This window comes from Salvelinus fontinalis, chromosome 6 (assembly GCF_029448725.1).
Source record: "Salvelinus fontinalis isolate EN_2023a chromosome 6, ASM2944872v1, whole genome shotgun sequence".
Taxonomy (NCBI): Eukaryota; Metazoa; Chordata; class Actinopteri; order Salmoniformes; family Salmonidae; genus Salvelinus; species Salvelinus fontinalis.
The window spans coordinates 34703247-34847425 of record NC_074670.1 but is presented as its reverse complement, the minus strand read 5'-3'; the positions used below and the strand labels follow the sequence as shown (position 1 = coordinate 34847425).

The following is a 144179-nucleotide window of genomic DNA, read 5'->3' as shown; positions in this document are numbered from 1 at the left end:
CACTAACCAAACAGCAATGGACAAGGCATATTGACATTAGGGAGAGGCATGCGTAGCCGAATGATCATGGGGTCTAGTGAGTAGCTAGGCGGGCTGGAGACACGGCGATTCAGACCGGGCCGGGGCTAGCAGAAGGGGCTTAGGTGGAAGTTGCGACGGAAGAGTCAGTTGTAGCCCCCACGGGCGGTTACGTCGGCAGACCAGTCGTGATGGATCGGCAGGGCTCCGTGTAGTAAAAGGGTCCAGGCCAATTGGCAAAATAGATATTGTAGCCCAAGAAAATTGGCTGATGGACCTCTTCAGCTAACAGTCCGATATGCTCTAGACAGCTAGCGGGCCGCGGCTAGCAAGCTAGAAGATGGGCATTCAGGGGACGTCGCGACGGAGGAGCCTGTTGAAAACCCCCTCGGACGGATTACGTCGGTAGACCAGTCGTGAAGGATTGGCGGGGCTCCGTATTGGCAGTAAAAGGGGTCCAGGCCAATTGGCAAAATAGGTATTGTAGCCCAAGGAGTGGCTGATGGACCTCTTCAGCTAGCTGGGAGATGGGCCTAGCATAGGCTAGCTCCAGGCTAATTGGTGCTTGCTTTGGGACAGAGACGTTAGCCAATAGTAGCCACTCAGGTAGCAGCTAGCTAGCTGCGATGATCCAGGTGAAAAGGTTGAGAGCTTGCGGTAGGAATCCGGAGATGTGGGGGAAAAGAGTCCAGTATGCTCTGGGTTGAATCGCTCTGTGCAGACTGGTAGGAGTTGTCCTGGCTAAAGGTTAGCTGATGACCGCTAGCAGTGGCTAGTTAGCTGGCTAGCTTTTGTTGGGGGTTTCGGTTCTAAAGTAAAGAAAATAACAGATCCATACCACATTGGGTGAGGCGGGTTGCAGGAGAGTATGGTGGAGTTGAGGTTTAAAAAATATATGCGAAGAAAAAAGATAAATACACGGGACATGACAAGACGAAGGAATATACAGATGTGTAAAGGTATGAGGTAATTGAGGTAGATATGTACATATAACTAGGCATAAAGTGACTAGGCAATTCAATATACATGTTGTTAGAAAAGTATAGTTCACAAAAAAAGAATATATATATTTATTTTCTTCATCCACTCGGATGACTTGGGGCCCATGCTATGCCTGTTTCCACCCCCCCTTCTCTTTCTTTCAAGATCTCTCACTCTCTCTTCTTCTCTCTCGTGGCGGCCGTTTGAAGTTGCAGAGGTGCCGAGGAACTTCCTTCTCTCCGGGAGGAACGAGAAAGGAACGAGGGAGGAGTGGAGAACGACAAAACGAGAAGAGAGAAGAGCTCTCTCCCTCTCTCTCTCTCTCTCTCTCTCTCTGTGAGGCTGTTGATTGCAGGCCGTTTGATGTCTTAAACGTGGCACGCTAAGATTTGCTCTCTGTTCCTTGCCGAGGCCTGTTTGAAGTTTGCAGATGAGCGACACACATTTTAGACGTTACACTTCTCTAAAACGGGCAATTATTTTTCCACCCCTTTTATATGTTCGGCTTTGGATTCGCTGAGAGTTGGGTATGGGGGGAAAGAGACAGAGAGAAAGTGAGAGAGACGAGAGAGAGATCCTTGCACCCACACACTTCTCTAAGACGTAAATATGCATGTCTCCAAGGCCTCTGTTCTTCTTAGAGAAAAAAACATGGCTCAAAGTTGCATATTCACATATTGAGAAAGTAAATACTGTGTACTGGTATGATGTGGTTCTGTACTGTATATAACCTGTGTTGGTCAGTTGGTAAGAGCGCAGTGCTAATAACGCCAAGGTCGAGGGTTCAATTCCCACAGGGATCATACTTGCTGTACTATAAGTTACTTTGAATAAAAGTATCTGATGAATGGCATGTATTGTGACAACAAAAAAATGTATTGCTACTGTATGTTGTATAAGTCTTTGCACCTACAGTATCAGAAGACTGCATCAATATCACAAATATCACACCTACAGTACCAGACCAAAAGTTTGGACACACCTACTCATTCCATGGTTTTTCTTTATTTTTACTATGAAAAAAATGGTGAAGACATCAAAACTATGAAATAACACATATGGAATCATGTAGTAACCAAAACAGTGTTAAACAAATCGAAATCTATTTTATATTTGAGATTCTTCATAGTAGCCACCCTTTGCCTTGATGACAACTTTGCATACTCTTGGCAATCTCAACCAGCTTCACCTGGAATGCTTTTCCAACAGTCTTGAAGGAGTTCCCACATATGCTGAGCACTTGTTGGTTGCTTTTCCTTCACTCTGCGGTCCAACTCATCCCAAACCATCTCAATTAGGTTGAGGTCAGGTGATTGTGGAGGCCAGGCCATTTGATGCAGCACTCCATCCCTCTCCTTCTTGGTCAAATAGCCCTTACACAGGCTAGAGGTGTGTTGGGTCATTGTTCTGTTAAAAACAAATGATAGTCCCACTAAGCGCAAACCAGGTGGGATGGCGTATTGCTGCAGAATGCTGTGGTAGCCATGCTGGTTAAGTGTACCTTGAATTCTAACTAATTCATCAACAGTGGTCACCAGCAAAGCACCTCCAAACCATCACACCTCCTCCTCCATACTTCACGGTAGGAACCACACGTGCGGGGATCATCCGTTCACCTACTCTGTGTCTCACAAAGATGGCTGTTGGAACCAAACATCTCAAATTTGGACTCATTAGACCAAAGGACAGATTTCCACCGGTCTAATGTCCATTGCTCATGTTTCTTGGCCCAAGCAAGTTTCTACTTCTTATTGGTATCCTTTAGTAGTGGTTTCTTTGCAGCAATTCGACCATGAAGGTCTGATTCACGCAGTCTCCTCTGAACAATTGATTTTGAGATGTATCTGTTCGTTGATATTTATTTTTACATTTATTTGGGCTGCAATTTCTGATGCTGGTAACTCTAATGAACTTATCCTCTGCAGCAGAGGTAACTTTGGCTCTTCGTTTCCTGTGGCGGTCCTCATGAGAGCCAGTTTCATCATAGCGCTTGATGGTTTTTGCGACTGCACTTGAAGAAACTTTCAAAGTTCTTGACATTTTCCTGATTAACTTCTCTGCGCTACGGATCCCTTTTACGGGATCATTTTCCTAAACAACCGCTGAATTGCAGGGTGCAAAATATTACTAAAAATATTTATAATCATGCAATCACAAGTGAAATATACCAAAACACAGCTCATTTTTTTAAAAAAAAGCCTGAAACTATGTCTAAAGCCTGGTCACTGCCTGAGGAAGCCATTGAAAAATGAACCTGGTTGATACCCCTTTAAATGGAAGAAAGACGGGCCAGGAAACACAGATTAAAGAATAAAATAAATCACTTACGGATTAGATTTTCTCAGGTTTTCGCCTGCAGAATCAGTTTTGTTATACTCACAGACAATATTTTGACAGTTTTGGAAACTTAGGAGTGTTTTCTATCCTAATCTGTAAATTATATGCATATTCTACGACCTGAGAAATAGTGCGTTCACCTTGGGAACGTTATTTAAAATGTAAAAAAATCTGACCCCTAGCGTCAAGAGGTTATTAAGACATGAAGGTCAGTCAAAGTAATGATGGACTGTCGTTTATCTTTGCTTATTTGAGCTGTTCTTGCCATAATATAAACTTGGTCTTATACCAAATAGGGCTATCTTCTGCATACCTCTCCTACCTTGTAACAACACAACTGATTGGCTCAAATGCATTAAGAATAAAAGTTATTTTGTGGAATTTCTTTCAACAAGGCGCACCAGTTAATTGAAATGCATTCCAGGTGACTACCTCATGAAGCTGGTTGAGGGAATGCCAAGAGTGTGTAAAGCTGTCAAGGCAAAGGGTGGCTAGTTTGAAGAATCTCAAATATAACATATATTTGGATTTGTTTAACACTTTTTTGGTTACTACATGATTCCATATGTGTAATTTCATGGTTTTGATGTCTTCACTATTATTCTACAATGTAGTAAATAGTAGAAATACAGAAAAACCCTGGAATGAGTAGGTGTGTCCAAACACCTACATATCACGTAAGACAAATTCACATAGTTACACTCTCTTTCGTTCTCTCTCTCGCTCTTCCTCCCTCCAGACACTCTCTCCCATGCTCTCTCCCTCTCTCATCTACATGCTTCTCAGCTTGTCAGCTTCTCAGAGTGCTTGGCCTGGGCCCAGCATTGCACTCATTTTTATGACCCCTGCTTTATGGTTTATTTAAAAAGTAACAGTCCCTTTATAGATCATTAAAGGAGAAATAAAAAGGCAGCAGACGGCCCTGCAGTCGATTGAAGAAGGGAGCGAGGAGAGCAGACGCCAGCCAGATATGGGCAGCAAACGCAGGCCATTCCAGGCCAAGGGTTTTGACCTCCTGGTTAGTTGCTGCGTGTGGTTGCAGATAATGAAAGACTGTCTACACTTAAACCCCACTTCACTTCACTTCACTACACTGGGGATAGAGTGCCAGGGGAAGATAGACAGTCACACATACAGACCCCTTCACTTTTCCCACATTGTTACGTTACAGCCTTATTCTAAAATGTATTAAATTGTTTTTCCTCCCTCATCAATCTACACACAACACCCCATAATGACAAAGCAAAAACAGGTTGTCATTTTTGCAAATTTATAAAATAATACACCTGAAATATCACATTTACATAAGTATTCAGACCCTTTACTCAGTACTTTGTTGAAGCACCTTTGGCAGCGATTACAGCCTGGAGTCTTCTTGGGTTTGATGCTACAATCTTGGCACACCTATATTTGGGGAGTTTCTCCCATTCTTCTCTGCATATCCTCTCAAGCTCTGTCAGGTTGGATGGGGAGCATCGCTGCTCAGCTATTTACAGGTCTCTCCAGAGATGGGTTCAAGTCCGGGTTCTGGCTGAGATTTGATCGGGTTCAAGTCCGGGCTCTGGCTGGGACACTCAAGGACATTCAGAGACTTGTCCCGATGCCACTACTGCGTTGTCTTGGCTGTGTGCTTAGGGTCATTGTCCTGTTGGAAAGTAAACCATCGACTCAGTCTGAGGTCCTGAGCGCTCTGGAGCTGGTTTTCATCAAGGAACTCTGTTCTTTACTCCATTCATCTTTACCTCAATCCTGACTGGTCTCCCAGTCCATGCCGCTGAAAAACATCCCCACAGCATGATGCTGCCACCATCATGCTTCACCGTATGGATGATGTTGACCAGGTGCCTGGTTTCCTCCAGATGTGACGCTTTACATTCAGGCCAAGAGTTCAATCTTGGTTTCATAAGACCAGAGAATCTTGTTTCTCAAGGTCTGAGAGTCCTTTAGGTGCCTTTTGGCAAACTCCAAGCAGGCTATCATGTGCCTTTTACTGAGGAGTGGCTTCAGTTTGGCCACTCTACTATAAAAGCCTGATTGGCGGAGTGCTGCAAAGATGGCTGTCCTTCTGGAAGTTTCTCCCATCTCCACAGTGGAACTCTGGAGCTCTGTTAGAGTGACCATCGGGTTCTTGGTCACCTCCCTGACTAAGGCCCTTCTCCCCTGACTGCTCAGTTTGGCCGGGCAGCCATCTCTAGGAAGAGTCTTGGTGGTTCTAAACTTCGTTTAAACTTTGGAGGCCACTGTGTTCTTTGGGACCTTGAATGCTGCAGAGATTTTTTGGTACCCTTCCCCAGATCTGTTCCATGACACAATACTGTGTCTAGGGACAATTCCTTTGACCTGATGGCTTGGTTTTTGCTCTGACATGCACTGTCAACTATAGAACCTTATATAAACCATGGGACCTTATATTTACCACAGGTGACTCCAGTCAAGTTGTAGAAATATCTCAAGGATCATGAATGGAAGCGGTATGCCCCTCAGCTTAATTTCGAGTCTTATCTTATAGCAAAGGGTCTGAATCATTACAGTATGCAAATAAGGTAGTTCTGTTAATTTATTTTTAATACATTTGCAAAAAATTATAGAAACCTGTTTTGTCATTATGGGGTATTGTGTGTAGATTGATGAGGATTTAAAAAAAATCAATTTTAGAATAAGTCTGTAATGTAACAAAATGTGGAAAAAGTGAAGGGGTCTGAATACTTACCAAATGCACTGTATGCATGCACTCAAACACAGCTAAGCATGTACACACAAACACACACTCTCGAACACAGTGAAGCTCATGACAGACAGACGCTCTGCTGATGACAATTATTTATAATTATAATTTTTTTATTCTGATTTATCAATGGGGTAATTCAGCACCTCTACTTCCTGCGGCTATGCATACAGTACAGTATATGGATAACAGAAACAATATCCTCAACACTAACAACCACAGTTTTTCATGCCCATAATCATAAGCAGCAGATAGTCTGTAGGAGTGGGAGGTGCTGCTCTCCTCTCTGCTACACGGGTCACGTTCTGTAATTACATTACCGTCATTATTCTCAACTGACATTTCCCCACAGTAATCATTTCCATTCTGTCAACTGGCACAGGTCAGTGTGTGTTAGTGTGTACGTGTCTGTGTGTGGGAAGGAGTGGGTGGGAGCCAGGGGTGTGGTGAATTGATGCGAGTATGATGTGTGTGTGTGTGTGTGTGTGTGTGTGTGTGTGTGTATGTGCGCGTGCGTGTGCGTATGTGTGTTTGTGTGTGTGTGTCTGCCTGCCTGCATGGGTGCTAAACTGTGTTCTATTATAATATCTAAGTTGTTGTGCACCAAATTGACATCCTCTTAGAACTGTATGAAAGAAATGAATCTGTGCAATGCAATTATAGTTTCGTGCAACAATACATACTAATGTTAGACGGTTAATACATACTATCTGTGTCCAGATTCTTATCTTGTTATCTCACACATCGTCTGCTACCGAATGGCACCCTATTCCTTACATAGTGCACTACTTTTGACTATAGAGATCTATAGGTCCTGGTCTAAAGGAGTGCACTAAAGAGGGAATAGTCTGCAATTTGGAATGCGGAAATCGACTGCATAGCACATATGGGTGAATAGATTTCTGTACCATTATGTGTGATAGTATTTTTGTGAAATTGAGACACATTGTGTATGTGTAATGTGTTAACTCTCCTGAAAGATCGGAGTCTAAAAATATCAGTTTCTAACGCTCTTAGTTTTGTGTCACTAAGGTTTGTGTATGTGTGTGTGCATTGCTGTGTGTTTGGAGACTGGGGATACTATACCCTGCCCCCTCCTGTGCCCTCCTTCCTTCCTCCCTCCCTCCCTCCCTCCCTCCCTTCCATCCCCACTCCTCCCTCCCTCTCTGCCCCCTCCTCCTCCCCTCATCTGGCTGTAGAGTGCAGATAGAGGGGCCATGGCCCTTTACAGTCTTATTAGTGATAATGAGAGACTGCCACTCTGCCAATTTACATCCGTAATCTGATATTAGCGTCAGCCACCGGGACCAGGGGACTAAACACACACATACAGTAATGCACGCGCACACACGCAAACACGCATGTGCACACATACATGCATATTCTGTACATACACAAACACATCAAACACACGCACCACACCAGAGGTGTAAATTAACTAATTACAACTACTCTCGTTACTGTAATTGAGTAGCTTTTCCAATATACTTGTACTTTTTTTTTAGTATTTAATAAGTCCGTAACTAAAATGTAATTAAAGTAACAGTACTTCTAATTGACTAGGATATTTCAGTACAAACTATTTTGCAAAGAAGGTCTACAGTAGCCTCAACAGCACTCTGTAGGGTAGCACCATGGTGTAGCTGGAGGACAGCTAGCTTCCGCCCTCCTCTGGGTACATTGACTGCAATACAAAACTTAGGAGGCTCATAGTTCTCACCCCCTTCCGTAGAATTGCACAGTAATTATGACAACTTCCGGAGGACGTCCTCCAACCTATCATAGCTCTTGCAGTATGAACTGACATGTCCACCCAATCAAAGGATCAGAATGTATCTATTACTGAAAGCATAAGCTACAGCTAGCTACCACTGCAATGCATAACATGTGGTGAGTAGTTGACTCAGAGAGAGAGAAAGACAATATTTGAACAGTTTTGAACAAATTATTTTATTCCAAAATGGAGGAGTAAGAGAGAAAGAATATCATTTATTTCACTTACTTAGCTAGCAAATGCAGCTAGTTAGTTCAGCCTACTAAAACACCCTGCTCAAACAGAGGTATGCTATGTTAGCTAGATGGCTATGACTATCCAACACAACACTGGAACTCTTCCAAGTCAAGTTAAGCTTTAGGTTTTACAAATTTATTGCCACCGGGGCCGCCGGTGTAACTACAGACTGTACACTGTAACGTTACTGCATGATTGTAGCGGGTTTACTTACGCGTTAGTTCTATTAGCTATGCTGACTATTACGTTACTATAGCAAATATGGTGACAACAAAGTAGGCTGTGTAGCAGTATGGCTTGGAAAGGTTTTTCCGCCTGGTCACATACAGTTGATGTGTTGTGCATTGAAGTCCACAAGCAAAGGGAAGAGGTGAAACGAGGAGAGCGCATAGAAGCGAGAAGAAATACAACGTGGCTGCTATGAAAGTGAACTGTGTTGACGCGTGATCAGGGGTGTATTCATTCCGCTGATTCTGTTGAAAAACGATTCTTAAACAGAAGCAAACGGAACAAAGCGTAAGTAAACATACCTCAATTTTTCCACTGGAAACTCTTCGACTAATGATTACACCCTATATCAGCTAGATGCAGGCAAGAGTGTGCAAGGCGATATTGGATGTCACCCTCAGTCCATGTGTCACTGTCTGTCATCTAAATGTGTGTCTTGACCTGTGTGCACCTACTTTGTAAACTTTCATTCATAGGCTAGGTCAGGCATGGGCAATTATTTTCCATGGAGGGCCACATTAGAATATATTTTTCCCCATCTTAAGCCAGAATCATATTACAGGATTATACATCATGTGTTGACAGATATATCTACTGTAAATCACATCCAGAAATGAAGTGAAGTCAGGTATAGTTTTTGACATCGCTATGCGCAGGATTGCTGAGAGGTGAGAGTCAGTAAGAGATGATCTTTGCCTTGACTTGTTATATTTCATCACTGTAAATAAATGTCTGTTCACATACATAAGTTGACCCAAACAGTACAAACATCTGAGCATGACTCCTAATCTTTGAAAAGTTTTGTTCATCAAGAGACGCATAGAACCTCGTCAGTGACATCGTTTTGAATAGTTCTCCAATCACTGCATCAGACTGAAGATCGATAAGCTCAAGTTGCAGGTCAGTGGGAGCGTTATCCACATTGAAGGTGAAAGGAGAGGAAACCAACAGCATGCCATTTTCCAAAACATTGAAATCCTCAGAACGACGAGAAAACTCACCGTTCAAAGCACGCAGCAGCGATGTATACTTCTCCCGCTGGTCATCTGATAGGGAACAGACTGGTAGTGTCGGAAGGTGGGTGAGATTGTTGGCTTCTACTTGGCGGGTCAGGAGGAGTAATTTTCCCTTGAAGGCTTTGACACGGCTGTACATCTGATGTGCAAAAAGGCCCTTCCCTTCTAGTTTAGAATTCAGTTAATTCATGAGGGCCATGATGTCCACGGTGAAGGCAAAATCAGCCAACCATTCTTTATCTTGCAGTTGAGGGAAATCCACATATTTTACTTTCATTTGCAAAAACTCAGCAATGTCCTACTTCAGGTCCCACACCCTTTTAAAACCCTTCCCCAAACTCAGCCATCTCACGTTTGTGTGCTAGGGGAGATCTGCATGACCCGACTCAATCTCTTCCAACAGTGAGACAAACTGCCTGTGGTTTAAAGATGTTGCTCTTATGAAGTTTACCACGTCAGTGACTGTATCCACAACATGGCTCATTTTCAGAACACATTTACAGAGCACCTGTAGCCTAGTGATTAGAGCGTGAGAGCGTTGGGCCAGTAACCGAAAGGTTGCTGGATCAAATCCCAGAGCTGACAAGGTAAAAATCTGTCATTCTGCCCCTGAGCAAGACAGTTTAACCCAGTGTTCCCCAGGCACTGAAGACGTGGATGTCGATTAAGGCGGCTCTCTGCACCTCTCTGATTCAGAGGGGTTGGGTTAAATGCAGAAGATTCATTTCAGTTGAAAGCATTCAGTTGTACAATTTAGGTATCCTGAGGAATAATGCAATGCAGGAAAATAATTTTCTGATCTGGGTTCAGCTCAGCTACTTGATCTTGTATCCTTTTCAAAGGCCAACGTTTTTTCCTGTCAAGTTTGGGCCCCCATCAGTGGTCACACTGGATAACTTTTCAAAACTCAGTCCCAGCTTTGCCACACTTATTAACCCCCTCCAATAAATCTTTCCCTGTGGTTGTGCTCTTCATTGACTGCACTGAAGCAAGCTCCTCTGTAATTTCAAAGTCTAGGGTTATACCTCGTAAGAATATCAACAACTGTGCCACGTCACGTGCATCGCTGCTCTCATCCAGGGCCAAGGAGAAATAGGTGAAATCCTTTACCTTGTCTTTCAACTGTTGTTCCGTATTCTCTGCGATGTCCTCAACACGCCGTGTCACTGTTCGTCTTGACAGGGAAACATTTTCAAACAGCTCTTTCTTATCGGGGCAAAGAATTGCTGCAGAGTCAATTAAACATTCTTTAATGAATTCGCCCACAGTGAATGGCTTGCTATGTTTAGCAATTTTGTGGGACAGTACATGCTGTAGCTAGCTCTCGCAATTCCGTTGTTTGCTGAATGCAGTTTTGTGAAAAGTCTTTGCTTCTTTTGCAACTGAGAAATCAACTCTTTCGATGCACTTGCCCTCTGCTTAGAAGACATATTCCTGTATTTCTCTGCATGCTTCGTCTGGAAGTGTCGGGACAAGTTGTAGTCTTTCAAGACAGCGATACTCTCTTTGCACACTAAGCACACAGATATCACCTCCCAGAGATCTCAATAAAGAAATATTTCGATGTCCACTCTTGCTGGAACACCCTACATGCATTGCCTACTTTCCTTTTATTTGAAATCTTTGAAAAACTATTTTTTTGCACAATTTCTAGCTAGATACTATTTGTAACTGTGACGTGTGTCATCCTGTCAGTCACTGTCTGTCCACGTGCAGTTGTTATTTATACGTGCCTTCAAAATAAATGTTCCACAAGCAGTGGGAATTAAATCATTACACAAAGACGAGTATTCAAACACGTTTTTCTAAACTTTTCAAATTCTTTATGTGATCTGAGCATGATTCTGCGGGCCGTATTGAATCAGGTTTCGCTTGGGCCGGCCTTTAGGTTGTAGCAACGTCATGATGGGTATAGGGAACATTTTTGTATCATGTAGTAGCCTAAACCTATCGCTGTTACATTGAACTAACTGGGTGAATGGAATATGAATGACAGTCATCCAATATACTGTAATAGAAATAAGGCCATGCACATGAAAAGAAAATCGTCCTCCTTCATCTTAAACGGCACTCACCACCACTGTATCGGATGTAAAATAAATGAAATAATGAAATATGATTTTAAAATAACAAAGCTGTAAATCATTATCCTTAGTATAAACCGTAAACTTAGTGTATACGGTTGGTGGTTTTTTTTTACACATTTTTATTTCAGAAAGTATCCACATTTTGCTGTGTTACAGCCGGAATTAAGAAATGTCTAATAATAATAATTTTTTGACTGGCCTACACACAATACCCCATAATGTCAAAGTGGAATTATGTTTTTCGAAATGTTTACAAATTCATTCAAAATGAAAAGCTGAAATGTCTTGGGTCAATAAGTATTGCACACAGTTATTATGGCAAGCCTAACTAAGTTCAGGAGTAAAAATGTGCTTAATAATTTGCATTGACTCACTTTCTGTGCAATAATAACATGATTTAATGACTACCTCATCTCTGTACTCCACATATAAGATCCCTCAGTTGAGAAGTGAATTTCAAACACAGATTCAACCACAAATACCAGGGGGATTTTCCAATGCCTCACAAAGAAGGGCACCTATTGGTAGATGGGTAAAAATATAAAAAATCAGACACTGAATATTCCTTTGAGCATGGTGAAGTTATTAATTACACTTTAAATGGTGTATCAATACACCCAGTCACTACAAAGATACAGGTGTCCTTACTGTCTCAGTTGCCAGAGAGGGTAGGAAACCGCTTAGGGATTTTACCATGAGGACAATGATGACATTAAAACAGTTACAGAGTTTAATGGCTGTGATAGTAGAAAACTGAGGATGGATCAACAACATTGTAGTAACTCCACAGTACTAACCTATTTGACAGAGTGGAAAGCAGGAAGCCTGTGCAGAATAATAAATATTCCAAAACATGCATCTTGTTTGCAACAAGGCAATAAAGTGATAGTGCAAAAAATGTGGCAAAGCAATTAACTTTTTGTCCTGAATACAAAGTGTTATGTTTTGGGAAAATCCAATACAACGTATTATTGAGTACCACTATCCATGTTTTCAAGCCTAGTGGTGGCTGCACCATGTTATGGGTATGCTTGTAATCGTTAAAGACTGGGGAGTTTTTCAGGATAAAAAAATAACAGAATTCAAAACTCCTAGAGGAAAACCTGGTTCAGTCCGATTTCCAGCAGACACTGGGAGATGAATTGCAAACTGTCATGGTCAAAACATATAGGTTCAATGGTTGTAAATATGGGGAGAGGTCTGTCTGTGATAAAGAGATGCTCTGCTTTTTTGACACCACACTCCACAAAGCAAGTCCTGCAGTCTGTAGTTTTATCTTATCTTGATTATTGTCCAGTCATGTGGTCAAGTGTTGCAAAGAAAGACCTAGTTAAGCTGCAGCTGGCCCAGAAGATTGTGGCACGTCTTGCTCTTCATTGTAATCAGAGGGCTAATATCAATACTATGCATGCCAGTCTCTCTTGGCTAAGAGTTGAGGAAAGACTGACTGCACCCTTCTTGTTTTTATAAGACACATTATTGTGTTAGAAATGCCAAATTATTTGCATAGTCAACTGACACACAGCACTTACCCCACCAGACATGCCACCAGGGGTCTTTTCACAGTCCCTAGGTCCAGAACAAATTCAAGAAACGTACAGTATACAGAGCCATGATTGCATGGAACTCCCTTCCATCTCATATAGCTCAACAGTAAACCTGGTTTAAAAAAAACAAATAAAGCAACACCTCACGGCACAACGCCTCTCCCCCATGTGACCTACTTGTTGTGTGTATGTACTGACATGTATGTGTAACTGATAGACGCACACACACACACGCACACTACCTGTTCATGTTTTTAAATGTATGTAAATTGTACATTGTCTTTTGTCTGTAATGTCTTTTTCATTATCTTTTGGACCCCAGTAAGACTAGCTGTTGCAATTGGCTAATGGGGATCCTAATAAAAAAAAATGTTTAATGTAAAATAAATGTATAGATAGAGATGCTACTCATGCATCCTATATATTTCAGTGATTTGTTTCTGTTTCTGCCTAGTGTTCTCTCCCCATCACACTCCCTCCCTTCCTCTGCTTTCCTCTCTCTATCTCCCGCCCATCCTTTACTTTTCTCTCTCTATGTCCCTTTTTCTCCCTCCCATCCCCTTGTGTTTCCCAATTAAATGTCCTCAGTTAATTACAGTAGCGCTACTCTGCAGATTGCAGAAATTTGACGAGCAGACTTGTTGGAAAGGTGACATCCTATGATGGTGCCACGTTGAAAGTAACTGAGCTCTTCAGTAATGCCCTTCTACTGGAAATGTTTGTCTATGGAGATTGCATGGCTGTGTGCTCGATTTTTTTTTACACCTGTCAGCAATGGGTGTGGCTGGAATAGCCAAATTGCCTAATTTGAAGGGGTGTACACATATTTTTGTGTATATAGTGTATCTTGATCAGCATGGGGGGACCCTATTTACTATAACACCACACACACTTAGTAAGTCTCTGTTATGCAGCCTATATCCCATTCAAATGACATATCATGCAGCAGACAATGTGGGTGGTACTCTGACTTGACATCTGCTTGTTAAGTCTCGCATTGATGCCAATTAATGATTTACACGAAAGTCTGAGTTGTGTTTATTTCAACTCTGAATCATGTCCATTATGTTATTACTGTCACTGTGCTAAAGCTCAGTCTGAAAATGTCTATCCATGCTTAGCCTACTGTATAGTATGTCCAGTTTATGTCTCATTATGGCATTAATGGCTCAAGCAGTGGAGTCTAATCCAAAATTAAGTAATTACGTTCTTAGCTAACCATCCATTTACAGCAATACTAGTCAAGAAAAAAAGTGTACAGCACCGTATATGAAGGTTTACACTGTAACCACTGCCAAGGGTCTCTTCTAGTGCAGCTATGAACGCTTTATGTGGTACTCCACTGTGGTGATACTTGGTAGTGATTTTGTGAATCAAATCAGAGAGGGATAAAGAGGGGGAAATGATGAGGTGGGTTGAATGGGGGGATGCAGAGAGCAATGAAGTAGAGGGGGATGAGGAGGGAAATGAAGTAGAGAGGTGGATGAGGTCTTCAGTAGTCCTAAGGGGCTTACCGGGCTGGCTAAGGGGGTTTACCGGAAGCTCTCTGATAGTCCGATAGGTAGCTTCAGTTGTCTTTGATTGGATCATACTGATGCTTCCAGTGGAGACTGGTGGAGGGAGAAATCAGAAGATGAGCTCGATGGGAATAAATGGAAAGGTACCAACCATTAATTCCATTCCAACCATTACAAGGAGCCTGTCCTCTGATTTCAAGTGACACCAGCCTACAGTGGACGACTTACTCAGCCACCCGCCACCGCCATCACACATTACCCAGCATGTCCCTCTCCCAGGGCTCTAAAGTGTCGACCATTTTGGTCGCATATGCTCCCTAATATTTTGCTGTGCGAACTGGATTTTGGGAGCACCCAGATAATCATTTTTGTAATGATAAGGCTTCGCTTTGCCTCAACCTCCGAGTGCCATAGAGTCCACTTTCTGCCTGCTTGCTTACAGTTCCCGGGCCAAACACACCAAGACCTGCCCCCTGTCACTCAAGCAGGCAGCACACAGGTCCTCCATGCTGTTTATTCTCTCAGCATGCTGCCAATTCATGCACTCAACACAGATTCTTACAAAACAAGAACAATTCTGCTTTCCAAGCCGCTTCTAAATATGAATCCAGAGGTTTTCTCTACTATACTATCAGTTTCTGTATCTCGCTCTCTCTGCAAAACCCAAGTTAGTTAGGAAGCTTAATGCACTAGCTATGACAAAGCAAACGTTAGCTCTAATATATACAGTTGAAGTCGGAAGTTTTTATTTTATTTATTTTATTTCACCTTTATTTAACCAGGTAAGCTAGTTGAGAACAAGTTCTAACAACTGCGACCTGGCCAAAATAAAGCAAAGCAGTGCGACACAAACAACAACACAGAGTTACACATGGAATAAACAAGCGTACAGTCAATAACACAATATAAAAAAGGAAAGTCTATTTTCAGAGTGTGCAAATGGCGTGAGGATGTAGGCAATAAATAGGCCATATTAGCGAAGTAATTACAATTTAGCAGATTAACACTGGAGTGATAAATGAGCAGATGATGATGTGCAAGTAGAGATACTGGTGTGCAAAAGTGCAGAAAGGTAAATAAAAACAAAATGGGGATGAGTTAGGTAGATTGGGTGGGCTATTTACAGACGGACTATGTACAAGCTGCAGCGATCATTTAGCTGCTCAGACAGCTGATGTTTAAAGTTAGTGAGGAAAATTTAAGTCTCCAGCTTCAGCAATTTTTGCAATTCGTTCCCGTCACTGGCAGCAGAGAAAAGGAAGGGGAAAGGCGGCCAAAAGAGGTGTTGGCTTTGGGGATGACCAGTGAGATATACCTGCTCGAGCGCGTGCTACGGGTGGGTGTTGTTATCGTGACCAGTGAGCTGAGATAAGGCAGAGCTTTACCTAGCATAGACTTATAGATGACCTGGAGCCAGTGTGTCTGGCAACGAATATGTAGCGAGGGCCAGCCGACTAGAGCATACAGGTCGCAGTGGTGGGTGGTATAAGGGGCTTTGGTAACAAAACGGATGGCACTGTGATAGACTGCATCCAGTTTGCTGAGTAGAGTATTGGAAGCTATTTTGTAGATGACATCGCCGAAGTCGAGGATCGGTAGGATAGTCAGTTTTACTAGGGTAAGTTTGGCGGCATGAGTAAAGGAGGCTTTGTTGCGAAATAGAAAGCCGATTCTAGATTTAATTTTGGATTGGAGATGTTAAATATGAGTCTGGAAGGAGAGTTTACAGTCTAGCCAGACATCTAGGTATTTGTAGTTGTCCATATATTCTAGGTCAGAACCGTCCAGGGTAGTGATGCTAGTCGGGCGGGCGGGTGCGGGCAGCGAATGGTTGAAAAGCATGCATTTAGTTTTACTAGCATTTAAGAGTAGTTGGAGGCCACGGAAGGAGTGGTGTATGGCATTGAAGCTCGTTTGGAGGTTAGTTTACACATAGTGTCCAAATAAGGGCCAGATGTATACAGAATGGTGTCGTCTGCGTAGAGGTGGATCAGAGAATCACCCGCAGAAAGAGCGACATCATTGATATACGTATACAGAGAAAAGAGTTGGCCCGAGAATTTAACCCTGTGGTACCCCCATAGAGACTGCCAGAGGTCCAGACAACAGGCCCTCCGATTTTACACACTGAACTCTGTCTGCGAAGTAGTTGGTGAACCAGGCGAGGCAGTCATTTGAGAAACCAAGGCTATTGAGTCTGCCGATAAGAATACGGTGATTGACAGAGTCGAAAGCCTTGGCCAGGTCGATGAAGACTGCTGCACAGTACTGTCTTTTATCGATGGCGGTTATGATATCGTTTTGTACCTTGAGCGTGGCTGAGGTGCACCCGTGACCAGCTCGGAAACCGGATTGCACAGCGGAGAAGGTATGGTGGGATTCGAAATGGTCGGTGATCTGTTTATTAACTTGGATATAGGTCTATAACAGTTTGGGTCTAGAGCGTCACACCCTTTGAAGAGGGGGATGACCACGGCAGCTTTCCAATCTTTAGGGATCTCGGACGATACGAAAGAGAGGTTGAACAGACTGGTAATAGTGGTTGCAACAATGGCGGCGGAAAGTTTTAGAAAGAGAGGGTCCAGATTGTCTAGCCCAGCTGATTTGTATGGGTCCAGGTTTTGCAGCTCTTTCATAACATCTGCTATCTTAATTTGGGTGAAGGAGAAGCTGGGGAGGCTCGGGCAATTAGCTGAGGGAGGGGGGGGGGGGCATAGCTCTTGGCCGGGGTTGGGGTAGCCAGGAGGAAAGTTTACATACACTTAGGTTGGAGTCATTAAAACTTGTTTTTCAACCACTCCACAAATTTCTTGTTAACAAACTATAGTTTTGGCAAATCGGTTAGGACATCTACTTTGTGCATGACACAAGTAATTTTTCCAACAACTGTTTACAGACAGATTATTTAGATTATAATTTACTATATTACAATTCCAGTGGGTCAGAAGTTTACATACGCTAAGTTGACTGTGCCTTTAAACAGCATGGAAAATTACAGAAAATTATGTCATGGCTTTAGAAGCTTCTGAAAGTACCAAGTTCATCTGTACAAACAATAGTACGCAAGTATAAACACCATGGGACCACGCAGCCGTCATATCGCTCAGGAAGGAAATGCGTTCTGTCTCCTAGAGATGAACGTACTTTGGTGCGAAAAGTGCAAATCAATCTCATAACAACAGCAACGGACCTTGTGAAGATGCTGGAGGAGACAGGTACAAAAGTATCTTTATCCACAGTAAAACGAGTTCTATATCGACATAACCTGAAAGGCCACTCAGCAAGGAAGAAGCCACCGCTCCAAAACCGCCATAAAAAGCCAGACTACGGTTTGCAACTGCAAATGGGAACAAAGATTGTACTTTTTGGAGAAATGTCCTCTGGTCTGATGAAACAAATCTAGAACTGTTTGGCCATAATGACCATTGTTATGTTTGGAGGAAAAAGGGGGAACACCATCCCAAACGTGAAGCACGGGGGGGGCATCATCATGTTGTGGGGATGCTTTGCTGCAGGAGGGACTGGTGCACTTCACAAAATAGATGGCATCATGAGGTAGGAAAACTATGTGTATGTATTGAAGCAACATCTCAAGACATCAGTCAGGAAGTTAAAGCTTGGTCGCCTAATGGGTCTTCCAAATGGACAATGACCCCAAGCATACTTCCAAAGTTGTGGCAAAATGGCTTAAGGACAACAAAGTCAAGGTATTGGAGTGGCCATCACAAAGCCCTGACCTCAATCCTATAGACATTTGTGGGCAGAACTGAAAAAGTGTGTTTGAGCAAGGAGTCCTACAAACCTGACTCAGTTACACAAGCTCTGTCGGGAGGAATGGGCCAAAATTCACCCAATTTATTGTGGGAAGCTTGTGGAAGGCTACCTGAAATAGTTGACCCAAGTTAAGCAAATTTAAAGGCAATGCTACCAAATACTAATTGAGTGTATGGTAATTTCTGACCCACTGGGAATGTGATGAAAGAAATAAAAGCTGAAATAAATCATTCTCTTTACTATTATTCTGACATTTAACATTCTTAAAATAAAGTGGTGATCCTAACTGACCTAAGACGGGGAATTTTTTACTAGGATTAAATGTCAGGAACTGTGAAAAACTGAGTTTAAATGTATTGGGCTGAGGTCTATGTAAACTTCCGACTTCAACTGTATACATGTATGCTACCAGTGATGGTATAGATCAGCATGTTGTTTGTGCAACTGCATGTTCTGAATCAGATAGCCTACTCCAAAACGTTGTTTCCAGCCCTCCTACCTGGCTTTTTTTTATTTGTTGTCATACCAAACAACACCAACCATAAAATGAGAGTCATTATTATATTTATATGACTACAACAGTTCACCCAAGTGTTTTGATCTATATCTATAAGTAAAATCCCAATATTTGGTTGAAAATTCACAATTACCAATGAAAACTGTTATTTTAGAGCCCTGCCCATCCCATGAGTCACTCTGATCTGTCAGATCAGACGTCATGTTGTATGTCAAAACGATTTTAATATCCTTGCTTTATGGTGATACTTTTATTGCCTTTTACAGTCGACTCCCCATGCTTTTTGACTAAATACACTACTATAAAATGATGCAAGTTGAAGAATTTTATGTAAAAGCAATGCATTTTACAATTTCCCATTCTCTATTTGAGTGTTTTCTCTCTCTCCTTCATTTTGTGTATACCAGTACTGTACCTCTCTCCTGCGTTCTGTCAATATCTTTCATTCTCTCATACCAATTATATGCATTTGTGTGTGTCACATTGGTTCCGTCTGTACTCTCCCGTGTGTGTGTGTGTGTGTTGTATATGCCTCATTTTCTGCCTCTCTGTTTCCCCTCCGGATCTCATGTATAATTAATGTTGTCTCTCATGAATATGCTAATTTGGCAATGTGCAGGGAGAGGTGAGAGGGCTTCCCCTGTTCTATTCTTACCTCCGTCTGATGAGGGAGAATGAGAGGGAGGAAACGAGATGGAGGGAAACTGGAGAGTGAGAGAAAGAAGAGAAGGCAGAGAGGGAAATGGTGGATGGAGTGTGGAGATGTGTTTGTGAAATTCCCTAGCATTCAACAAATGAGCATTGTGTAAGTGTGACACACAGACACAGAACAGATAAGTATAAGATGGAGGTGGAGAACATGGTTGCCATTGTTATAGAATCTAGAGACGAACTGAGTCACCCATGCTGTGGGACAGAGAGAGGTGAGATTGAAACAGGTGAGTGAGAAAGACAGAGAGAAGGAGGAGGATAATTATTGTTTTGCTCTTTCACACAAGATTCAAGAATAGGCAGGCATATTCATTGTTGAATAGTCGTTTCTGATTGTCTAGAAGGGCATGATAGAATGGACATTAAAACCAGATAACGGGACAGTTGGAAAAGATATCGGGACACCTTGCAATCAGTCATTTTACCTCTATCTACATGTACATATTACCGCAATTACCTCGACTAACCAGTGCCCCCGCACATTGACTCTGTACCAGTACCCCCTGTATATAGCCTCGCTACTGTTATTTTACTGTTGCTCCTTAATTATTTTGAATTATATTTTAGATATTTTTTACTGAAGTTTATTTTAGTAAATATTTTCTTAAAACTTTTTTTTCTTAAAACTGCATTGTTGGTTAAGGGCTTGTAAGTAAGCATTTCACTGTAAGGTCTACTACACCTGTTGTATTCGGCGCATGTGACAAATACAATTTGATTTGATTTGCTACAAAGTTACTGAAAGCTAAACCAACAACCACACAAACCTAAATTGTAAACACAGGCCAAATTAAGACAAACTTAGCTAGCCAGCATTGATTTGTTTTTGCAGAGACATCTTTTTTTGGAGCAGCTGATGACCTAACGTGGTGAGTGAGGAACATGAATTTCTCTGGTCCCTACTGTTGCAGTGCAGTCATGACTCAGGTGGCGCTATGCTGTCAAATCCTCCCATGTTTCTAGATTGACCAGTTGTTTTCAGCCATTGATGTTTTTGAATTCAGTTGTCATATTGGCACGTTTGCTAGCAGCAACAAGCTATTTCGCTCGCTTTTAGCCTAGTGTTTGATATGCAATGTGATCAGAATAAACTTTGCCGTTATTCTGGCTGCAGAGTTCGTGGCTGTGTAGCTGTCGCTAGTTGGCTAGGTAGCAGCAAGCAAGGGATAAGAACGTTGCCACTGAGCATGGCAAAGGAACATGAAGAAAGAATGACTGCGTCGCTTCCATAAATATCGAACTAATTGAACAAATGACTGGGCCGTGCCTCTAGCAACCAAAAGATGAGAAAGTATGAGTTTGCTGATAAAAATATAAAGTATTTATACTGGTAAATGTCTGCCTTCGTATTGTTTTCTTTGGCAAATGAAATCATATTGGTCGCATACACATATTTAGCAGATGTTATTGCGGGTGTAGCGAAATGCTTGTGTTCCTAGCTCCAACAGTGCAGTAGTATTCACAACATCACACACAAATCTAAAAGTAAAATAATGGAATTAAGAAATATGTAAATATTAGATAGAGAAATGTTGGAGTGACATTGACTAATAAAAAGCATGAGCTGGCGCACACCCAGAGAAAATTATTTAGTGTAGAGGTGCTGACTAATGGAGAATAAACTGTAAGGCGCAGTCGCACCTTCTTCAACACACTGTCTGCGTGGGTGGACCATTTAAGATCGTCAGTGATGTGTATGCTGAGGAACTTGAAGCTTTCCATCTCCTCACTGTGGTCTCGTCGATGTAGATAGGGGCATGCTCCCACTGCTGTTTCCTGAAGTCCACGATCAGCTCCTTTGTTTTGTTGACATTGAATGAGAGGTTATTTTCCTGGCACCACTCTCCCAGGGCCCTCACCTCCTCCCTGTAGGCTGTCTCGTCATTTTTGGTAATCAGTCGTCTGCAAACTTGATGATTGCGTTGGAGTCGTGTGTGGCCACACAGTCATGGGTAAACAGGGAGTACAGGAGGGGGCTGAGCACGTACCCTTGTGGGGCCCCTGTGTTGAGGATCAGTGAAGTGGAGGTGTTGTTTCCTACCTTCACCACCTGGGGGCGGCTCGTCAGGAAGTCCAGGACCCAGTTGCACAGGGCGGGGTTCAGACCCAGGGCCCCGAGCCTAATTGATGAGCTTGGATGGTGCTATGGTGTTGAATGCTGAGCTATAGTCAATGAACAGCATTCTTACATAGGTATTCCTCTTGTCCAGATGGGATAGGGCAGTTTGCAGTGCGATGGCGATTGCATCGTCTGTGGATCTATTGGGGCGGTATAATAACTAGCCTAACTAGCCTCTCAAAGCACTTCATGATGACAGAAGTGAGTGCCACTGGGCGATATTTAGTTCAGTTACCTTTGCTTTCTTGGTTACAGGCACAATGGTGGACATCTTGAAACAAGAGGGGACAGCAGACTGTGATAGGGAGAGACTGAATATGTCCGTAAACACTCCAGCCAGCTGGCCTGCGCATGCTCTGAGGATGCGCCTAGGCCGTCTGGGTCTGCTGCCTTGCAACGGTTAACACGCTTAAATGTCTTACTCACGTCGGCCACGGAGAAGGCGAGCCCACAGTCCTTGGTAGCGGGCCGTGTCAGTGGCACTGTGTTATCCTCAAAGCTGGCGAAGAAAGTGTTTAGCTTGTCCGGAAGCAAGACGTCGGGGTCCGCGACGTGGATGGTTTTCCCTTTGTAGTCCGTGATTGTCTGTAAACCCTGCCACATACGTCTCGTGTCTGAGCCGTTGAATTGTGACTCCACTTTGTCTCTATACTGACGTTTTGCCGGTTTGATTGCCTTACGGAGAGAATAACTACATTGTTCGGCCATATTCCCAGTCACCTTGCCATGGTTAAATGCGGTGGTTCGCACTTTCAGTTTTGCACGTATGCTGCCATCTATCCACGGTTTCTGGTTTGGGTAGGTTATAATAGTCACTGTGGGTACAACATCTCCTATACACTTCCTGATGAACTCAGTCACCGTATCCGTGTATTCGTCAATGTTATTCTCAGAGGCTACCCGGAACATATCCCAGTCCGCGTGATCAAAACAATCTTGAAGCATGGATTACGATTGGTCAGACCAGCGTTGAATAGACCTTAGCAGGGGTACTCCCTGTTTGAGTTTCTGCCTATAAGAGAGGGAGGAGCAAAATGGAGTCGTGATCAGATTGGCGGTAGGTGGCTAGCTATCTACAGTGGGTGGCTAGCTAAAGCCAACGTCATATCATTGCTTGGTGGCTAGTATTACAGAAAAACAACAATTTTATTTATTCATCAAGAAGGAATCAATAGGCTACATAGCATGATAACATATATTTACAAACATACCTCCTGCAAATCAAATCAAACCCTTGTGCACACTATGGGCATGACACCTCTGTTAGTTGTTATAATTATTTCCGTAACAGTTAACATTATTTCAGTATTAGGGGTTACCATTATTTTTGTATTAATTGTCACCATTATTTTGGTCTTGTTACCATTACTTCAGAATTAGTTGTTACTCCTCTAAGAGATGATAGGTGCCAGGCCTTCGAGTTGACCATAAAACCTTTTGAATACCATTTTAGACAAAAGTATGAGCAGCGTGATTCAAACACAAACCTCCAAGTAGATCAAACGAGAAGGGAAAAGGCGAGAGCAAATTAATCCGATTGACGCTAACGAACTAGCTAACCCACTTCAAAAGCAATTCATCTTCATAGTTGAGGAACATGAAAACCCCTTTTTTCACCACATCAAAACCCACCAGACAGCTGAGGGATCTGTCTCACCCCCTCTCCCTCCCTTTCTCTCGCTTTTCATGGAAACACATTAAATAGGCTTCATCCATCTCCCTTCTCACTACAGTTCCATCGTGGAGCATGTGTGTGTGTGTCTGGGCCAACGTGAATTAGTTTAGGGTGTGTGTTTGTGTGTTAGTGTGTGTGCGGGTGTGCATGCATGCGTGTGTGTTTGTGTAGGGGGGTAGAGGCAGGCAGTCTCCTCCTGGCACCCTCTGGGCAGAGAGACTGCCAAGGGGCAGCTGATGATTCAGCATCTGTCTGTGGTTATGTAACACTGAAGAACAGGCTGGCTGGGGCTGGGATAAAGGGAGGAGAGAGCGAAAGAGGGAGGAGAGGAGAGAGAAGAAGCGAGAGAAGGAGAGACAGGAGCTGGGCATAGTTCATTACTGCATACTCACCGAGGGTGAGAAGAGAGAGAGGACACCAACAGAGGCACTCAGACATGAAGAAAATTGTACAGACAGACAGACAGACAGACAGACAGACAGACAGACGCACACACACATACTGTACCCCTGCTGGCCTCCTCCACACAGCCTGTGCTACAGTACAGGGAGCTTGTCCACTATTGTTTCTCCAGATGAAGGTTGTCAGTTGCCTGGGGCAGTGGTCACTGAGACACTCGGGCACTGGGGACAATGAGAGGTAGAGAGAGAGAGGTAGAGGTAGAGAGAGGGGTAGAGAGAGAGAAGGCACATGCACAGATAGGGTTCTATCTGTGCAGAGCAAAAGCCCCTTTGCCCCTTAAGTCTCCAAAGTGCCCTATTGGGTGGTGGTATAATTTCCCCCTCAAATATATTTTTTGTATACATTTTTTGTCATTGTTGTTCGGAACCCACTGCAAGTCATTGCCATCTGTTGGTTACGCCTGTTGATCTTCCCTGTACCGAGTGTGCGCTCCCAGTATTCAAACATGCATGACTGGAGAGATGGGGTCACCGGCCGAGTGTGTGTAGCTACCTAGTTTAAATATCAACAGTACTGCCACAGCAGCATAATATTCGATAAACACTGGATTTAACTGTATCTATACATCATTAATATTCGGTCTGGTTGGCTGATATGCGCAGCAGATAGTAAACGAAACTGAGCTAGCTAACTAGCAGATTTAAATCAACCATCAACGATCACCTGATAACCCACCCTCTTTTCCCAATGTCAATCATGTCTTTAGGAGGCACTGTAACTCGTTTGCTTACAATTTGTGATGATAAGTGAGTGTGTCGTTGCAGAAATAAATAGGCTTATGCTCTGCTCGCTACAGAGGCATTTGGCATTTTATGAATTTCGAGATATGAATTATGAAAGTTTGTAAAAAAGCAGGGGGAGGGGTGCCCTTTTTTTTCATTTTGAGCACATGCCCCCTGAAAGGTCTGTTCACGGCCCTGAGAGAAAGAGAGAGACCAGGAAGATGGCAGAGTGACCTTCAGCAGTGGGCAGCTGAAGGGAGTATCAACCTCGAGGAGACATGTGAGTCTTGGCAAAGTCACTCTCAGACAGCATGAGCACACACACAAACACTGACGCACCGTTGTGGACACACACACATGCCCTCTACACTACACATTTCAAATCAAACCACATCAGAACTGAGGGCTGTACAGTATGTGGCCAGCAGGAGTGACATCACACCCTGTGTGATGTGTCTAAGGTCAAATGTCACCTCCATATATCTACTGTATCTATGCAGCAGCTACAGTATCAGCATGATAGGGTCTCAGCTCCAATTCACACACGTCTTAATTTAGTGGTTAGGGCAACGAGGGGGGAGGAGGGCTTTAATGGAGGAGTGTGAAGGGGAGACGGCGAGAGAGAAATGTGTCTCTTCGTCTTGCTGATCCCCATGCTAAGAGGGATTTGCATACGTGTTTTAATCAAAGCAAATTAGATTATAGCCAAATGAAATCCCACTTCCTGCACTCCCTTCCTGCTCCATCCACCCACCTATTCCTCGCCGTTAAATCAAAGACTCTAATAGATCATAAGCACGCAGAAAAAGAGGACATTGACGTGTGTGAAGAAGGTGTCAAATTATGTTTTTATAGTCTGAGAACAATGTCGTTGTGACATCTCAAGGAAATGCTGAATGGGTTTGAGGTTTGAGACAAATTGAAAAGTGAAAAGGCATTTACTTTATGATGTAGATTGACAGCCACCTTGACATATATTGCAAACATGTACAGGTATGGAGATGCGCCATCATTATTTATAGACAGACGGATGGACGGACGGACAGACAGACTCCACCATACACCTTATATTGCTTTACATATTGATATCAACCTTATAGCTTGCGTTCCCCATGACTACTCACTCTTAGGCCTACAGGCATATCATACCAGTCCCACACATAGTCCCCTTCGTCACCTGTATATTCTCAACCCTTCACACCCCCACACATGCACAACCCCACATCTTCCAACAAATACACACCATGACATCCCCATACCACACACACACACACACACACACACACACACACACACACACACACACACACACACACACACACACACACACACACACACACACACACACACACACACACACACACACACACACACACACACACACACACACCGAGAGAGAGAGAGAGAGAGACACAAAGTCGCCTGTAGGCTTATTTGAGATGCAGACTCCTGTGTCACAGTAAATGATATTAAAAGTCATCTCATGAATAAATCAACAGACGGGGTCCTGATGTCTCCTTCATGACACATCCACACATAGCAGCGGGGGAATCAACAGAGAGACAGGGACACAGAAAGAGAGAGAGAGACAGAGGGGGAGGAGAGAGAGAGAGAAAGACAGAGAGGGGGGGAGAGGAGAGAGAGGGGGGGGGGTGGGAGAGAGAAAGACAGAGAGAGGGGGGGATGGGAGAGAAGAGAAAGAGAAAGACAGAGAGAGACAGAGAGAGAGAGAGGGGAGAGCTTTAGACCTTCAGCATGGATGTTTGTTGCACACAAGTAGAAATGGGCGGACTGAGACCAAAAATCGGCCCTGGCATTTCAAACACACCGGCCCATTTTTTTCCTTCAGGCCACACAAAGGCCCATTTTTTTTGTCATTTGAGGCCCCCATTTTTAGCCAGTTAATTAAAATCTTCCTAGAAGTGGAAGGTCTATATTAAAGAGATACTTATGGATTTTGGCAATGAGGCCCTTAATTTTCTTCCCCAGAGTCAGATGAATTTGTGGATACCATTTTATGTCTCTGTGTCCATCATAAACCAACTCATATGGCAGGCAAAAACCTGAAGTTCATCTTCCTGTTTGGATTTTTTCTGAGGTGGCAGATTTTCAACCAAGCTCTCATTGAAATTACAGCGAGATATTGATGAGTTTTCACTTCCTACGGCTTCCACTAGATGTCAATAGAACTTTGTCTGATGACTCTAATGTGAAGGGGGGCCGAAGGAGACAGGAATTAGTCACCACTGCCACGAGCTGACCATGCTTTCACCATGCGCGTTCACATGAGGAGGACCTCCGTTCCACCGCTCATCTGAAGTCAATCTAATTCTCCGGTTGGAACGTTATTCAAGACGTATGTTAACAACATTCTAAAGATTGATTCAGTACATCGTTTGACATGTTTCTACTGACTGTTACGGAACTTTTGGACATTTCATCACGTTATAGTGGACGCGCTTTGTGACCTTGGAATTGTTTACCAAACGCGCTAACCAAAGTAGCTAATTGGACATATATAACGGACATTATCGAACAAATCAAGCATTTATTGTGGACCTGGGATTCCTAGGACTGCATTCTGATGAAGTTCATCAAAGGTAAGGAAACATTTATGATGTATTTTCTGGTTGCTGTTGACTCCAAAATGGCGGCTAATTTTATTATATTTCTGAGCGCCGTCTCAGATTATTGCATGGGTTGCTTTTTCCGTAAAGTTTTTTTGAAATCTAACACAGCGGTTGCATTAAGGAGAGGTATATCTATAATTCCATGTGTATAACTTGTATTATCATCTACATTTATGATGAGTATTTCTGTTGAAATGATGTGGCTATGCAAAATCACTTGACGTTTTTGGAACTAGTGAATGTAACGCGCCAATGTAAACTCTGATTTTTTTATATAAATATGAACTTTATCAAACAAAACATGCATGTATTGTGTAACATGAAGTCCTATGAGTGTCATCTGATGAAGATAATCAAAGGTTAGGGATTCATTTTATCTCTATTTCTGCTTTTTGTGACTGCTATATTTCGCTGGAAAAATGGCTGTGCTTATTGTGGTTTGGTGGTGACCTAACATAATCGTTTGTAGTGCTTTCGCTGAAAAGCATATTTGAAATCGGACACTTTGGTGGGATTAACAACAATATTACCTTTAAAATGATATAAGACACATGTATGTTTGAGGAATTTTAATCATGAGATTTCTGTTGTTTGAATTTGGCGCCCTGCACTTTCACTGGCTGTTGTCATATCGATCCCGGTAGCGTGATGCAGCCGTAAGAAGTTTTAAAGAGCACTTCATTTAATATGACAGGCTTTTAATGCACCTCACCTCGATTATTGTATGCAGAGGATAAAGGGCCTCATTGCCAAAATCCAGAAGTATCCCTTTAATATAGACCCTCCACTTCTAGGAAGATTTTAACCCACTTAATTCAAACTTTCTCCCAAGTATCACCATAATTGTAAAGCCCTAGTTATTTTGTTGCATTGTTGCATAATAATACTCAGTTATTTCTGAGCAGAGCAAAATAACCTTTGCCCTTTAAGTCTCCAAAGTGCACTATTGTCACGGCCGTTTAAAGGAGTGGACCAAGGTGCAGCGCGATTGGAATACATCTTTTAATTCCGAGCCGGTCACGGGTGCACCTCAGCCACACTCAAGGTACTAAACGATATCATAACCGCCATCGATAAAAGACATTACTGTGCAGCCGTCTTCATCGACCTGGCCAAGGCTTTCGACTCTGTCAATCACCATATTCTTATCGGCAGACTCAATAGCCTCAGTTTTTCTAATGACTGCCTTGCCTGGTTCACCAACTACTTTGCAGACAGAGTTCAGTGTGTCAAATCGGAGGGCATGTTGTCCGGTCCTCTGGCAGTCTCTATGGGGGTACCACAGGGTTCAATTCTCGGGCCGACTCTTTTCTCTGTATACATCAATGATGTTGCTCTTGCTGCGGGCGATTCCCTGATCCACCTCTACGCAGACGACACCATTCTGTATACTTCCGGCCCTTCCCTGGACACTGTGCTATCTAACCTCCAAACGAGCTTCAATGCCATACAACACTCCTTCCGTGGCCTCCAACTGCTCTTAAACGCTAGTAAAACCAAATGCATGCTTTTCAACCGTTCGCTGCCTGCACCCGTACGCCCGACTAGCATCACCACCCTGGACGGTTCCGACCTAGAATATGTGGACATCTATAAGTACCTAGGTGTCTGGCTAGACTGCAAACTCTCCTTCCAGACTCATATCAAACATCTCCAATCCAAAATCAAATCTAGAGTCGGCTTTCTATTCCGCAACAAAGCCTCCTTCACTCACGCCGCCAAACTTACCCTAGTAAAACTGACTATCCTACCGATCCTCGACTTCGGCGATGTCATCTACAAAATAGCTTCCAATACTCTACTCAGCAAACTGGATGCAGTTTATCACAGTGCCATCCGTTTTGTTACTAAAGCACCTTATACGACCCACCACTGCGACCTGTATGCCCTAGTCGGCTGGCCCTCGCTACATGTTCGTCGTCAGACCCACTGGCTCCAGGTCATCTACAAGGCTATGCTAGGTAAAGTGCCGCCTTATCTCAGTTCACTGGTCACGATGGCTACACGCACCCGTAGCACGCGCTCCAGCAGGTGTATCTCACTGATCATCCCTAAAGCCAAAACCTCATTTGGACGCCTTTCCTTCCAGTTCTCTGCTGCCTGCGACTGGAACGAATTGCAAAAATCTCTGAAGTTGGAGACTTTTATCTCCCTCAACAACTTTAAAAATCTGCTATCCGAGCAGCTAACCGATCGCTGCAGCTGTACATAGTCCATCTGTAAACTACCCACCCAATTTACCTACCTCACCCCCATACTGCTTTTATTTATTTACTTTTCTGCTCTTTTGCACACCAGTATCTCTTCTTGCACATGATCATCTGATGATTTATCACTCCAGTGTTAATCTGCTAAATTGTAATTATTCGATTTATTGCCTACCTCATGCCTTATGCCTTTTGCACACATTGTATATAGATTCTCTTTTTTCTACCATGTTATTGACTTGTTTATTGTTTACTCCATGTGTAACTCTGTGTTGTTGTCTGTTCACACTGCTATGCTTTATCTTGGCCAGGTCGCAGTTGCAAATGAGAACTTGTTCTCAACTAGCCTACCTGGTTAAATAAAGGTGAAATAAAAAAATAAAAATAAAAAACGAAGAACACTTAACAAACTCACAAAAGAAACGTGAAGCCTACGTAGTGCACACAGGCAACTAAACATGGACAACTACCCACCAATACAGGTGGGAAAAAGGCAACCTAAGTATGGTTCTAAATCAGAGACAACAATAGACAGCTGTCCCTGATTGAGAACCACACCCGGCCCAACACATAGAAATGCAAAATCATAGAACATACAATATAGAATGCCCACCCAAATCACACCCTGACCAAACCAAAATAGAGACATAAAAATCTCTCTATGGTCAGGGCGTGACAACTATTGGGTGGTGGTTTAATTTCCCCCAAAATATATTTTTTGTATACATTTTTTTGTCACACCCTGATCTGTTTCACCTGTCCTTGTGCTTGTCTCCACCCCCTCCAGGTGTCGCCCATCTTCCCAGTTATCCCCTGTGTATTTATACCTGTGTTCTCTGTCTGTTTGTTGCCAGTTCGTCTTGTTCGTTCAAGCTTACCAGCGGTTTTCCTGTCAGCGCCTATCGGTTCCCAGCCTCGCTTTCCTCGGCCTCCTGATTTTTGACCTTTGCCTGTCCGGACCCTGTACCCGCCCGCCTGACCTCTCTGCCTGAGCCTGCCTGCCGTCCTGTACCTTTGCTCCACCTCTAAATTACTGAACACTGCCTGCCCCTGACCTTGAGTCCGCCTGCCGTCCTGTACCGTTGCCTTACCCTGGATTTTCGACCCCTGCCTGCCTTGACCTGTCTTTGCCTGCCCCTGTTGCCACAATAAACATTGTTACTTCGACAGTCTGCATCTGGGTCTTACCTTGATCCCTGATATTTTTATACATGTTTTGTTCGGAACCCACTGCCTGCAGGTCATTGCCATCTGTTGGTTACGCCTGTTGATCTTCCCTGTACCGAGTGTGCGCTCCCGGTATTCAAACATGCATGACTGGAGAGATGGGGTCACCGGCCGAGTGTGTGTAGCTACCTAGTTTAAATATCAACAGTACTGCCACAGCAGCATAAATACTTAAATCAAAACTTAGACACCATAATTGTAAAGCCCTAGATATTTTATTGCAATGTTGTGTAATAATCCTCAGTTATTTCTGAGGATTATTTTTTCATGTGATTCAAGTGATTTCAAGTGATTCATTTACGTCTGTCCCTCATTTTAAGGTCAACCCTGTTACATGAACTGACCTCTTGAAACTGCTCTTTTTTGAATATTTTTTTCAAAAGAAACATTGAACATCTAATAGTCAAATCATAGAGTTAAACCAGGTGAGCTGGTTCTACTCTTTTGGACACTTTTCTGGTGTTTTGTGGTGGAAAACCAAGAAGGTTGAGCATAACATGTTAACCCTGTTACCCATAGATAGACATGCTAGAAATGTTTTAGCAATTATCATTATTTTTGCTTGCATTCAATTGCCACTCCCTGTTGAACCCAACAAGATTCCATTCCCCCTGTCACAAGGGCATTTATGTCTGATTTAAGATGAAATTGTCAACCCTGCAGCATTTTCACGTTTGGATGAAAAGCGTGCCCAGAGTAAACGGCCTGCTACTCTGTCCCAGTTACTAATATATGCATATTATTAGTAGATTTGGATAGAAAACACTCTGAAGTTTCCAGAACTGTTTGAATGATGTCTGTGAGTATAACAGAACTCATATGGCAAGCAAAAACCTGAGAAAACAGGAAGTGGGAAATCTGAGGTTGGTCGTTTTTCAACTCATTCCCTATTGAAGATACAGTGGGATATGGGTCATGTTGCACTTCCTAAGGTGTTGCACTTCCAACAGTCTTTAGAACCTTGTCTGATGCTTCTATTGTGAAGTGGGGCCGAATGAGAGGGGAATGAGTCAGAGGTCTGGCAGAATGCTTTGAGCTCGTGACGCTCGTTCACGTGAGAGCGAGCTCTGTTCCATGTGCTTTTCTGAAGACAAGGAATTGTCCGGTTGGAACATTATTGAAGATTTATGTTAAAAACATCCTAAAGATTGATTCTATACTTCGTTTGACATGTTTCTACTACCTGTAATATAACTTTTTGGACATTTCGTCCGTACTTTCCACTGGACTCGCACGCGTGTCGTGAGTTTGGGTTTGTTTACCAAACGCGCTAACAAAAGGAGGTATTTGGACATAAATGATTAACTTTATGGAACAAATCAAACATTTATTGTGGAACTGGGATTCCAGGGAGTGCATTCTGATGAAGATCATCAAAGGTAAGTGAATATTTATAATGCTATTTCTGACTTATGTTGACTCCAACATGGCGGATATCTTCTTGGGTTGCGTTAGTCTCTGAGCGCCGTACTCAGATTATTGCATAGTTTGCTTTTTCCGTAAAGTTTTTTTGAAATCTGACACAGCGGTTGCATTAAGGAGAAGCATATCTTTAAATCTGTGAATAACACTTGTATCTTTTATCAACGTTTATGAGTATTTCTGTGATTTGATGTGGCTCTGTGCAAATTCACGGGATGTTTTGGAGTCAAAGCCAAATGTAAACTGAGGTTTTTGGATATAAATATGAACTTGATCGAACAAAACATACATGTATTGTGTAACATGTTGTCCCGGGAGTGTCATCTGATGAAGAATATCAAAGGTTAGTGATTCATTTTATCAATATTTCAGCTTTTTGTGACTCCTCTCTTTGGTTGGAAAATCGCTGTATGCTTTCTGTGACTAGTTGCTGACCTAACATAATGATATGTTCTGCTTTCGGCTAAAAGTTTTTTTGAAATCGGGCACTGTGGTTGGATTAACGAGAACTTTATCGTTAAAATGGTGTCTAATACTTGTATGTTTGAGAAAATTGAATTATGAGATTTCTGTTGATTGAATTTGGCGTCCTGCAATTTCATTGGCTGTTGGGGAGGGGTTCCGCTAGCGGAATGGGGTTAATAGGCACTATAGTCTTTCTCTTGAGATGGGAAGTTGAACATTTGCACTTTATGACAATGTTAAAATTAGGTGAAATCAGAAGTTGTTTTTGACCAAGTTAGACTTCTCAAAAGGCACGGAATTGGTGGAACGACCCAAAGTATTCCTTGTGCATTATGGTAATGGAATTCCTTGTTTATGGTCTGTTGCAGAGAGAGAGTGAGGGAGGGAGAGAGAGAGAGAGAGAGAAAGAAAGAAAGAAAGAAAGAAAGAAAGAGAAAGAGAGAGAAAGGGAGAGAAATGGAGAGAAAGGGAGAGAAATGGAGAGAAATGGAGAGACTGTGTGTGTGTGTGTATGTGTGTGTGTGTGAGAGAGAGAGAGAGCTGGCTGATGGGCAAAGGCATGCTCAGCCTGCAGGTTAAATCTGCCCGTGAGCCACGCATCAAACTTTCACATCCCTGCCTTCAATTATTCACTGGGCTATGCTGTCAGGAGTTAGCACGACACAGTGGCAGACGACAACCAGGAGGGAGGGAGGGTGAGAGGGGGGAGTGTGTGTGTGCGACAGAGAGAGAAAAAGACAGAGAGACAGGGGAGAGGGAGGAGAAGGAGGTGAGGGGGGTAGGGGAGCAATAACAGATAACGGCTACTCAGACTGTACATTCACAGTACATGCAGGTCAGTGGCGGTCGGTGCCGCTATAGATTAGGGAGGACGGTATTTTTTATGAGCATGGCGTTAATGAGCATGACTTATTTCTATTACACCATATTGGATGACTATCATTCCTTTTCCATTCACTCAATGTAACATAATTTGTAAATCGGGAGGTGCCGGAACAAAAAGTGAGTGCGAGAGGAGGGTGACCTGGGGAGCTCTGAGGTACCGGAAGGCATGAGGGGAAAAGGTCACTGTTAAAATAAAGCATTGCATATCACTGTGTTTGCCTGGTGGCACAGAGCAGTAGAGCAGAGGCACTTACAGAAGTTGCACACATGGAGAACATTTTTAGTAGCCTTAGGGTCTGGGGGAAATGTGGCCTTTTATTTACGCATTTCATGCAACTCTACGTCAGGAGAATTAACAAAAAAACTACTTGAATGAACTTTGACCTCTTTTATTCAAATGTATGTGTAGACTCAATATATTAGCTGCATTAACTAAGTAAGTGAAAGGTAAACAAACAAAAAGGAGGACAGATTTAAAAAATAAAATGTTTCACAATTGTTATTTTTATGAAATTCACTGAGTAGGATGGTCCTCCCCTCCCTCGGAGGAGGAGCCTCCACTGACGTAGCTCTACACGACGCATACAGGCCTACAAAAATACTATTTTCTATGACTAGTAAGGGGGAGAGACAGAGAGAGTGCGAGAGAGAAGGACATGTGAGTGTAACACCAGCCACTTAGACTTGTACGTTCACACTACATGCACATATACACAAATGCTTGGGCGCACAAATAACTTATTTTCTCCTCTGACTCCCTTATCTTTCTCTCTTTCTCTGCATAGCCTCACTAGTCATCTCAAGAAAAGTACAAAAGAGTTAAGTGGAGAAGTACACTCCTGGATTTTTGTCCATGTGACATTTGCGAGACAGTGTATTGCGGAGACAGTTGATACAGCTACTACGATTCAAAATGTATCTATACAAAAATACAATGGACTAACAGTAATAGGCTCTAGCTTTTTTTTGGGGGGGGGGGGTCACTCTTTTATAAACTATTCATTTATCCTCTTGAAAAGGACGAAGAATCAATGGATGACCTTTCAAAGTACAGGAAATAAAAACACCAACCGTCTGGGCCTCAATTTGAGCCGTGCAAAACTCTCAATTCTACTGTACACACACAAGTGCACCCTCACACACACTTGTGATTTCCCACTTGAGTGCGAGCCAATGGAGAAAACAAGAAAACAAGTGACAGCCAAGCCAAATTGCTGATGGTAAAGACATCTACAAAGACATGAAGGAGAGAGGGAGGGAGAGAGATAGAGGGGGGTGAGAGAGGGTGAAGGGGGATGGAGATGGAGACAGAGAGAGAGAAATATTCCCCAGAGACATAGTGATGGTAATATGCCTCTGAAGACACATGCCCCTAGCTATGCCACGAGGCTGCTTTGCTAGCACTGACTGGATTATGTTCTGGGACACCGCCAATAGCATCAACGAGCTAACCACCTTTTATGCACACTTCGACAAAAACAACACAGAAGCCGTGCACGAGGACCCTCGTTGACCAAGGGGACTGGGGGATCTCGCTCTCCGAGGCCGACGCGAGGAAGGTTTATAATCAGGTCAACACTCGTAAGGCCGCGGAGCCTGGCAGTATTCCAGGGCGCATTCTCAGAGCATGCACAGAAAAGCTGGCTGGCATATTCACAGTCATTTTCAACCTTTCAGTCTGTAATCCCCACATTTCTCAAGCTGACCACCATCATTCCTGTTCCCAACAACTCCAAGGCTACCTGCCACAATGACTACCGCCTTGTAGCACTCACATCTCAAACCATGAAGTCTGCTTATGGCACACATCACTCCATCATCCCAGACACCCTAGACCCACTCCAATTTGCATACCACCCCAACAGATCCATAGATGACGCAATCTCAATTGCACTCCAAACTGCCCTCAACCACCTAAGAGGAATAGCTACGTGAGAATGCTGTTCATCGACCCCGCCCCCCCCCCCCCCCCCAAGCTCATCACCAAGCTTGGTACCCTGGGACTGAACACCTCCCTCTACAACTGGATCCTGGACTTCCTGACGGCTGACCCCAGGTGGTGAGGGTAGGCAACATGACCTCCTCCACGCTGACCCTCGACATGGGGTCCCCTCCTGTACTCCCTGTTCACCAACGACTGCATGACTAAAACACCTTCATCGTGTTTTCTGACGACATGACGGTAGTAGGCCTAATCACCTGCAATGATGAGACAGCCTACAGGGAGGAAGTCAGTGACCTGGCAGTTGTGCCGGGACAACAACCTCTCTCTCAACGTCAGTAAGACCAAGGAGCTGATTATGGACTACAGGAAATGTGGGGGGGTGAACGAGCCCCCATCCACATCGACGGGGCTGCAGTGAAGGGGTCGAAAGCGCCATGTTCCTCGTGTCCAAATCACTAAAGACTTAAAACGGTCCACACATACGCAAACAGTTGTGAAGGCGGCGCGACAGAACAGATCTGGCATGGGCACTCAAATACTCAAAAGGTTCTACAGCTGCACCATTGAGAGCATGTTGACTTGCTGCATCACTGCTTAGTATGGCAACTGCACCACCCCTGATCACATAACGCTACAGAGGGTGGTGCGTCACTGGGGCCAAGCTCCCTAACACCCAGTACCTCTCTCTATATCAGGTGGTGTGAAAGGAACCACCACCCAAGCCATAGACTGTTCTTTCTGCTTCCACACGGCAAGCGGTACTGGAGCATCAAGTCTGACACCAACAGACTCATGAACAGCTTCCATCCTCAAGCCAAAAGACTGATAAATAGCTGACAAAATGGCCACATGGACTATCTGCATTGACCCTTCAATTGTATTTTTATTTTTGCACCGTCTCTATGCACACTCACACAATCACTCCATGCACATTCTACACACTCACTCACACACACTCAAACTGACACTCCAACACACACACACACACACACACACACACACACACACACACACACACACACACACACACACACACACACACACACACACACACACACACACACACACACACACACACACACACACACGCTACTGCTACTCTGTTTATCGTGTGCCTAGTCACCTTACCCCTATACATATCTAACCCTACCACTCCAGTATCCCTGCACATTGTAAATATGCTATTGGCACTGACCCTGGAACTGATCCTGTATATAGCTTACTTACTTTCTCTGGTTCTCATTTCTATTTCGGCTGTACTTTTGTTTTACTTGACATTTTAAGTAATGTTTTATAGTACTACTGCATTGTCGGGAAAGAGCAAGCAACTTGAAACCCTCACTTTGTACTCTCTCCTTGACTCTCTCTCTCCCTTGCTCTCTCTCTCTCTCTCCCTTGCTCTCTCTCTCTCTCTCCAGCTACACCCCCCCCCCCCCCCCCCCGGCCCTCAAACATCTCTGCCTGACCCACTCTGATACCCATAACCCCCAACTGGAGGTCCATAGTGCACTGGAGCATACATGTGCATGCCAACGCTGTATCTGCCGTCTGCCGTCTGATCGAGTCAATGAAGCAGGCAGAGTAAGGGAGGGAGCAAGAGAGGGATGTAATAGTGTAAGAAGGAGAGCGAGGGAGAGGGAGAGATAGAGAGAGCACTGCATGGGCCACCACAGAATTCATCTATAATTCATGGCACCTCAATTAGTGTCAGTGTTCGCAAGGGGCTGAGGGGAAGGCTGGCTGGCTTGGACTGGCTGTCTCCTCCTGGGCTGGGCTCTCCCCACACAACCCCCTTGGTCCTCACAGGCTCACACTGGTTCCCTCCTGGTCCCACAAGAACCAGGGACCCCCGCCTGGATGGATGGACCACCCTGGGCCCTGCCTCCAAAAGCCACCCACCTCAACCACCGACAACCTTAACCCTGTTACCAGATCAGTTGGTGCTGTGTAGCCAACTCAAATGGTAGTTGTCATGCTTGGCATGACAATGAACCAGGAGGAACAAGGAGATGGCGAGACAGCATAAACAGATCTGGGATCAGGCTTCCTCGTGGTAGATGTTGTCATTAACCACTTATCTAGGGTAAGATTACCTCTAGCCTTAACCAATATGTGGTCGGTGGATGAACAAATATCTTACCCTGTATCAGTCAGTGGTTAGGGGCCGTCTTCTACTTACTCCATACTTTCCACCCCTGCCTTGACTACAGATATAGGAATCAGATTTCCTCTAATCTTAACCATTAGGTGGTCTGTGGATGTAGACATATCTGACTCTGTATCAGTAGTTAGGGTGCTGGTACACTACTGTACATCTCCAGGAGGTGCGCTGTCTCCAGTCCCGGCTGGACAGATGGTGGTTAGGCACCTAAGGAGAGAGCCTCCCAGCTGGGAAACACAGTTACTCAGGTATGGGCCTGCCTCTCCCTGGAGGCTCGTTTGGGAAGGAGAAGAGAGACTCCTCTGTACTGTATATATATATATATATCTCTCTCTCTCTCTCTCTCTCTCTCTCTCTCATCCTCTCCTCACTCTCTCTCTCCTCTCTCTCTCTCTCTCTCTCTCTCTCTCTCTCTCTCTCTCCTCCTCTCTCTCTCTCTCTCTCTCTCTCTTCTCTCTCTCTCTCTCTCTCTCTTCTCTCTCTCTCTCTCCTACCTCTCTCTCTCTCTCTCCTCTCTCTCTCTCTCTCTCTCTCTCTCTCTCTCTCTCATCATTATATATATATATTCATTATATATATTCATATATATATATATATATATATATATATATATATATATATATATATATGAGAGAGAGAGACTACTCCTGGATTAAGACTCAGCTCTGCAAGCCATGACACAATCAGAGATAGAGAGGTGTATGGAGAAGAGACGAGCTGTGGACTACAGCACTAATGAGTGAGAAATTGATTAAGAGTGAAACAGTGGAGAGAGAGAGAGACAGTCGCTCAATCATTACCGGTAGTCCCAACAAGGAGATGCATTATATTCACACCCCTTGACTTTTTCCACATTTTGTTGTGTTACAACCTGAATTTAAAATGGATTCAATTGAGATTTGTCTCTGGCCTACACACAATACCCCCTAATGTCAAAGTTGAACTATATTATTATTATTATTTTTTTAACATACAGTTGAAGTCGGAAGTTTACATACACTTAGGTTGGAGTCATTAAAACTAGTTTTTCAACCACTCCACAAATTTCTTGTTCACAAAACTATAGATTTGGCAAGTCGGTTAGGACATCTACTTTGTGCACGACACAAGTCATTTTTCCAACAATTGTTTACAGACAGATTATTTCACTTATAATTCACGGTATCACAATTCCAGTGGGTCAGAAGTTTACATACACTAAGTTGACTGTGCCATTAAACAGCTTGGAAAATTCCAGCTTCTGATAGGCTAATTGGCATAATTTGAGTCATATGGAGGTGTACCTGTGAAAATATTTCAAGGCCTACCTTCAAACTCAGTGCCTCTTTGCATTACATCATGGGAAAATCAAAAGAAATCAGCCAAGACCTCAGAAAAAAAATTGTAGACCTCCACAAGTCTGGTTCATCCTTGGGAGCAATTTCCAAATGTCTGAAGGTACCAAGTTCATCTGTACAAACAATAGTATGCAAGTATAAACACCATGGGACCACGCAGCCGTCATACCGCTCAGGAAGGAGACGCGTTCTGTCTCCTAGAGATGAACGTACTTTGGTGCGAAAAGTGCAAATCAATCCCAGAACAACAGCAAAGGACCCTGTGAAGATGCTGGAGGAAACAGGTACAAAAGTATCTATATCCACAGTAAAACGAGTCCTATATAGACATAACCTGAAAGGCCGCTCAGCAAGGAAGAAGCCACTGCTCCAAAACCGGCATAAAAAAGCCAGACTACGGTTTGCAACTGCACATGGGAACAAAGATTGTACTTTTTGGATTGTACATTTTTTACAAATGTCCTCTGGTCTGATGAAACAAAAATAGATCTGTTTGGCCATAATGACCATCATTATGTTTGGAGGAAAAAGGGGGAGGCTTGTAAGCCGAAGAACACCATCCCAACCGTGAAGCACGGGGGTGGCAGCATCATGTTGTGGGGGTGCTTTGCTGCAGGAGGGACTGGTGCACTTCACAAAATAGATGGCGTCACGAGGGTCGAAAATTATGTGGATATATTGAAGCAACATCTCAAGACATCAGTCAGGAAGTAAAAGCTTGGTCGTAAATGGGTCTTCCAAATGGACAATGACCCCATGCATGCTTCCAAAGTTGTGGCAAAAAGGCTATAGGACAACAAAGTCAAGGTATTGGAGTGGCCATCACAAAGCCCTGACCTCAATCCTATAGAAAATTTGTGGGCAGAACTGAAAAAGGGTGTTCGAGCAAGGAGGCCTACAAACCTGACTCAGTTATACCAGCTCTGTCAGGAGGAATGGAACAAAATTGACCCAACTTATTGTGGGAAGCTTGTGGAAGGCTACCCAAAATGTTTGACCCAAGTTAAGCAATTTAAAGGCAATGCTACAGAATACTAATTGAGTGTATGTGAACTTCTGACCCACTTGGAATGTGATGAACGAAATAAAATCTTGTCACGCCCTGACCAAAAGAGAGCCTTTCTATTCTCTATTTTGGTTAGGAACACCCCCCTAGTCACACCTCAACCTATCTAGGTGTTTTTGTTTTCTATGTTGGCCTGGTATGGTTCCCAATCAGAGGCAGCTGTTTATCGTTGTCTCTGATTTGGGATCATATTTAGGCAGCCTTTTCCCACTGGGTTTTTGTGGGATCTTGTTTTTGTGTAGTACCTGTGAGTACTGCATTTGCTTCATGTTTCGTTACTCTTTATTGTTTTTTTGTGAGTTTCATCTACTTAACATGTGGAACTCTACGCATGCTGCGCATTGGTCCATTTATTCCAACGATCGAGACAAAGCTGAAAAAAAATAAGTCTCTACTATTATTCTGACATTTCACATTCTTAAAATAAAGTGGTGATCCTAACTGACCTAAGACATGGAATTTCTACTAGGATTAAATGTCAGGAATTGTGAAACTGTATTAACCCCCTAGAGTCAATTGACTCACCGCTGCGTCAATCTAAGCAACATCAAAATCCGTCAGTTTAAGCTAGAGATATCTATTTTTGCATGGGCTGGGTCTCAATCCACCGCATAAACCTATGTCGCCCATCCACATCTGCGGTGGAAAATGGCAGAGCTACAGTGCTGTTTGACAGAATTGGAGACATCCCGAAAATCTGTCTTCTCGCGACAACATCTGTAGCAGATGACCACTCTGTAGAAGGGAGAGACTCTCACAAACACGATGGTGTATTCCATTTTGCTCTACGACCCCCACAGGTGTGGGACTCGTCGAAATGTAACCCATACAAATTAATAGAAGATTGGAGGTAGTTCTGTGCCAACCAAAATAAGGTGTTAAATATGTGTTAAAAAATATATATATACACAACCGATCAAAAGTTTGGACACACCTACCCATTCAATGTTTTTTCTTTATTTTACTATTTTCTACGTTGTAGAATAATAGTGAAGACATCAAAACTATGAAATAACACTTATGGAATCATGTAGTAGCCAAAAAACTGTTAAACAAATCAAAATATATTTTATATTTGAGATTCTTCAAATAGCCACCCTTTGCCTTGGTGACAGCTTTGCACACTCTTGGCATTCTCTCAACCAGCTTCATGAGGTAGTCACCTGAAATGCATTTAAATTAACAGGTGTGCCTTCTTTAAAGTACATTTGTTGAATTTCTTTCATTCTTAATGCGTTTGAGCCAATCAGTTGCGTTGTGACGAGGTAGAGGGGTATACAGCAGATAGCCCTATTTGGTAAAATACAAAGTCCATATTATGGCAAGAACAGCTCAAATAAGCCAAGAGAAACGACAGTTCATCATTACTTTAAGACATGAAGGTCAGTCAATACAGAACATTTCAAGAACTTTGAAAGTTTCTTCAAGTGCAATCGGAAAAACCAAGTGCTATGATGAAACTGGATCTCATGAGGACCGCAAATTAACTCTGCTGCAGAGGACAAGTTCATTAGAGTTACCAGCCTCAGAAATTGAAGCGCAAATAAATGTTTCACAGAGTTCAAGTAACAGACACATCTCAACATCAACAGTTCAGAGGAGACTGTGTGAATAAGGACTTCATGGTCAAATTGCTGAAACCACTACTAAAAGACATCAATAAGAAGAAAAGACTTGCTTGGACCAAGAAACACGAGCAATGGACATTAGACCGGTGGAAATTTGTCCTTTGGTCTGGAGTCCAGATTTCAGATTTTTGGTTCCAACCACCGTGTCTTTGTGAGATGCGGTGTGGGCGAACGGATGATCTCCGCATGTGAATTTCCCACCGTAAAGCATGGAGGAGGAGAAGTGATGGTGTGGGGGTGCTTTGCTGGTGACAGTGTCTGTGATTTATTTAGAATCAAGGCACACTTAACCAGCATGGCTACCACAGCATACTGCAGCGATACGCCATCCCATCTGGTTTGGGCTTAGTGGGACTATCATTTGTTTTTCAACAGGACAATGACCCAACACACCTCCAGGCTGTGTAAGGGCTATTTTACCAAGAAGGAGAGTGATGGAGTGCTGCATCAGATGACCAGGCCTCCACAATCCCCCGACCTCAACCAAATTGAGATGGTTTGGGATGAGTCGGACCGCAGAGTGAAGAAAAAGCAACCAACAAGTGCTCAGCATATGTGGGAACTCCTTCAAGACTGTTGGAAAAGCATTCCAGGTGAAGCTGGTTGAGAGAATGCAAAGAGTGTGCAAAGGGTGGCTATTTGAAGAATCTCAAATATAAAATATATTTTGATTTTTTTAACACTTTTTTGGTTACTACATGATTCCAAATCTGTTAATTCATAGTTTAAAGCCTTCACTATTTTTCTACATTTTAAAAATGATTTTGGGGATACCTAAAGGGGTACAATGATCAACAACCAATTTGACAGAGCTTGAAGAATTTTGAAAATAATAATGGGCAAATGTTGCACAATTCAGGTGTGGAAAGGTTTTAATGACTTACCCAGAAAGACTCACAGCTGTAATCACTGCCAAAGGGAAAGGGAAAGGGGGATACCTAGTCAGTTGTACAACTGAATGCATTCAACTGAAATGTGTCTTCCACATTTAACCCAACCCCTCTGAATCTTAGAGCGGCTGCCATAATCGACATCCACGTCTTCGGCGCCCGGGGAACAGTGGGTTAACTGCCTTGCTCAGTGGCAGAACAACAGATTTTTAGCTTGTCAGCTCGGGGATTCAATCCAGCAACCTTTCAGTTACTGGCTCAACGCTCTAACCACTAGAGGTGCTTCTACAAAGTATTAACTCAGGAGTGTGAATAGTTATGTAAATGTTAACTTATGTAAATGATTACATTTTCAATACATTTGCAAACCGTTTTAAAAACATATTTTCACTTTTTCATTATAGGGTATTGTATGTAGATGAGTGAGAACTTATTTTTATTTAATCCGTGTTGAATTCAGGCTGTAACACAACAAAATGTCGAATAAGTCAAGGTGTATGATTACTTGTCACTGAGAATGTATGGGATAGGGAGAGAGCTGCGACAGGCTAACCAATAACCATTCAGTACAGTATGTGGCGTTAGAGGTCAGGCCCGAGGGAACCCGTGATTGGTTCTCCAGAGAGCGGGCCACGCTACAACATCTGGCAGTGAGTCCATCTCCCCTCCCCTAGACACTCATCTCGTCTCCCCTCAGACACTCATCTTCTCTACACACACACACACACACACACACACACACACACACACACACACACACACACACACACACACACACACACACACACACACACACACACACACACACACACACACACACACACACACACACACACACACACACACACACACACACACACACACACACACGGCGAGACGACCTTGAGAGTGGCTGCCGGATTTTCTCTTTTCTCTCACTGAGCAATTACCACTAAAGGGAGAGAGCGAGAGTGCTCTGGGGAGGTTCTTGGTGAGAGAGAGAGGGAGGGAGGGAGAGAGAGGTAGAGAGAGTGAGAGTCCTAAGTCAGAGAGAGAGATAGCGTGGGTAGGGTGGTTGGCTCTAAACCTACGGGGTCAAGGCCTCACACAGACAGCAGTACTCCTTACGCACTGGAATATCTTTAGCAGAGTGCTCGGGAGCTGGCCTGGGGCTAGGATTACTAACTCACGGCTGGGGCTTGGGGAGAGAGAGAGAGGTCAGAGGGGTAAGTGGGAGGGAGGGACTGTGTGCGCGCGGGTGCTGATATAAGCAAAGTGTAAATGGCGTTGGCTGGGAAAGGAGAGGGAGAAGGGAATCTGATCTGAGGACAGGGGTGGCACATGCACACACTTAGAAAAATGGTTCTCAAATGGTACTTTGTGGAGATTTAGGGTTCTACATAGGACCTTTTTTCATCTGATGAACCCTTTCTGGTTCTATGTCGCACCAGGGCTCTATTTTAACAAAACTAACGCAATGGTCATTCTTAGCGCTAGTGGTACCATGCTAGGTTGAGGTGTGTGTCAGAAATATTTCTGCTGTTTTCACATTTATTTGATGAATTAACAAGTTGTGGGTGTCGAGGCTTGGCGCATCACTGGCCAATCACAATGTGCTCCGTGGCTAAATATGTAGTTTCTTCAAGTTGTGTATTTATGGTCTTTTATGTATTGCATTGCCATCAACTCCAATTCGAATGTTGGTCCGTTATAGCCTAGTTCCTTAAATAGCCTGCCCAATATTTGCCAAATATTTTGAACATGTTTGCAGTCCAAATTGTTCTAATTGCGTTGCTTTAATATGGAAAATGCCCGTGCGCCAGTTTTGACATGACAAAATTGCAAACTAACAGGCGTTTGACTCCTTAGAGCCAGACGAAATTAGAGCCCTAAGAGTGCAGAGATTGAATGGCTAAAAGCCTGGCTGTGAGAGGTATACGAACAGATCCAAGAACGGTCTGATAATTGACCAAGATTAAATGACCTGGCTATGAAAGGTATAAAAACAGATCTGAGTACAGTCTGATACAGGAACAGATTAAAAGGTATGTGGCAAGAGATCTAAGAACAGTTGATACGGGCACGTATTAAATACCCTGGCAGTGAGAGACACGATAAACAGATCTGAGGCCAGTGTCAGAAGGAGGTGGAGAGAAGAAGAGACGGGCTGTGGGCTGCAGCACTAACGAGTTCGAAATTCATTAAGAGTGAAACAGTGGTGTGAGAGAGAGAGAGAGAGAGAGAGAGAGATAAAGTACTGTTTGCCTGTGGGAGAGCCTCCTGAAGGATCAAAAGTATTATTGCCATTATCATTGTCTCATTTTCTCTCTCCCTCTCTCTCTCTCTCTTTCTTGCATGTACGCACACACGCATGCACACACTCTCCTGGCGGTAAGAGGGAAGACAGGCCGCTAGCCGGTGGATCTGTAGGAGATTCTAATGAGATGTCTATCGCCTCAGTCCAGACTCTCTCTCCTCTCAGCGAAGACGAACCGACTCCACAGCCGCCTGCGAGGGGGAATTGCAAGAGCCTGCGTGAGACGAGATATAGCAGTGTGTGTGTGTGTGTGTGTGTGTGTGTGTGTGTGTGTGTGTGTGTGTGTGTGTGTGTGTGTGTGTGTGTGTGTGTGTGTGTGTCGGTGAGTTTGAGTGTGTCCGATGCTGCCTCATTGCCTCTCAATATTGTGATGGATGGCCTCACCAACACAACTCCCTCCTCTACCCACCACCGACACACACCGACACACACACACACACACTGCTCCCCACCCTACACACACACCACTGTAACTGCCTGTTAAGGTATCCCTAAAAGGCTGACGTAAAAATCTGCCCTCCAAATTCCACCACCCTTTCTCCCTCTCCCCCCACCAAAAACCCTATACCCTCCCCTCCACCCTTCATTTCCGCCCCTGCCAGCCTGGCCCTCAGTCGGGCACTACCACCAAAGAAACCTCACCAGTGGCAAAGTCATGACGACAGCTTTAGCTGCATCGGTTCCCGTGCTCACCCCTCTCTGCTCTGACCTGATTCAGTATGAACCCTGCTTCATGTCAACGCTCATTCATACAGAGAACCAAGGCCACGCGAAGCACCGTTGTCTTCCGCAGTTATCGCCCAAGCCCTGGTCAAAAGTAGCACACCATTTGGGACCCATCCCAAGAATATTTCCACACGCACTGCTTTCTTTCATTTGAGTTCAACAATGGCACACTTCTATTTTGTCATTTCTAACAACCAGTTGCTTACTGTTATGGTGGTCCATGACTCCACATTGTCTGTGGGAGCAGACTTGGTATCGTTTTTCGACTGGTTGTTGACGGCTCGTCCACAGCTGGTCCTTGATAAGCTGCAGCTTCTCTCTCCAGAGGGAGGGATGTTGACTTCTCTCTCTCTCTCTCTTCCTCTCTCCTGGGTTTTAATCAGTCACTTTCTTGCAAAGCGTCTTCTCTGGTAATCTGGACGCTGCTGTGTACACAAACTCTGTGGTGATTAAGGTAGCGGGAGAGGCTGGGAGAAAGAGAGAGATGCTGAGAGAAAGAGAGAGAGAGAGAGCGATGCTGAGAGAGAGAGAGAGAGAGAGAGAGAGCTTGTTAGGAGCTAGGTTGAAGTGCTGCTCTAGTTACTCGGAGTGAGAGGCGCTGCTTTTTTCACTTTCACTCTGTCTCTCACTCTCTCTTTCGTGTCTATCTCTCTGAGGTCCTTTGGTACCAGGTGATGCTTACTGAGGGTCATGGTAGACTGAACACTGGATAACGCAACACACACAGAGGGCTCTCCACTGCAGGCCTATTAACTACACTACGGCTGCCCTCGATTCAGAGCCTCTCTGTCTAACACACAGTCTCTCTCTATTCCTCTCACTTCCTCAATTCAGTTCATTCAATTATCTCTCTGTTAGTCGATCTCTCACTCACTCACTCACTCACTCACTCACTCACTCACTCACTCACTCACACACACACACACACACACACACACCAATGATACATGAACTACCAACCACCGCCACAGCCTGCAGTTGACCCCTCTCTCTGAGCTCCGCAGTCCCCAAATCCAAACCTCCCCTACAGCAACCACATACCCCAGTATTTAAGCACAGGAGCCGTCTCTGATCCAGTACCCATGTGCCTGCTCTTGCCCACGGGAGGCTAGTTGAAGCGTCGCTATCTCCTAGCGATCAACCCTAACATTCCAAAGCCGCGGCCATAAGCAACACTCGCTAATTACTGCCTCAGTATCAGCCCGTAATTCTAGACGCCAGTCGGCCCTGTTCCCCATAAGCTAATGCTACGCCAGTGCTGCGCTAGCTGAATCAGGCTACCGCGCTTAACGCTTCGCCCCCCCGTGTGGGATTAGGCCATGTGTGATAGAGAACGGGGGTGGGTGAGCGGGGATGCAGATTTGAGAAGGGGGCTCAGGGGTATTCATTTGACATTAATTGTGTCATCACCTCTGTAGCACCTCCCCCCCATCCCTCCCCCAGCCCCCACCTCCTCTGGATGTCTGACTTGGGATCTGCACTAGTATTAGTAGGCTACAGGGAATATCTGACTTCATCTATATTAACCCTTTAAACCGGGTGAACTAAGGACAGCAGGACAGCATGGACCTAAGTCGATAGGGCAATTTATGACAGACCAGGACCGTGATTCCATCTGAACAGCTGCATAATGTATCCCGATGACAGTTATATTAGCATCTAAAATGCGAATGAAATAAAGCTATATTCTATTCTAAGTAGAAACACATGTGGTCAGCATTAAATCAAATGTATCTGTCTTCGGTATTATAATCTAGTATTACATTAACCTATAGGTGCTGGTAAGCAGTGCCCTCCCCTGACAGCCTTTCGCCCTGTGAATTTCTTTCGATGCTATACCATCACCAGGCTCAGTGAAGCAGACGTGCGTTGAGCTGTTTGAGTGGGAGAATAATGGCACCGGAATGTTTAGCCTCTCCCTCTCTCTCCGATAATGAGGCAACAGAAGACTGGTCCATCCCTGAGGCACAGCACCTGGGTCTGCTTTCTCTTCTCTTCTCTCCTCCTCCTCTCCTGTCTTTCTTTCGGTCTCTCTTCACTTTCTCTCTCCGTCTCTAGCTCTCTCTCCCTCTCTCTCTAGAGGCGGGGATGGCAGAATGGAGGGATGGGGATATCAGCCAGACTTGTAGAGCAATGCTTTCTTCCATTCCCGTTTCTGCTTAATCACACTGACTGTTGTGTTAACGTACGATCCAGAGGAATGGAACTACGCAGACATCATGTGGAGTATATGTATAATGGCTTGTTTGAATTATTCAGTGCAGCGATAACTGTTATGTATTGAGAATTGGGTCTTTTTCAATTGTATTTCTCTCCCTGGTTCTCTCCTCTCTGGCTTTTCCCTCCGTATGGTCCACCACCTCCGTCTTTTTCTCGCTCTCCCTCCCTCCCGAGAGGAGTCAATTAAAAGTGCACATTTCAGTGAGAGGTGTGTGTGTGTGTGTGTGTGTGTGTGTGTGTGTGTGTGTGTGTGTGTGTGTGTGTGTGTGTGTGTGTGTGTGTGTGTGTGTGTGTGTGTGTGTGTGTGTGTGTGTGGAGGAGGCTCCCATGGGGCCTGGCAGTATTGCGCTGCAGCACTCTCCTCCTGTGACAACGCCTCCGACGGGACTGGGACAGCTGTGACCAACCTACAGCTTCAGCGGGGATGACAAGCCTTATTAGACACTCACCCCCTCATCACACACCCCCCCGCCCCCATATCTCTCTCACACACACAGGCACACACGTTTTTGCTTTCGCACATACAGAAGGAGACACACTAACATGCAAGTACACGCATTCACACCGAAGGGCACACATGCACAAACACACACAGACGCACACGCACCATTTCCCTTATGCACGTACAAACTGACACCCATCAACAATAGGCATAGACTCTTTCGAACAAAAAAACCCCTAGTCGTTCACAAACACACACTTTGGAAGCAACGTGAGTCTGTGTGTGCCGTATGTACAAAAAGAGAACCTTGTTGGACAGATTATCCTTGGATAATATCAAATGAAAGAACAAATGAATATGCAACACAACACACGCATTCGCTCAAACAGGTATACGAAAGAACAAGGACTTGAGGACACACCAGCACAAGACAATGGAATTGTCATCCCACAATTGTGACAAATCCTCGCACGGAGCCACACAAGCGTAGAACGAGCATGAAACAGACACTTTCTTTTCATTTCATTTATTTAACAGTCACCAGATAAGATACATTCTCTTAAAAAAAGAAATAGACAACAAAATTAATATTTTCTTTTTGAGTTTAAAAACTATTATACAATATCCTCAATATATAGATTTTTGTACAAAATAAAATCCTTCCGACTGTAAAGGAAGTGTGACGCGGAAAAACAAAGACCAAAAAAAATGCAAAGGAAATTGGAGTTGGCTCACAAACTACCACACTCAGGGGTGACAAAGACCCACCTCTTTCATAAATAAATATGTGTATGATAACATTTGACATTATATATAGCTCTATTTTCCAATATCGGGGCATCACTAAACCTTTTTAGCGCAGGCTATGACAGAGCCCTACCAAGGGGTCCTTTCGCCAAGACCTTCCACACATACTTCACAGACTGAGATTGAACAAGAGACGACATCCTAGAATAAGGATGTTGATCTCGAAGGATAGGGCCTGCTAGTCTGTGCCATACTTGACCATTGGCTGTAATGATATGCCCCTTGTACGGTGTACATGTTAGGAAATCCCCGGTACGGTGTACATTTTAGGACATTCCTGTTAGAAGCATTCAGTACAGTCCACAGCAGTGTGTCTACTGAGGGAGACAGGAGAGCTGGTTCATGTTCTTTAGGCATCAAACGAACAAAAACTAACTGAATCAGAGTGGGACAACCTGGACTTTGTCCAATAAGAAACACACATTTTCGGTTTCCGTTGCAAAGCGCTTTAAGGCGGGTTCGCAATGGTGTGCGGCGTGTGACCTAATGAACATGACCCATGGCTCTCTCCTGTCCCGAGGCTTTGTATGGTGGCTAGAGCTACAGTAAAGAGACTCCCCACATATACACAGACACCGTGGTCCAATTCATGGGGGCTGGCGTAGCCTAGCGTATAGGGTGTGGATCCCGATGTCCGCCTTCACACATCACCATGCCATATACACCCCTGTCCCTGTATGTCCCTTCAGAACGTCAACATTACCACGACAACAAGAGAGAACGACGACAAAGGAAACGCGCTGAGCGTGGACATGTGTGGAAGGAAGGTCGGAAGGAACAACAACTCTCGTCTGACAGAGATGAACGCCAATCTGATTGGCTGATCGTTTTCGTCGGTCTTTCCTACCCCTCTCCGCCTATATGTACAGTACCTTATATCAGAGAACCAGTCTCAGCTCAAACTCCCAAAAGGCCCAAAACACAGCCAAGACGACCTCATAACGTGTGCAAGGGAACACGAGATACAGATGATGGCAAAGATTGCTGATGACTTACGACACAAAACACACTACCCGTTTAGGACACGCGCGCCCAGAAGGGACGGGGAAAGGGACGTGATCATGTGATTATCTTGCTGTCGACCTACTATCAACCTGCGTTTACTTATTTTGTGTGTTTTTTTGTGTGTGTGTGTGTGTGTGTGTGTCCCCATCGGTGTCCTTTGCAAACAGACAAACACGGACGGTGTTGTCTCCCTCCGGGCCAGGATGACTAGGTGTTCATCACGGTGATCAGAACAGCACATTTACGTTAGCGACAACTGCAGGGGTGAGAGAGAGAATGAGGGAGGGATGGGAGGGGAGGCGTTTAGATCCCCGATAGTGATGCATGGCTGCAGCATCACTTTGGAGATTAAAAGCAAGGCGCTGAATTTCAATCAAGCACAGTTTAATGGGCCGGTCTGCGGGATGATCACTTTGTCTCTGTTGGTGGTGGTGGGGGCTGGGGGGGGGGGGGGGGCCGAGACAGAGAAAGCAAAGGTAAAGAGAAAAGCTGGCGCCACAAAGTAAAAAATAAACCCTGGTTGAGGCAAGGTGATACGCCATTTTCCATTTTGCCTTCTGAATATTCCAAAGATTAATTCAATGAACATAATGCGACCAACTAATATAACATACACTTTCACTTGCACAGTAAGGTAAAGCACCAGATTATAGTTTTCAATTAGGTCAGTGAGGAGGCACAGATCATTGTAAGTCTGTCCCAAAATGTATCATTTGATTTGACCTAATACGAGCCAACGACAGAGGCCAAATAACCAATCAATCAGAAATCTTTGATGACATTTTCCCTGCTTCCCACTGACAGTAAACATTGCAGCATAGCAACCCCCATTATAAACATTGCAGCATAGCAACCCCCATTATAAATCTATGCCACAAATGTATCTACAGATCCGGATTCTTGCACTTTCTTGATTTGTTCAGCAAAATGACATGTCAAATACCGTACCCGCCTCGCAAACAGCCAAACTCTGCATGAATTTGTCTGCTACAGTACGTGGCAAGACCTGGGTCCAAATACCATTTGAGATATTTCAAATACGTTTAGCGTTTGCTGTAGTCTGCCATGGAGTGCAAGATAGGCGGGGTTTGCACTTTCGCGACAATTCTATTGGTTCCATTGCGCCAGGCAAACTCAATCAAGCCCAGATAAAGTGGTGGAAAGTATTTTGAATAGTATTTGAACCCAGGCCTGTATGTGAGTGAGCTGTGGAGTCTGGCCCACTTGTTTTAAAGTGCTTGGTGAGTTCAGGTCTCATGATAGTAGATGAGAAAGGGACAGGGTTGGGCAACAACACAGTTGAGATTGTCATCACAGTATACAGCTGATGTGAGAAAAACCAATGTGACATCAGCTACAATCTCCAGAGAGAGTCCGGGCAGGGAGGGATAGGACCGGGGCATTTTATAACACAACATAGGACCGGGGCATTTTATAACACAACATAGGACCGGGGCATTTTATAACACAACATAGGACCGGGGCATTTTATAACACAATATAGAAAGGTATGGGGGAGGGAGTGACTGAGTGTTTGTCCCATCTCCTCTGTTTTCAGTCCAGGAATGACACAGTTAAGCACAGTGCTCCCCAACATGTTAGTGGGGAGGGGGTGGAGCCTATCTATCTGAGGGGCAGTGAGGGCTGGCCTGCAGCACTCTCTGTAGTGGAGTCTTTCCCGAGGCCTGCCCTGAAGCACTCTGGGAAATGTCTCAGCCGGGCACCCAGCTCTGGTTGTTGTGGGCTTGCTGAGGGCCTGCCAGTCCACTCATCCCCATCCCCATGCCCACCCCCATGCCCAACCCCTGCGCCAGGGAGCTGTCAAAGTTGAAATCCATTTCCTCTCCGGAGTCCATGATATCGTGGAGGAGGATGGACTCCACGTCGCAGTCCAAGCTCCCGTGGAAGATATCCAGGTCCAGATCAGCTGGTAGTCTCTCGTGGGGGTGAGGCTGGTGGTAGGAGCTACCATGGTAGCTGCCTCCTGTGCAGCCTCCCACCATGCCCCGTTGGTGGTGGTACAGTCCACTGCCCATTCCCTGGTGTTGGGGGCTGGGGTAAGTGTTGTGGCAGGGGTGCGAGGGGTGGGGGGCGGTGGCCAGGTGGCAGGAGTCCTGGGGCATCCCCAGCATGCCGGCCGGGTTGGGTGGCAGGGTGGTGGAAGCGGGGAGGTGGGCGTGGGACGGGGGGCTGTAAAGATAGGGGGCTTTGTGGCTGTAAGGCTGGAGGTGGCCACTGCTGGTGCGTGGTGCCAGGGCTGGAGCTCGAGTCGGTGTGTGCGTTGTGTGGCTGCTGTGGTTCTGACTGAGGTTGTGGCCAAGATGAGGAGAGCTGTGGTTGTGGTTGGTCACAGGGTTGAGGTTATGACTCTGAGCTCCGTTGTGGCTGTGAGCTACATGTCCGTTGTGTCCGGGGTGGTGGCTGTGACGGGTGGAGCTCACTCCGTTCGTGGAGGGCCCCATCATTGGGTGGGCATCTCTCTCCTGGCCCAGTATTATGTCCTTGGCACAGTACTGCTGTGGCCCTCCAGGGCCCCCTGTCAGCAGGCTCTGCAGGGCGTTGGTCCCTGAGTAGGCCCGCAAGGTGCCGCAGAAGCTAGCCGGCTTATTCTCCTGGATGGTCTGCATGGGCGAGTGGTGGCGCAGCATGCCCATCCCAGCCTGGCTGTAGACCGCGCCGCAGTACGACCCCTGACCTTTAACCCCAGGGTTGTAATGATAGACCGGGGGGAGTTTGTGGCCCGCTGCCAGGTGAGGATGACGATGGTGGTAGCCTTCCTCCAGGAGCCTCTCCTCCAGGCTGATCGCCCCGGTGAGATTAGCCAGCTGGGGCAGCTGCTCCACGGGTGGACAGTGGCCTCCCGCGGCCCCCATGGCAGGGGAGCGGGCACTGGAGGAGGGGGAGGGGTAGAGGTGGGGCGAGGCCGAGCAGGACAGCCCGCCTTCCTCTGACTCCTCCAGCTCGCCCTCGGCCAGGATGGGCGACAGTCGCCCGCTCAGGGTCGAAGTGGACGAATTAGCCCGGGAGTGGAGCTCCGTCCAGACGTCAAACTCTCCTTCCACACCCCCAGCTCCCCCTACGTTGCCTGGGAGAACCTTCCCCGGTGGGCTACCCTGCTCAGGGGAAGCCTGGAGCCCCACTTGAGACCCAGAACCAATCCCCGGCCTGCCCACCCTCTTGCGGCTGACCCGGCCCTTGCTCTTCAGGTACTTGGTGCTGTTGTCCATGGAGACGGTTCGCCGGCGAGGGGCCTTGCCCATCTTGCCCCCCTCGGGGTTGAGCATCCACCAGGAGGACTTGCCCGTGCCTTCGTTCTGCACCCGGATGAAGCGCGTGTGGAGGGACAGGTTGTGTCGAATGGAGTTCTGCAGACATAGATAGATAGATAGATAGATAGATAGATAGATAGATAGATAGATAGATAGATAGATAGATAGATAGATAGATAGATAGATAGATAGATAGATAGATAGATAGATAGATAGAGGGGTGGGCGAGAGAGAGGGAAAGAGAGAGAGATTTAGAGTGCACATTAGCATTTTCACTGTTTAACACACTGGATCCCACCGCTGCCCCCAAATGTCACACTTTAGCTCTGGGTGAGGATAGTGCGTGACTTTCAGGCAATGAGTACTGGTCGCCTTTGTGCGTGTCCCAGTGCGTCAGAGCTCCTCATCTGTAGACATTAGCTGAGTCAAGTATGCATATTACCCTTTTTCATATGAAACAACTGTCTATTGGAGAGGAAACTAGAGTTTCAGCGACTTTGACGACGTGCAACCTGCCAATCTGATCTCAAGCCTGCTGCTCCGTATTGATGACTGTTTAAAGGTTTATCTCACACACATCGATGCCACTGGGGAGTGTGTGGATTCCCCTTCCAAGAAGAGCTTCGCTGATCAATACGTACCAGACAGTTTGTGTTTATAGAGCTGCTATCAACTCACCATCATGGGTCTACAAAATACTTACTGGTGGTGCCTTTTCTGCCTACTAAACTGTAGACACCAGGGCCCAGTTTTTCTGAAGTTATCTATCCAAATTTCAACTATCGGATGTGATTGAACGCGTAGAAACAGAATGAATAGAATGGGTGTCTTTGTACAATCTATCAGGTGAGTGCCAAAGATTGTCTGAACTGAAGACACTACGTCCACTTTATCTCTGTGAAGTGGAGGGTAATCCCCCCCTCCTTCTCCTTCCCTCTGTCTCTTTCCTCTCCACTTCTTCTCCTCAGCCTGGTAGATGTACGCTAATCCCTGGTTTAATGTGCCTGGCTGGGGCTGGTGTTTGATGTGGCTGCCAGTCTGGCCCGCGCACCAGCCCCCTCTCCCATGGCCTGAATGTGGAGATGGATCGGATAGATTGAGCTAGGAGCTACCAGGGATAACGGATGGAGCTCACCAACCACCTCCTGCCCACACAGACTCTCTCCATCACCGAATTCTCTCTCGGTCTCTCTATAACCCTCTCTCTTTCGCTCCATCGCCCTCTCACCCTCTCTCTCCTTTTATCTCTGTCTCTCTTTTATCACCATTCTCTCCTCTAAGCTTTCTGCAACTTGTTGCTTCTCTCCTTTCTTTTCATCCTCTTTCCTCCCTCTCTCCTTCCTCCCGCTCTCCATGTCTCTCGTGTTTGTTAATATGCTGGAATCATTATTTACCGCTGAGAGAATAGATCTTTTTTTTTTACATTTTTTGTCAATTTCTTTCCCACATTTTTTTGTGTGGAACACTTCAAATTCAATGATGAACTCTCAATACATGACTCTGTTCATTCCCTTTCTCATTCCAAAAACAATTTGTAGGTGTATTAGACTTTTTCTTCAAGGCCAAGCGAAGGCCAAGTGAACAGTAAGACATATTGATTGATTGACAATAGTTGTTCTGTTCTGCTTTGGCTGTGGGCGTTATTCTGAAACTTGAACGGCAAAATGAAACCAAAGCACCTAGTGTGGCTAAGCCTTACATTGGTACTATAGTACTACATTCCATTGTTTCAGATTGAGGTACATGTGGCGTAATTTAAAGCGTTCATACTTTCAAACGGCACCATTGTGTCGTACATCATTTGTATTCGCGGCGAAGCGGCACAGGCTGAGTACACACAAATCAAATGGTGGCGCACCAACTGAAAAGCGGCGACTGACTGAATCCAGGTGATCTGTGAATGCCTCCCTTCGGTTGTCTCGCCGTAACACCCCGAGCATCGGGTAACCATGGCAACTGTTGGTAAACGTGCAGGAGAGGGAGTATATGATATTGTGGTGGGTAGAGCAGGGAGGCAGAGTAAGGGTAGTGGGGGGGATGGGGGGAGATGTTGGTTGTTTGATGCTGCAGCTCTCTCTCGCTAACTCTAAACAGCCTTTCTTTCATCTGGGCCATGCCAGTCCGTCGGGGATGCCCGGTCGGCGGTAGGGGCGGGCAACTACGTGCCTGCGCCGACTACTACCCTTTTCACACTATCGTGCCAACAAACTGTACTGTGTTGGCTCACATATTTTCTTTTCACATTGATCTTTTCGACACAGTTCAAGCAACTATGGTGGATACGCAGCCAGCTCAAACAGCTTGGTTCAGCAAGGTTTGGTCCGGGTTATACCCGTCTCTCCCACACCAGAACATTACCTTATCAGATCATAACAAATGTTGCCCATCGGGTTAGACGACAGAATGATTGAAGCCCCAATGAAAATGAACCTCCTTCAATGGGACCAGACCGGTGGAAGCCGCTACTGCATAGGACCTCTGATCTGTTCCAAACGTAGCATGCATGATCAAAAAAGTCCCCCGCTATAGACTTGGGAGAGGGATTTGAACATCATCCCCAAGCCCTCTTTATCTGATGAATCCTGAATCCACCTGCTTAAGAGAGATTTAAGAGATTGCCTGCGTCCCAAATTGCTCCCTATGCTCTATACAATGCACTACTTTTGACCAGGGGCCATAGGGCTCTGGTCAAAAGTGGAGCACTATATAGGGAATATGGCGCCATTTGGGACACAGCCATTGCGTGGGTAAGTCGACCATGATGGCGTAGTCAGCTAGCTGTTTGCTTCCTGTTTGCTGGCCTTTCTGTTTTGTTTTCAAACCCGGGGTGTCTCAGTAGTAGTCATCCTGTTTGGGCGTGGGTTTAGGGACTAAGAATAGCCCTGCCAGGTTACAGATGTCCCTCCCTGTGTAGGTGTAGCCTAGCCCTGGCTTCTCGCCCAATCTTGGACTGAGTCAGGGGAAATATGGCCCGGCCCATACCCCTCTCACTCACGCCCCCGAAACAGGCAGTCGCAGGCAGCCGGTGCTAATCCCGCTCCATTCCCGAGTAATCCCAGACAATTCCGGGCTAATCCTGGAGTTGATTCGGGGGCACTCCCAGCTGGGCGTCTCACACAGTCCATTGCCAGGTCATCGTGTGCACAGCGAGCAGTCTGGATACGGTGTGATCCAATGGGAGGAGGAAGATGAGGGGGCAGACTAAGGAGATTCCTTTGTTAAGCAACCTGTCCATGTAAGACAATGAGACGAAAGGCCATGATCTACAAGGCCATGTAATACAACCACCCTTTCAATTTCCTATCTGACAGAGCTAAGCGGAATGCCTCCCTCTGAGTTTGTACTTGAGGGTGGCTTTGTCCATATTTCTCCCCGCAGGTTTACAACAGAATAGAATTTAAAACGGTATTGTCTATTAAATATTCATAAAATGTTTCTGGCTTTCAGGAACGGACAAACGAAGGGTAGCACACAAAAACATACAATGACACGGAACACACATTCCAACCCTTGGTCCGGCAGCTATCTCCCATTGAAAATCGGGCCAATTTATACAATACATATTGTGGAAGGCAGAAATAATGAGGTGAAACAGAGAGCTAACACACAAAATGTATTGCCTGATCCCACCCGACTTAAGTAAACAGTAAAAAATGGTCAAATCAAACTTCCATGCATATGTAACTATCACAGAGTGGGTATTTAAACAACCACACCAGCGTGCAGTAGCCTTGCACTGTTATTTGTGAAAAAGGGCATCTGTCCGATTATAGAACAACTGTAGCCAGTGGAAGACTGTGTAGCACATATAAATATGAGGACTAGAATGGTAAAGCCACTCAGACCACATCAAGGTCACAGAACACTCATGGGTACATTCAATATGGCAGCCGGTTCACCCATCACATACGTAACATTGACTTGAATGGGAATGTCCTTTCTAGTAATTCTATTTCTGTGGTGTGGCACCCCGGTGGCCCCAGAGAAACAAATCGGCTTGAGCTCAACTCTCATTAGAGCCCACGATTCTGATACCTGACTGACATCTTCTTGATTCGCTCCCCACCAAGCCACTCCACCACAGCACTCGTTGCCCACAGATTAAGCTTAAAACCCATTAGCACCCTCAAATCTGACACGTTCACACTCTTTCCAACACAGGTGGCCTCAGAGCAGCAGAAAGGGATTTTTTTCTTTTCCGAGACCGGGTACTACAAGACTTCCTGTTTTGGATCGACCGAGCTCTGTTCATGTTCCGAGAATGAACAAAAACAAAATGGGCCCTGGTCATGGTCAATAATTCCCCTCTCTTTCAAACCCTTTAATTTGCCCCTCAGCGTTCTGGCCATTCACATTGATTCCTGCTCAGTCCTCCCTCCACAGTTTGATTTTGGATCTGGAGTAGGCAGTTCAACTTGGAGAATCGATTCAACTTAATAGCCTTCAATGGTAAGGTTTGGCTTTAGGCACATCAAGGTCTGACTGTCTGTAGCAAGATATTCTATTGGACTAGCTTTGTGAAGGCGACACGGCTCCCTTTCCAATGCCCTTGCCCGAGGGTACCCCCGGCATTGAGTGAGTAGAGTGACAGTGCCCAGTTGCCCGGCCTGGCACAATGCCAATGAGTCCCCTCTGCCGCCACTCCCAGGGTAGCAATCTGCCGTTGAGAATGTGGTGAGCGGGGTGGCGGGTGGCAATAGACCGTCTGTGTTGGCTTGACTGGCTGGCTGGCAAGGCGGGCAGCTGGGATAGAGGGGGTAAGGGGGGTAGTGGGGTGGGAGTGTGGAGCCCAGTGTGTGAGAACCCTCCGAGCCACACAATGGGCTGCCCTCAAAATGGGGCCCCTCTACCCCCCACATACTCACAAGAGGGGATAGACGAAACAGGTCAAACTGTTTAGGGCCCATCTTGTGGAGAGAGGGTGTGCTCATTCAAACAGAACCAAGTGATGAGCCCAAAGACAAGAGGGCTCACGTGGGAACGCCAAAAGAAACCACTCACCCGGTTCAAATAACTTAAAGGGTTGGATGACTGGCATGTTCGTTCTGCAAAGACGAGAATCTGTCTGGAAGCTACTTACCGCCATTCGCCATGTACTCAATCGGTGTTTGTCAATCCCATTTCCTACAGAAAGAAGCCATTATGCTCCTCTGCTGTCTATGGGTATCTCTTCATGGCACGCCATTCATTAGATAAGCACAAATCAAGGGGAACCAGGAGAGGCTCTGGCTGTGTTTATTGTGATGCCTGTTTGCGCATCGACAGAGGAGGGGGAGGTGGAGGCTCAAACACAAGCAGTTTTGTTCAGGCAAAGGAATGAGTTTTGTCAGCTAAGCCTGTCTCCAGGCTATTGATGGAAATTAGCACCGGCTAAATATTCGCTTCCCGTGATTGATGTCACGGCTCGGCTTGTCCCCCTTTGAAGGGAAATAAAGAATGTAGAGGCGCATAGATTAATGGGAATAGGGGGGGTTGGTGCATTCAGCATTCTCTGTCTGCAGGGGTGGGGTGGAGTGGAGGGATGGGAGGGCTTCAAGGGGACTGAAGGGCCTAATGGTACCTAAAATATGGCTCTATACGGAACAAAGCGGATACGGCACGCTATCCCAAGTGGCACCGGTACAGACAGGGAACACAGATCTTGTTGCCTGCGAAGGGAGCCCAAAGTCAGACGATAATTAAAATCCCTTTAGAGGAGGAGAGCCTACTTTAAGGAGAGACAGATGGACGAGCCTGTTTTCTGGACTGCGAGCAAATTGAAAAGATGAACAAAAAAATGGACCTCTTATTAGGAGGTGAGCTGGTAGCCTTACGGTTAAGAGCGTTGGGCCAGTAACCGAAAGGTTGCTGGATCGAATCCCCGGGCAGACCTTGAGCAAGGCACTTAACCCTAACTGCTCCTCCTGTAAGTCACTCTGTAGAAGATTATCTGCTGAATGACGACAACAAAAAGTAATCAAGCAATGCCATCATCATTGCCATGGTCCAATATATGTCCGTAGTCACGGAACTATCAAGTAGGTCTAGTTGTGTAGTCACGGCAAGCCCTGTCAGAAACCTAGGCTAGGAACCAGGTTGAGCTACAGTACAGACCATTGGCTACTGTCTGTACCGAAGACATAGTCTAGAGAACCTTAGCCATTAGAGCCTTACTTAGGCAAGTTCCCCCTCTTACGACAATACAAATCACTTTCAGAATTTCTATATCATCCCATACACCACTCAGTGCCATTCCAAAGGGAAAAGAGGGAAAGTCAACTGAGAGTTTGAGCTGCCATGGTGCCCACAGTCAGGGAGAGGGTGTAATGGAATTGGTAGGGGATTCCTGCTTGGCTATGTTCTAATTGCAGCCAGTTCCTGGCAAATCACTGCCTGTATACTTCTACAAGCACCAAGGGGGATGGTTAGCGGTTAGGGTGTGGAACTGTGGATCAAGAGCTGCACGAGCTTTGGCGGCTAAAAATAGCCGCTAACAGATTAGCAGACCATCTGAGACCAGAATAGGGGATCGGAAAATCCACCAAGGAATGCCAGGACGGTCTTGGCGGTTTTCCAGTTGGCCGGCGTGAGGGGGACACGACATCTATGACACCCCAGCGACGAAAGCCCCCGCCTGAGCTCGTAATCACATCTGACGCCCACGCCAAACGTGGGTAAGACCTGTGCCGGGGAGGGCACAAGGCGGGCACGTGCAAGAGGGTATGGTTTTCCACAGGGGCTATGGGAGGTAGGCTTCGCTTTCCCCTGTGAGGGTTCACAAAACAGGTGTACGGGTTGGTCCACCTGTGGGGCATGCCACCTGCTCACAGCTCACACTTCGACCAAAGTCTGGGGATCCATCAGACTCACATTTTCCACTGGGCCTGCCATCATGCTATCATAAAGTCATGCACGTTTCTGGAGAGAGACTTTTACAGCTTTTTTAATTAGATTTTTTTTGCAAGGAAGAGTGTGTGTGTGTGTGTGTGTGTGTGTGTGTGTGTGTGTGTGTGTGTGTGTGTGTGTGTGTGTGTGTGTGTGTGTGTGTGTGTGTGTGTGTGTGTGTGTGTGTGTGCATGTGCGTGTGTGTGCACGTGCTTGTCTATTTATGTGTGTGCTTGAGTCAGGTCTTCTAACGGCCCACAGGCGGGCGGAGTGTGGATTTGATTATATAGAAACCACCCTCTGCCACATACAAAGAAACAGACGATGCAACAATGGACTCCATGTCGCCGCGGTTATCTCCTCCTCTCACTCTCCACCATAATCTCTCCTTCATAATAATAACAATCTCATTTCCCGCATTCTAAAGGTCAGTACACACCTCTGATCAGACTTTAATAAACAGCCTTCTCAGGGTTTCATATCGGCAGAGCGGGAAACTCATTCGGCAGCGGGTGCCTTATGGCATGCAAAATTCATTCAACAGTCCCTTTAATTGCTTGCAATTTCATAGCGCAGAGACTAATGATATCATCGCAATCAGATGGAGGCGTCCAAAGATCCAGAAAGACACACGCGCAACCATGCACGAATGCATCTTAAGCAGGCAGGCATAGTAGGGTAGCCATCATTACTTGTGAGGTACAGATGATCTGAAGACCAAAACTCAGGCATGTCTATACGTATATCACATGATTCAGTCACGCAATAACACACAGCTTCTCCCTCACACGTTCATCTTCTCACATAAACTGGCAAACAAAATATTCACATATGCCTCACACACACTCTCTCACACACACACACACACACACACACACACACACACACACACACACACACACACACACACACACAAAGAGCCTGGCACAGTGGGCACGCTCATTACCACAATGCCAAGCTACTAGTTGCTAAGGAGACCTGTGGGAGAGGGAGGCTCCTTGTTTCCATAGCAGCCAGCCTGCTCCCTGCCAACTATCCCCCGAGGGAAAGGCAGCTAGGGAGAGAGGTGGGGGGGTAGAGAGAGTAGGGAGATGTAGAGGGCACCCGTCTAATAGGGGAGAGGTGTTGGGGAACTTCATTAAACGCCCTGTGTACCACACCAACCACCGCTCCTCAACAATATACACCACATGCTATACACTTACACTCAGGTCTACTTATTCAGAGATGCAGAGAGCTACACCCACCTATGGTGTATGCCTACATATGACATTGAAAAAGGTAAGTGTAGATGCGGAATCATAGGTCAAAGGGCAGCTATAGAAGGAAGGAGAGAAAATAGAGAAAGAGAACAAAGGAGGGTCTTGCATTTTGGTGAATGGAGAACGTTGGGAATCTTAACTTTGGAGGCGTCTGTTAACCATGGAGCCATCTTGAGACATTCCTTTATGTAAACGCATTGTTACGGCCGTCTCTTTGAGCCTATACGGCCGTCCAGTGTTCTAAATGCACTTTCGTAGGATAGGCGTCGGGTGATTGGTTGAGCCTTCTGTGTGACATCACTCCGAGCCCATACCGAAACACAAAACAATGACGGCCAATTTCTCTCCCCTCGAATCTAAAACCAGTAGAAACCACCAACTTCACTGACCGTTATATCTAATATTCTAATATATCTAACATTGCCGCCGAGGAGGGCTTGTTAGCTAGTCACCTCAGCCGTTTTCTTCTAAAACAGCTCAGCTATCAATGCTAGCTAACATTAGCTAGACTGCGTCTAGACTCGGGAGTTCAAGGGCACATAGACAGGTCACATAGGCTTCAGGAGACAGCTGGATAGATATGATTCCACCATGGCGCAACAACAACTGGCAACTAGTTTGTTTTCACCTAAATATGTTCAACTCATAGTTAGTTTATCCACTGACCACTGCATTCAGCAGGATAGCTAAATCACTGAAATGTAGCTAGCTAGCTCACCAACTAATCGTGGATTTCCTGTTCTTTGATAGATTTGGGTCAACTTGCTCATATCAAGCAACAGACAGTTTGTTTAACGGTAAAAAATAACATTTAGTGGACTTGTTTTATGAATGACCGGACAGTGAAACTAAAATAGATGGCAGCCTACGAAAAGAAATTTTGCATCCAGTGAGCCCATTCCATCCACTTCCTGGAAATCCAGTCTATGAGAATGAACAAACAATAAATGATTTCAACTTCACATACTGTACAGCAATGCTGTATATCCAACCATACAGTACAACGGCTCAATGGGGACCTACTGCACAACATACTCGAGCAAACATACTATAGCAGCATTTCTGCACAAAACAAAAGCCCATACTGAAGAGTAAGAGAGTGCTCATTCGGACTTACTCATCCCTCAAGAGGGGTCTCCGAGATTGCTGAAACGGAGTACAGATTGTGATATAGCCAAGCGATAATGCTGAATTCATAGGTACCTTGCCTTTTACACTAAAGTGCATTCACATACAGTAAGAGTGCTTTATATAGTGGACAATGTATGAACCATGTTGCTTCCATGGAAATTAAATGGATTCTATTTCTATGGTTGCTTGACCCTCAAGATTGGAAGTGCCAACCTACTGTATGAATGAGGGGCTTTATCACCTAGTTTGATTCTCAACCGGGGGGGGGGGGCGGGTGATGGTGAAGGACACAGAACACCCTGTCTGCTGGGGTAACTTCTCTCACTGTCTAGACTAATGAGAGAACGAGCGATACCACTCTACTGTGAGTCAGGAGGAAGAGAGGAATGGGGGATTTCACCCGTCCCCCTCTGTCTTCCCCATCCATTTCCCGAAACAAAAAGAGCCCAATTAGGTCAGTTTGAGTTGGTTTGAGTCTGGTGGTGTGTGTCTGTACATTTGTCTGTGCGTGTATGGGAGGGAAACAAGGGTGTGGGGGGGTTAGTGTGTGGCATGTGGTAGAGAAAGTGTCGGGGGGGGGGGGGGGGGGGGGTCGTTCTCTCTATCGCTCACTCGTGTGGGAGAGACAAGGGGAGAGCAGCCGGCCACAGAGAGAGAGAGTGAAACACACAACTCTACAGCCTAAGCGGGGCAAAACTTGCTCTCAGCTCGACGGGAGACGCTGAAATATTAATCAGTATGCTCCGGTCACAGACTCCTCTCCTCTGAATGCAATCGCTTCAAACCTCTTCCCTCCCTAATGAGTGGCTACGAGTGGGTTCATGAATGGCTAATGGACACAGATGGGGGGCTGATGGCGGGATAGATAGCAATGGGGGGGTAAGTGAGGTATTGGGGAGGGGGATGTAGAGACATGCCGTGACCTTTTAAGCGGCTCCTGAAAACTTCCTTAAGGCTATCCCCACTCTTCCTCTTCTCGTTCCCTTTTCCTTCCTCCCTCTCCATCTCTCATTCTCTGTCTCTCCCTCTGTTACCTTCCTCTCATTCCTTCCTCTCTCTGTCTCTCCATCTCCCTTGCGCTCTCCTGTTGGTGCGTGCTGACTGATAACCCTCGTACCTTCTCACCCACACAACCCCTCAGAGCTATACTGTACACTGAAGTTTCTGTTCTAGGGCTATTTACGGGCACTACACCAAACGACACACTTATGCTTTAATGAGCGCACACAGCGTTCAGGTCAAAATGAACATACTGTACATGCAGGCAACGTATAAATAACCTACCAACATTAAAACTGCAATAGTCTGAACGTTGTCTCCAAAACCCGTACATAGAAATGCCTCATATAGAATGTAAACATAGAAATGTCTCATATAGAATGTGGTCAGCTGTAGTGCTGTAGAGAAAACCACAGGCCAGACAGTAGTAGCCCGAGAGTATCTGACAGGGATGCAGTTTTACTTCAAGAGAGATAATCTCTCAGTAGAAAACCAATGCACTATTCCGGCCGTGTTGATTGGATGCGTAAAAACAAACGGGTGATAGATTTGGGATAAACCCCCACATTGAAGAAACCGTTATGCTGAGAAGTTCATGCACCATCCCCGATTCATTGAAAAAGAGACAAAATAAAGGGGAAAAGTCAAGCAAAAGGGAAAATTCAGTTCATTTTCGGGACGACTTATTGACTGTGAACCGTGCAGTACCGTTTTGAAAGTAGGACCACTTCAACCACCCTAACTCCCCCTGGCATTCCCCTCAACTCAAAGTGTACGAGACACAATCAGCAGCACCTGAAGGTATCACGTTCTTTTTTTTTTTGTGAAGTCAGGAGTGGATTAGTGAGCAGAAGCACGAGAAATGTGGGTTACTTCGTCTTCCCAGGACCCTCCCCGTTACCATAGAGGCCGTTGGCTGGATTAGGAGCGGCTGGAGCGGCCAGCGTGCTGACGCACATGCACACACACCCCCGCGTAATCCACTCGCTAATTGGAGGAGTGGGCTCCTATTAGGCATTTGACCTAATTCTTGACCTAACCTCTCCCTCTCAGCTGCAGTCATGGCTGAGCGGGCCACCGGATTACAATTCGCGCGGGGAAATGAGACCTGGTTCATAGGGGACGTATAGGCCTATGTAAGATTGCATGGGGCTGTATGAGACTGTACGGATGAATGGGGTCATGCTGCATGGGGACATATGGTCTATCTATGGGTCTGGGTAGGGACGTATGGGATTGTACGAGGCAGGCCGGATTAGGGCAGCAAAACGAGACCTGGCTCACAGGGGGTGTACAGGGCTGTATGGGCTCATGCTGCACTGAGACATATGTATGGAGCTGTGTAGGGTTGTAAGGGGATGTAGTAGGATGTATGGGGTCGTACTGCACGAGGGCATATGGGGCTGTGTAGGGGAGTGTGGCGGGGTGGCCACGTAGGCCAATGGGGATTATAGAATCATACTACAGTCATACACGGGTGGCTATAAGGAAAGGCATACAGGATATATATATATTGTATAGCCTCTATAGAAGGATGAAAGCACTCATATGTCTATCAGTACTGTTGAATGTGCTTCTATATATTTGGGTTTGCTGTATGTGGTTGTGCATGTGTGTGTGATGGTTCAAATATGCTCTCACGTGTTTATCAGCATCTTTGCGTGACATTGAATGTATGGGGCTTTCCATCTAGTGTGTGTGTGTGTGTGTGTGTGTGTGTGTGTGTGTGTGTGTGTGTGTGTGTGTGTGTGTGTGTGTGTGTGTGTGTGTTGATTCTTCTCCTAGAAGGGGGCTGCAGAGTTTCCGCCTGAGTGGTACTGTCAGTGGGTATCACTCAGCCCGGCTGTGTGGCGAGACGCGTGGATCATTAGCAGAGATGGAGAGAGAGAGAAGGAGCAGAACGGAGGAGAGAATGAAGGGAGAGAGAGACTGAGTTGGGCAGCACGTCTTAATATCCGTCTTGAGAGCATTATACACGGCACTGCACTCTCCTCCCAGTCACGCAATCACCCCGCCGTAAAAGCAGAGACTCAGCCCCCCTTTTCTCCTCTGTCACTCTCTCTCCCTCCACCCCCCCCCCTCGTCCTGTCTCGTATTCACTCTCTCCAAATCTCTTCCCACATCATTCACTCCATTCATTCACCTATCTCCAAATCTATCGCTCCCACTTCTCTAGATTGCTGGCATGTCATTTTCTTCTTCACTTGTTCCATGTTCTCCAACTCCGGAGCCTCCACATTCATTTCCTCTCTTTCCCTCTCTCCATCAGTGTCACTTGCCTGCACTTTCGTCCATGGCGCTATGTAGCTACTGGCCTATGTCTTCAGATGAAGACACAGACTGACACAAAGACACACACACACACACACACACACACACACACACACACACACACACACACACACACACACACACACACACACACACACACGCGTCTCTGCTACAGACTTTTACTCCTCATCCGTTTTCCCAATCTTTCTCTGATCTCCTTCACTGGGCATAGCAGAGATGCCCTATGCTAAATATTGAAAACAACATGGATGACATTTACGAGGATAATGGTAAACATTTGCCTGTATCCTTCTACAGAGCTGGGTCGTGTTCATTAGGTACCAAATGGAAGAAAGTAGACTGAAACAGGGAAGGACTACATGGAGTTATCCAACAAGAAACAGTCATTTACGTTTTCTGTTCCAAATGTTTGAAAGCATTTTCTGCAGCGTGTCATAATGGACACTACCCAGGACTCATACAAGCACGGCACGATTTGTCCCTCATGCAATGGTGGCTTGCTTAGCGGGTTAGGCGGTTGAGTAATTTCTTTGCGTACATCTGTTGCTGGTGGCGTTAGCATTTTAACACACAAACAGATGATGGGATGCTGCATTTGTCCCTATGAAAAATGTGTGAGACCAGCACAGAGCTGCCTAGCGTAGCTCAGCGTTAGCCTCGCTAACACGGGAGCATAGCGAGACTAAGCGATGCAAACTGGCCCGATGCCAACAGTGCTCTGAAACAGACTGAAGCCTCAGATGACATGCAGACAGAAATGAGACGTGTGTACGGCCCACTCACTGCTCGGGGACCACGTGACCGCACAGGTGCAAATGGGGCTGGGTGGATGGAGGACAGAGAGTTTCGGCAGTAGGCTACAAGACTGTTGGAACAGTGTATTTGAGGGATGACTGAGGAAAAGATGGAATGATAGAGTGGCTAGCGACGGAGTGTGAAAAGGTGGGTCGATGAAAATCTGAAGCAGACTAGACGCCTCATGTACAAAAGACAGGCAATCACATCGAGACTGCACACACTCACCTCCAAACACACACACACACACACACACACACACCTCTGTCAACCCTGCATGCTCTCGACCATGTTTCAGCTGTCAATCCCCCCCTCACTCCCCCTCTTGCCTGAGAGTGCAGGCATCTGATCACCCCCCCCCCCCCCCCCCCCCCCCCCTTCCCTATTCTCTTGTCAGCATGTCACCCAGGCCTTCTAGGTCCCACCTTCCCGCCTACGAGTACCAGCTACCATCCTAGCCTGCTCTCCCGATCAACGCGCACGCACGCACACACACACGAGTAACACAACCCAACAACCCTCTCCCTTATGACAGAAATACCTTAATCACACACACATACACAGTACATAACGCAACAGCCAAACAATCTCTCCCTTATGACAAACATACATTCATAACATTCAGACACACACACACACACAACTTCAGCTACACACACACCTTGACCTCAGCAATGTGGTGGTGCGCGCATGCACGCATGCACGCACGCACGCACCCTCGCACACACACACACACACCAACCCCCCTCTCTTCTACACCACTGATTTATTTGCCTCCCCTGTTGGTCCGTCTGCATGGATCACTTGTAAGTATTTGAGAAAATAATTTTGCTAAGCTGATTGCTACAGGGGGGGGGGGGGGGGGGGGGACAAATTAACGTTGCACAACTGCATAAAACCTTCTTGGGTCATGCTCTCCCTTATGTAATAGTGTGTGTCTGAGTTCCCGAAATACCACTCCCCCACCCGACACACACACAGCCCCCACCTCACCCCATTTACCCATTCTGTTCTAATTGAGGGATCTTTTTTCGGAAGCTGTTATTGCTCTCATTTAATTATTTATTTTGTCGGGAAGCACTGAGCAATCTGGTGGGAGAAGAGAGGTTGTGTGTGTGGGTGTGTTTTGACAGTAACTGTAACATACAGTGTGTGTGTGTGTGAGTGAGTCTAGACCAGAGTAGAACTTGAGTGAAATGAGGTATATGTGAAGGGAAGGAGGGTCTGTGTGTGCCTGTGGTTTTGTTTATTTGCACGAAAGTAGGCTATATACTGTGTGTGAATTTTACAGTGTATATGTGATTTTGCGGGTGTATGTGTCTATGCATGTGTGCGTGTTTGTTTAACTACCCTTGTGGGGACCAGAAGTCCTCATAAGGATAGTAAAACAAGGAAAATTCTGACAAGTGGGGACATTGTGTCGGTTAGGTCTAGGATTAGGGTTAGAATTTGAGTTAGGGGTTACGGTTAGGGTTAGGGTTAGGGTTATGTTAGGTTAAGGTTTAAGGTTAGATTTAGGGTTAGGGAAAATAGGATTTTGGATGGGAAGCAATTCTTTGGTCCCCACAAGGATAGCAATACAAAACTGTGTGTGTGTGTGTGTGTGTGTGTGTGTGTGTGTGTGTGTGTGTGTGTGTGTGTGTGTGTGTGTGTGTGTGTGTGTGTGTGTGTGTGTGTGTGTGTGTGTGTGACTGTATGACTGTATGACTGTATGACTGTATGAGTTTCTGAGTGCAGTGGGAGTGCACTAATGGACGCACACTTGAGCTGAAGTGCGCAGAGTAGCTGAAGTGCAGCCAAGTCTGGCTTCCAGTCCTGCTTGGGAGCTCTAATCCACTCTTCCTCATCTCCCTCTCCTTCTCCGTCTCTCCGTCTGCTCTCTCTCTCACACACACACACGTCTGCTCTCTCTCTCTCTCTCTCTCCTGAATCCTCTCCCAAACGACAAAAGATAATGGATCCATACGCCCACCCTGACCTATCCCCTCTTTCCTGTCCTCCGCAAGGCGATGGAGAGAACAGGGGGAAAGAGGACAACACGGAACAACAAGCGGTGGCCTTCACCTTGCTCTCACTGCCTCGGGACACCGCTAAGGAGAGGTTAGGTTCGCAACACGACTGAGCGTCTTACCTCTACGCACGGGTGCATCTCAATAGACTCAAGTCGCATTGTCTGACATATTGGGATTATCTCAATAGTCTGAAGTAGCATCATCTCCTAGCCTTCTCTCCTTTGTATGCACTGATTAAAAAACAAAGGATAGGAGGGATCAAACAGTTTAAACCTGCTTTAATGTGTCCACCCGAATGAAGGGGGTGAGAGAAGGAGACTTCAACTATTGAGATGCACCCCATTGTCAAACAACTTTATGGTAGGTGTAGCTGTCAAGTCCTGCCAAGACCTGGATTAATCCTTGAAGCTCTCTGGTACACTCTTACTAAAAAGTTAGAACCATAAAAGGATATTTAGCTGTCCCTGTAGGAGAATCCTTTTTGGGTCCACGTAGAATCCTTTTTACCAAAGGTTCTTCTTTAGTAAAACCACAAAGGTTCTCTTCCAGGGACAGCTAAAGAGCCATTTATGGTTATTTTCTGGGTACATCAGACTGGATACAGAGCTGACCGTACCGCCAACTGTAACCCTAGCCTGGCTGTCCATCAATGATGGATACACCTGTGGTCACAGGCAACTATAGCAACTATAGGCCACAAACTCCCTGTGGAAATGTCAGTCGGATACAGCCAGAGACAACTCTAAGACCGACATTAAGAGAGAAGAAAAGAGAGGCGTTTATCACGCTAGTTTTATTAATAAAAGAATGACTGAAGGAGAGAAAGAAGGAGAGATGAAACAGGACATCAAAAGAGGATGAAAGGAGAGGGAATAAATGAGCGAGGGATGGGGAAATGAGTGGTAAAAGGGGTACTTTTGCGAGGAGGAATGAAAGTGAAAAATAGAGCAAGAGAGGAGAGAAGTGAAGGGATTGAGTGACAGGAACTGGGTGTGTGAGAGAAGAAAAGCCCAATATACGAGAGAAAGGGAGTCAAAAGGAGAGAGCGGGAGAAAAAAGCTAGAGAGAGAAACACAGGGAGATGGAGACAGAGAGAGAGAGAACAAAAGAGAGAAGGAGAGACTGCACGGCCAAGCACGACTCCAACACCATCATTAAGATAGCCGATGACACAGCCTGATCACCGACAACGACGAGACCGCCTATAGGGAGGAGGTCAGAGACCTGGCCGTGTGGTGCAAGGACAACAACCTCTCCCTCAACGTGATCAAGACAAAGGAGATGATTGTGGACAGCAGGAAAAGGAGGACCGAGCACGCCGCCATTCTCATCGACGGGGCTGTAGTGGAGCAGGTTGAGAGCTTAAAGTTCCTTGGTGTCCACATCACCAACAAACTAACATGGTCCAAGCACACCAAGACAGTCATGAAGAGGGTACGGCAAAACCTATTCCCCCTCAGAAGACTGAAAATATTTGGCATGGGTCCTCAGAAGGTTCTACAGCTGCACCATCGAGAGCATCCTGACTGGTTGCATCACTTCCTGGTATGGCAACTGCTCGGCCTCCAACCACAAGGCACTGCAGAGGGTAGTGCGAACGGCCCAGTACATCACTGGGGCCAATCTTCCTACCATCCATGACCTCTATACCAGGTGGTGTCAGAGGAAGGCCCTAAAAATTGTCAAAGACTCCAGCCACCCTAGTCATAGACTGTTCTCTCTGCTACCGCACAGCAAGCAGTACTGGAGCGCAAAGTCTTAGTCCAAGAGGCTTCTAAACAGCTTCTACCCCCAAGCCATAAGACTCCTGGACATCTAATCAAATGGCTACCCAGACTATTTTCATTGCCCCCCCCCCCCCCCCCCCCCAGCCCCTCTTTTACGCCGCTGCTACTCTCTGTTATTATCTATGCATTGTCACATTAATAACTCTACCTACATGTACATATTACTTCAATTACTTTGACTAACCGGTGCCCAAGCACATTGACTCTGTACCGGTACCCCCTGTATATAGTCCAACTATTGTTATTTTATTGCTGCTCTTTAATTACGTGTTCCTTATATTTCTTATTCTTCTTCATATTTTTTAAACTGCATTGTTGGTTAGGGGCTTGAAAGTAAGCATTTCACTGTAAAGTCTACAGCTGTTGTATTCGGCGCATGTGACTAATACAATTTGATTTGATTTGAGCGAGCCAGACAGACACAGAGAAAGACGCATGCAGAGAGACTGAAACTGAGGGAGACAGACGTGCTGGGTTCATTCCGGTCTACCTGCTGGCTCTTCAGCCCTCCTCACGCGGTCAGAATTCTAAACACTGGGCCCCGCGTCCTGATCTACAATCCTCCCCACTGACACACAAACCCTGCTGGCCACCGCTAACCTCCCTCACCACCCCTGCTGCTACAGTCCCTACTAGGGTTGGAAAATTCCCCAAAATGTCTCGTTTTTTTCTCTCAAAATAATTCCAGGTTGGAGAATTCCATCAAGAGTTAATTCTCTGCCGATTCCAGAAATCCTTCAAAGAGGAAAAATCTGTGAACTTTGGAAATATTTTTAGATTTTTTTTTGCAACTATACACCTACCCCCAGTGAACAGCCCCCCAATGTAGTACCATAGGCTGAAGTTGGGGTTAGATACTGATCCCAGATCCTATTTGTGCACTTCTCCCCAGGTGCATAAAACTGTTTCTGAGGGCAACTTGTACCTGGAGTGACCCAGCTGACCACCAACAGCCAAATCCATCAACTGCATGGGCGGAAGTGGGCTCCATACAGGTGTACGTGAATAGCCAGTAACCATTAGCATAACAAGCAGACTGTAAGGGTTCTCAGCCTTGGTCTCCTCCTCACTCTCATATCCACCTGACAACGATACGTCAAGGTTCTGTCAGCGGTAACTACATTTCCCTTTGTGATACAGCCCTCTTCATCCCCCTTTAGAGCGGTTACCTGTCGAGCCACGTGGCTGCGGGATCTTTAGATAAGCTGATAGACGGCTCACACACACACACACACTGATAGAAGGCCCAGATATATACCCAGACACACGCACACATACAGACACACTCTCGCTCACGCACGCACGCACGCACGCACGCACGCACATACACACAGATAGATGGCACAGATATATATATATATATATACACACACACACACACACACACACACACACACACACACACACACACACACACACACACACACACACACACACACACACACAGCCTGACAGGCAGGTTGAGAGGGGTGGGACAGACGGGGACACGCCACCTCAAACTGGCCAAAGATGGGAGTGTCACCCACCCACCCAGCCTCTACTCTCTCCCTCTCTCCCCTCCTTGCTCTTCCACTTTCCTCACTCTCTCTCCCTCCCTCTTTCCCCATTCTCTCCCTCATCAATCGCTGCATACAGGGAATGCAAAATATTGGAGTATTGAAACATGACCACCGAGAGTTTCTGCGCTTTGTTTTGTGGCTCTGAAAGAAATATGGCTTACAGTGTACAGTCTGTAGACTGGAGGGAGAATCATACGTTTTTTTCTTACTTTATTTTATTTTTTAAATAAAATATAAACATTGAAAAAATGTATAAAGTAACGCCATCGCCATGTCAGCAAATGGTTGATCATTCAAATGCAAATATGACGTGTTCACGGCCATTATCCTGTGTTCTCGATGGGGATTCCGCACCACACAGTCATAAAGAAGGACAAAAGACTGAACGGAAAAGCATCAGTGAGTACATCAGTGAGTACATCAGTGAGTACAGAAAACCTCATTTCATCACACGGTAACAATGAATATCAAGATAGTTTTATCATAACAACAATAAAGACTGGAAAAAGCCTAAATGGAACTCGTGGGGTCGAGTTGCCTTACATAAGACAGTGTCGGCATTCTAAACATCAACACACTGTAGGCCTTTATCACTAAATCAATCATGACAATGCACGACATTCCACAAACGTTGCTAGAGAAATACAGAAATGCTCAGCTGATCTGTAAGTAAGTGTAAATAGTAGGTTTGTGACATTCCGTGCACAGTAAGGGGAGGTGTACAGTGCAATCCAGAAGGCAACATTGCTGTGGCCGTATGAAGGCAAGAGAAGAACAGGAGAGAGCTGGGGTGAATCAGTATTCAATGAATATCAAGATAGGTTTATCATAACAACAATAAAGACTGGAAAAAGCCTAAATGGAACTCATTTATTGATATTCATTGAGGCAGAGAGTCAAACCTGGGTTCAAATACTATTCAAAATCATATCAAATACTTTAGCTGGGCTTGATTGAGCTTGCCTTGACACAATGGCACCAATGGAATAGTAGCGAAATGGCAAAACCCCAAACATCGCCCATCTGGCACTCCAGACAGACTAGCTCAAACGCTATACGTATTTGAACAATTTCAAAGTATTTAAACGCAGGTTTACTGAAGGCAGAGTGAATATGAGGGCTGTGCTAGGAGTCTACACACAGTGGGTCTGCTGCCTTGCCTGAGTGGAGCAGGCTGCCTGCAATTAAGGTGAAATCAGGGAGAAATCTGCACTGCCTTGATAATGAGCCTCGTCTGAATTATTAATGAGAAGCCGTTCCCCCGGGAACTAAACTCCCACTGAGCTCATCAGCCGCGCAGACGCATGTGAGCACTCTCTCTCTCTCTCACACACACACACACACACACACACACACACACACACACACACACACACACACACACACACACACACACACACACACACACACACACACACACACACACACACACACACACACACACGCAAATACTGTATATGAGTGAACACACACACACACGCAAATACTGTTTATGAGTGAACACACACACACACACACACACACGAGTGAGCACAGACACATGCATGTAAGCGCACACACACAGAGGTATACAGTATGTGCACACATAATACACAGGAGGTTGGTGGCACCTTAATTGGGGAGGACGGGCTCGTGGTAATGGCTGGAGCGGAACGAGTGGAAAGATATCAAACACATGGTTTCTATGTGTTTGCTGCCATTCCATTTGTGCAGTTCCAGCAATTATTAAGAGCCATCCTCCCTTCACCAGCCACCCACTGCCTAAAACACATTGACATTCACCCAAACAGACACGCATGTACAGAGCCACACATGTATCCACAGACCACAAGCTCACCGACTCAATCATAGACGGACCAAGTTACTCCCAAGCACCGACAACCTTTCATGGAACACAATAGCAATATGTTATCAGCTGCTGCATGAACCTTTGTGATTTATCCATGTAATGACACGGGCTCTACAAATAAAATGGATTGTTTTTCATGTTCAAGAAAGAACGGGAACGGATATGTACCTATCCAAATGAATAGCTCCAAACCAACCCACGCGCAAGTAAAAGGGCTCGTACGTAAGCATTTCACGGTAAAGTCTACACCAGTTGTATTCTGCGCACGTGACAAATACAATTTGAATTGAATTCAGCAGAAGAGAGCTTGATGTGGAGCTTGAAATCGACTTGAAGGACATCGTTGCTAGTATTTGAGTCACTCCCACTGAGACTCATCTCCTACAGACAAACAAGACAACTCCCAATGTACATACATTTTCTGAACCACATACAATGGAACTATAACCACAAATAAACTGCAAAAAAGTCAATTAGACAGGACTCTGTATATCAGTGCAACAAGTTGTCTTACCACCTTCATATTCACGTACACACACACACACACACACACACACACACACACACACACACACACACACACATCTACATTCACCAAATCCTCCAAAACAAAGCCTTTTGGTGAGTGTGTACAAGCCAAGTGGAAGGATAAATATTTGGTTTTGGATGAAAATAGAGCCTTAACCACGGGGACTGACCACATCCACATCCAGCTTTTATTGGGCACAATACCACCAAAAGGACTAGCGCTCTCAGTGTCTCCTTTTTACTTGTTGTTTTCGTTGGAATATAGGCCTAGTTGCGGATGCCTGCCTATAACTCATTGTGCACCCAGTCAGTTAGCTGGATGGTTGGATCATGATGTATAGAGAGAGCAACACAAAAGCAGGCCTTCCCCCTCTTCCCTCTTTACTTCCCCATCCGCTCCCCCTCCTTCTCCCTTTGGCACCCCCAAACCCCCCCCCCCCCCCCCATCCAAACCTGGCAGGGTAGAGAGAGAAATGTAGAAAGAGATGTGCTTCTCAGAGGATCCAACATTGGCCCAATGCTGAGAACAGAACCCCCCCCCCCCCCATCCTCCCTTCCTTCCCTTGGCTGTGGACGTTCCAAACTCGTAAAGTGCCTCGGCACACCAAGTCCCAAGCTGTAAAAGGCATCACCAAAAGCATTTGACTCTTACCAAACAATGACACACCTCCCCAAAGAGCCAATCCGCCCCAAGTCCAGCAAGTTTCAAAACAAAAAAAACTACCACATCTACAATACTTTTCCCTCTCATCATACCCCCACCCCACCCCACCCCACGGGCCTCAGCACAAAGAACACAGTGTTCTTCCATCGGTGGTGCTCCAAGGCACAGGGATAGCGTGTGTGTTTGCGCGCATGTACGCATGCATGGTAGGAGCCAGCCCAGTCAGAGGGTGATGATGCGATGCTGCAGGAATGACGATCCACTTTGCCATATTTTGTATTTATTTTCAAATGAGCAGAGTCCACGTCCTAAAGACCTAGCCTCACTCACAACACTGCCTTTACAAACCTCTGCCTGAGAAAACTAGAGAAAAGGGGGTTTAGTGTGTTAAGTCTCAACATGGAAACCCTCCAAGTGAGTAACTAGGGTTGCGTCCCAAATGGCATCCTATGCCCTACATAGTGTACTACTTTTGATCAGAGCTCTATGGGACCTGGTCAAAAGTAGTGCACTAGAAAGGAATAGAGTGCCATTTCCAACATATTTCGAATGATACAGCTGGAGAGCGGATGGCTGTAAGGAAACGCATGCTGCTTATGGCACTCTGGGTAACTGGCAGAGGCAGGAGACTCCTAACGAGTAAGATATTTAACCTGAATTGGACCGTGCTAGGATAAACTTGAGGGGAGACATAGAGAAGGAACAAGAGAACATATTGAAATTGGTCAATAAAGACAGACAGTGTGGTATTATAAGTGTGGTTATCTGCGAGATAGAGACAGATAGAGACATTGGGAATATAATTGTGTAATTTCAAAGGGAGAACACTATTGGTTTTCACATTAATGCCTGTTTGGCATTTTGTGCATTTGAATGCTTTGGTAATTTGCATGTACATTCCATCACTTCACTTAGAACTGTGTGTGTGTTTGTGACACAGTTTGTCTTCAATATTCAACGTTTGTCTGGGGGGGGATAAACGTCAAATTTCAATGGTTCATTTTAGGCATTAAGGGGCCTCCCACGTGGCGCAGCGGTCTAAGGCACTGCATCGCAGTGCTAGCTACGTCACTACAGATCCTGGTTCGATACTGGGCTCTGTCGCAGCCGCCTGCGACTGGGAGACCCATGATGCGGGGCACAATTGGCCGAGTGTCTTTCGGGTTAGAGGAGGGTTTGGCGCATGTACGCTGACACAGTGGCCAGGTGTATGGTGTTTCCTCCCACACATTGGTGCGGTTGGCTTCCGAGTTAAGCGAGCATTGTGTCAAGAAGCAGTGCGGTTTGGCATGGTAGTGTTTTTGAGGACGCACGGCTCTCGACCCTCGCCTTTCCTGAGTCCGTACGACAGTTGCAGAGATGGGATAAGACCGTAACTACTAAGTAGATATCACAAAATAGGGAGAATTTTTTGGGGGGCAATAATTCGGAATGGTTAAGGTAGGAGTTAAGGTTTGGGATAGAGTTCAAAATGAGTGCCTAGTAGGGTTGCAAAGGGTCGGAAACCTTCCGGGAAATTTCCTGGAATTTTCCATGGGAAGTTAAGCCCGAGAATTTGGGGAATATTTGGGGAATAAGCTATCCCCAATTCAATGGAATTGCAACCCTCTGCATGCACAGTGCTTTCTTCCATCACATGTGCAGTGCACTCTTCCATCACATGTACAGCTGATTCTCAAGATCTTGCACACTAATGAGATGCTATTGAGGCCACATTACTACACTGTCTGAGCCAAGGACTACAGTCTTTCTGGTAAATTTTGATTACAATACTGGGTGGGGTGAATATATTTTATTTGACATACATTATGTTTTGTTAACTAGTAAATAGTAGCCTACAGCAAAGTGTGTTTAAATAATGTCTAACTTGTTAACAATTTCTGCTAGTTAGTTTTTGCTACCATGTGGGTTTTAGCTTGCTTGAGCCTGCTAACTGAGGAGTGTTAATCCACCTGTTTCCATACATGTTTCATTTTAAAACATGTATCTTACAAAGGAGTTGTTTAATCTAACTGCTTAACTATTTATCTGTACATGGAATAGTATACTTTTTTTTACTCATAAAAAAAAAATATTTACAGGAAAATGCCACGGGCACTATCTGATGTGTGGAGACATTTCACTGCAGCTAATGTCGAAGGAAAAGGTGTTTACATTTGCATATACTGTGCCAAATCATATGTGAAGAATGCAACAAAGATGCAGAATCGTCTGGCCAAGTGCATAAAGTTCCCTCAGCGCTCACAACAAGCAACCTCTGACAAAAGTCCCTCTACTTCTATTCGAGGTGAAAATTATGAATCAGACACCTTATTAATAGCAACAGCTCATGGTCCTCCTGGAAACAGAAGTTTTGTTGACTCAATGGAGGAACGTAGTCAGAGAAATGCTGATGACTGTCTTGCTCGAACTGTGTGTGCAACTGGTTCACCTCTGATGCTCACAGGCAATGTGTATTGGAAGAGATTTCTGAATGTTCTTCGCCCAGCATACACTCCTCCAACCAGACATGCTTTATCTACTCATTTGCTGGATGCAGAGTTCAAGTGAAGGTCAAGCAAATCATAGAGAAAACAGACTGTATTGCAATCATCTCTGATGGGTGGTCGAATGTTTGTGGGCAAGGAATAATTACCTACATCATCTCCACCCCTCAACCACTATTCTACAAGAGCACAGACACATGGGACAACAGACACACCGGTCTCTACATTGCAGATGAGCTGAAGGCAGTCATCAATGACCTTGGACCACAGAATATATTTGCACTGATGACAGACAATGCTGCGAACATGAAGGCTGCTTGGTCCTACCCTCACATCACACCAATTGGCTGTGTTGCTCATGCATTGAATCTGCTCCTCAAGGACATCATGGCACTGAAAACAATGGATACACTCTACAAGAGAGTCAAGGAAATGGTTAGGTATGTGAAGGGTCATCAAGTTATAGCAGCAATCTACCTCACCAAGCAAAATTAGAAGAACAAGAGCACCACATTGAAGCTGCCCAGCAACACCTGTTGGGGTGGTGTTGTCATCATGTTTGACAGTCTCCTGGAGGGGAAGGAGACTCTCCAAGAAATGACCATATCAGTATGCCGATATGGACAGCCCCATCAAGAGAATCCTCCTGGATGAAGTATTTTGGGAGAGAGTGGTAAGCAGCCTGAAACTCCTGAAACCTATAGCAGTAGCCATTGCACGGATTGAGGGAGGCAATTCCATCCTGTCTGATGTTCAGACTCTGCTTGCAGATGTAAGAGAAGAAATCCGTACTGCCCTGCCCACTTCGCTGTTGCTCCAAGCAGAGGAAACGGCAGTTCTGAAATACATCAAAAAGCGTGACGACTGAATCCCATACACACCGCAGCGTACATGTTGGACACCAAGTATGCTGGCAAGAGCATCCTGTCTGGTACAGAGGTCAACAAGGCCTATGGTGTCATCACTACCGTGTCTCACCACCTTGGCCTGGATGAGGGCAAGGTTCTTGGCAGTCTGGTGAAGTACACTTCTATGCAAGGGCTTTGGGATGGAGATGCAATATGGCAGTCGTCCCAATATCTCATCAGCCACCTGGTGGAAGGGACTTTATGGATCTGAGGCTCTTTCCCCTGTTGCCTCCATCATCCTCCAAATCCCACCAACATCAGCCGCCTAAGAGCGCAACTGGTCCTTGTTTGTGAACACACACACCAAAGCACGCAACAGGCTGACCAATACAAGGGTTAAAAAATTGGTACCCATCAGGGAAAATTTGAGGCTTTTTGAGCCTGACAAAGAGCCATCCTCAACAAGGTTGGAAAGTAACAGTGAAGATGAGGCCTCAGAGTCTGATGTTCAAGAGGTGGACATTGAGGAGGTCCGGGGAGAAGACATGGAAGCCTGAGAAGAAGACAACCAAAGCTTTAGTTTCTAGACTAACATTTTACAGATATATGTTGAAAATGTTTTTGGGAGATGCGATGGATCATTGGGGATCATTCAATATTCCCTTTCTTTTGTGTTTCAGTGAAATCATGCCATGTGAAGAATCAACTCATTTAATTAAAGTTCAATTCATAATTAAAAAATTGTTTTTATTTCTATTGGAAGGATTTCATCATTTGCAATTATGTCTACTTATGATAAGGTAAAAGGTTTATGTTTCTATCTCTATATGATATGGTAAATATATCCAATGCAAAAAACATCTACATTTAAATGATATTAATATTCATTTGCATATATTTCCGTTAATTCCCATATATTCCCGTTAATTCCCATATATTCCCATGGAAAGTTTCCACCTCTGAATATTCCCCAAAATATTCCCCAACCCTAGTGCCTAGTACTGTGATTAAACATGCGACCCTCGGTGCTCGCTAGCACCGAGGGTCGCTAGCACCGCAAGCCTACTTGATGGTAATAGCCCTCACCATTGCCCCTAGTGGATGGTTTTGAAAGCATTTCCTGACGTCATGGGGACCTGGACAAATATCGTCTTGGATCTGGAGTGACCTGGCTGGTGTGTGCATGCATGTACATAACAGAGAGTGTGTGCCAAGAGAGAGATACTGTGTAAGGTGTTCATAATCAGACATCATAAATCTATCCAGCTTGTATCATCTGTGCTCTCATTGTGTGCGTCACTCTCTGTGTCTCTCTCAAATTACCCAAATCCCCTGAGCCAAAAGAGAGGATAAAATATGAATCAGCTGAAGTCTAGGATGGCTTCCAGTCTTGCACCCTCAGACTACCCACCCGCAACACGGACGCACACACACAAACACTCACGCGCACACACTCACACACGCAATCAAGAGTTATCAGTCTCCTTTCCGTGCTAAGCTTTTACACACAAAGTCATAGACATACCCTCTCACACACAGAGACAGCCATATCCCTCTTATTTCCCTGTGGCCTGTGTGTACTGACAGCACTATGAGTGTCTGCACATCTCTCCACAGACGTTGGCACACATGTCAGTGTCACGTTTGTAGAAATCAATAACTAAACAGATATTATCCAATTGACTTTAGCCCCTATAAGAGTGATGACTGCATCGTAACACTGTAATGTGATTGTGTGATCGTCAGCGGACATCGGGGTCGTGTTCATTAGGGCAGGCAACGGAGAATGTTCTACAACGTTTTGCAACAGAAACCTAAAATGAGTCCCTCCCTGTTTGTCATTTTCGTTAATTTGATGCCTAATGAATACAACCCTGTCATTCCAAAATGTCAAACAAACAGCCCAAACTCAATCAGATGTCTTCACTCTCCCTCTTCTCCTCCCCCTCTCCCTCTCCTCCTGTCTCTTTCTATTTCCCCCTTTTCTTCTCTCCACTCTCTCTGATTTGGCTGATTTCTGTCAAGCAGCTAGCTAGCGGTTGACCCTATGCCCTCTTGGTCCGCCCGTTACCTAAAGACACATTATAAATAACAGTCTGGTCACTTCAGATTAGAGCGTCTAACTGACGCACCCGCTCCGATCTGCCTCGTAATCCCTTGGCATCTGACTGCCTGCAGCTTACACACACACACACACACACACACACACACACACACACACACACACACACACACTAAGTAGCACAAAGAACAACACCCATTCAGAGACCCCCCCCCCCACACACACACACAGCACACACACACACACACACACACACACACACACACACACACACACACACACACACACACACACTCCCTTGAACCTCCTTGAACTAAATGAAGTTAGTAGCCCCTGCAGGCATTACACAAACAAGCACCGTTAAAACACACCGTAATAGACATTAGGAAGTCAGCAGCAAGGCTGACACCATTCTCTGCAGTGACACGCTGTCACACCAATCAGAGGGGCCAAACACACACGTCTGTAGAATGAGACAACCCCTCCCCCTGCAGTATCCCCCACAAAGACACACCACCACCACTCACTGTTGACCCTTTGTTGTGTGTTCTCAGCATCATGTGTGTGTATGTCCTGCGTGTGCTTGCCCTCATACGTGCGCGCGTGTGTGTTCGTTTCTATGCCTGTGTGTGTTTGCGTACGCATGTGTGCGCGGCCAACACCACAAAGCCCACGCACTACAGTAGCCTCCTCGAAGGAGATGATTAGGTTCAGGCCAGGGCCTCAGATTCCAGCCTTCCTAGAAGTCAAACGAGCAGGTATTTATAGTCAACAGTTGGTTGTTGGCATTACTGTCTAGGACCAAGAGGGAATCCAGTGTCCATTCCAGACCAAGAGAGAGAGAGGAACTGGAAGCTTAAAAGACTACCTGCTTTTGGACCAGATTAGAACTACTACCTACAGACAGACCTCTCTTAATAGGCCTGCCTGTGCCTCTCCGTTTAGCCGACCCCTCCCCCTCTCATCCTCCTCCGCAAACCATACTATTTCATTTCATTTCATCAGCGGCTTACCAATATTTTTGTCTTTTATCTTTTTCTCCTTCTCCCGCAAAAACAAAACAAATAACAAACTTGCTCCACACATCAAATGCTTTCGCCTATTGATTGAAATGGGAATGCAGCGTATGATGCAAGCAATCCTATCCAACTCTCACACACACTCGCACGCACATTACGAATAATTAGGGAGCCCGATATGATTGTGTAAGTATGCGAATGTGTATGAGGAGGGGAGGGAGATAGCTTCTACAAACAACTGACTCATAAATTTGGACTGTGCTGCGAGTCTGCGACAGTATTTGCATCAAAGCAGTTGGCCAACAACTGGACGTTAAACCCCGGCACAGTCTATCATTTAAAGTGATTATCGACTATACCATACGTTTTTATTACATACAAACGGCTGCTGTACGGACGATGGGGTTGTGTCGCATTAAACACTGTCTCAGGCCTGAGTATGCGAGTGCTTCCTCTAAGTGTATGTTTTCATTACCTACCACGTCTCTCAATGAAACCAGTCCAGGGCTATTACTGCAATTACGCCTTGCTTTAAAACAACTTTCCTAAACACCTTCATTACCTGGGATGGACCGCGCCTCTCGCCGTTCATAATAAACCTGGTTTCATAATAACCCTGGTTGTCAGACTTCCTCAATCTTCCAGGGAGTCAAACCCCCTAATTTGCCCGTTTCGTAACTGTCGGTCTCGCTGACTGGGTGACACTAGTGCTAAAGATAAAGCTTGGCTGTCGTTTAGCGGTTAGAGTCTGTTAGCTATGTCAATATGTTACTATTCCCTCTGCTAAAATGTAATGGAATGCAGCCCTAGGACAAGTGAACTGGAACAAAGTTTCGTTGTTATCTGGTAAATATTGTATATCTAATAAGGTGAAAGAGATATCATACAAACTCATTCGTAGAAGCTACCCTGTAAAGACCTTTATTATACGCAGGTTTAAAATAGCTATTGATAACAAATGCGTATTTTGTTGTTGTGACCCAGAGACTCTTGACCATTTATTTTGGTACTGTTCTTATGTTAGAAGATTGTATTTTAAAAGAAACGACTATTAATGTTAATTTGAAAGATTCTGATATTATGTTTTATTTTGATCCAAATGATATGGACCCTGATTGAACTGTCATTGTTCATTTGTTTATCTTTCATGGAAGATTCTTTTGTCCATAAAATGAAGTGGGCAGAGAACAAACCCCTCTTCACATTATTTAAGATAGAATTGAAATATTATTTTGAAATGATCAGTAAATATAAAAACAAAAAAGCAATACGCACCATAAAAGTATTCAACAAATTGAAAATGAATCGTGATATCTAATAACCCTGTCTGTTAGGTGTATGTACTCTTGTTTGTATATTTCCGTTTTTTTTTTTTGTATTTGTTGTGTTCATAATAAAAAAATAAAAATAAAGACTCTGTTAGCGTCTGTTAGCGGTGCCACTGCCGTCGAGGTACAAGGCAGAGATAACACTGGCTAAGCCACCTGCAGACACACCTTACCAGTGCTCACTTAAATGGGCTGGACTTAAGAGTTAAGAGTCAGTCAGGCGCTTGGTGATTAAGGCTAAGCAGACTAAAGGACTGCACTCGACACACTCCTCAACTCGTGACTACCTAAGTGCACCCTACTCCCTATATAGTGCACTACTTTTGACCAGGGCCCTTATGGGATTGGGCGCCATTTGGGGCACACACAAGGTCTCTTTTAGAACCAGCCTACAACAGGTGTTTATGCGAAGACGACCGAACACCACATAGAGAGACATACAGGTCATGAAGGCAAAAGTCGCGTTTAAATGGAAAAGAAACACTTAAAACCCCGGGCCTCCAAGCATTTCTCACATGTACACCAATAAAGTGTTGGTTCATTACTATGAGCCTGGTTGTGAAAGACTAAACTGACACTTGCCAAGTATGAAATACCTGGTAGGTGATGAACTGACGTGTGATTTTCACTCTTTTATGGGGTGGTATTAGTGTAGTTCTGAATCCTCTGTCTACGTGTTCTGGTGTTGATTACTGGCTGTGGTCCTTTCAAAGCTGCTTTTCGGGGTCGTGTTCAAGGCTAGCTTTGTTGAACATTGCAATGTCATGAATAGAGCCCACGTTATTGCTGAGTCTACATGTCAGAGAGGCATGTTTGTTCTACGTAAGATCTGAACGCTCCACGACGTTGTGCCCTGCTTAACGTGCCCCTTGTGATACCCTGACCTAACCATGTCTATTCACAATAAGTAGTGAGCAATCAAACTGGCCCGGATGATTTTCTCATATGTTTTGGAGGATCTCACCGTTAAATTGTGAGGGTAAAACCACCACAACATAGCCTACATGTACAGTGGATGTGTTTTTATGTATATACTGTATACACCTGTTCTATTCATATAATGTCCATAATGGGGCGGCAGGTAGCCTAGTGGTTAGAGCATTGGACTAGTCATTGAAAGTAAGAATTTGCTCTTAATTAACTGACCTGCCTAGTTAAATAAAGGTATAGAAAAAAATGTATAATATTAATATGTCTATACACGCCATCATATACATATACACTGAGTGTACAAAACATTAGGAACACCTTCCTAATATTGATTGCACCCTTTTTTTGCCCTCAGAACAGCCTCAATTTGTCAGGGCATGGACTCTACAAGGTGTCGAAAGTGTTCCACAGGGATGCTGGCCCATGTTGACTCCAATGCTTCCCACAGTTGTATGAAGTTGGCTGGATGTTATTTGGGTGGTGGATCATTCTTGATACACACGGGAAACTGTTGAGTGTGAAAAACCCAGCAGCATTGCAGTTCTTGACACACTCGGTGCTACCATAACTACTACCATACCCCGTTCAAATGCACTTAAATATTTTGTCTTGCCCATTCACCCTCTGAATGGCACACATACACAATCCATGTCTCAATTGTTTCAAGGCTTAAAAATCCTTCTTTAACCTGTCTTCTCCCCTTCATCTACAGGTGACATCAATAAGGGATCATAGCGTTCACCTGTATTCACCTGGTCTGTCTATGTCATGGAAAGAGCAGGTGTTCTTAATGTTTTGTAAACTCAGTGTATATTCCGGACTCTGACATTGCTCGTCCTGATATTTCTTCTTTTGTTGGATTTGTATGTATTTTTTGGGATTGTTAGGTATTACTTCACTGTTGGAGTTGGAAACACAAGCATTTGGCTGCACCTGCAAAATATGTGTGCACGAACAATCAAATTTGATTTGATACGATCACACAGACAGAAAAAGAGACGATGACAGTAGCTTTCAAAACAGCCTCTTAGGAGGGAACCAACAGGAATGACTGACAGCGGAGAGGGGAGGGGATACTACAGTCAATCCCACTGCATGCACGACAACGGTTAAAACTGCTGTGAATTTCAAAGGTTCTAAAAGGGTTCTTCTGATCTACAGGGACGAGGGTTCTACATGGAACATTTTGGAACCTTTTTGATTCAAAAATGTTTCTTTGGAACCTTGTGTCTATGAAAGAAAGGATTCCAAAAGTGTTCTTCGTTGGGTGAAAACGTTCTATCTGGAAGCATAAAGGGTTCTTCTACCTGGACAAGTCTTGTAGTGTGGGTTTATAAACACTCCCACCTGTGACATCATCATGTCTGGCCCTCAAGGTCTCCTCTCTGAGAGGCTCAATATCAACAGCCACACTTGTGCCTCTAACTTTCCTTGTTACTTTGGGATTTTATGTTCTTAACATTAGCTTGTGTTAATGAACAACAGCGATAGGAGTGAGACGGTATAATAATGAGGCTGATACAGTAAAATGGGCAGACATCCAGGAGAGGCTGCTCTAGGCTGCTGGCGAGACAGGTGGTAGTCTGTGTGTGCGAGTGCGTGTCTGGAGATAAGCCCCTTTTGAATAGCCTACCCCCTGAGCACAGACGTCAATTCAACATCTATTCCATATTGGTTCTATATAATTTAATTGAAATGACGTGGAAACAACATTGATTCAACCAAGTGCCCAGTGGGTATTTACACTATTGACAGCTTACCAGCTACAACTACAAGTGTCTCTCAAGTGACACCTTCATAAAAAGAGAGTGTACAGTAGGTGTGTATTTTTATTGGCTATATGCCTCTGTCTGGGGCCTATTTCTCTGTCTCACACACATGGAGATAGTGTAAGAGAGAAAAAAAAGGAGAGAGAGAGAGAGAGGAGAGAAACCAAAGGAACCAATATAAAAACGCATGCCATGTGTGCATTTTCATGATCATAGACTGTGGAATGGGGGCGGTTACTAATTTACTGTATGTAGCTCTACTCTACATGTAGCCAAACCAAAGATGGAATTATGAAGGTATGCAAAGTGCTTTTCCAACCTCTACCCAGCTCCATTCCATGTTGCTGTCAATGGTAGGCTACAGTAATTTACTGATCAGTGCCATTGACGAGAGGGATAATTACATGGCACCATTCATGCGTAACGACCCTAAAGTGTGACATGTGGCAATGTAATATACACTATGTGTGCAATAATGTAGCCTATAGCCCAGGAATAGCCTACCCAATGTTGTCTTGACTGAGACTTCTGGTGTGTTTAATATCGACATAAAGTATTTTATATTAGAAATAGTGTAAGATATGCGCTTACCTTCCATCCAGCTGAACTATTACTGTCGCCCTTATCCTTGAAATAGGGAACATAGCGGACCATCCAATCATAGACCTGTGAAAGCGTGAGTCTTTTTTCAGGGGTGCTTTCAATGGCTCGTGTGATAAGGTCCGCGTACGACTGGTTACCCCATGCGTTCCGCCGCGAGGATTTGGCTTTGCGCGATTGTCCAGTCACATCAAGAGCCGCGCTGGCCAAGCATGGGTGCGTCGCCCGGATGGGAGCCGGGGCGACTGCTGGATGCTTCAGCTCCGTCGGAGTGCCACCCATTCTCCCCGCTCTGCAAGCTGAAACGGCTAGATTGTCATCTGGTTCCACCTTGATGGTGGTCAGTGGAAGACCCCCATTGACCTCCTGTACTTCGGGGAAATCCTCCGGACAAGGCAGTGGCCAAGTGCACGAGCGAGGCCGGCTTTGCGGCTCGAAATCCGAATCGATATCAACCTGATGAGCCAATTCGTCGTCCTCCATCATCAACATTTATCCTCAGTTGTGAAGGAATAACCGGGTTAGAAAGAAATACAATACCTCCACAATTCCCGTATTGTCTCCAATACTAGGCCTACTTCAAGCCGAAATCCGTCTCGTGACGTGGATATTACAGTCTGATTCAATAAAGTAACGATCAAATCTCAGAGAAGCCGGCTGCTGTGGAGATGGACGATTTTGAATGGCTCGTCTGCAGTAGGCTATCACCGACCCGCATGTAACGATAAGAGTAGCAATAATAGTAACAATAATCGTTCTCCCATTTTACCTGAAATAAAACATGTTCAATTGGGGGAATTATGAATTGCCTACATCTCCAGCAGCTAGAGTCAATCCAAATGCATGACAATGTCAGTTAATCCGGCTGCAGCAACAGATGATACCTCATATAACGAGAATAGAGATGAAGGGAGCCGTCGAAAGAATCCGACAAAACATAGACAAGAATAATTTTAAATCAACAGGATTGTGCAGACAGCACAGACAAGCGACGATGTGTGATTATCGTAAATTATTAAATATTCCAGTCTTCACGGAATAGGCTGGCAAATGCAAGTCCATTCACAGTCACACACAAACGATTCCGAATTCAATTGCAATGATACTTTTAAAAAAACGGGTCGCATGTGTCTTTTTAAAAAAGCGACACACTTCCAGACATTGCACAGTCCAGCATAAGTCTGTTCTTGTCCACTGGATAAATAATTGTATCACACGTCTAGCTCGCCTCTAGTATTTCTCACAAGTAGTCTATCTCCAATCTCCTTTTCTTACTCTCAGATCCCCTCACATGTCCTCATTTAATAAAACTCGTTTCGTAAATGTGAACTGATGACGCGCTGACGCTGTCGTGTGGAATAGATGCTGCCATTGGATGGCGCGCACATTACTCCCAGAACATGCTTTAGAACACCCCGGCCCGAACTCTCTCACATCATATCAATCCCATCATAAAGCGGTATGTTGTTGCAACGTGAAAATGTTGCAACATGAGAAATATGCATAATGTTCTTATTCTCTGGAAAATCGGCTGCTGCGCGTTTTAATGCGACATTTGGTCTCCAGATTCCAATTAGCCTAACTTTCACTCTTAAGAGAATTTGGTGAAGATATACTCTCTTAATGTCCATATGATCAGTCTTGGAGAATCAGTTGATAATCTCCTTTTGGCGGCACGGTGTCCAAAAAGACCCACTGATGCGCAAAGGTCTCTGGTGGTGCACCAGAACAGCAGGAGTGTAGTTTTCTACCACAATTAGATAGATTTAGTTCAGATTAACAGAGATTAGGTAACCCCAGATTCTAATCCGATATGAGTGAGGAAAAAATAAAATAGCTACATGCTGTTAAATTATCTCTGCTCTATTCCCTCCATCACCGGGAAAAAATGTAGGCGTAGCACATAATTTTCTAAAATCGCTTTTGCCAAGCTTCGATGCGTTACAGCTTTCTACACTGAAGAAATGACTGTTGAGGATGTCGACTCCCAGTGGCAGCCCCTGTTTGACCCGTGTGTGTAACTACCAGATTGCTACATTGACCGAGGGGATGCCGCCCACTGTATGGCGCCGCCTCCTAATGTGTAAAAATTGACAGCTGGGCGGGCGCATTGCTCAGGTGCTTAGACGCGATTGGCTACCGCAGTTCAGACCACGTTGTCCGTTGGCTGATTATATGGCCGAAAGGGTTAATTCAGATGAATAATGTAATCAATCTAGTGTCCTTTATTTTGACTGAGAATGTATAATTTTATTGGTGGTAAGTCTGCATCACATATTTGTCATTGACAGGGTGAACAAAGTAAAGTAAAGGGTGAACAAAAGCACAGAGTCATCACAGACGGGTTATTTAGACACCGTGTTATTCACTCCCATTGTCTAACTCAAAACATATGGGTCAGTGGTTTTTGAAAAACAGACACTAGCCCTATAAACTACATAAAACTAGAAAAGCAAAAATAGACATAGGGGGCTGCCTAACCCATAGCGCATTTTTTAACCACACAGGAATGGAAAACATATACCCAAAAGCTTTGCAACATATCTGACCCATACTGTACTTTTCACCAAATAAATAAAACCTGCTTTACAATCCTATTACACAGTCATTACACACATGGACACATCTAATTTACTGTACATGGGTTGCTCATTAATAAAGTGTTCAAAAGAATACCGGAAAGATTCAGGATTAGGGCAGTGACTTTTAAATAATTGTTTTTAAAAGTTTTTCATTCATGAGGAATAAAAATGTAATTTTCCATCTTGAAATTGTTTGGGGTGGACCTTTAGACTGCATGTTGGCTTGCTGCCCATTGTCTAGTGAAGTAACCAACCCAGGATCAGGTGAGTAGTTGGGCAATGTCGTGGCCATTACGGAATGTCTGCACGCACCAGTTAAGAGATAGGTAGGCCTACACTACCAACCCACAGTCATTGCCCCCCCCCCCCCCCCCCCCCCCCCACACACACACACACACACACCTGTGAATTACTTCACATTGCATTATTTGTTCTGCAAAAGGGGTTGTCAATGTTCTACATGATTTTACCCATGATTTAAGGTTTTGGCAGAAGCTTTTGTTCTGTGGACAATACTAGATGGTGGATCGAATAGCATTGTTTACTTGAGGGACTGACAGCACACACAAAAAAACAATGCGCACTCACATATTCCTTGAGTGATATAAGTGGCCACAAAAGATCCCAAACCTCAAAAACATCTATTTAAAGAACAAGCTGAGATTGTCTACCAAGTCCCCACCCATTACACCTACTACAGTAAGTACGTTTAAAGTTGCACAATATGACTACAAAATGCAGTAAAGTCACAGTTGTGAAATTGTACATGTCAAATTGTCACGCCCTGACCTTAGAGATCCTTTTTATGTCTCTATTTTGGTTTGGTCAGGGCGTGAGTTGGAGTGGGCATTCTATGTTTTGTGTTCTACGTTTTTCTATTTCTGTGTGTTTGGCCGAGTGTGGTTCTCAATCAGAGGCAGCTGTCTATCGTTGTCTCTGATTGAGAACCATACTTAGGTATCCTTTTCCCACCTGTGTTTTGTGGGTAGTTGTTTTGTTTTGTGTTGCTGCACCTGACAGGACTGTTTCGTTTTCGTTCATTCTCTTTGTTATTTTGTTTAGTGTTCTGTTTAAATAAAAATAACATGAACACTTACCACGCTGCGCTTTGGTCCACACCTAATTCAACAGACGATCGTTACACAAATTTAGCACATGCGTGAGTTGGAAGAATGTGTCATAGTGTGTCATGGTATTACCGATAAATATATTGCTTGAGAAACCCTTCACAGAACAATGCAAACTGGCTCTAACCAGAATAGAAAGATGAGTGGGAGGCCCCGGTGCACAACTGAGCAAGAGGACAAGTACATTAGAGTGTCTAGTTTGAGAAACAGATGCCTCACAAGTCCTCAACTGGCAGCTTCATTAAATAGTACCTGCAAAACACCAGTCTCAATGTCAACATTGAAGAGGCGACTCCGGGATGCTGGCATTTCTAGGCAAAGTTCCTCTGTCTAGTGTCTGTGTTCTTTTGCCCATCTTAATCTTTTATTTTTATTGGCCAGTCTGAGATATGGCTTTTTCTTTGCAACTCTGCCTAGAAGGCCAGCATCGCGGAGTCGCCTCTTCAATGTTGAAGTTGAGACTGGTGTTCAGCTGTGCTAACATAATTGCAAAAGGGTTTTCTAATGATCAATTAGCCTTTTAAAATGCCAAACTTGGATTAGCTAACACAACGTGCTATTGAAACACAGGAGTGATGGTTGCTGATAATGGGTCTCTGTACTCCTATGTATTCCATAAACAATCAGCCGTTTCCAGCTACAATAGTCATTTACAACATTAACAATGTCTACACTGTAATTCTGATCAATTTCATGTTATTTTCATGGACAATTCTTTTAGCTTTTCTTTCAAAAACAAAGACATTTCTAAGCAACCCCAAACTTTTGAACAGTTGTATACTTCCATAAATATTTTGAACTGGTACTGGTCTACCTTCAGACGGGTCTTGTGGGGGCGTCCAAGAGAAAATCAACCAACGTGTTTGTGAGAGTCTCACCTTTCCATAGAGGGGTCATATTAGTGTTTAGGCCAAACCGTTCGGACGCTACAGATGTTTTTGTGAGAAGACCTATTTTCAGGATGTCTCCTGGTCTGACAAATACCACACTAGCTCTGCCACCTTTCACAGCAGATGATGAAGGCCGACATCAACGGATGTGGTTGATTGAGATGCAGCCCATGAAAAAAAAGATACTGTATCTCTAGCTTAACAGACAGATTTTTATTACTATGCTAGTTAGATTTTAGTGTGGCACTCTTCACATGGCAGGACGCTCTTCACACTCTTCACAGAAACTGAAAAGTTACAATTTCCAATCTATGGAGTTTCGGCCAGCATTGCATAACATGTCTCACAACAAGAACTCCTCCTGAGACAGAGAACATATAAAAAATGAAAAAATAATCAGAGGTGAAGAGAGACAGTGGACCCAATACAGAGGCTTGGAAGAGGACCACACCTCAGGAGGGAGAAGAGGGGAGGCGAGGAAGAGGTGGAGAGACAGAGGGAGGCCTTGTCACTGTCAGGAGACGTAGCCTAGCGCCGAGAGTGTGTGTACGGCCCGTCCAGGCAGGCAGGCTGCTTTACACTGGTCCCCATACCAGACATTCCAAGGCAGGAGGGCTGGCTTCAGGCGCTCTCTGTGGCTGATCTTAGAAAAGCCCTTCACCACAGCGAACCACTTCAGCCACAAGCGGGGCAGCCGCAGGCTGGGCTGAGAGCTGCTCCACAACAGCACAAGGCAAGCGTTGTGCCTGTAAATTGGCATACCGAAAAAGCACTCAGTGGAATTTCATTCACCTACAAAAAAATAAAAAGGGTTCCCTCCCACTTCCCCACAGCCAAGACCCACCCATCATTCCCCTCCCACCTCCAGTAACCTCACAACTGTACTTAAGTAGGCCATGTACCCATGTCGCTCTGGTGGTACTGGGATGAGTGGAAGACTGGAAGTTGGAGGAGCCACAAGGAGTCCCTGGGGAAACCAATGTCCGTCCTGGGAAAACGCCTCCCTCCTCTTCAGTCACAGTTCGCCTCCCTCACCAAGCATATGGGCTCCCAATGACACAGGAAGGAGAGGCTCCTTTCCAATTATCAAGAATGTTCCTGAGTAGGCAAGTCTGGATTTCACCCCCTCCGTGGCACCGGCCCAACTTGGGCTGACTTAAATACTTCCTGCCCTGGGCAAAGAGTCAGGCTTATCGTGGCACAGATCTTGGCACGGGCCCTACCTGGTATGAACACAATGTTCAGAGGCACAAAGATGAGTGGATCCAAGAGGCTATAATTACGACGGAATGCAGCGGAAAGGAAAGGAGAGGGGAAAAAAGTGGTGCGCAGGTAACAGTTTCTTTCCTCTGTTGTTTCGAGGGCTCTGACAGTGAGAGGTTTAACTAATACGATACTGGCCCGCTTAATCCTATTTACAAGTTAAACAATGTCTGGATGATGAAAATCTCCTTGACAATTCTCCTGTACTAGGCTGTTTCTTTGGGTGGCAGAAGATGGTAAGGTGGCATAGATGTGTGTTCTGGTTGTCAAATACATGAACATGGCATCGGGGAATACACATTGATTTCACACTTATTAGAGCCATGGAGGGTGAGATGAGGAGTGGGAAGGTCCGGGTTATGTCCATGCCCCTCTACAATGGGCATATTAGTACATTATCTGCAAGTACATTATCCTGACAGTCCTCGATTAATTCGATTCATATTTCTTAAAAGGGGTAGTCCATAAAAGGGGTAGTCCAACCTTCTGCTGAGCCATAGATCGCTATACACTTTACTACTGACTGCACATGATGAACATTACTATTGACTGTGTGCAACCCAAGAGGTCATGTTACTGCATTTATCTCATTGTTGAATCTGTTTTTTAGGAGGAACTCTGATCTCTATTTTCTAAGAAACTGAGTCACCATCGCTTGGCCTCTGCCTCCGGCAGTGAGTTAAATCACTCACTCGCACAAGAAGAAACCATTGGTTGGCTGGATCCACAATGGCTGAGAGGGACCGATGCCAAGCAGCTGATTAGCCTGGCTGGGTTCCCCAGGCAGCGTGGAGGAGAGGTACCCAGGGTGGGGGGGGGGGGGCTCATGACCAGAGATCAGGCTACTAAACACAAGTTTAAGTGTTATAAAGGCAGCAGAATGTTGTGTATGATGGGCTGGACATAAACAGCCCTGGGCAAGAGGCATCTGCTTCTTTAATATATAATTAACTTTACAGGCAGCAAGAAACATCAGACTCAAGCCTTGTCCTTAGGGCCATGAGTCTGGTTTTGGTTGTTGGTCAAAACGGTGAGGAGGGCTATGTCTCTATCGTGTACTTCCATTGATAAATCAGCCACTATGGAATTATGTGCACAAAAAGGGCTGTATTTGTATAATTACAAGCAGACTTAATGGAAATGGGACAGACATGTTGTAAGGCAGGCCGGAAGTGAGGGCAGGTGAGCCCATGTTGAAATAAAATAGTCCTCTCTTTACCAATGAGCAAGGCCTCGCCAACCAAAGCTTTGCAGAGTGGTCACTAGCTGGCACAGCCACAAAGTTATAAAATCAGATTTGAAACCTAACCTTAACCACACTGCTAGTAACCCTAATGCTTGACCTTAAATTCATTTTTACGAGACAATTTAGACTTTGCAGCTGGCCCATCTAGCCGAAATCGCTCAGTTCTGATTTATGACAATAAACGTCAAACGTCTATTTTCTAACGTCTACACCAAGATTGGCAAGTTCACCACTGGCACCCTGTGCTCTTCACAGATAAAAGCAGGTTCACACTGAGCACATGTGACAGACGTGACAGAGTCTGGAGACGCCGTGGAGAACGTTCTGCTGCCTGCAACATCCTCCAGCATGACCGGTTTGGCGGTGGGTCAGTCATGGTGTGGGGTGGCATTTCTTTGTGGGGCCGCACAGCCCTCAATCAGTATTGCTTCCTAAGTGGACAGTTTGATTTCACAGAAGTGTGATTGACTTGGAGTTACATTGTGTTGTTTAAGTGTTCCCTTTATTTTTTTGAGCAGTGTATTATAGCCTCATTTCAAAATGGATTAAATTGCCCCCCCATCAACGTACACACACAATACCCCATAATGCCTAAGCAAAAAAATATCTGAATGAAATATTACATTTGCATACAGTACCAGTCAAAAGCTTGGACACACCTACACATTCAAGGGTTTTTCTTTATTTTTACTATTTTCTACATTGTTCAACACTATGAAATAACACTTACTGAATCATATAGGAAGCAAAAAAGTGTTAAACAAATCAAAATATATTTTAGATTTGATATTCTTCAAAGTAGCCAACCGTTGCCTTGATGACAGCTTTGCACATCCTTGGCATTCTCTCAATCAGCTTCATTAGGTAGTCACCTGGAATGCATTTCAATTAACAGGTGTGCCTTGTTTAAAAGTTAATTTGTGGAATTTCTTTCCTTCTTAATACATTTGAGCCAATCAGTTGTGTTGTGGGTGGTATACAGAAGAAAGCCTTATTTGGTAAAATACCAAGTTCATATTATGGCAAGAACAGCTCAAATAAGCAGAGAAATGACAGTCCATCATTACATTAAGACATTTCAAGAACTTTGATAGTTTCTTCAAGTGCAGTCACAAAAAACATCAAGCGCTATGAAAAAACTGGCTTTCATAAGGACCGCCACAGGACAGGAAGACCGCAAGTTGCCTCTGCTGCAGAGGATACGTTTAGAGTTACCAGCTTCAGAAATTGCAGCCCAAATAAATGCTTCAGAGGTCAAGTAACAGACACATCTCAACATCAACTGTTCAGAGGAGACTGCATGAATCAGGCCTTCATGGTTGAATTTATGCAAATAAACCATTACTAAAGGACACCAACAAGAAGAAGAGACTTGCTTGGGCCAAGAAACATGAGCAATGGACATTGGACCGGTGGAAATCCTTCCTTTGGTCTGATGAGTCCAAATTTGAGATTTTTGGTTCCAACTGCCATGTCTTTGTGAGACGCAGCGTATGTGAACGGATGATCTCCGCATGTGTAGTTCCAACCGTGAAGCATGGAGGTGGTTGTGTAATGGTGCTTTGCTGGTGACACTGTGTACAAACTTTTGACTGGTACTGTGAGTATTCAGACCCTTTACTCTGTTTAAGCACCTTTGGGAGCGATTACAGCCTCGAGCCTTCTTGGGTATGACACTACAAGCTTGGCACACCGGGGAGTTTCTCCCATTCTTCTCTGTAGATCCTCTCAAGTTCTGTCAGGTTGGATAGGGAGTGTCGCTGCACAGCTATTTTCAGGTCTCTCCAGAGATGTTCGATCGGGTTCAAGTCCGGGCTCTGGCTGAGCCACTCAAAGACATTAGGGAGACTTGTCCCGAAGCCACTCCTGCATTGTCTTGGCTGTATGCTTAGGGTCGTTGTCCTGTTGGAAGGTGAACCTTTGCCCCAGTCTTAGGTCCTGAGTGCTCTGTAGCAGGTTTTCATCAAGGATCTCTCTGTACTTTGCTCCGTTCATCTTTCCCTCGATCCTGACTAGTCTCCCAGTACCTGCCACAGCAAGATGCTGCCACCACCATGCTTCACCGAAGCGATGGTGCCAGGTTTCCTCCAGACGTGACGCTTGGCATTCAGGCCAAAGATTTCAATCTTGGCTTCATCAGACAAGAGAATCTGTTTTTTCATGGTCTGAGAGTCCTTTTGGTGCCTTTTGGCAAACTCCAAGTGGTCAGTCATGTGCCCTTTTACTGAGGAGTGGCTTCCGTCTGACCACTCTACCATAAAGGCCTGATTGGTGGAGTGCTGCAGAGATGGGAGTACCTTCCAGAAGGACAACCATCTCCACAGAGAAGCTCTGATTTTTTTTCTCTGACATGCACTGTCAACTGTGCGACCTTATGTAGACAGGTGTGTGCCTTTCCAAATCATGTCCAATCAATTGAATTTACCACAGGTGCTCTAATCAAGTTGTAGAAACGTCTCAAGGATGATCAATGGAAACAGGATGCACCTGAGCTCAATTTCAAGTCTCATAGCAAAGGGTCTGAAAACCTATGTAAACAATATGTTTTTATGTTTAATAAATGTAAAAACATTTCGAAAAACCTGTTTTCGCTTTGTCATTCTGGGGTATTGTGAGTAGATTGAGGAAAAAATGCATTTAAATCAATTTTAGAATAAGGCTGTAACATAACAAAATGTGGAAATAGTGACGGGGTCTGAATACTTTCCGAATGCACTGTATATGGGAGGGCATCAGAGGAAAACTGATCTCTAGCCAAGAACGGACGTGATGACACAATGGAGACAAGACCATTTTGAAATTATGACTGTAGATTAAACAACCTGAGGCCTCAGGTCTTGTACTTATAAGAGCCTCCCTCCGCATAGGTTGCCATTGATGTACTAATGGGTTAAGAGAAGTGAGAGGGGAAGGGAAATCAATGCTTTTGTGAGAGGAAGAAAGGAAAAGCTTTCACAGGTATATATATATCATTAAGCAATTGAAAAAGCTAATTAGAATTGTGGGATGAGAGGTGCAGATCTCGTGGCTAATTATTACCATGGCAACCACGGCTCATGTGTAGATGATCCGAGGTCCAGATATAACTGGCTCTAACCAGAAAGGCTGTTTTTACAAATAGAGTAGGAGAGCTCTCTAGTGGTAAACATTGGAAATGGCACCTGTCATCAGGGTCACATTTAGAAGACAAACATTGGGGAATGTTGCAGATAGAAATGTTATTAATAGAGCTGGAATGATGGGGCGGCAGGTATGGGCGTTGGGCCAGTAACCGAAAGTTTGCTGGTTTGATTCCCCGAGCCAGTGGAAAATCTGTCGATGTGTCCTTAAGGCATGCCCAATTGCATCTGTAAGTCGCTTTGAATAAGAGCATCTGCTAAACGACTTAAATGTAATGATATATTATTCTACATGTCAGAATATGTTGTGAATATGTAGATTAGAACAAACTGGCCTGTCTGAACATTCCACGATGTTGTGTCCTGCTGCACTCGCACCTGCTGAATGCTGCAAACCAAGAGGACACTGTTGAGTTGAGAAAAATAATTTTAAATAAACACTATAGCTCTGTGCATTTCTTAAAACATCTCCAAGACAGAACATAGCACTATCAGCACCACACAAAACGTATGTTCTAAGAGTCCGGCACTGTGAATAGAAACATTGTTATTTATTAACTAATTCAAAGCCTCATTTGTCACATCGTCCATGTTAGTTATGTCATAAACCTCCTGTGAAGTCCTTGTCAAACACCACTAACATCCAAATGACAGATGGTCCTTCTCCAAATGTACGAGACACGCATCAAGATTGTGAGATCTAGAGTTCATTCACAGAGACAAAGGACTGTGGGAAAGCGCTTTCTCATAGGAATCATACAAAAATAAGTCCCATGAAAAAAATATATGTTTTAATAAAAACTACACTTTGTCCATGACAGCCAACAGAGGCTCATCATAAAACACTCCTTCTTACATGTGTCTCTTGGGGTCAATCTTCTCCAGGTGAACCAGGGGCTTGAGCTGCTCAGCGAAGCTGCGCATGTCCTCTGACATGGTATCCTGGCCCGCGGGGACCAATACACTCAGCTCCACCAGGTAGGAGAGTGACAGCGGCTCAGTGTTCTCTGTATTCTCGGGGACCAGGATGCGAGACAGTTTACTCACCACCACTTTGAGCACGCCTTTGCGGAAAATGTGGCCCTTGGCTACGAACTCGTGGTCCATGCGGAAGCCCATTTCATTGAGGAAGTCGGGCAGGCTGTGCGAGGCGGCCACATCCACACAGTTGCGAACCAGCGCGTGGCGGGACTTGTCACCCACCTCCGGCTGGCCCAGGTAGCGCAGGTGCCAGGGCACTGTGGGGTGGGAGAGGGAGCGGCGGGCTCGCAACAGGAACGGGTTGCCCTGCTGGCCCTTCAGGAGGTAGACCAGCTCATGGTCAGCAAACGTCTCGGGTTCCATGTTGTCACAAAGGCCCCGGAGGCGGTGCAATAGGCTTTCGAGGGCCTGGTCCAAGACGCTGCCTGAGTGTGGTGACATGACAGAACAGTGTAAGCAATGTTATATTAACAAGTGTAACTTGAATCAGTGCAACTTGCCATTTGAACTTTTTAAGAGTGAATTGAAATGCTAATTAAAAAATGTAAAAGGCCTCAATGAAAATAGACAGCAATTTCCAATTATTGAATTGCAACTAACTGATACGTAGTTGACCAAGCCACAGCACAGGGGCTGGTATGGGTTCTTCAGCTGAACATGCAGTGCATTCGGAAAGTATTCAGACCCCTTGACCTTTTCCACATTTTGTTACGTTACAGCCTTATTCTAAAATTAATACAATAAAGAAAAAATCCTCAATCTACACACAATACCCTATAACGACAAAGCAAAAACAGGTTTACACAAATAAAAAACAGAAATACCTTATTTACATAAGTATTCAGACCCTTTGCTATGAGACTCCAAATTGAGCTCAGGTGCATCCTGTTTCCATTGATCATATTTGAGATATTTCTACAACTTGATTGGAGTCCACCTGTGGTAAATTCAAATGATTTGACATGATTTGGAAAAGCACACACCTGTCTATATAAGGTCCCACAGTTGCCAGTGCACGGCAGAACAAAAACCAAGCCATGAGGTCAAAGGAATTGTCCGTAGAGCTCCGAGACAGGATTGTGTCGAGGCACAGATCTGGGGAAGGGTACAAAAAAAATCTGCACCATTGAAGGTCCCCAAGAACACAATAGCCTCCATCATTCTTAAAAATGGAAGAAGTTTGGAACCACCAAGACTTCCTAGAGCAGGGCAATCGGGGGAGCGGGCCTTGGTCAGAGACGTGACCAAGAACCAGATGGTCACTCTGACAGAGCTCCAGAGTTCCTCTGTGGAGATGGGAGAACCTGCTTGGCATTAGCCAAAAGGCACCTAAAGAACTCAGACCATGAGAAACAAGATTCTCTGGTCTGATGAAACCAAGATTGAACTCTTTTGCCTGAATGCCAAAGAGTCACGTCTGGAAGAAACCTGGCACCATCCCTACAGGAAAGCATGCTGGTGGCAGCATCGTGCTGTGGGGATGTTTTTCAGCAGCAGGGGCTGGGAGACTTGTCAGGGTCGAGGGAAAGATGAACGGAGCAAAGTACAGAGAGATCCTTGATGAAAACCTGCTCCAGAGCACTCAGAACCTCAGATTGGGGCAAAGGTTCACCTTTCAACAGGACAACGACCCTAAGCACACAGCCAAGACAACGCAGGAGTGGATTGGGGACAAGTCTCTGAATGTCCTTGAGTGGCCCAGCCAGAGCCCGGACTTGAACCCGATCGAACATCTCTGGAGAGACCTGAAAATAGCTGTGGAGCGATGCTTCTCATCCAACCTGACAGAGCTTTATAGGATTTGCAGAGAAGAATGGGAGAACCTCCCCAAATACCAGTGTGGCAAAATTGTAAAGTCATACCCAGGAAGACAAGGGGCTTGAGCTGTAATCACGGCCAAGGTGCTTCAACAAAGTACTGAGTAAAGGGTCTGAACGCTTATGTAAATGTGATATTTTATTTATCTTTACATTCGCAAAACCAATTTGTTTGGTCATTATGTGGTATTGTGTGTAGATTGATGAGGGGAAAAAACTATTTAATACATTTTATAATGAGGCTATAACGTAACAAAATGTGGAAAACGTGAAGGGGTCTGAATACTTTCCGAATGCACTGTATTTACATTGAATATGATCTGGATATATTTTTGAAGACCCCTACAAGATACCCAACCACACTTCAGACACAGAATACCAAATAGGTACGCCTGCCCTACTGGAGACGTTTGAATCTCGACCGAGGTAAACTCACCTTGCAACAGGTACTCCATCATGTTAATTGTGCCCCCCGTAATGGGCAGCACTGAGACTGGTGGGGCCTCCATCACTCGTCAGTGTCAGACAGGTCGCTAGAGCTAGAGCAATTGTAAAATTAAAAGACCTCAATCAATTCGTATTACATAGACTACCGTTATGACTATAAACATAATTTCTTAATGATTGCATCTCTAACCTAGCCATCTTTCCTGACTGGCTAAGCTATCAGGCTAGTTAGAGCTAGTTTAGACACAGTATCTTATTTCATTCAAACAAATAGTTAGTTAGCCAGTTAGCTAGCTAGCCAAATAAACTACAGAAAAAATGAAACAAGTCACCGATAAGAAAAAGTCACTGAGAAATTAGGCAAAATGCACTTAACTTACGTTGTGTTTGGCGGCTTGGACTGCCGAGTAGCTGCTTCTTCCTTCCCAAACTGCCACTGCAGCAATTCAAGCTAACTTGCGACCTAGCTAACGTTAGCTCATAGTTACATTGAAACTAGCTAGCTACGTTGCTAGGCAGGTACAAATAAACGTTTTCAACGTTCACAGTGACAGATTGGCTAGAGTTGAGCCCGTGTGATGGGGGAGGAATAGCTAGCTAGCTATCATACTTCTCACCCAGAGCCGCGTATGCGCATTGTGCAACGGTATGCAGCAAGGGGCATTCAAGAACAGAAACGTTGTAGAGTTCTGAAAGCAACTCAGCGGATCGATGATTTCAAAATGTCACATTTCAGCAGCTTGTTTACAAGTATGTCACAAATAAAATGTATAGACATCTAAATACGCAGGCTTTATGATTTTTAAGATATAAAGCAGGCTTTCTTCCTTTTATTTTTTTTTATAGTGGTTTAAAGGTTAAAAGTACATAAGTGCTTGACACAGTGCAATACCAATTTAATACAAACAAAAGGTCATGCCATAATGTGATTATATTACTTTTTGACATAGAATATAAAACAAACCAATTCAAAGCATACAAATCATTCCCAACAACAGTGTGCCTTTTGGCATTTTGTGTGCCTGAGCACAATGGAAAAACTTGATTTAAACTATTTATCACGCCTCTCATCAAAGTAGTGTCATTCTTAGTTCCTAGACCCTGATATGACTGTACACACACTCGTTGTCATTTCTGATGTCATCTCTCTGTTGGAGTCTCCTGATAACCAAGGATGAATAAACAAGTGTAGTTTCTTCCTCCTGTTGAAAGGAGATGCATAGATGTATGTGCATAATACTATACTGATGTGCAACTAAACATCATCATCATCGTTTTATCAAGAATAATAGTAGTAATGTCAGCTAGATACGAGAACTTACAAAGCTGGTCCCCTGGCCACCACAGAGAAGTTGATTGGCAGAAGCTTCAACATTTGAACAAACAGACAAACATTTCCATTAAAACAGATAGGGCCTCAAACTGCATTACCATCTCCAAACAATTGTATTAATCTTGTGATCTCCCCATCTTCAAAGATAACAATACAGAATATTTATCCTACCTGCGAGTATTCTCCATTTGAAATGGCATAATTTAAACAGTGTCAGTGCAACAAGGAAAAGGCACACAGCTGCAGAGACTCCAGCTACTGTTGATGCCAGCCATTGAGGTTCTCGGTTATCTTGAGGAGTAGGCCCATTGTCTGTAAAAGAGGCAACAGTGTTACGTAGTGTTACTACAGAAAATGCTGTCAGTAAAGTATCTGACCATCCTGTTGATGTTAGAGAACATGTGGGAAGTCAGTGAGATTGGGGTTTAAGAACTACTCCTTTTGGGTCTCACCTATGCTTTTGTTGGTGGTGTTGTTCAGAGTGGAGTCAAGTGCGTAATATGTGCTGGTAATCACATTCTTAGTTACTTCATGCATAAAACCACTGCTTGACACAGTGGTTATTACTGGCATGTGAGATTCTAAATAAAGAGATAGATGGTTAGGGTGAGCTGTAAACTAATTTAGTGTAGACGATCAATCCGCTTGCAAATGATCTCCAATTATAATAGGCTGACTAACCTTTTTCAAGAACAACTGAAGTGGACAATCCATATGTGATCTTGTCATTTTTATACACTTCACATGAGTATATTCCTTGATCCTCCTCTGTAAAAGGGCTGATTACAAGTGAACGATTCCTTAAAACACTCTTTCTATGCCATAAATCTTTGGAAAGGAGATGTAGGCCACTTTTATCCTCGTGAAAAATCTGGGTGCGGCGCTGACCAACATTGTTTGTACTGTAAAACCAGCTAAAAGATTCTGGATGATTTTCATTACTTATGCAGGGTATCAACAATATTCTCCCAAGCGGTATGCGAAGAGGACTTGAAGATTCTACAACAGATTGATAAAAACAATAAGTACAATAGCATTACATGAAAGTACTTTTCATAAAGTGTTTATAAAAGGTTTATATGTAAGGAATGGATGAATAAATGATGGATTGATGATTGAAATAGTTATCAATTTCTCTTATGCCTATAGAAAACAATAACAACATAATGTTAATTCAGCTTTGTCAATAGCCTAAACAAATCACTCAACGCATGTCCTATTTGATTAAACTGATTAGCAGGTTTTCAACATCCAGAGAGACATTTGAATATTGACATTTCAATGAGTATTCAAAAACATATATTTTTATGTTTCTGTGGTACATCTGTATACTAATTGTTTGGCTGTATAACAGTGTACAATAAGATTAAACACTGTATAGCCTTTTGAATTTTCAATAAAGGCCAATACATATGTGAGAATTCTAACCCCCAGGTAGTTTCACTCAGCTAAGTATTGAGTGATATTACTGTTTTTGTAAATTTCAGACACTTACCTGATGTTGGAAATGAGGCCCAAAACATATATACAATAATTATGGCAGAGGTAGCGATCATGACTACAATAAACACTGTTGAGGCAGAGATTAGTCCCTACTTAAGCATTGTATTTAAAACAGCCACAAGTATTCTGCTCTAAAATGTGCAGGCTACAGGCCTACCCCTAAACTGCCACTTAACAATTGTAATTCAAAGCTATAGGAAATTAAGCAGAAGTTACAAATCACAAATCGAACAGTTGACTCAGTAGGAAACAGAAATTATACTTTACATAAACATTTATCAACACCTCCCACACAGATGTTTCCTCTGAACCAATGGCATAGGCTGTGGTGTAGGTGTCAGTGACACAAAATGGGGTCCTTGACTAATGTGGTCTGGAGCTCCATTTTCCATCAGCGGGTTTGCACGCAGCTTCTTGCAAGGCGTTAACACCAAATGTGAAATCTGATGTGTTAATTGAGAGCATGTCATTAGTCACTAGGCTTATAAGCCTTCATCGGAAAGGTTGGTTCCCTTGCGTTGCAATTGCTGTTAGATACAGTATGTTTCGACCTAGATCGTGGCCTTTATGTTGTTATTCAGAGAGGGATAACCAATGAAAGGGTTAACAGGAAGTCAACATATGCTATCTGACTACAGTATATAATCTACTATATATTATAGTAGAGGTTGATGGCCAATGTCCAACATTTGTTTGTATTTTGTCCAGCAGTATCCTCCTCTTGGGGTTCCCCAAGGTTGTGTGTTCGCCTGATAATATAGAGCTCTAATCAGTCATGATGACTGTCAGGTGGGAAAACATGATTCTGATATTTGCAGAGCTGAATATTTGAAGATATCAAGGATTTAAGAATAAACAAGAATTAGATAGATCAAGGCAAATAATTGGTATGCAGTGCCTTGTCTGCTCTGGCAGGCTGGACTCTGCCCCTCAACATTTGTCTCGGGGACAAACCTCAAACCACCCACCCTACTCTCTTCTGCTTCTCGCAGTTATGTCATTAACCAGACCGTGATCTTTTGTTGTAAAAGTTGTCAATGGTAGCCTTCGGCAGTTAGACGTCCATTGCAATGGAGTTATTTGAAACGTTGAAAAAAGTGACGCTAGATTCCTATCGCATTCATCACTTGGTTGCAATATTTAGCTTGGTCTATATCATTCTTAAAATCTCTAAACTTATTGTCAAAAGGAATGAATTGATTCGGGCGCTCGAGACATTCCCAGGACCACCAAAACACTGGCTTTTCGGGCATGTACGAGAGGTAGGTTAAAATAAGAATTTCTTGAACGTGCACATTGAGTGACTTCAACATTGTAGCATCAGCTTCAGAGGCAAGTTTCGGTGTCACGCTCGTGCGTTTGCTGCTTTAAAATATAAGTGCATGTTTTCTCTGTTGTCTTGCAGTTTAAACAAGATGGGAACGATATGTATAAGGTTGTCAAATGGGGAGAATCGTACCCCCTTGCATTTCAAATGTGGTTTGGTCCATTTGTTTCCATCCTCAATATTCACCACCCAGATTATGTCAAAACCATCCTGGCATCAACAGGTTGGTCTCTTTTGAACGACAATACTCACATCATTATTTAAACTAGTTGCATCTATGTATGTCTATCTATGGAATCTCAGTACATGTGATAGAATACCGGTTTCACTCTCTTTCTTAATAGAGCCCAAAGATGACCTTTCATATAGATTTCTTATTCCATGGATAGGTAAGGTTGCATTGTCTTTGCCATAATCACATATGTTACAAATATTAAACCAACAACATTAGATTCTATATATTTAACTGCAGATATTTTAAGAATCGGCATTTTCTAATATTCATCCTTTTGGGTGCAGTTCTGGTTTTCAATAACGTTATGACACATTCCACTTAGGCAATTATACAGTTATGGTTATAATGTACACTACCGTTCAAAAGTTTGGGGTAACTTAGACATTTCCTTGTTTTTTAATGAAAAGCACATTTTTGCCCTTAAAATAACATCAAATTGATCAGAAATACAGTGTAGACATTGTTAATGTTGTAAATGACTATTGTAGCTGGAAACTGCAGATTTCTTTTATGGAATATCTACATAGGCGTACAGAGACCCATTATCAGCAACCATCACTCCTGTGTTCCAATGGCACGTTGTGTTAGCTAATCCAGGTTTATAATTTTAAAAGGCTAATTGATCATTAGAAAACCCTTTTGCAATTATGTTAGCACAGCTGAAAACTGTTGTCCTGCTTAAAGAAGCAATAAAACTGGCCTTTGGACTAGTTGAGTATCTGGAGCATCAGCATTTGTGGGTTTGATTACAGGCTCAAAATGATGAGAAACAAATAACTTTCTTCTGAAACTCGTCAGTCTATTCTTGTTATGAGAAGTGAAGGCTATTCCATGCAAGAAATTGACCCCAAACTTTTGAACGGTAGTGTATATTCTTTACTTCTATTATTTTGCATGAACGTACAACATATGTGTTTCTCAGGATGTGCTCTCTGTCTCTCTGTCTCTCTCTCTCTCTCTCTCTCTCTCTCTCTCTCTCTCTAGGGGATGGTTTACTGGTGTCTGAAGGTCAGAAATGGTTCCGCCACAGAAGACTCCTGACCCCTGGCTTCCATTACGATGTTTTAAAGCCCTATGTCAAAATGATGGCTGATTCTGCCAAAACTATGCTGGTGCGTTTTGTTATCTCTACCCTAATTACTGTACAGGTTGACCTTCCATTACGATGTTTTAAAGCCCTATGTCAAAATGATGGCTGATTCTGCCAAAACTATGCTGGTGCGTTTTGTTATCTCTACCCTAATTACTGTATTACTGTACAGGTTGACAACCATAGCCTATTTGGGGGGAATTTTTGGATCCAAAAAAGCTAATTGCATAAGAGTTAACATTACATATTCTCCCAACTGTATTAGAATGCTGTATAGTTTGACAACTGAATATGGAGGGCAATTCTGCATGAACAAGCTAAAGGGGTCATTTAATAAGGGAGTGATGTACTATGAGTATGTAACTATCCATCTTGTGCAAGTTGACTATGTCTGTCCTCTTTCTGTTCCAGGACAAATGGGAGACTCAATCAAAATCCGACGAGTCATTTGAGTTATTTGAGCATGTGAGCCTCATGACACTGGACAGCATTATGAAGTGTGCCTTCAGCTCCAACACTAACTGCCAGACAGTGCGAGGGGGAGAGAGGTCAGTCAGTTAAATGTTTTTCACCACTGCATTATCTGCCATGTACATCTGCCCATCTTGAAAATCTTGTCTTGTCAGTGTTAATGTTATAAAAATTGAAAGCTGGTATAGGATCAGATTTTCCTTTTAGATCATAATTCATATGATTATGTAGACACAGGGGACCTGATCCTAGATCAGCACTCCTACTCAGAGACTCTTTGTGAGTACGGGCCCAGAGATTTTTGGGCCAGATCACATGATCAGGAAAAACTCAGGGCCCTGCCTATAAGCAATGATTGAGAGGAAGTAACTTATACTTTTCTGTTGTTTTACTCTCATTTCAGTGGAACCAACTCGTACATCAAGGCTGTGTACGAGCTCAGTGATCTGGTGAATGTCCGCTTCCGGACCTTTCCCTACCACAGCGAGTGGATCTTCCAACTTAGCCCACATGGGTACAAATACAGGAAAGCGTGCAATGTTGCACACAATCATACAGGTGCGTTCTGTGAATGAAGGTTGGAATGATGATCTTAATCCTCTGCACCAGCAGGTCTCAGCCCTGAAAACATTTATATGTATGAATTTGACAAAGCAAATGTACGCTGAAAAAGTAGCATGCATACATTCGCCTTGTGGAGTATGCATGTATGTATTTCCTATTGATTATACATCTTGTATTCATGTACAGCTATGGGCTTAACCATGTTATAACCGTGTCAATAGAATGAGCTATGCTGCTGCTGCTATGTCTGATGCTCTCCCATGATGTGTTCCTAGGGAGTTTTTCCCTAGCCTCCGTGCTTCTACATCTGCATTGCATGCTGTTTGGGGTTTTAGGCTAGGTTTCTGTATAGAACTTTGTGACATCTATGATGTAAATAGGGCTTTATAAATACATTTTTATCAAACATTTTATTGATGCCCTCTGCTTGTAGAGGAAATCATACGAAAGCGAAAAGAGGCCTTAAAGGACGAAAAGGAACTGGGCAGGATACAGGCTAAGAGAAACCTGGACTTTCTGGATATCCTGCTCTGCGCGCGAGTACGTCACACTTCTATTACGCTACTACACTATTATCCACCATTATGCCATCTATGCGATCATCTAACCAGGTCATTAGTTAAAACGGCTACGTCGGCGATGGCATAGTATGTCATTGAATGAAGTCAATTCGAATAGAAACTCATCGTAGCCTCAAGATCGCCAGTGTGCCAGAGTTTCTTTTCTAGTCATTATATTCTCTCTCCATGCAACTGGTAACACGATAGCCCGAGTGCCAATTTGTTTTTGCTATCCAACTCCTTGTCAGTCATTATCATGCCAAACACATGGCGTGGCTTGACAATGAGCAATGGAGTTGGCAAGAGAACAAACAGATCTGAGACCAGGCTAGCAACATTATAGGTCTGCGAGTTATACCTTTTCCATAATATGAAGCCAAACAAGGAAGGACATGCAAGGATCTGATTGTTCCTGATGGTTTTCAATCCAGGACGAGGACCAGCAGGGCCTGTCAGATGAGGCTATCCGAGCGGAGGTGGACACCTTCATGTTTGAGGGGCACGACACCACAGCCAGTGGGATCTCCTGGACCCTGTACAGCCTGGCCTGCAACCCGGAGCACCAGCAGATCTGCAGGGACGAGGTCATCAGCGCCCTGGAGGGGAGGGACACCATGGAATGGTAGGTTCCACTGTCCAGGGCCCGTATTCATAAAGCGCCTCAGAGTAGGAATGCTGATCATGATGATTTAAAAGACAAAACTGATCCTAGATCAGCACTCCTACTCTGAGATGCTTTACGGACCCTGATTTACTGTCCTGATCATGTTGCATGTTAGATATGCATTTATTTGGCTGGAGGAGAGTGACATGAAGTGGAAGGCTGTACTGTCCAGATGTATTTTTCAGAGATCATGCTGTGGGGTGTATATCAGTTTCAAGGTTTTATTTGGTTATTTTACAGTCCGCAGCTACAGCATATATAAATGACTCTTTTGTTACTTTGGGGATCATTTAACCTTTTACTGCAGTGGGCTAAATCAGGGTCACTCAGAGTGATTCTTGGTAGTCTTAAACAAATCTACTTTGAAACAAAAGTCTTGACCTCACACACATGGTTATGGGCTGTACCATGTCACCTGTACCATTTCAGATATAGACTTGAAATGTATTACATTTTGAGCTTGCATCCCAATATTACACTTTATATACATCACAGAAGACTGAAATATAACAAAATGGTTTGACATAGAAACACCGGATTTTCTTCCTAAATATTTTAAATATTTATTCATTATGAAATGATGCAAAATATTAATAACATTCCACCCATGAGGCCAAAGAGGGCGCTTTTGGTCATTGATTGCAGCTAAGGGCTACACAATCGCCAATAGGCTCCATGTTTGGAACTAGTTACCAAAGCCGTTCCTTTATTTTAGATATAGATAGAGTAAAGGGAGATCAGCCTGTGTTTGCTCTTAGATTGGAGCCCCACAATACATGGCAACCTGTTTACTAAAAGAGAATTGATATAAAGATAACGTTCTGCATTCTTCAGGGAAGATCTCAGTAAAATACCGTACACAACCATGTGTATAAAGGAATCCCTCCGCCTCTACCCTCCTGTACCTGGGATGTCCAGGAAGATAACCAAACCTATGACGTTCTTCGATGGGAGGACTGTGCCTAAAGGTAAATGTGTACATTTGAGAGAAAAAATGCGTTGTGATGTACTGAAGGGGACTATTTTGTACATTTTACTGGACTGAGGCGAGACAGTGGTAGGAGAGTGGGTCACACAGGCAGTGGGTCGGAATCAAATCCACGCCGACACTGGTAGGTATATTTGCTGTAGGCAGTGGAACTAACCACTACACCGACCACTCCAGGCCATGCAGGGGACTTTTTAAAATTATAATTTTAAAGGCACAATGGCTCTGTAGCTTAACATGAGGCCATAAGGGGTTGCAATGGAGTCCTCCCTAACCTTTGCCCCTCGGTCATCGACTATAACAAATTAAATATTAACTTGTGTTTGTTTGTCTCCAGGGCTAGTTCTCCTTATTGCATTGCGATTGTCACCAACTAGTTTGTATGTAGAGACAAACTGTGTCTCTACAATCAGTGTGTTTATTCATCTTTTTCATAAACTGATATATTTTCTAGTGACAGTTTCTTGGACACACATTAAGCCTAGTCCTGGACTAAGTAAAATATTAATTGGAGGTCCTCCATTTAAAGTGCTTTTAGTCCAGGACTAGGCTTAATCTGTGTCCTGTAAACTGGCCCCTAGTATTTTTTTTATATCAAATGAATTGGTGCTGTTGGAGCATTCTCACCATGTTCTTCTCATCGTGTTTATTACTGCCAATGACCGACAAGAATCTGTCCAGATAGTCTCTCTTTCTGCCTCAGCAGATGGATCCTTTTGCAGCATGGACAATATTATCGCTGTGTCCATAGGAAACGAAACAGATGTCAAGCGCTAACACTGTGCAACACTGTGGAAGTATAATTCATCTCTCTTTTCGCCCTCTAGGTTGTCTTGTTGGAACCAGCATTTTTGGCATTCATAGGAACGCAACCGTTTGGGAGAACCCTAACGTAAGCACACCATCTTGATGAACACAATTTCCTCATGAACATTGCACAGGGTTAATATCATTTGTGATTAGTAGTAGAAGAGATGCTAGCTTGAACAGCTGAACATGCGTCATCAAATCATGTGTTTCTGGTCTATTGACAGAGGAGTATTGACAGAGGAAGGGGCTGTTGCTGAGTTAGTTTGTAATGAAATCCTTATGACCTAGCAGTAAGACCATGGGTCTGATTTTGACTAATCTATCGCTATAAGATTCAGGGTTTACACAATAGGGAACTGAAACCTGTTTACACAAGCCTGGTGGCAGTTTGTCTCACCAGCCTGGTTTGTGCTGTCTTGCCAACTCATATGGTCATGTTTGCAGTGACAATGAACAAGACAACACAAACATATTTGGGACCAGCTGTCTATATATATATATAGTATTTTCCACTGTTTCTATTTACTATTTGTCTCTCTTCTATTTTGTATTCTCGTAGGCATTCGACCCACTCCGATTTCTGCCCAAGAACTCTGCAAAAAGATCACCCCATGCCTTTGTCCCCTTCTCTGCCGGCCCGAGGTTCGTTACCACACCAGTGCCATGTGACTCAGCCACTATTTAAGAGAGCAGCATTGGCAGTAGGGTTTGGTTCTCACATTAGTAGTCTGGGACTAGGATGGAACCATAGACCTACTCATTTACCTGAATGGATTTTGGAGCCCTTCGGTCCCTTGATGCCTGTGATCTAGATCCAACCTAACTATAATAACACCCATTGTTGTGTCTAAGGGGGATGGGACCTAGCATGGTCCCAGATCTGTTTTGTACTGTCTTGTTTGGCATGACAATGAAAGTAGGATTTGGCAAAATAGCACAAATGGATGTGGGATCAGGCTAGATCCCATCCCCCTCTGACACAACAGTAGTTATTATCAGTCTGTAGAGTAGGCACAGGTTGAACTCACTACAAAGAGCTGTAGTGTCTGTCTGATGATATTTTATTATATGATGTTTTATTATATAAAAGAGCTATAAACCTTTGATAATCTTACCGCATAACTTCTTTATTACACAGGGTGAATGTACAGTAGTTCTACAACACAATTCTTTCAATGTCTTTTTCTCCCTCTGTAGAAACTGCATTGGGCAGAACTTTGCCATGAATGAGATGAAGGTGGTGGTGGCACAGACACTCAAGCGATATCAGCTGACCGAGGACCCAATGAAGAAACCAAAAATGATTCCAAGACTGGTGCTCCGCTCACTCAATGGGATCCATGTGAAAATCAAACCTGTCGATCTTGAACCATAAGGAATGTTGTAGTTGCACTTTTATTATCAGGCATAGGCTACTGTTTGTGGAATGTTCATATGAATTTGTTTTTAACATGCTAATTCACCAGGAAATGGGAAATAAAACTTTGATTTAAGGAATATTTTTCAAATATTAACTTCTCAAAGCTATATTCAGAATTTTTATTGAAATATCCATGTAAAGGGAATTTTATATAATGTCTTATATACAAGGATGAATTTAACACTAATTTATGTTACTAATATTTTGCCAGTAACTAACTGCCTAAATGTTGTTTGTTTTTCCTTTTGACATATAGCCTATGGTAAGTCAATGTCCCTTGTCAGTGATGTGACAGTTTGAAAAGGAATAGACATAGGATTGAGTTCATGTTATTCTCACTATTTCAAATAAAAGTGTGGTGCAAACCACTCAGGAAATTGCTGGTGTAATCCATTCATTTGCGTTCTCTCAAATCAATGTAAAAAAAAAAAAAATGTATTTTCAAGACAGTTCCGTTGAGAGTGTACCTCTGTCCCTTTAAGAACAATAAGAGGTACTTATGACATGATTTCTCTTCGTTGTTATCCATAACATATCCAAGCCTATACGGTTTACCAGGAAAGTTTGTGTTTTGCATGGTGTTTCCAGCACGCTACCTCACGTAATTTAACACTTATTCCCTCGCTGCCACTTGAATCTACATAGCACTTCAAATTATTTGTATTTTATTTATTTTACCTTTATTTAAATACATAAAACAATCATTGTAAGTACTATGGGATAGTTCACCCAGATTACAAAGGTAATATTGGTTTCCTTACCCTGTCGGCAGTCTGTGGACAAGGTGCGACAGCAATCCATGCTCTGGTTTCCACACGCTATCCCATTCAAGTCATGGGACCGGTATTAGTTTTTTTCACGCATCATGTTAAAATAATCTATAAGTGAGCTTGAGCTTCACAATCAATTTGAGATACTGTTGGATGACATGGACATGATGCACGAAAAATTCTAATATCAGTCCCATGACTTGAATGGGATTTGTGCCACAAATGCTAAAACGGTGCAAGGGGAAATCAACCAAAGCATGAATTGCTGTCATACCTTGTCCATAGACTGCTTACAGGGTAAGAAAACCAATGTGTCATTTGTTTAATTGAGTAAACTCTCTCCTTTACAATCCTACCATGTGGTGATGTGAATGTGTTCCTTCCTTGTGGTGATTTGGGGAACAAAACGGAAAAATAGATGGTCAGAAACCCACTGAGAAAGCAGTGGAAATGCAAAATGATTCAATGTCCACACCCATCCACAAAACCAGTGCTTTAATACTAGTGAGTTTTCTATGTGTTGGACAGGTCACTGACCTTAACTACACTGCTCAAAAAAATAAAGGGAACACTTAAACAACACAATGTAACTCCAAGTCAATCACACTTCTGTGAAATCAAACTGTCCACTTAGGAAGCAACACTGATTGACAAGAAATTTCACATGCTGTTGTGCAAATGGAATAGACAAAAGGTGGAAATTATAGGCAATTAGCAAGACACCCGCAAAAAAGGAGTGATTCTGCAGGTGGTGACCACAGACCACTTCTCAGTTCCTATGCTTCCTGGCTGATGTTTTGGTCACTTTTGAATGCTGGCGGTGCTCTCACTTTAGTGGTAGCATGAGACGGAGTCTACAACCCACACAAATGGCTCAGGTAGTGCAGTTCATCCAGGATGGCACATCAATGCGAGCTGTGGCAAAAAGGTTTGCTGTGTCTGTCAGCGTAGTGTCCAGAGCATGGAGGCGCTACCAGGAGACAGGCCAGTACATCAGGAGACGTGGAGGAGGCCGTAGGAGGGCAACAACCCAGCAGCAGGACCGCTACCTCCGCCTTTGTGCAAGGAGGTGCACTGCCAGAGCCCTGCAAAATGACCTCCAGCAGGCCACAAATGTGCATGTGTCAGCATATGGTCTCACAAGGGGTCTGAGGATCTCATCTCGGTACCTATTGGCAGTCAGGCTACCTCTGGCGAGCACATGGAGGGCTGTGCGGCCCCACAAAGAAATGCCACCCCACACCATGACTGACCCATCGCCAAACCGGTCATGCTGGAGGATGTTGCAGGCAGCAGAACGTTCTCCACGGCGTCTCCAGACTCTGTCACGTCTGTCACATGTGCTCAGTGTGAACCTGCTTTCATCTGTGAAGAGCACAGGGCGCCAGTGACGAATTTGCCACTCTTGGGGTTCTCTGGCAAATGCCAAACGTCTTGCACGGTGTTGGGCTGTAAGCACAACCCCCACCTGTGGACGTCGGGCCCTCATACCACCCTCATGGAGTCTGTTTCTGACCGTTTGAGCAGACACATGCACATTTGTGGCCTGCTGGAGGTCATTTTGCAGGGCTCTGGCAGTGCTCCTCCTTGCACAAAGGCGGAGGTAGCGGTCCTGCTGCTGGGTTGTTGCCCTCCTACGGCCTCCTCCACGTCTCCTGATGTACTGGCCTGTATCCTGGTAGCGCCTCCATGCTCTGGACACTACGCTGACAGACACAGCAAACCTTTTTGCCACAGCTCGCATTGATGTGCCATCCTGGATGAACTGCACTACCTGAGCCACTTGTGTGGGTTGTAGACTCCGTCTCATGCTATCACTAGAGTGAGAGCACCGCCAGCATTCAAAAGTGACCAAAACATCAGCCAGGAAGCTGAGAAGTGGTCTGTGATCACCACCTGCAGAATCACTCCTTTTTTGGGGGTGTCTTGCTAATTGCCTATAATTTCCACCTTTTGTCTATTCCATTTGCACAGCAGCATGTGAAATTTATTGTCAATCAGTGTTGCTTCTTAAGTGGACAGTTTGATTTCACAGAAGTGTGATTCACATGGAGTTACATTGTGTTGTTTAAGTGTTCCCTTTATTTTTTTGAGCAGTGTATATTGTTGTTAAATGATTCTAAACTTGACTTGTTGGACTGGTATTCATAATGACGAGAGAAAGCAGCCATCCTGAACATGAGCAATGCATGGTGCCACATCAGGGGCCTGTAACGTTGCCGAACGTTCAGATAGACAATTTCTGTTCTACACAACACGTTTGTCTGATAGGGAATCGTGTCAGCTGTATTCAGTCTATTTCTATCTGCAATAATAAAGTGCTTTCCAATCCCTAAATACACCCAAGATGCTATGGGTTGGTGTCAATTCCAGTCAATTCAGGATATACATGGAAATTCCAATTCTCTTCAATGAGGAATTTGGTTTACTTTCTGAATTGACTGGATTTGAAATGGAATTGACCCCAACCCTGCTATGGTGTCACATGAGTATGTCAAGTCTGAACCACCACCCAACAGTTAGCATCCATGCCACTGAGTAAAGGGTCACACTAGATGGGCATCTCCCAGCTGATGGATTACGAAATATTAAGTGCTGTTTGGGCTGGCCTTCACCACATAACTGACAGACTGGCATGCTCTGACCAACACTGATGGCTGTATTCAAAGTCCTCACAAATGAGTCTGCCTGGTCAATGTTTGTCTATGAAATATTCTGTATCAGGCCAAACACTTCATGCAATGTGCTGGTAGATACTGAGATAGCTACTATCCTTGGAATGCAAAAAATAACTGACCAAAACGCAATTTAATCATGGTGTTTGAAGATATAGGCCTACTACCACGTAAAAATGACACTACTCTGTAAACCGCACATAAAGACATGTTTGTGACAAAATTCTTTTTTTATTTACAGTGTATTATGTGAATAAAAAAGCCATCATCTTCCGAAAGAGGAACAAAAGGTCTGGGCACACATGTCTGTCCATCTGTGCAAAGTTGATACAAATAGCATGGCTTGTGCAAGATTGCTCAAATATAACAAATGTTTAATTAACCAATAAAGGGGGCAACCTAAGAATTTATTTGGCTGGTGTGAAAACAAACGCAGTTCTTTGAACATCAAGAAGCTCAATTTTGAGAGCCCTTTTATGGATGTGATGCAAGACCATGTGTACCATATTTAAAAATGAATCATTTCAAAAGGCCTGCAAAAAAATTATCAACAGCAAATTGCATCAACTGAGAACCTTACCACCTTTAATCTCATGTGACCAATCCATTTTAAATCGGTGGCAAATTTACATTGTACATATCGCCATCTAGAGGACTACAGGACTCACTAAAATTCAGGCAGAGTTGCAACTCACAGGTCATACCGATATCTTTTTGATAATGGGCTGACAGCATGTAAAAATACTCTGTGCAGTCTATTAATGTTTCTTTATTACCGAGATTGATTGTGAATGTAAACTGATTAAACATAACATTCTCTCCTCACGGCACTCATCTTGATAGAAGTGTAAAAATAAACCTAAGGTCCTATTCCGTCTTTAGAAAAGGACATTTTTCAGAAACTCTGAACTGCTTATGTCAATTCCTATAATAATCCATCATGTATAAAACAGTTCTCAAATAGATATTAAAAAAAGAAATGTACAGTGCATTTGGAAAGTCTTCAGACTCCTTGACTTTTTCCAGTATTATGTTAGCAATATTCTAGAAGCAATATTCTAGAATGGATTAAATTTAAAACATTCCTTAATCAACACACAATAGCCCATAATGACAAGGTGAAAACAGTTTGAAATTTTTGCCAATTTATTAAATAAATAAATACCTTATTTACATGAGTATTCAGAACCTTTGCTATGAGACTCTAAATTGAGCTCAGGTGCATCCTGTTTCCATTTATAATCCTTGAGATGTTTTTACAACTAAATTGGAGTCCACCTGTGGTAAATTCAATTGATTGGACATGATTTGGAAAGGCACACACACACCTGTCTATATAAAAGGCCCCACAGTTGACACTGCATTTCAGAGTAAAAACCAAGCCATGAGGTCGAAGAAATTGTCCGTAGAGTACCGAGACAGGATTGTGTCGAGGAACACCAAAAAATGTCTGCAGGACTGAAGGTCCCCAAGAACACAGTGAAGTTAGGAACCGCCAAGACTTTTCCTAGAGCTGGCCAGGATCCCAATGGGAGTTCCTCTTTAGAGATGGGAGAATCTCCCAGAAGGAAAACCATCTCAGCAGACGGAAGCCACTCCTCAGTAAAAGGCACATGACTCTCAGACCACGAGAAACAAGATTCTCTGGTCTGATGAAGCCAAGGTTGAATTCTTTGGCCTGAATGCCAAGCGTCACATCTGGAGGAAACCTGGCAACATCCCTACGGTGAAGAATGGTTGTGGCAGCATCATGCTGTGGGGATGTTATTCAGCAGCAGGGACTGGTAGACTAGTCAGGATTGAGGGAAAGATGAATGGAGCAAAGTACAGAGAGATCCTTGATGAAAACCTGCTCCAAAGCACTCAGGACATCTAACTAGGGCGAAGGTTCAACTTCCAACAGGAATATGACCCTAAGCACACAGCCAAGACAACGCAGGAGAGGCTTCGGGACAAGTCTCTGAATGTCCTTGAGTGGCCCAGCAAGAGCCCGGACTTGAACCCGATCTAACGTCTCTGGAGACCTGAAAATAGCTGTGCGTCGACACTCCCCATCCAACCTGACAGACCTTGAGAGGATCTGCCGAGAAGAGTGGGAGAAACTCTCCAAATACAGTTCTGCCAAGCTTGTAGCATCATACCCAAGAAGTCGAGGCTGTAATCACTGCCAAATGTGCTTCAAAGCGTCTGAATACTTATGTAAATGTGATTTCACCTTTATATCTTTGCTAAAATCTCTAAACACCCGTTTTTGCTTTGTCATGATGGGTTTTAAGGTTTAGATTGATAAGAAAGAAAAAAAAAATCACCCATTTTAGAATAAGACTAACGTATCAAAATGTGGAAAGTCAAGGGGTCTGAATACTTTCCGAATGAATGCTCTGTATACGCATGTTTACAGTGAGCAAAAATACTACGTCCAACGATCGACTTCAAACCAATACTGAGACCGTATAGAAGGAAGTGGAGATCGTAATATGGAACTCACAGTGACCAACCATATAACGATTAGGCTGCGATGATACCAGTATCGCAATGTTTTTTTCCATGGCAAAAATGATAACACGGAGCAGGTCCTTTAAAAAGCTCCTGTAATATTGTGCGATGTAGCTTGGAAAATAAATCCATGTGAATCTGGATGAGAACATAATGTTTGTTTCCAACATAAGGGTTAAGTTACATCCACTTCGTGTTTGTTTCCCTGCACGATGCCCGACTATCATTTAGAGATAATATATCACGGCCATGGGACACCGATTTATGCCACAAGTTACTCTTACCTGACCAACTGACTTGGTCTGCCAAGAACTGCCTTTTTTTTTTATATGACTTAATTTGTAAAACGCATCAAACATTCAGCTCCCGAAGGAGTGGTGTTTCTGTCTTCATGGAATGTACTACTCAAGTCTTTGGGAGAACGAGGAAGTAAGTAACGTAGAAAACATTGACAAAACTATAAAATCCCCAAAACAGTCTTATAAGTAAAATCAATCCGCTTTCAACGGGTCATGGTCCCCGATGTCTCCGCCCATACCCTGAGAGTCAGCCCTGCCTCCACCACATAGGCTTTTTCCCAATTCGGCTTTCCTGGATTCCTCGTGTCCTCTCCTCGCCTCAGACTCAAAATATATTGGAGAAGGTCCAAGAGGAAACAGCCTTGGATCTTCTCCAATGCATGAGAGAGGACGCAAGGAATAGAGGAAAGACAAATTGAGAAAGAGCCGTAGTGTAGGGAGAGGGTTAGATTAGTAAGGAGGGAGTGGGCTTCTTGCCTGGCCATGCCTCTTTGGCATACTTTTTCTTGCGGGGCTCGTTGAGGACCTCGGAGGGATAGGGGCCTGTGACTGGGACAGGGTTGAGGGTGACAGGTGGCTGGGGGGCGTCCGGGGCCAGGTTCACCTCTGGGGCTGGGTTTGGGAAGGGCAGAGGGAGACCGCCCAGGATAGTGGCGCCGCTCGGGGCCCCGGTGGGGTGGCCCTCGTGGCTGGTGGGTGGCAGGTCCCCGTAAAGGCCGCCGCCGAAGGTGTAGTTGTGGATGCGCCTCGTGACAACGTCGTCCATACTAAGTGAGCCGTGCCTCTCCATTTTCTGTTTCTAGAGTGGAAATGACAAAAGACTGAGTAGCAACTCATCTGCAGGCTATGTATAGTGTATATTTCTGGGATATCATTGCAATTTTCTTAAATCATAGGCTTCCTTAAATCGCAATGAGATTGTACAAAAGGATCTTGACACCTCAGGCAATAGATGCACTTTAGTGGCTTACTATGGATATAACCCAGGCTTACCTTTATAGGGACGACAGCAGTCTGCACCATGTTCCTGAAGCGCCCCACTGAAGGGTCAATGTCCTCTGTAATGTTTCAAGAAGCACCGAGTTACCGCATGCATTACGAGTGAAGCAACAGGTTTAGACTGGCACACACACTTCATTATTTTCACCCAACCAAATCAAATCAACTTTTATTGGTCACATACACATGGTTAGCAGATGTTAATGCAAGTGTAGTGAAACGCTTGTGCTTCTAGTTCCGACAGTGCAGTAATATCTAACAAGTACACAACAACTACCTTATACACACACACACAATGTAAGGGGATGGAATAAGAATATATACAGTTGAAGTCGGAAGTTTACTTACACTTAGGTTGGAGTCATTAAAACTAGTTTTTCAACCACCACAAATTTCTTGTTAACAAACTATAGTCTTGGCAAGTCGGTTAGAACATCTATTTTGTGCATGACACAAGTAATTTTTCCAACAATTGTTTACAGACAGATTATTTCACTGTATCACAATTCCAGTGGGTCAGAAGTTTACATACACTAAGTTGACTGTGCCTTTAACCAGCTTGGAAAACTCCAGAAAACGTCATGGCTTTAGAAGCTTCTGATAGGCTAACTGACATCATTTGACATCATTTGAGTCAATTGGAGGTGTACCAGTGAATGTATTTCAAGGCCTACCTTCAAACTCAGTGCCTCTTTGCTTGACATCATGGGAAAATCAAATGAAATCATCCAAGACCTCAGAAAACAAATTGTAGACTTCCACAAGTCTGGTTCATCCTTGGGAGCAATTTCCAAATGCCTGAAGGTACCACGTTCATCTGTACAAACAATAGTACGCAAGTATAAATATCATGGGACCACGCAGCCGTCATACCGCTCAGGAAGGAGACGCGTTCTGTCTCCTAGAGATGAACGTACTTTGGTGCGAAAAGTGCCAATCAATCCCAGAACAGCAAAGGACCTTGCGAAGATGCTGGAGGAAACAGGTACAAAAGTATCTATATCCACCGTAAAACGAGTCCTAAATCGACATAACCTGAAAGGCCGCTCAGCAAGGAAGAAGCCACTGCTCCAAAACCACCATAAAAAAGCCAGACTAAAGTTTGCTACTGCACATGGGGACAAAGATCATACTCTTTGGAGAAATATCCTCTGGTCTGATGAAACAAAAATAGAACTGTTTGACTATAATGACCATCATTATGTTTGGAGGAAAAAAGGGGATGCTTGCAAGCCGAAGAACACCATCCCAACCGTGCAGCACGGGGGTGGCAGCATCATGTTGTGGGGGTGCTTTGCTGCAGGAGGGACTGATGCACTTCACAAAATAGATGGGAAAATGATGTGGATATATTGAAGCAACATCTCAAGACATCAGTCAGGAAGTTAAAGCTTGGTCGCAAATGGGTCTTCCAAATGGACAATGACCCCAAGCATACTTCCAAAGTTGTGGCAAAATGGCTTAAGGACAACAAAGTCAAGGTATTGGAGCGGCCATCACAAAGCCCTGACCTCAATCATATAGAATATTTGTGGGCAGAACTGAAAAAGCATATGCGAGCAAGGAGGCCTGCAAACCTGACTCAGTTACACCAGCTCTGTCAGGAGGAATGGGCCAAAATTCACCCAACTTATTGTGGGAATCTTGTGGAAGGCTACCCGAAAGGTTTGACCCAAGTTAAGCAATTTAAAAGGCAATGCTACAGAATACTAATTGAGTGTATGTAAACTTCTGACCCACTGGGAACGTGATGAAAGAAATAAAAGCTGAAATAAATTATTATTATTCTGACATTTCACATTCTTAAAATAAAGTGGTGATCCTAACTGACCTAAAACGGAATTTTTACTAGGATTAAAAGTCAGGAATTGTGAAAAACTGAGTTTAAATGTATTTGGCTAAGGTGTATGTAAACTTCCGACTTCAACTGTACATATAAATACATGGATGCGCGATGGCCGTGCAGCATAGGCAAGATGCAAAAGATGGTTTAAAATACAGTATATATATATATATATATATATATATATATATATATATGAGATGAGTAATGTAGGATATGTAAACGTTATTAAAGTGGCATTATTTAAAGTAACACCTTTATTAAATCCATTTATTTAAGTGGCCAGTGATGAGTCTGTATGTTGGCAGCAGCCTCTCTATGTTAGTGATGGCTGTTTAACAGTCTGATGGCCTCAGTTTATGTAAATACTTACAGTACCAGTCAAAAGTTGGCACACCTACTCATTCCAGGGTTTTTCTTTATTTTTTACTATATTGTAGAATAATAGTGAATAAATCAAAACTATGAGATAACAAATGGAATTATGTAGTAAAAAAAAAAGTGTTAAACAAATCAAAATACATTTTATATTTGAGATTCTTCAAAGTTGCCACCCTTTGCATTGATGACAGCTTTGCACACTCCTGGCATTCTCTCAGCCAGCTTCATGAGGTAGTCACCTTGAATGCATTTCAATTAACAGGTGTGACTTGTTAAAAGTTAATTTGTGGAATTTCTTTCATTCTTAATGCATTTGAGCCAATCAGTTGTGTTATGGCAAGGTAGGGGTGGTATACAGAAGATATGGCTATTTGGTAAAAGACCAAGTCCGTATTATGGCAAGAACAACTCAAATACGCAAAGAGAAACAACAGGCAATTACTAAGACATGAGGGTCAGTCAATTCAGAAAATGTCAGGAACTTTGAAAGTGTCTTCAGATGCAGTCACAAAAACCATCAAGCGCTATGATGAAACTGGCTCTCATGAGGACCGCCACAGGAAAGGAAGACCCAGAGTTACCTCTTCTGCAGATGATAAGTTCTTTAGAGTTAGATGTTTGGTTCCAACCGCTGTCTTTGTGAGATGCAGAGTAGGTGAACGGATGATCTCCACATGTGTGGGGGTGCTTTCCTGGTGACACTGTCAGTGATTTATTTCGAATTTGGCAGGGATACACCCTCTCATCTGGTTTGCGCTTATGGGAATATCATTTGTTATTCAACGGGACAATGACCCAATACACCTCCAGGCTGTGTAAGGGATATTTGACGAAGAAGGAGAGTGATAGAGTGCTGCATCAGATGACCTGGCCTCCACAATCACCCAACCTCAACCCAATTGAGATGGAAAAGCAGCCAACAAGTTTTCAGCATATGTGGGAACTACTTCAAGACTGTTTGAAAAGCATTCCAGGTGAAGCTGGTTGAGAGAATGCCCTTGAATGAGTAGGTGTCCAAACTTTTGACTGGTACTGTAAATCAGGGCCCATGTTCACAAAGACTCTCAGAGTAAGAGTTAATCTAGGATCAGTATTTTCTTAAAAATCATAACATTTTAAAAAGTATCTTAGACACTGTGAAATTTGAAGACAGGCACAGAAACACTTTTCCTCAACTACAGATAAAGAACCAATACTTCAACAGCACTGGGGTACTGGTGCTAGGCCAATGGAGTTGAAGAGAGCTTACCCGGGTTGATGACCTCATCGTCCTCGTTGAAGGTGACTCTTGAGTTCCGCCTCTTCCTCTTAGGTCTCTGGATATCTAGGTTGCCCTCCTCGATGGTCAGGGTGGAAATGCGCTTGTTGTGCGCCGTGTTGAACTCTGTCAGGTTCTGTCACAGCCCAGACAGGGGACGGATGAATGTTTGGGAAAGGACAAGTGAAACAAAGTCAACACTATACACACGGAATTGGAAACAGCGAGAGCTAAAAAACACTAAAGACACTGACAGAACAAAAGATAACTCAGGATGTCCCGCTTTACATAGTTTATCTATAGCTACTGTGGTAATAGTACACACCCTCCTTACCAGCATGTCCAGACAAATGCCCAAGTAGACAACTACAGAAGACACACAGACACACCTCTAGCTCGGTCTCCTCCTCTGGTAACCCTAAGAGACCCTTAGACCCCTCCTCGTCCTCTCCGGCCTTGCTGTCCCCCGTGGCAGCGTTGGTTCCTTGCTGGCTCTGAGGTTTCTCCCGGATGGTGTAGGCTCGCGTGGACGCCCCAAACGACATGGTGGAGTCTATGGGGACCTGCTGAGGCTTATTGGGCTCCAGGCGGATGTGTCCCAGGAAGGTACCATGCGCTGAGAACGTAATTTACAAACTTCAAGTCCACATATCATGTACGGATGTAATTTAGAAAAAGGAAGTGAAGTAAAGAGTAACAGTTGCACAGCCTTGATTCTACAGTGCACTCCTCTAAGGCAATGCAACTGTTACATTTTGAGTACTTTTTACTAGCTGAGGTAAGAAACTATTTTACAGACTGATGAACACGACAGTTCACTTACTGCTGTTGTTATCGATAAGGAACACCCTCTTCAGGTGCTTGTGGTAGACCAGGGCAGCATGCACGCGTGAACATGACTGGTGGTCGATGGTGAAATCACACATGTCCGGGTTCCTCCCGAATAAGTAGTACTTCTTCTCGTCAATGATCAGTTTCTTCAAGGATTCATCATCATAACAACAGATTGGGCAATACATGTATTTTCTTATGTCACAACATCCTAGCCTGGTGGTCCCAGATATAATTCTGCTTTCTTGCCAACTCCACGTCACTCATTCTCACGCCAAGCTGTTTTTGCATGACAATTCCATAAGGAGTTGGCAAAAGATCCTAAACAGACACCCAGGCTTAACAACACTGATAACATTGAATGAAATCCTTGCCAGCTGTAAGAAACAGTTTAAAGCCCTGTGCTTCTGAGCCATAACTCAAGAGTGCACTCCTGAGCTTAAATATCAGGGCTGATGTTTCTGTGGCACCTTTCTTAAAACCCAACAGTCACGGAACTCAGGCACCAGGATGCACTGGGCTGAGGACAGTCGTGTCCGTATCTGGTGCATGCATGTATGATCAATTAGTTTATTTAGTTAAGTACACCATGACACCTAGCTACCTATATTGAAGTATACAGACTGAAGTAGACTATATTGTATATTGAAGTAGACCGTCTATACTATAGACATTTATAGGTAAACTACATCACGTGGGACTACATCCTATGGTTCTCTATCACAGCTTTTGATAGAGCTGGTACAGTTGGTTAGTACAGAAAGTAAGTAAGTAAACCCATCAGCTCCGTAATGACTGATGTATTATGCAAGATATTAGCCATATTCTAAGGAACCATACAGAATATCTAGCCTTGTTAAGAGTACAGATAATACAGATAGGCAGTTCAAATTTTCGCCACAGAAGCCCTAAGTTCTTACCTCGACCATTTTGTCCCCTTTCATCACGTCCAAATGGAGTCCTGGAGGGGGCTTGCCTGCCCTGGAAACAACAAGGACCAAATGCTAAGCACACCATTCAGTGAAATGAATCAGCTAGCTAGCATGTTAGCTAATAAGACGTGGCTAAAAGGAATACATACGATTCTAGCTACAAAATAAAAAAGTAATGCTGTTTTGTGATTTTGCATGGACTTGATGTCTTTGTACAACGTAAATATACCGGTAAATGCATTTTCTCACCATGTTGGACAATCAAAAGATGGTAAGTTTATAGCAGTTGCATTAGTCGCCATCTTGCAGGATTCTCCATTCACAAACCCGCTGGGTAAAATGTTCCCTTGCACTGGGAATTGTAGTTTTGTGGGGTTAAACCCTTGACAGCCAAATCTTTCTGTCTCTGCCCAAATGGATGAAAAGAAAGTAAATCATTCCATTATCTACAATGATTTGATTCGACTCTAGAAAAAAAGGTTGCCTACTGAAATGTAATTGCAGTGGTTCATAACTATGAACTGTGAACACACACACATGCACTAACGCCTACAGTTTTTATGCTCATTATCGCTCATTCACTTGAATCAGATTGAATAGCTTCAAGAATAGTCAATAGTATAGACTGTTTTTTTATTGAAAAGCCACTGGGCAGAATAACATAGACTACTAGAGCACCATACTACTTGTTTCATATTACATTTATAGACTGCAAATTGTAGGAAGTTGCGGTGTCACATTTCATTTTGGTGCATGTTGATGTAGCTTCCCATTTATCACAGACCATACACTTTTGCAGAATGTATCTTAATTATACCTTTTAACTGCTATGGAGTAGAGTATAGAATGTTTATTATTCCTGAGGGGCTGCTTTACAGCTGATAGTGAGACATCTATAAAATATGTATTCACATACAGCAAACATGAATAGAATAAAAAAAATCCACAATGCAATACTGTACTGCTAGGATCCATCATTTTTCAATAGGAAACATGGTGAGTTGTAAGCTTCCTTTTTTGATTGTAGGCCAATAATAAAATGTTAATGGCTGCATAAAATAAGCAAACAATAAATAAGTAAAAGCCCAGTTCACATATCTTTATTGGCAACACAAGCTAGTGTCACAGGGTAGGGGTTAACTTTACTTGAAAATATCTGGTTGCCTACTTCCTCATACAACTGTGGTTTTTGACTGTTAGATCAGTGGCACCTCTCTTGGAACCACAGTTGAGCCTTGACAGCACAACATCGGGGCAGCACTGCAGTGATGGCAGGCACTGAAACAGTTATGTCCCTGCAAGATTTAATTGCATCCTTGGATCAAACTTGTCTGCCACGGATTCTGCAGGTTTGCTCTGGGGTATACTTTCAAGGTAAGACTTTTTCATACTTTCTTTCATGAACTCCATGTGTGGGCAAACCAGTTTTTACATTGCCAGAAATGAGACAGACAAGCAGAGTAGACCTTACTGATTAACAGTCAGTGGCAGTTTTTTAAATAATAAATTCTGACATACACAGAAGTAGAACAAAAGTCTCATAACTAGGCAACAGTACAGAATATCTTATTTACAACTGAGGGTACTTTCATATACTTATCTGTTTTACCGTTTAGAAATGACAGTATCTAGTCCCCACATTTGAAGGTGTCATTTATTTGGACAAATGTAATTATGCGTGTATTAAAGTAGTCAAAGTGTAGTGTTCGGTCACATAGTCCTAGCACGCCATGACTCTACAAACTTGTTTGGATGCATTTGCAGTTTGCGTTTCAGATTATGTTGCGCCCAATAGAAATGAATGGTAAATCATTTATTGTGTCATTTTGGAGTCACTTTTATTGTAAATAAGAGTACGATATGTTTCTGAACACTTCTATATTCATGTGGATCCTACCATGATTATGGATAATCATGAATGAATCGTTAATAATGAGTGAGAAAGTTACAGAGGCATAGATATCATAACATAAAATATAAGTTGACTGTGAAATATCATGAAAACATTGGTTTAATCACCAAAATACAACATAATGATATATTCTGAATTTAGTTGTTTTAACAACCAGTTGATCCAATATCAAAAAATGCAAGATACACTATATATACAAAAGTATGTGGACACCCCTTCAAATGAGTGGATTCAGCTATTTCAGCCACACCCGTTGCTAACAGGTGTATAAAATTGAGCACACAGCCATGTAAATCGCCATAGACAAACATTGGCAGTAGAATGGCCTTACTGAAGAGCTCCGTGCAATTCAATGTGGCACCATCATAGGATGCCACCTTTCCAACAAGTATGTTCCTCAAATTTCTGCTCTGCTAGAGCTACCCCGGTCAACTGTAAGTGCTGTCATTGTGAAGTGGAAACGTGTAGGAGAAACTTTGCCTCAGCTGCGAAGTGGTAGGCCATACAAGCTCACAGAACGGGACCGCCCAGTGTTGTCTGTCCTCTGACCATTCTTGATACACATGGGAAACTGTTGAGTGTGAAAAACCCAGCAGCATTGCCGTTCTTGACACAAACCAGTGTGCCTGGCACCTACTACCATACCCCGTTTAAAGGCATTTAAATATTTTGTCTTGCCCATTCACCCTCTGAATGGCACACATACACAATCCATGTCTCAATTGTCTCAAGGCTTAAAAATCCTTCTTTAACCTGTCTCCTCCCCTACACCTACACTGATTGAAGTGGATTTAACAAGTGACATCAATAAGGGATCATAGCTTTCACTTGGATTCACCAGATCAGTCTATATCATGGAAAGAGTAGGTGTCCTTAATGTTTTGTACACTCAGTGTATATCATACTTTATATGTATATATTTTACAAACATACATTGTAATTATGTAGTTCACCAACTCTGTATATAGTAGACAAACCAGTTTAAAATCTATAGGTTTACCAAAAAGTTAAGTGATTATCGAATAAGAGCAGTTTGATTAAGTAAAAGGTATTTTAACAAATAAGAAGACTATCATATTAAAAGTAATGTGAGCATTGTATTGTGAAAGCCAAGTACTTAATGTAAACATGTATTGCAATGTGGAACATGTATTTCTAGATGAAACACTGATTTAATTTTTGTGTCATTTGTAAATGTGCTTTGAGTTTTGGAACAACTGCCTTTTTGATAATCTGTTTTGAGTTTTGTACTAAGTGTTGTGAAAATGTGTCACATACTTGTGAAAATTTCCCCACAGCATTTGAAAAAACGAACAACCTGCTCACCTCATTGTGAATCTGTCTGTACCATTAGCCTTAGAATCTTCACATTATTAGACACTGAGCTGCTCTTACGCAGCCCTGCCCCTCGATCTGGAGAGGGCATGAGACAGGTGGGTCTCTAGTGAGGGTCACTGACAGGACCTTGCACTTGGCAGGGTTCGGTGACATTTTGCTTGCCTGAACCCATGAGTCAAAGTGGTCCAGGCCCTGCTGTGGTGTGCAGATTTTTCCCCTTGTGCTTGTGTGGGCCAGACTGAAATCATCAATGTACTTCCACCTACCGTCAACACCCCGGGCTGCACCGTCAGTGACTGCAAGGAAGATGAGGACCCAGAGGAGTTCCTTGAACCACACCTCCCTTCAGCTCCTGCCAGTCTGAGTGTTGTTTACTTCCGGTCACAAAACTGCAGAGCCATGCTGTGAGGGCAGGTCTGACATCCAGTTGGATCAGGCGTTCAATGGCGATGGTGTGGCCGATTTTGTCAAAGCCCTTGGAGTAGTGGATGGGATGTGTGACTGTTTGTATAGTCCAAAAGGCTAACGAGAGCGTAAGTCGATGATCTTTCGGGTCTGCTTCCAAACTGTCTGGGGTCTATGTTGGGTTTTATGTCTTCCTTCATCCAGTTGGCAGTGAAGCTCACAGAAACTTTTGATAGTTGTGGTGTCAGGGATATAGGCCATAGCTGGTTGGCTGTCGGGGGGGAGGGTCTTAGGGATGAGCACGACTGTGGCTTCTTTCCACTGGGAGGGGAATTCACCTCGCTGGAATGATGTGTTGAGGATGTCACTGATGGGTTGACTCAACTCGCAGGCAAATTCTCATAGGATCTGCTGTGGCACGCCGTAGGGGCCAGGTTGTTTTTGATCACACGCAGCTTGTCATACACCTCCCAGGGTTGGATTTCAGGGAGAGGCTGCAGGGAACATAAGAAGGCTGGGATGGCTGTTGTGTCCAGGGAAGTTAGTGATTGGCTGACCTGAGAGAACCAGTTGTTCATTTAATTTGTTATTCCTACTTTGTTGTTTTGATCATGGCCAGGAATATACATTTTCAGAGGGGCCTTGATTTCAGCCAGAGGAGGCTGGTGGGAGGAGCTATAGGAGGACGGGCTCATTGTAATGGTTTGGAATAAACGGAACGGAGTCAAACATGGTTTCCATACGTGTTTGACTATGGTTTCTATATGGGTTTGACGCCATATATTCTGTACCAGCCTTTACATTGAGCCTATCCTCCTATACCACCTCCTACCAGTCTCCTCTGCTGTCATACAGGGTCTGTCAGTAGGGTGCATTTTAACAGTTTGGACAGGGAAGTGGTCATTACACACAGCAGTCCATGTTATAGAAGGCAGCAGTCTTGGATGTAGCATCAGGGGCATTGTATACTTCTTGCCAGGAGTGGGTTGTGATCCACTTCCCAAAACTGTCCAGGTTAGATTGTCGGATAGGGCAATGCTATCACTTCTGGTTTGTTGGGCTTTCTCCGAGACCATAGGACTGCCTGATGATCACTGAGGCCAATGGCTGGTAGGATGGATGGTTTATGGTAAAGCTGGTTCATGTCTGTAATGCTCAGGTCCAGTATTGCATCACCTCTGGTACCTTCAATGCCTCTGGTCCCCAATACCTCAGTGAACTCCTCAACCCGAAACAGACTTCATGGTCATGTTGTTTCCCGGCTCTGGAACAAGCCCCCTGGCTCTGCATGCCCCAGACCACAACTGCCTTTAAGTCTGAGCTCAAGAATCACTTCTTCAAACAGTCTTTTGCTAAATATGATCTGTCATGTTGGTCATAGACGTTAGTTTGAGTTCTGTTTTGTCCTTGTTGCCTGCTTTATTTTCTGTATCTTTTATAAAACTAAACCACTTAATGTTTCTTAGCCCTTTAAAGCTTTTTTTATTTTACTGGTTGCTCTCAATGTAAAGAGCTTTGTGATTTACATCTGTAAATGAAAATCACTCTACAAATCTAATCATATTATCCTGCACAACTTGGGTAAACCTATGTATGGCAAGACCAGTTAGGATACCCATGTCTTGAGCGTGTGATCTTTGTGCCGCTAACTTTCTCACTCATTATTCACGATTCACACATGATTATCCATAATCATGTTGGCATCCACATGAATGTAGAAGTGTTCAGAAACATTCTTAATTACAAAAAAAAGTGACAATGCATTATTTACCATTCACACCTTTTCTATTCATATCCATGCTGTCTATATCCCCCCATTCACATACATATATTCCGGACTCTGACGTCTTAATTCGTTATTTAAATAAAAATACTTTTGGATTATGTGCGTATTGTTATTGTATTGCTGCACTGTTGGAGCTAGAAACATAATGTCACGTTGTATAATGATAGGAGACAGGCGCAGGAATCCGAAATAGTTTTTAAAATATATTTCTCTACCCAAAAATACATACCTCATGAACATGACGGGGTCGAATCCCAAAACAAACACACACACACACACAACACAGGGCTATAACACAAACAAAGAGCGAGGTGTAAACCTCTAATAAATAACCGGGACGAGACCGGTATTAACAAATGCATACTAACACCGTAAAGCGCAAGCCGATACAACGGAGCACATGTACTCAAAAGACCAACGGACATGGAACAATAATCAACAAGGACAATGAGGAACAGAGGGCACATATATACACATACTAATCGGGGGGAATGGGAACCAGGTGTGCATAATGAGACAAGACAGTCCGGGGTTGGTGGTAATGATCCAGTTCAGTGAGCCGGAGCTGGTGAACGGAATGAGCAGCAGTACCGGGGAATCCGTGACACATAAGCATTTCACTGCACTTGCAATAACATCTGCAACTGTGTAGGCGACCAATAAACTTTGATTTGATTTCTATTGGGCACAACATAATCTGAAACACAACCAAAACAAACGTAAATGCATCCAACAAGTTTGTAGAGTCACTTGATGTAGTCGCTTGATGTAGTCATTGCACGCTAGGAATATGGGAGCAAAATACACATTTTTGACTACTTTAATACTCACATAAGTGAATTTGTCCAAATACTGATGACACCTTCAAATGGGAGTAGATATATAAAGTGCTTTCATTTCTAAACAGTAAACAGATATGTATATATCCCCTCAAATTATAGGTGACATACTGTACTGTCGCCTCATGAAACATTTGATCTCAAATCCAAAATGCTGGAGTATAGAGCTAAATTAAATGTTTTTGCTTCACTTTCTAAATAAATACGTAGAGGACTATATGTAATATCACATGTTCAAATGTTTATAGATAATAATATGCTTGGTTATATGGATGGATGGTCAGTTCATCCATCCATCCAGTCCATCAGTTGATGCATACTGCTGACTACAACCAGGTTGATATTGAGACAATGTATCAAAGAAATGACATGCAACCCACAAGAAAAAGCTATTTAATTCCAAATAAGGAAATGGTGGGAAAATGAAAGTAGAAAGCCTCATGAGTGATGTTCCTGGAACAGATAAGTTAGTACTGTGTAATGTATATATATTTCTATCAGTTGAGGCATGCTTTGTAACGGTACGGTATTATTGAGTAAACACCTCCAATAACAAAATTAATTAAATAAACAAGTACAGTATATGCATGTTGCTGCAAATATTGCCCTGTCATCAGAGCTGAAATTGTGGTGTGTTGATGCTTTATAGGGTCTGTTTATGAGCTGTCGGGAAGCGAGGTGTGCCTGTCCACGGGGGACCTGGTGAAGGTCATCGACATCGAGCTCCTGTCTGTCAGCTGTGAGGACACCAGCAACAATAATACGTTTGAGCTGCCCATCAACCATGCAGGTGAGGCTTATGGTTTTCAACAAATGCGCTTAGCCAGGCCTAGAAATAGAAAAAGAAATGCCTCCGGTCCCACTAGCACAAATGATTGACTTGACCAAGAATGGCAGTTCTAGTAATTCTATGTATGTGAGCCCCCCTTATTCTTTATTAACCATGGTAATATGTTTAATCAATTTTAATAAAATCCCTTGATCAAGGCTGTGTTATTCATGGCCTCATTGCGGACTCTCCTGCTCAGATCTGTTCAAGCTGGTTCCAGAGGAGATGCCATACAGCACAGTGGAGGAGATGGTGAGTCTGAGGCCTGTAGGCCTGGACACCTGCCTTCCCTTCACCTTCACCAGCCGATGTGAGCTGACCTTACAGAATTCCACCCTCGGCGCCGGGGTGGCCGTGACCATGCTACACATCGAACAGCAGGACGGGGGTGAGGAGAGCTGCGTCCGCTGTGAACTGAGAGGCCAGCAGGGGGCGTCGGCTGAAGTGCTAGTCCCCTTCTCCTGCTGTGGGGAGTTCTATGAGTGTGAGAGTGACCAGACCTACACCCTCAAGGAGATCATGTCCTCGCCCCACCTCTGCAGCCGGCACTTTTGCTTCAGCAAGAAGACCAAGCACGGGGCATCGCTAGTCTTCAGCCCCATATACCAGGTCCAGGCCATCATGCACTGTGAGTAGAACCTGGTTCTGAGTCAACCAACGGCATACTTCCTTAGCCAATGAAAAAACATTGAGATATCATGTTAGAATCTAGAACTGTAGAGCACGTCATCAAAGCTATTGGCAAACTGTAGCCTTCATTTATTTTTCACAAATCATTACACTACAGGATTGTGCAATTTGAACATACAGCTTAGTTTTTTTATTCTGCTCAGCATCAAGTTTAGTACTTTACTGTATGGGTCTTCACCCTTTCAACAAAAATTCTCAAATTTTCTCACAGTGAGGAAGAACATAGTCAAGTTCCCCTCCAGCTTGGAGGTGGATGTGGTCGACGTGACGACGCAATCCCAAGACTTGACATTTGTGACCCCGCTCACTCTTCTCGAGGTCTTTGCACAGCCAGACGAGGCCTTCCCCACAATGGCTGAAATACTGGAGCACCATGAGGGCCAGCCTCTGTTCCGTTGTACCTGGCTGGCTGAACTACACAAGGGCGATCCTCTAGTTCTTCACAAGCGTGGTTCCTCAGCCATGGTTCTGGCTTCGGGTCTCAAGGGGCGCAAGGCCCGCCAGTACTTCCTAATGTCGCAGAGCTACGGGGGACGGCTGCGACGGAGGCCGCGGGAGTTCGAGTCGGTGTACGAGCTGTACGCCGCCTCGACCCAAGCGCCGTTTCTCACGGTCAGGGTGACGCGGCACAGTGAGGAGCTGGAGGAGGAGGGGCTTCTGGCACTCAGTGTGGGCGAGCAGCTGGAGGTGCTGCGCTGCGAGAAGGTGAAGCTGCCCGGAGGAAGAACCAGCCAGGAGGAGAAGAATAACCAGACCGTGGAGGTCCTTGTATGTAGACGTCTACAAGAAGTGGACGATGACGAGGAGGAGGATGAAGAGGAGAAGGAGGAGAGCGAGGTGGTCCACTTGCCCCTGTACATGCAGAGCCACTTTGTGGAGAAGCTTACGGACAATAAGAAGTACAGCCTGAAGGACTTGTGCAAGGCCTTCGCTCTGCCATTGGACGTTAAGGTGGTGAGCGGTGACACAGAGCTGGAGAAAGATCCTCTGGTGGGGTTCTCATCCCTGAGGCTGCAGGAGGCTACTATACAGCCCATGGTCCAGGCCAGCCTTCCAGGAAAGCCAGAGAGGTGCTTTGAGATACCCACCGACTGGCTTAACATGTCTTTGTCTTTTACTAACGACCCCTTGCCTTTGACCCAAGAATATCACCTGGAGACAGTTACAGAGGTGACGGACTCATTCTATTACGAATTTCGAAAGCTCACCGCATCAGATGAGCCCCCACCACCACGTCCACCAAAGCCGAAGACATCATCAAGATCAAATCCGCCGTCAGGCTCAAAGCCATTGTCAGGCTCAAAGTCTTCCAAGGCAACCCCTTCACCCTCACACCCAGATGCCCCCTGTCTTCCACCCAAAAGCGGCACCCTTTCCCTGTTGAGTGGTCTAAGTCTTGATAGCAAAAAGACTCAAAGGCCCCCTGCTCCTCTGCCTCCGGTAAGCTCTTCCTTTCAGACCTTATGTACTTTCTAGGCAGGATATAGCACTGCTCATCTCCTGTTGTCACTCCTGTCTTGCTGACTTGTTTACTGTCCTACTATCTTGCATCCCATGTATTTCCCTTGTACTCTGCCTTGCAGCTCCCACATCCCTTGTCTTAGCTGTGAAATTGTCTAAACAAAATGTGGCACTGTACTGTCTCTATGTCTGATGTTTCTCTGTTTTAACTTTAAAATGTTCTCTGTAAAGTATGTTGAGATATTGTGAAATACACTTTATATAAGTTTAATAAGTTGTGACTTGATTTAACTAGGACTAAAATGCTGCCTCATATAATAGGGTCTTGGGTTGCTCAATCAATGTCTTATATTATGGTAGACCATTCCATTCTTATGGGGTGGCTAAGGAGTATTGGTGTCTCTGAGGGGTCTTTGGCCTGGTTTGCTAACTACCAAGTCAGACAATCTGCTGTCTCAGCCACTGCCTGTCACCAAGGGAGTACCCCAAGGCTCAATCCTAGGCCCCACACTCTTCTTAATTTACATCAACAACATAGCTCAGGCAGTAGGAAGCTCTCTCATCCATTTAAATGCAGATGATAGTCTTATACTCAGCTGGCCCCTCCCCGGATTTTGTGTTAAATGCTCTACAACAAAGCTTTCTTATTGTCCAACAAGCTTTCTCTACCCTTAACCTTGTTCTGAACACCTCCAAAACAAAGGTCATGTGGTTTGGCATGAAGAATGTCCCTCTCCCCACAGGTGTGATTACTACCTCTGAGGGTTTAGAGCTTGAGGTAGTCACCTCATACAAGTACTTGGGAGTATGGCTAGACGGTGCACTGTCCTTCTCTCAGCGCATATCAAAGCTGCAGGCTAAAGTTAAATCTAGACTTGGTTTCCTCTATCATAAACGCTCCTCTTTCACCCCAGCTGCCAAACTAACCCTGATTCAGAGGACCATCCTACCCATGCTAGATTACAGAGACATCATTTATAGATCGGCAGGTAAGGGTGCACTCGAGTGGCTAGATGTTCTTTACCATTCGGCCATCAGATTTGCCACCAATGCTCCTTATAGGACACATCACTGCACTCTATACTCCTCTGTAAACTGGTCATCTCTGTATACCCGTCGCAAGACCAACTGGTTGATGCTTATTTATAAAACCTTCTTAGGCCTTACTTCCCCCTATCTGAGATATCTACTGCAGCCCTCATCCTCCACATACAACACCCGTTCTGTCAGTCACATTCTGTTAAAGGTCCCCAAAGCACACGAATTCCTGGATCGCTCCTCTTTTCAGTTTGCTGCAGCTAGCGACTGGAATATCTTCATTCAAAGACTCAATCATGGGCACTTTTACTGACAGTTGTGGCTGCTTTGTGTGATGTTTTGTCTCTACCTTCACTTTGTTGCTGTTGACTGTGCACAATAAGGTTTGTACCATGTTATGTTGCTACCATGCTGTGTTGTTGCCTTGCTATGTTGTCTTAGATCTCTCTTTATGTAGTCTCTCTTGTTGTGATGTGTGTTTTGTCCTATATTTATATTTAATCCCAGGCCCCCCATCCCCGCAAGAGGCCTTTGCCTTTTGGCAGGCCGTCATTGTAAATAAGAATTTGTTAACTGACTTGCCTAGTTAAATAAAAAATATTAGAACATTCACACACAACATACTCCAACCGCATGTTACTGTAGTCTCATCAGTTGTGAAAATATTGTTTGCTGATGCAGACTCCTCACCCCATGCATATATGTGGTTCCTGTTATTTCAACATAGCATGTACACTTCCTAGAATAACGGTAGCTTCATTTTCCTGTTGTCGTGAAGGCTTTCAAGGATGATGCCCCTCCGCTGAATCCAAGAAAGCCTATGACCGATGTCAAGTCAGGCAAGGCTCAGCCAAACACTTACAGCAAGTCTATAAGTCGAAAGTCCAACAATAAAGGTACAGTATGTCTTACATTGGAAATTACTTGTGAGCTATGACATGAGGGAAGTAAAAGTCTACTTCTTTTAGGTTCATTGTTCACTTCTTTCAGGTTCTAGGTTATTTTTTTCTGAATTTGGTGCATATTTTTATAAAACATTTTACTGTTATCTGTAGTTTCCTGTTTAGGTAAATGTTTTTGCACTGGTTGACCACTTCACACAAAACCTCAATTGTTCGGTAAGCCTAAAATTAACTTGTTTTTCAGCAGCGGCGAAATATGAAGTTCAAGCAGATGTGGACAGTGACCATGATTATGAGCAAGTGGACGACAAGTTGAAAAGGGCACAGGACAATTTTTTATTTTACTGAACCATCCAGAGGAATAACTATTAAAAGGCTAACTAAAGTCTCATTGCATAAAATAGAATAACTATTGGGTGCAAAACAATGTCATAACTATACAGACTGATAGCCAGCCACTGTAACCGTGAATATTTTGAGATGGGACTGTGCAAAAACAGGATACATGTCTTATTGTACCCATATTTTGTTACTTGGTTTTCATTTTCTACATTGCTAAAGTCACAAGCAACACTTGCCAACCGATTATCCCAAATGCTTATCATAATAAAAGCCCATTGGTGTTTATGGTTGTTACATTTCATAATTTAGCCATGTATTTTGTAACTTAAAATGTTCCCTTATTTTAAAACTCAATGATGCTAGTCTGTCAGTGTCAGTGACCTTAGTGTTAAGAGTGGAGGTCAATATAAGAGTGGAGGTCAATATAAGAAAGCCGGACTGATAACGGTGGGGATCTTCTTGCGCAACACAAAGCTTTACTGGTGCATATGCGTCATTGCTTTGGGTATCGATACTGTATGATCTTATACTTCTGCATTCTAAGGTTACATACATTGTAAGAGATACTTCCCAATTGACTATATAAAAGAATAGTAATACCTTGAGAACAAATTACACATTTTTCTGAAAATATACATTTACTAGAGACAAAAACAAAACAGAGACATAAGACAATCTGAATAGGAATGGCAAAATTTTGCATTCTGTCCACCATTTTTAAACGACAACTACCAAGACCAATGATTCAGGAACTGGTAGTCACACAGATTGCATTCACTGTGAGACAAATCATTGGCCTGTGATGCACCCACTCTTACTGTAATATAATTAACGGAAGTTGAAACAGGATATGTGAACACTGGCCACCACGTCAGTCAAACCAAGGCCTAATTTCACAGAAACCCTCAGGATTATATACACTTCCCATGATGTTCCTCAGTATGAATCATGCTTCGATGAATGACTACAGGTTCTATTTTCAGTGTTGAGATCTTAAAATTCTAAGAGGGGGTTGGGTGTTATTCTTAAATACAATCGTCCGCTCATAGCGCACAGTGTGTTGAGAATGAACCCAAGACTATGATCATGTTCTTAGTGCTAACAGGGAATGGAGAGATGCTTTAGTCGTCATTGTCCGTAGACTTGAAGTGATCTTCGTCGATGGTGGAGAAGATGTGTCCTTCGTTGCTGAGGAACTCCACTGCATGCCTATGATTAGACAAAGGACAGTAAGACTGCATAATTAAGCATGCTGCATTGGCACCAGTCTACTTTTATGCCTTGCACATGAGAGTGCACTGGGCCACGTTCAGTAGGCAAATGTTGAACGTTGCAGATAGAAATGCAATGAATAGAGACGATATTACTTATTCTACATCCCAGAAATACATGTTTGTTCTATAAAATATTTTTATCTGAACGCCGGCCAACGTTGTGCCCTGCAGAACACGACCACTATTGTGGTCCAACAGGACACATTCAAGCATATCAATCAGAATCAGATTTGAGGACGGAGGGAAGGGAATGTCTTACTTGATGACAGCCAAGCTCATGCCGCTCAATCTCTGCTTCAAGTCCTGTGTGCTGATACCCTGTGCGTCTGCACAGCTCCTTATCAAGCTCAGCACCTTATGAGAGGACAAGACCATAACATAAAAACCATTCATATAGAATATTGTGCCAATCACATGTAGAACAACTCTTGAAGACTTCCCAATTGTTATGCCAGTCCTACAGATGGCAAGTTTGGTAAGGCATTTTTTATAAAAACTGATGAGGCCCAATTAATTTTGTAATCATTAGACCACCAATGTGCTGGATTTTTTAAATAAAATACACTTTTTTCTCCTTTCACCTGGTAACAGGTAAGGTGTGTGGGTTTACTTTCCAATTCATATGGTCGGTGCGTTTCTACCAACTATTTAATGTTCCCATCGCTTTTCTTTAGTCCATTGCAGACTCACCTGGTTCTGGCTTGGGCTCAGGCCGTTAGCGGACATGTCGTTGGCACCCGAGTATCCACCTCCCATGTTGCCACCCATTCCCGGCCGCGACAAGGGCACCATGCTAGTGTTCATTCCCCCTCCTCCGCCCAACTAAAAAGGGAACCAGAACTGTGTGTGAGTGGTGCCAAGCAGGAAGAGATTCAAAACCAAACTTTATTAATAAAAAGCACAAGCAGCTGATTGTGGCATTACTGAAGTTGAATGGCCTTATTCAAAGCTAAGTTTAATGATTCATGCATCTCTATTTAAATATGTGGCAGATGGGCCAAGGCCAACTCATCAGCTCTGTGACTACTGTTATACAGTTGGAAAAGAGTACAAAATGCAGGCATAGTGGTGCTCTTCAGGGCCAAAAATTTACTTTTTGGTCCACCAGGCACTACATTTTTTACCAGACAAAATATTTCTTCAACCCTAAAATTACATCAACAAAACAAAAAACAGATGAGCATGCTTTGTAATGTTTCTAAAACAATAATGTATTACTAGTAAGAAGTAATGTGGTATATTGTTTAATTTCGTATACATTTTTGTGACCAGTGTTAACCAAAATAATCACAGATGTTCACATGCCCCGTTAAGGGCAGGAGGTTACCGTGGTAACCCGTCTGAGATTCAGAGTCTGACTAATGGCTGCATTGTCTTCTCTTCCCTAGCAGTTGAAACTCAAACTCAAAAAAACCTAGCTTGCGAACAAAATGTAAATTGGCAAGAAACACAATGACAAAGTATCAGTAGACTTCCGATTCCAGTAAATTAGACTAACTTTATGCCTGTGCAGTGCTTCTAAAACATTATCTTTCACGCAGCTCTTCATGGACGCACAGCCCCTAGACAGGCAGTGTGGCCGCTCGAGGTGGGATAGGCTATAGGATACGTAGTTTTGACTTTGTGCGATAAATTTACCAACAATGAAACAAAACGGTAGAAATACTATAAAAAACAGCTACTGCGGCATTTATTTTAATATAAATGTGATTACTTGACTTCTTATTAACAAATGCGAGTGAAACGCTCAAAGTGTGAAGCCCTGACCACCCGCCAACATGGCTGGTGAAAAAGGCATCTTACCCACCAATGCCAAAATCTACCCGCAGGAGGCGAGTGTTCATTTTAGGCCCTGGTGCTCTTTGTCATGTGTGAAGGAGGTTCTCACCATAATAGTCTGTGGTTTGCTGAGCAGCACATGTGCCTGCACCACCTCCAGCATGTGAGAGGTGATCTCGTTCATGTCCTCTAGGGGCCGGACGCTGAACGCTACCACGGACCTGTGGTTCTATTGAAGACAGGAAGTTACACAAACACCCACAGTCAGTGCATCAGACACAGAGAGACACACAGGACTGAATGTGCAACACACACTTTCAGTTAACATGAATGCATTTGCACAGGTCGGTGGAGGCTCCTCAGAGAAGGGTGGACCATCCCACTCAGTGAATTGCATAAAAATAAATAAAGTGAAACATTTTAGATAAAACTATACTAAATATATTAATGTCAACAAATAATCGATAAAAAAACCACACTGTTTTGCAATGAAGGGCTATAGTACACTCAACATCACCCTCTAGGGTAGCACCATGGTGTAGCCAGATGAAAGCTATTTTCCATCCTCTGGGTACATTGACATCAATACAAAACCTAGGAGGGTCATGGTTCTCACACCCTTCCATAGACTTAGAAAGTAATTATGAAGACTTCCGGAGGACATCCTCCAACCTATCAGCATAAACGGACATGCTGTCCAATCAAAGGAGCAGAGAATGAATCTAGTACTGAAACCATATGCTACAGCTAGCTAGCACTGCAGTGCATAAATTGTGGTGAATAGTTGACTCAAAGATCAGGAAAGAAAATAGTTGATCAGTTTGAACAAATTAAATTCTTAAATTAAGCAGCAGCAGAGAGAGAGCTAGCTATACAATTAGTGTACAAAACATTAAGAACACCTTCCTAATATTGAGTTGCACCGCCACTTTTGCTTTCAGAACAGCCTCAATTCAGTTCTTGACACAAACCAGTGCTTCTGGCACCTACTACCATACACCGTCCAAAGGTACTTAAATATTTTGTCTTGCACATTCACCCTTTGAATGGCACACATACACAATCCATATGTCAACTGTCTCAAAAATACTTATTTAACCTATCGCCTACCCTTCATCTACACTGATCGAAGTGGATTTAACAAGTGACATCAATATGGGATCATAGTAAGTCTATGTCGTGGAAAGAGCAGGTGTTCATAATGTTTTGTACACAGTGTATTTTTAAATTATTGGTTTAGCTTTCACATACTTAGCTAATGCAGCAGATTTAGCCTACACAAAAACCTGACAGAGGAATGCAATTTATGTTGGCTAAGGCTATTCAACACTGCAACTCTTCCAAGTCAAGGGGAGCTTTCTGTTTTATAAATTTATTGCCACAGGGGCCCGCCGGTGTAACTGCTGAACACTGTTCTGCGTGATTGTCCACAGGGATTGATTGTGGGTTTACTAGTTCTACTTTGTTGACTATGACGTTAGCTAATATGGTGACAACGATGTAGGCATTTTAGCAGTTTTGGTTTGGCTTGGGGAGATTTTTGCACATGGTCATCAAAGTGATGATGCTGTATGTGGCTGCTATGAAAGTGAACCGTGTGTGCTACTGATAAACGGTGTATTCACTTCGCCAATTCTGTTGCAAAACGTTTCTAAAACGGAAGCAAACGGAACTAAACGGAAATGGACCTACCCAAATTTGTCCAATAGAAACGCTTGTTTAAGTTGCAAAACGGAACGTTCTTTAACTGTTTGGACAAATGATTACACATCAGATCAGGTAGATGCAGGCAAGAGTGTGCAAGGCAGTATTTAAAGTGTCACGTTCTCACCTTGATTACTCCAATTTGTCTCTCGACCTGTGTACCTAGGCTATAAACATTCAATTGTAGGCTAGGTTGTAGCAATCTCATGATAGGCATATGGCAAATTTGTGTATCATGTAATAGCCTAAACCTATCGATGATACTCTGCTCAAAAAAATAAAGGGAACACTTAAACAACACAATGTAACTCCAAGTCAATCACACTTCTGTGAAATCAAACTGTCCACTTAGGAAGCAACACTGATTGACAATAAATTTCACATGCTGTTGTGCAAATGGAATAGAAAAAAGGTGGAAATTATAGGCAATTAGAAAGACACCCCCAAAAAAGCAGTGATTCTGCAGGTGGTGACCACAGACCACTTCTCAGTTCCTATGCTTCCTGGCTGATGTTTTGGTCACTTTTGAATGCTGGCGGTGCTCTCACTCTAGTGGTAGCATGAGACGGAGTCTACAACCCACACAAGTGGCTCAGGTAGTGCAGTTCATCCAGGATGGCACATCAATGCGAGCTGTGGCAAAAAGGTTTGCTGGTCATTTTGCAGGGCGCTGGCAGTGCACCTCCTTGCACAAAGGCGGAGGTAGCGGTCCTGCTGCTGGGTTGTTGCCCTCCTACGGCCTCCTCCACGTCTCCTGATGTACTAACCTGTCTCCTGGTAGCGCCTCCATGCTCTGGACACTACGCTGACAGACACAGCAAACCTTTTTGCCACAGCTCGCATTGATGTGCCATCCTGGATGAACTGCACTACCTGAGCCACTTGTGTGGGTTGTAGACTCCGTCTCATGCTACCACTACAGTGAGAGCACCGCCAGCATTCAAAAGTGACCAAAACATCAGCCAGGAAGCTGAGAAGTGGTCTGTGATCACCACCTGCAGAATCACTGCTTTTTTGGGGGTGTCTTGCTAATTGCCTATAATTTCCACCTTTTGTCTATTCCATTTGCACAACAGCATGTGAAATGTATTGTCAATCAGTGTTGCTTCCTAAGTGGACAGTTTGATTTTCACAGAAGTGTGATTGACTTGGAGTTACATTGTGTTGTTTAAGTGTTCCCTTTATTTTTTTGAGCAGTGTACATTGAGTTGGGTGAATAGAGTACGAATGACAGTCATCCAATATTCTGTAATAGAAATAAGGCCATGCTCATAAAAAAATGAATTGTTCTCCCTAATGTTAAACAGCACCGACCGCCACTGGCATGGTGTAGTTAACATTTGTGAATCAAAATGCCAGAGGAAACTCCCTGCCCTAGACGCATATACAGTTGAAGTCAGAAGTATACATATAGCTTAGCCAAACACTTTTAAAAACACAGTTTCACAATTCCTGACATTTAATCCTAGTAAAAATGAGCCTTCCACAAGCTTAAGTTGGGTGAATTTTGGCCCATTCCTCCTGACACAGCTGGTGTAACTGAGTCAGGTTTGCAGGCCTCCTTGCTTGCAAACACTTTCAGTTCTACCCACAAATTTTCTATAGGATTGAGGTCAGGGCTTTGTGATGGCCACTCCAATACCTTGACTTTGTTGTCCTTAAGCCATTTTGCCACAACTTTGGAAGTTTGCTTGGGGCCATTGTCCATTTGGAAGATCCATTTGCGACCAAGCTTGAACTTCCTGACTGATGTCTTGAGATGTTGCTTCAATATATCCACACAATTTTCCTCCCTCATGATGCATTCTATTTTGTGAAGTGCACCAGTCCCTCCTGCAGCAAAGCACCCCCACAACATGATGCTGCTACCCCCATGCTTCACAGTTTGGATGGTGTTCTTCGGCTTGCAAGCCTCACCCCTTTTCCTCCAAACATAACAATGGTCATTATGGCCAAACAGTTCTATTTTTGTTTCATCAGACCAGAGGACATTTCTCCAAAAAGTACGATCTTTCTCCCCATGTGCAGTTGCAAACCGTAGTCTTGATTTTTTAATGCCAGTTTTGGAGCAGTGGCTTCTTCCTTGCTGAGCGGCTTATCAGTTTGTCGATATAGGACTTGTTTTGCTGTGGATATAGATACTTCTGTACCCTTTTCCTCCAGAATCTTCATACGGTCCTTTGCTGTTGTTCTGAGATTGATATGCACTTTTAGCACCAAAGTACATTAATCTCTAGGAGACAGAACGCGTCTCCTTCCTGAGCGGTATGACGGCTGCGTGGTCCCATGGTGTTTCTACTCACGTACTATTGTTTGAACAGATGAACGTGGTACCTTCAGGCGTTTGGAAATTGCTCCCAAGGATGAACCAAACTTGTGGAGGTCTACAATTTGTTTTCTGAGGTCTTGGCTGATTCATTTTGATTTTCCCATGATGTCAAGCAAAGACCATGATGTCAAGTACACCTCGTACCTGTGGATGTATTTCAAGGCCTACCTTCAAACTCTGTGCCTCTTTACTCAAATTATGTCAATTAGCCTATCAGAAGTTTCTGAATTCATGACATCATTTTCTGGAATTTTCCAAGCTGTTTAAAGCACAGTCAACTTAGTGTATGTAAACTTCTAACCCACTGGAATTGTGATACAGTGAATTATAAGTGAAATAATCTGTCTAAACACTTGTTGGAAAAATTACTTGTGTCATGCACAAAGTAGATGTCCTAACCGACTTGCCAAAACTATAGTTTGTTAAGAAGAAATTTGTGGAGTGTTTAAAAAACAAGTTTTAATGACTCCAACCTAAGTGTATGTAAACTTCCGACTTCAACTGCAAAATAAACATTTGCAGGTTACACATGGCTCTCCATTGTTTGAAAACATTTTAAAAAAACATGTGTAGAATGATGTGGTCAGGGCTGTGATATGTAGTTGTGTGGGGATGATGACCTCACCTGGAAGGAGCGCAAATTGCCAGAGACCTTGACGTAAGTGCCTGGGGGGATGACAGTGCTGTCCACACTGGAATCCTATGAGTGAGGAGAGACAGCAGGACAGAACCATAGGTGAGTAGAGTTAGCAGTTGAACTCTCATTTGAGTGTAGCCTGATGTCACAAAATATATGTTAATTGAACATCATTTGGAAATTATACCACAAGTGTTGACTGTACTGTATATCCTTCCTGATCCTAGTACTTAGCAGCCACGATGAGACTCACCTCCGTATCTACCCACTGCTTCACGTCCATAGGGGCCCCTGTCATGTCATCGACTTTGTACTGGATGTTGGTCATGGATTTGTCAGTGGTTCTGATGATGCCCACAATGGTAACCTAGCACACAAAAAGAGAATACTGTCATAGGATACCAAGGCACACCTCACACATTTCATTTGTACATGGAAGATTAAAATCCTAATCAGTCTATGAGTCACGGTATCGCAACACACCACAAACCCCAACAAAATGGCCACCATCCTCATATTTAAGACATAATTTGGGTTACCTGGGCAACCTCTATCTCTCCTACTCTGAAGACATCCTCTGTTTGGGCAGCAGACATGAGCTGGGACACTGTGCAGGGGATAATATGTTGGGCACGTTGTCTCTGTAAACATACACAGTAAGCCTGAGTAATTCATATTGAGCCAACTTTAACCTACAATACAAAAAAAATTAAACAATGGCTGACACAATAGTGCGTTTTGCTACTAATATTACGATGACAGGCCTTTTCCACTAGCTGTTCGCTGACTTTGTAATATACGGAGTTGGTGAGTGACAAATACAGACCCCTTTCTTCTCTCCTCCCTGGGAGGCAGCAGGTGATGCGAATCCTCCCGGGGACTGAGTGTATCCACCACCCATGTTTGATTCACCGTATGATCCACCTACGTGAATTGACAGTCTTTAAAATATATATATACTTAACTAGGCCAATCACCGACGGTTGTGACAATGAGACAACTGCAGCAATAATCCACTCTCTGACTGAAACCATGGAAACAAGCTGGCATTACTAACTAACGTTAGGTAGCTCATTGGTGGAGACACACTGATTGGTGGAGACGCTACACACTAGTGAGCCAAATATCTAGCTGACAAAAGCACTTTTGGAACAAGTTAACTACAGTAGCTAAGGTTAGTTAGAGTTACCTAACTAACGTTTGCTACTGTTGTTTCCTGTTACTGTACGACAAAAAGCTCGGTGCCTTTTAGTTTACAGAAGAAATACGGTCAAGTCAGCTACTAGCTATCTAGGCGCCCAAACTTTGCACAACAAAACAGGCCTCAAGAGCGCTGGTTACAATAGCAAGCTAACGTTATTTACAACAACTAGTCAACTTTTGAGCTATTCTTGACAGCCATATAACGTTAAACCATTGCTACAAAGACAAACTCACCTTGGTTCCACATGGTGCCGTTACCTTACGTTATATGATAAAATAATGTTTAAACAGGTGGCAAGACAATAAAACGTGTAAAAACTATTCACAACTATTCCTCTTCCTCTTCTTATACAATTCCGCGCGCTGGAAAGTTGACAGTATAGAACGCATGCGCCCTACAGAAATGCCGCTAAATCCATTGTCCAATGAGATTCTCTGATTAGATTTGGTAGCTAAACCAATGAACATGCGAGATTGCTAGACGCACTAGCTTACCCAGAGATACACTACATGAGTATGTGGACACCTGCTCGCATGACATCTGATTCCAAAATCATGGGCATTAATAGTGGCGACCCGTCATTCTGGCTTTCTTGAGTAAGGCAGCTCCAAAATGCAGGTGTTTCAGCCTAGCTCAGTGCTTTCTGTGGTGGAGGGGCAGCCAGCGGAATATACAGAGCGTAGGCGTTGGTAGTCTTCTCTCGTTGCGCTGTGATTGGCTCAGTGTTCTGTCAGTTTCGAAAATCGTAAGAGCTTTCATTGTCTGTGTGTTTCGGGTGGGGGGATTTCCACAAAATCAAACCTATTTTAAATGTGGTCACCCTAAGCAGGATAGGATAACTTATGCAACAGGTTAGGATACTGAGTTTTAGTTTAGGGTTAGGAAAAATGAGGGGGAAATATTTCCCTTTAATTGGTCAACTATCACGTT

The 144179-nt window shown here is 44.0% G+C and overlaps 6 protein-coding genes, 1 long non-coding RNA gene and 1 other non-coding gene across 11 annotated transcripts; 2 read left to right on the top strand and 6 right to left on the bottom strand.

Annotated features, from left to right (window-relative positions):
* Positions 1–50246: 50246 nt before the first annotated feature.
* Positions 50247–87859, bottom strand: LOC129857741 (forkhead box protein O3-like). The gene is made up of 2 exons (XM_055926259.1): positions 85851–87859; positions 50247–53171 (listed from the first exon to the last, which is right to left on the bottom strand). The coding sequence occupies exons 1-2, from the start codon at positions 86349–86351 to the stop codon at positions 51519–51521; spliced, it is 2154 nt and encodes a 717-aa protein (XP_055782234.1). The 5' UTR covers positions 86352–87859; the 3' UTR covers positions 50247–51518.
* A 5770-nt stretch (positions 87860–93629) lies between these two features.
* LOC129857737 (mediator of RNA polymerase II transcription subunit 18) lies at positions 93630–99984 on the bottom strand. Its single transcript, XM_055926257.1, has 3 exons — positions 99712–99984; positions 99321–99423; positions 93630–97492 (listed from the first exon to the last, which is right to left on the bottom strand). Exons 2-3 carry the CDS (start codon positions 99391–99393, stop codon positions 96939–96941), a joined length of 627 nt encoding a protein of 208 aa, XP_055782232.1. The 5' UTR covers positions 99394–99423; positions 99712–99984; the 3' UTR covers positions 93630–96938.
* Positions 99985–100036: 52 nt separating this feature from the next.
* LOC129857740 (uncharacterized) lies at positions 100037–102742 on the bottom strand. Its single transcript, XR_008759941.1, has 6 exons — positions 102160–102742; positions 101346–101663; positions 101117–101245; positions 100836–100976; positions 100654–100697; positions 100037–100533 (listed from the first exon to the last, which is right to left on the bottom strand). It is a non-coding gene; the product is annotated as an uncharacterized LOC129857740 (long non-coding RNA).
* A 365-nt stretch (positions 102743–103107) lies between these two features.
* Positions 103108–110673, top strand: LOC129857739 (cytochrome P450 4B1-like). Its single transcript, XM_055926258.1, has 12 exons — positions 103108–103429; positions 103573–103717; positions 103839–103883; positions 104714–104841; positions 105231–105367; positions 105694–105848; positions 106288–106394; positions 106846–107036; positions 107913–108046; positions 108894–108958; positions 109436–109518; positions 110074–110673. The coding sequence occupies exons 1-12, from the start codon at positions 103238–103240 to the stop codon at positions 110249–110251; spliced, it is 1560 nt and encodes a 519-aa protein (XP_055782233.1). The 5' UTR covers positions 103108–103237; the 3' UTR covers positions 110252–110673.
* A 3279-nt stretch (positions 110674–113952) lies between these two features.
* LOC129857736 (nuclear inhibitor of protein phosphatase 1-like) lies at positions 113953–123134 on the bottom strand. Of its 2 annotated transcripts, XM_055926255.1 has the most exons (7): positions 123030–123134; positions 122769–122829; positions 121841–121994; positions 121407–121633; positions 121009–121153; positions 117530–117594; positions 113953–117335 (listed from the first exon to the last, which is right to left on the bottom strand). In XM_055926255.1, exons 1-7 carry the CDS (start codon positions 123080–123082, stop codon positions 116982–116984), a joined length of 1059 nt encoding a protein of 352 aa, XP_055782230.1. In that variant the 5' UTR covers positions 123083–123134; the 3' UTR covers positions 113953–116981. The 2 variants fall into 2 exon arrangements, with proteins under 2 accessions (XP_055782230.1, XP_055782231.1); XM_055926256.1 differs by lacking the exon at positions 121841–121994 and having other exon boundaries at positions 123030–123115.
* LOC129858737 (small Cajal body-specific RNA 1) lies at positions 122246–122399 on the bottom strand. Its single transcript, XR_008760090.1, has one exon. It is a non-coding gene; the product is annotated as a small Cajal body-specific RNA 1 (non-coding RNA).
* An 875-nt stretch (positions 123135–124009) lies between the features above and the next one.
* On the top strand, positions 124010–134605 carry LOC129857734 (protein THEMIS2-like). 2 transcript variants are annotated; one of them, XM_055926252.1, is made up of 6 exons: positions 124010–124154; positions 129710–129850; positions 130089–130517; positions 130791–132019; positions 133857–133974; positions 134228–134605. In XM_055926252.1, exons 1-6 carry the CDS (start codon positions 124049–124051, stop codon positions 134326–134328), a joined length of 2124 nt encoding a protein of 707 aa, XP_055782227.1. In that variant the 5' UTR covers positions 124010–124048; the 3' UTR covers positions 134329–134605. The 2 variants fall into 2 exon arrangements, with proteins under 2 accessions (XP_055782227.1, XP_055782226.1); XM_055926251.1 differs by having other exon boundaries at positions 134225–134605.
* A 329-nt stretch (positions 134606–134934) lies between these two features.
* On the bottom strand, positions 134935–143938 carry LOC129857735 (replication protein A 32 kDa subunit-like). 2 transcript variants are annotated; one of them, XM_055926253.1, is made up of 9 exons: positions 143744–143938; positions 142872–142969; positions 142585–142686; positions 142299–142412; positions 142034–142108; positions 137485–137604; positions 136287–136418; positions 135856–135950; positions 134935–135531 (listed from the first exon to the last, which is right to left on the bottom strand). In XM_055926253.1, exons 1-9 carry the CDS (start codon positions 143787–143789, stop codon positions 135444–135446), a joined length of 870 nt encoding a protein of 289 aa, XP_055782228.1. In that variant the 5' UTR covers positions 143790–143938; the 3' UTR covers positions 134935–135443. The 2 variants fall into 2 exon arrangements, with proteins under 2 accessions (XP_055782228.1, XP_055782229.1); XM_055926254.1 differs by lacking the exon at positions 143744–143938 and adding an exon at positions 143483–143720.
* Between the last annotated feature and the right edge of the window lie 241 nt (positions 143939–144179).

Bases quoted from the DNA above. Each gene is read 5' to 3' on its own strand.
- LOC129857741 (XM_055926259.1), bottom strand. From the start codon at position 86,351: ATGTTGATGATGGAGGACGACGAATTGGCTCATCAGGTTGATATCGAT. The intron at 53,172-85,850 runs GTAAGCGCATAT...CTATGTCTGCAG, and splicing joins ATAGTTCAGCTGGATGGAAG to AACTCCATTCGACACAACCT.
- LOC129857734 (XM_055926251.1), top strand. From the start codon at position 124,049: ATGGCAGGCACTGAAACAGTTATGTCCCTGCAAGATTTAATTGCATCC. The intron at 124,155-129,709 runs GTAAGACTTTTT...GATGCTTTATAG, and splicing joins CTCTGGGGTATACTTTCAAG to GGTCTGTTTATGAGCTGTCG. The intron at 129,851-130,088 runs GTGAGGCTTATG...TCTCCTGCTCAG, and splicing joins GCTGCCCATCAACCATGCAG to ATCTGTTCAAGCTGGTTCCA.
- LOC129857737 (XM_055926257.1), bottom strand. From the start codon at position 99,393: ATGGAGGCCCCACCAGTCTCAGTGCTGCCCATTACGGGGGGCACAATT. The intron at 97,493-99,320 runs GTGAGTTTACCT...CACCACACTCAG, and splicing joins GATGGAGTACCTGTTGCAAG to GCAGCGTCTTGGACCAGGCC.
- LOC129857739 (XM_055926258.1), top strand. From the start codon at position 103,238: ATGGAGTTATTTGAAACGTTGAAAAAAGTGACGCTAGATTCCTATCGC. The intron at 103,884-104,713 runs GTAAGGTTGCAT...CTCTCTCTCTAG, and splicing joins ATTTCTTATTCCATGGATAG to GGGATGGTTTACTGGTGTCT. The intron at 104,842-105,230 runs GTGCGTTTTGTT...TTTCTGTTCCAG, and splicing joins ATTCTGCCAAAACTATGCTG to GACAAATGGGAGACTCAATC.
- LOC129857736 (XM_055926255.1), bottom strand. From the start codon at position 123,082: ATGGCGACTAATGCAACTGCTATAAACTTACCATCTTTTGATTGTCCA. The intron at 122,830-123,029 runs GTGAGAAAATGC...TGTTGTTTCCAG, and splicing joins TCTTTTGATTGTCCAACATG to GGCAGGCAAGCCCCCTCCAG. The intron at 121,634-121,840 runs GTAAGTGAACTG...TTACGTTCTCAG, and splicing joins CCTTATCGATAACAACAGCA to CGCATGGTACCTTCCTGGGA.
- LOC129857735 (XM_055926253.1), bottom strand. From the start codon at position 143,789: ATGTCATGCGAGCAGGTGTCCACATACTCATGTAGTGTATCTCTGG. The intron at 142,687-142,871 runs GTCTGTATTTGT...GTATGTTTACAG, and splicing joins AGGGAGGAGAGAAGAAAGGG to AGACAACGTGCCCAACATAT. The intron at 142,413-142,584 runs GTAACCCAAATT...TTTGTGTGCTAG, and splicing joins GAGAGATAGAGGTTGCCCAG to GTTACCATTGTGGGCATCAT.